This window comes from Echeneis naucrates, chromosome 14, assembly GCF_900963305.1.
Source record: "Echeneis naucrates chromosome 14, fEcheNa1.1, whole genome shotgun sequence".
NCBI lineage: Eukaryota > Metazoa > Chordata > Actinopteri > Carangiformes > Echeneidae > Echeneis > Echeneis naucrates.
This window is the reverse complement of record NC_042524.1, coordinates 14,645,988-14,775,996: the sequence shown is the minus strand read 5'-3', so window position 1 is coordinate 14,775,996 and position 130,009 is coordinate 14,645,988. Positions and strand designations below refer to the sequence as shown.

The 130,009-nt window shown below is 40.3% G+C and overlaps 3 protein-coding genes across 6 annotated transcripts; 2 read left to right on the top strand and 1 right to left on the bottom strand.

The window, feature by feature from the left end:
• Nucleotides 1-11,335: 11,335 nt before the first annotated feature.
• LOC115054117 (roundabout homolog 1-like) lies at nt 11,336-84,317 on the bottom strand. 4 transcript variants are annotated; one of them, XM_029519143.1, is made up of 30 exons: nt 83,725-84,317; nt 66,117-66,443; nt 32,912-33,069; nt 29,189-29,309; nt 27,909-28,047; nt 27,666-27,793; nt 24,748-24,756; nt 24,336-24,460; nt 24,078-24,249; nt 21,239-21,444; nt 21,063-21,144; nt 20,775-20,943; nt 20,500-20,666; nt 20,257-20,378; nt 19,072-19,306; nt 18,745-18,866; nt 18,495-18,666; nt 18,043-18,240; nt 17,326-17,352; nt 16,621-16,660; nt 16,284-16,438; nt 15,783-16,145; nt 15,579-15,698; nt 15,359-15,494; nt 14,492-14,644; nt 13,949-14,394; nt 13,384-13,524; nt 13,055-13,276; nt 12,819-12,967; nt 11,336-12,719 (listed from the first exon to the last, which is right to left on the bottom strand). In XM_029519143.1, the coding sequence occupies exons 1-30, from the start codon at nt 83,783-83,785 to the stop codon at nt 12,705-12,707; spliced, it is 4,680 nt and encodes a 1,559-aa protein (XP_029375003.1). In that variant the 5' UTR covers nt 83,786-84,317; the 3' UTR covers nt 11,336-12,704. The 4 variants fall into 4 exon arrangements, with proteins under 4 accessions (XP_029375003.1, XP_029375006.1, XP_029375004.1 ...); XM_029519146.1 differs by having other exon boundaries at nt 12,846-12,967; XM_029519144.1 differs by having other exon boundaries at nt 14,492-14,638.
• Nucleotides 84,318-99,877: 15,560 nt separating this feature from the next.
• LOC115054785 (protein phosphatase 1D-like) lies at nt 99,878-105,563 on the top strand. Its single transcript, XM_029520178.1, has 7 exons — nt 99,878-100,534; nt 102,545-102,773; nt 103,172-103,296; nt 103,414-103,595; nt 103,771-103,998; nt 104,336-104,423; nt 105,430-105,563. Exons 1-6 carry the CDS (start codon nt 100,018-100,020, stop codon nt 104,417-104,419), a joined length of 1,365 nt encoding a protein of 454 aa, XP_029376038.1. The 5' UTR covers nt 99,878-100,017; the 3' UTR covers nt 104,420-104,423; nt 105,430-105,563.
• A 16,957-nt stretch (nt 105,564-122,520) lies between these two features.
• LOC115054297 (T-box transcription factor TBX2-like) lies at nt 122,521-123,918 on the top strand. The gene is made up of 4 exons (XM_029519451.1): nt 122,521-122,882; nt 123,128-123,395; nt 123,522-123,668; nt 123,838-123,918. The coding sequence occupies exons 1-4, from the start codon at nt 122,521-122,523 to the stop codon at nt 123,916-123,918; spliced, it is 858 nt and encodes a 285-aa protein (XP_029375311.1).
• Nucleotides 123,919-130,009: the final 6,091 nt, after the last annotated feature.

Here is a 130,009-nt window from a genome sequence, read left to right as displayed (position 1 = left end):
AATCTGAGAAGAAAGCTTCATTTCTGCCTTTCAAGAAGTTGTAGAATGAGAACTGTGATGCTGTTTCAGACTGATGATCTTTGCTGGAGGTTTTGGAAAAGTAGCACTGGGCGATAATGGCCAAAAGTCTTCTCACTATTTCTTTCTAATTCTTCGTATCACTTCATATCTGTAATTACAGATTATTCTAATGGCCTATTTTTAATAAAGACCAGGAGAAAAGTAGTAGACTGCTGCATGGGTCAGGCTGTTTAGGGAATAAACTTGGAGTTTGTTCATGGAACCGGGAACGTATCAGACGTTCTATCGATGAAGTGTCTACGGTTGGCACGTATGACTATTATTATCGTCTATTGTCTTATCTTCCCCCAGGCTTATTGATGAGCTTCTTATAATTTTACAGATAAACTGGATTTTATGTGACTTGTTTCATGTGAATTCTTTGAAAAGCTGATCTAAGCTAAGTTTAACCAAAGTTTTTATAACAGTAGAAAAACAATCCCAACTCAGCTATGGCAAAATTGTAGCAGCACTTAATGCCACTGCTATCACTACTTTCATATATGGATTGGATAAAATCTTGATATTTTCATCCTTTTTATCTTCTAGTATCCCAACAATTTCTTGCCTGAATCCAACCTAAGATATATCCTGGCAGGGTGCAATGAAGATTCAGTGTCATCCAGATTTTACATTGCTGTTTTCGCTGTGTGCCTTTGCCTGTCTTTCAGAGTCTTAGTGAAACATCGTTCCCCACAGTTGCTGCCTGTCCCCGGACACCTTGTTTATAAGCGCTATGAGATTTTCTCTCTGCGAGTGACACAGAATGATGTTGAGAAGATGGAGAGGAGACAGAACGAAGACAAAGACACAGAGTGCAAAATAAAATGCAGAGTAAATGCTGTAAATGTCATGTACAGACACAGGCACCAGTTTCACACTGTTTTTTTGTTTTGTTTTTCTTTTCCAACCCTTCCCCTCGAGAAAAGAGTAAACGATATGTTAAATGTCCGCTTCTATTTTCTGTCACATGGTGTACAACAGTTGACACAATGGAGATGTAGAAGAAAATCACTAAATGACTAAAAATGAAAAAGGACTTGCATAATTTGTAAATATATTTTTTAATGTTTTTCTCTTTCTTTTGCTTTGCTATGCAAGCCAAACCCGACGCTGTCTCTTCTGTGTTTTATTACTGTGAATCATTTCTCATTAATGCTCAACGTGTTAGCTTATTTTGATGAAGCTACTGTATTGTTGTACTTTGCACAGAGCGTTTTGGTGAAAATAAGCACAAACCCATTGTCAGCTGAGCTGAGGAGAAGAATCATAATGGCAAAGAGGGATGTCTTTGTTCAGCAGAACCTAAACAGAAGATATATACTTGGCTGTGCTGTAAATGTTTTGACAAATACTCATATATGGAGAGTTACAAGGAAAAAACACAGGTAAATACTTGGAAATAATATGCCAAAATAACTAACTGTGTTCCTTACTTGTCCCTGGGAGTCGTATTATGCGTTATACTAACACTTCTTAGCAAATACCAGAACATTTTAACCAAGCAACACAACACTTGTGATATCCAAAGCAAGGACATAGGCAATAGGTAGGTGTCACTTCTCTACCATTCCCCAAAAGAGTATGTTCATAATAATATATATATTTGTTTCTTGTCCAATTACACACAGTGACACGGTGATAGTGCAATATTAAAGGACAATATGATAGTAAAGGGAGATGGGAAGATGAAAGGAAGTTGTTGGAAGCAACAGGACATGTGAAAGTTGAGCTGAGGCAGATGCATTTAAATGTCCTGGTTTCACCTGAAGATGAAAAAAAGATGCAAGATTTTACAGCTATATCTGATGTCAAACATCAAATAAATACTACATTTGTTGTTATGTATTGCGATGTATTTACACTATCATCTTACAAAAATCTATAGACTCTAAAGACTGCCAAATTTAAAGTTTTTAAATGTAGCCACTTTTTTCGCCAATTTTTCCTGCCAATGAGATTCACAATGCAAATGTCTTTCCACCTGTTTGGATGGTTCTGTTGTGATCATTATTCTGGGAATGGCTCTCCCCTCGACGAATCTTTACCTGCCAGATTGGTTTGCCCTCAGGAATACACAGTCACATACAGTGGGGCCCTTTTTCAATACTTTGATGCGAAATAAAATGTGTATGTGAAAATGAATCAGATTTCTGACCCACCTCTTGCATTTATCCTACGAGCATCAGTGTAACTACAAACCAGTATATTATAAATAAGTGCCATCAGACGTGTGTAGGCCTACGGTGGGGGCCGGCAACCTGCGGCCCCCTCTGCTCTTTCTGAAGAAAAAAAGAAATGTAAATAAACAGTTCGCTTTATTCTAAATCTACTTATTTATTTTTGCTGCTGTTATCTTGGAGTTCAAGGCGAATCTTGAAATTTTAAAAAGTTTGTCACATAAAATATGAGTCACTTCCTACATCTATTGCCAGCGCCTCGACCTGCAGGCTATACTAAATCTCTGACTCGTAAGCTCACCTTGACTGAGTCCAGACAAGCTGATTTGTGAAAATAATTGCAAAATAGAGGTAAAATTAAACAGGTGTGAAAACGAACATTTAATAGGCGATTATCATGCAAAAGCAATATTTATTTTAGACCCAGAGCTGATATAGATTTCAGGAACTTTTCGCTCTACTGCTGTATGGGGCTGAGAAAAAACAAAACCAGAAAAAAAAAAAGACAGGATTAAAGCACACAGAAATAAAATTCACACTGAATACAATTTGGCCTATATTCATGTTTGCCCTTACAGGGTGCCACTGTGTGTTTTAATGATATCAAAGCAGGTTACATTTTTGTAATTTTACACAGATTTGGGGAGGACTGAAATAGGCCTGTATGGTTTAATTTATGACGCCTACACACTAAACATTTTTTTTCTCCTCTTCATAAGAGTTTGGTGTTTTTCTTTACTACGACTGATAAAATTAAAAAGTGGGATCTCATCAGTTTATAGTTTTAACAACTACAACTGCAGTTTTTGTACATGCAGTATAACCATTTCTAGAACTTTAGAAGCTGTGTTGTGTTTTGGGGCTCCTTCTGGGGGTAGGATGGGGCAAAATGCCTCTTTTCACAGTGAACAGTGCCATACCCCTGGACAAAGGTAATGTGAAGACCAATGCAGAAAAAAAAAAAATTGAGCTCACACACGAGCTTAAACATTAAATGAAGGACAACTTAGGCAGGGTTCTTCAGACTTAATTGATCCAATATGATCCTGAACGCAGAAGCCAGCCGATGACATCTTTCAAACGCATTTACTAATCCACATTTCATGCCACTGTCCCTGCGCTGGTTGCGTTTAATAGACTATGTTGTCACGTTATAAACAATATCTTTCGAATTTCATACTGCACACCCTTCCTGCACATGTGAGAATGATGGATATGGTAGTGAAAAACAAAAACAAACAAACAAACAAACAAAAAAAAATATTTATCTCAGACTGAACCCTGTCTGGCATGCATTATTTCATGGATTCAGAGTTTCGGATTCAACTTTATTGCTTCATCGTTATCTGTGGAACACATGACAGCTCCACGGAGATAACCACGGATTGGGACAGTTCTGGGGGTGTTAGCTCGAGGTGATGATGATGCAATTGGGCCTGCGCAATGAGTGGGATAGCCTGTCAATATTTGTATCTGGAGGCAGGGAGACAGGGATTAAGAGTGTCTGCAGATGTTGGGAAGACAAGGAGCACAATGTGCAATCCACCATATAAACTGTAAATCCTACTTGTTAGGTTTCCTGAGGGGCAGTAATATTGGTGGTATACAGCCATTTCTATACTCACTTTGACAAAATTCGATGACACTATTAAAGGGAACACCCTTGCCCGCAAACACACACACACACACACACACACACACACAATCCCAGAACCAGCATTGTATACACCCTCCTCCTAATTTACTCTTCTTCTAGTGCAAGTGAATGTAATGGGAGTGCATTGCTGAGCCTATAGAGCTCAGTTGCAAGGTTCCATCTGCAATCACTGCTACAGAAGTAGCTTAATCTGCTGATGTTGAATCAGTTCACTGTGACAGAATTGTGGCTGAAATACTTTTTCAGCCTTAAAGATGGCTACAATTTAGCTTCAAACGTCTAGAAGCAGAAGGAAAATTTTGGCGGTATAGGGTGTTTTTGTTTTTTTTCTCCACAGAAACCACATGCAGTTGCAAGAAAAAGTATGTGATTTCTGCATAAATTGGTCATAAAATCTGTTCTAATCTTCATCTAAGTCACAACAGTAGACAAACACAGTATGCTTAAACTAATACCGCACAAAAAATTCTGTTTTCATGTTTTTACTAAACACAACATGTAAAGGGTGTCAGGTGGAAAGTGCAAGGTGGAAAAAGTATGTGAACCTTTGGATTTAATACCTGGTTGACACTTCTTCGGCAGCAATAACCTCAACCAAACATTTCCTGTAGTTGCACATCAGACCTGCACAATGATCAAGATGAATTTTGGACCATTCCTCTTTATGAAACAGTTTCAGTGCAGAAAAATTCTTGGGATGTCTGGTGTGAATCGCTCTCTTGAGGTCCTGCCACAGCATCTCAATCGGGGTTGAGGGCAGGGACTCTGACTGGGCCACTCCAGAGGGCATGTTTTCTTCTCTTGTTGATGCACTTCTATGCTTTTGGTCGTTGTGCTGTTGCATCACCCATCCTCTGTTGACCTTCAGTTGGCGGACAGTTGGTCTTAAGCTTCCCTGCAAAATGTCTTGATAAACTTGGGAATTTATTTTTTATTCCATCAATGGCAGCAATCCATCCAGGCCCCGAGGCAGCAAAGCAGCCCCCAACCATGATGCCCCCTCCACCATATTTCACAGTTGGGATGAGGTTTCGATGTTGGTGTGCTGTTCCCTCTAAACAACTCCATTTTGGTTTCATCTGTCCACAGAATATTTTGCCAGTAGCGCTGTGGAACATCCAGGTGCTCTCCACGAACTTCAAACATGCAGCAATGTTGTTGTTTTTTTTTGGACAGCAGTGGCTTCCTCCGTGGTGTCCTCCCATGAACTCCATTCCTGTTTAATGTTTCACTTATTCTACATTTATCAACAAAAATGCTAACATGTGCCAGAGATTTCTGTAGGTCTTTAGCTGATTCTTCTTCACCTCACTGAGCATTCTGCGCTGTGCTCTCGCAGTCATCTTTGCAGGACGACCACGCCTAGGGAGAGGAGCACCAGTGCTGAACTTTCTCCATTTGTAGACAATCATAAAGCATCAAGGCTTTTAGAGATACTTTTGTAACCGTTTCCAGCTTCCAGATTTAGCCAATGCATCCAATCTCATCACTCACATTGATTGGACTCCAGGTTTGCTGACTCCTGGCTGCAATTAGCTCTCACAGAGGTCATTAGCCAAGGGGTTCACGTACTTTTTCCACCCTGCACTGTGGATGTTTACATAAAGAAAAACATAAAAACTGAATTTTATGTGCGGTATTAGTTTAAGCAGACTGTGTTTGTATATTGTTGTAACTTAGATGAAAATCTGAACAGATTTTATGACCAATTTATGCAGAAATCCAAGTAATCCCAAAGGGTTCACATACTTTTTTCTTGCAACTGTAGAAGGTAGCAAATGGTCTGTCTCCTTTTTGTCATTCTTGATCAAAAATCAGCCGATGAAAACATGAGCTCTTGGATGTTTGGAACCCACAGCATGATGAGATGCGAGATTCTTGTTTGCTTGTGTTTGTTTGCTTTTCAGTCTTAATGCTAAATCCATGCAGGAAAAAAAGCTAAGGGTTGTTTTGTGGATTCACCAGGTTGCATGTTTTAATTATTTTTTTTTTTTTAATCCACAATCTTCAGGCAATTTACAGTAGAGTCACAGATTAACCCAAACCTGATGTCTTTGGACTGTGGGAGGAAACTGGAGTACCCAGAGGAAACCCATGCAGGCACAGGGAGAACATGCAAATTCACAGAAAGGCCCCAGGCCTGGGAAGTGAAGCCGCGACCCTGTTGTTGCAGGGCAACAACGCTAACCATTATGTTGCCGTGCTGCCCCCAAAGCAGCCAATAAATGTTATTGTAATCCAAGACATTGTAAAAAAATAATAAAATACATGCAGAGTCCCTGGGCTTAAACCCCAGCCACAACCAGTGCTTGTGCTGGTCCCAAGCCACAATAACTGGGGAGGGTTGTGACAGGAAGGGCCTCTGGCATAAAACTGTAGCCAAATCAACTGCAAATCAGGGAGCTGACTTGCTGCTGCGACCCCAAAAGGGGAAAAGCCCAAAGAGAAGAAAAGAAGTGTCCAAGGTCTAGAAATATTTTACTATGGGACACTCAAGGCAAGTGACTGAGCTGCATTCATTATAGTGTAATTAGTTCAGTCTTTGAACACCATATAGTCTTTCCATTCTGCATACTGTCGGCTTTATGTACTGCTGTTCTAACCAAGAAAGAGAGAGAGGCATTTAGTCTCTTTTCCATCATTTTTAGATCTCAGCACTGCTTTTGGTATGACCGTATGAAGACTTTCCCAGCATGAGGTGGACAACCTTTTCAGTACGATTATATGTAACTGTGCCTTGAAAGGCTGATTTATGACTCATGACATTTGGTTAATGGCTAATTGCAACATTCAAATGGTGTGGTAGTTGGTGTGCGCCCCACCTGAGACTGCCGGCCTCGCTCTGCAGCTTAGCTACCCTAAGGGTATGCTAAAGGCCAACGGTCTCCTGGCCTTTAACTCCCTGTGTGACCAATTTATTTTCATCTTTTTCACCCGTAATGGTTCATCTGCTTCTTTCATGTTGCTGCTTGACATTGTGCCACTGACATGAAGGAACAAAGCCTCTCTTTCAGAGGCAAAAGGACATTTACACGCTGATGTTAATATTTATCTTTATCCACACCTTCTAGCTGGCTTGAACATCCACACTCAGCCTCCAGATTTCACTTCAGGCATTTAATCCTGAGCCAAAACAAGCTGTAGTAACCGGAAACTCCCCTGGGGAGTGTTCTGTTGTTAAGCTTTCTTCTGTTGTCTTGCCCAAAAAAGTTTTTTTTTTTTTTTTTTTTTTTTTTCAATATTTTACTATGGAAATGTTACTGAGCCAATGCAAGACCCCTCAAGCCAATCAGAAAATTATTTCAAGCTTCTACTGCATTATTATCAAGTATTAAAATTAAAAAGGAAATATTTTGAATATAATTCAAATACAGGTTGATATAAGACAACATGTGTTCTGCATACTTTTATCTTTTTATTTTAATTTGACCCGCAAAGGCTTGAATCTGAGATTTATACACTTACACACCAGCAGCATTTTATTGTATTACATCTAACAGTGGAGGCCAAGTGCGATGTGAAAGCCTTAACCCTGCACTGCACAAAGATGTGGGAGGCATTTGAAAAATATTATTCTATTCACAATTTGAGGTTTTTAGAGCAACCAGGTGAATTCTGTGTAGAAAATCAGAGAAAAAAGTGGCAAAACATTTAGTTTTTTGCTGTTGTTTTGTAGAAGTGGTTAAATGATGGGGTGATTTACGTATTCACGTTTATATTTGTTAATTTACAGGACTTTGCTGACTCAGCATCACATCCAGTACATTGATCTTGCTATTTCACTTAAATATCATCATATCATCCACCTTTTTTTTTTTTTTTCAGCCTCGCTATTTAATTTCTTCATTTAACGCACCGTCAGCATTTGTGCTCTCATAAAAGCTGTTTCCTCTCTTGATGCCAAACAAAGTCCTTTTTGTATTAAGTGGACCTTTTGACATCTACCATAGTAAGTTTTCTTTTGGCACCGCAGGGTAACATCCTCCCTTGGTTTGCAGTGACAGACAGTGATATATCTCCATAAACACCTCTGAATTTACCATCGCTGCAGTGAGTGCCACCTCATCACCACATTCATTATTTCTGACACCTCCTAATTCCTCACCAACTGCCCGCATTAAGAGAATGTAATCTTCCTCAAACACAACTCCATAAATATGAAATCGTAAATAAGCACCTCAATTACCCCCGCCCCCTCCCTTTTTCCACTCATAACTCCTCCATCAGCACTGTAGTGTCACACCTTCCTGTTGTCCTCAAACTTGGCGCCCTTCTTGCCTCCAAAGGATGTCAATGACAGAGGAAAACATTGCCTCTGAGAGCTGAGAAACGCTGCCTATCTCTGACACCACCTGTTTAATTCACTGCTGAGAAGCTAATCAATGTCTTCATCACCTCCAGACTTCTTTACCGCAATACTGACATCTGCACATTCTCAATAAACCTCATTATGTTGATTATCCTGTTCAAAACCACAGCGTGCCGGTTCTTCTGCCACAGAAAGTGCATAGTAATAATTTGGATAATATTACGATTGAACATTTGGTCAGCGATAATGGGGGGAAACTGAAGACCAAGAATGTACCTGCAGCAGTTCAGCTTGTGGGTGAGAGGAGGCATTTCCATTTGCAGCAAGGCACTCCATACTGTCTCCATAGATCCGTCCCCTTATAAAGAGTTATTTTGGGTCGACATCCATCACTTTTGCCTTTTCGGTCAGTCTCTGCAATTGCGCCACATTTGCCCTAGCTGTCATGGTCGGCTCTTTGTCAACAGATTGCAGAGAATCTGCTGGATAAACACAGCGAAATTGAAAATGAAACTTGGCAGCTCACACACAGTATCTTAGAAACCAAGGCAAACACTTGTGAATAACCTACTGTAGACAGTTGTCCTTGAGGAGAAGGGGGGGGGAAGAGAAATGGATGGGGAAGAAGGCAGCCATTCGTGTTGTAGAGACGTGGAGAAAATGACACACTGACTGAACCTTTTCCAGAATTCTATTTGGTTGCAATCAAGTTTTTGGAATAATTCATGAAGAGGTTGATCGCACTGATGGCTCTGTAAACATGATGTAAAAATCATTAAAATATAGCATGTCCCGAATTTCCATCTAATTAATGCCCATGCAAAATTCAGTTTTTACACAAGGGTTAGTTTTTTGTTTTTTTTTTTTAATATTGATTTGGATTTTTATTTCATCAATGATGATTGATGATTTCCATAGCTTGGCTTCAAATGAATCCCCTACCATTTAGCTGTATTATTCACAGCAGTCAAGCTTGAAGTGATAATTAGACGAGAAAAAAAAAAAAAAAGGCAGATCACAGTGCCGAAGCTGTTGACAGCCGTGTAACTATAAAGGAGGTCAGCCATGTTGCACAAGTGGGACTCACACTTAAGTTGGTCTCATAGGTTTTTACTGGAAGAGGTCTTTGTGCCTCTTACCAGTGGTACCTTAAATGGCCAAAACTCATTTATGCCACAGTTACGTATGAAAAAATTTGACTATTAGATCCTTGACATCATAAACGATGTGATATTTACATTCTTTTTTTCTCCAAATAAAAAAAACATCACACACACTATACACTATTATGACTGCATGTCTGAGTGTGAAAAGCTTCCTTTGTTCATTGTGTATTGTGCGCAATCAATGTCATACCAAACTGATAAATCATCTTGTAAAGATGTACAAAATTAAACTCATGGTAATGTGAGCCTGTGTAGTTTTGTTTAAGTTACAGTAAAACTGCCTTCATTTATTCTTAAATCATCTGAATAACTAAAGTAGTTTTTATAATGTGTTGTGCGAGTCTATAGGTGGCCTCGTAAAATACAATCTGATGCCTCTGATTCTGGTACTGAGGGGCCTTCATCAAAGTTTGGTATAATGGTCTTCACCGCAAAGTATAAGGAGAAAACTGGCTCTTCACTGAGAAGTGCCCTCCTACTTTCAAGGTGAAGAGGCAATCCTTCTACCTTTGATCCTCTTACTCAGGATGTGTTCGGAAAGCCAAACGAAACAGAGCTGGAAAACAGCCAAGGAAGGAGATGAAGCTTTCCTGAGGTAAAAGTGATCTTTAAAATAAATTATTACAATTATGCTCAAGGCTGAGTGGTTGTTCATCTGTCCGTCTCTGTATGTTGGCCCTGTCATGGTGGAATGTGAATTGGGCTCCAACATGCTCACCAGCTGGATTCTGGACTTTTAGAGTTGCAGGTCTGGGAACTATAATAGGGATCTGAAACATGCTAAAAGGCTGTTAGGAACCATGATGTAACATCATAAATATTTGAATTTCTATGACAATAGTCAGCTTTTCAAACACAAGTAGCCATATTAATAATTTGTGAAGTGATTTTTACCATCATTCAGATAAAACACCAAACCAGTAAATACCAAAATAAACCTCAATAAATGTCAATTTCGAATTTCCCCAATGAGCATCACTAAAGTATTCTCTTATCTTAATAACATCTTGAAAATGCACTTCAGTAGGCACCTGCATAACCAAAAGCTTTATTCAAAGTTTGACTATATCCAATTTAAATACGAAGCAATAAGAGATGGAGCTATTTTTAATTAACAAATATGCAAAGTTGAATGGAAGGGTGTCAGATAAAGAACAAAGTGAACATTATCCTAATCAGTTTATCTGGGAATCTGTCCTCTTTGCAGCGTGATTTCGACCTCCATCTTGTAGTAGTGCAATGAGTGAGCCTGTGAAAGAAATTAAGGACCACAAAGGTCACAGAAGCCACTCACCTCACTTACCACTGCTGAGCGGAGATGATTCAGGCTCTACCTTGGTAATAAATCACAATGAGTTTTGTATAATTGCATAGTCATTCGTGGATGATGCACCACTTAGTGTGCGAGTCTCGGGATAGTCACACACGCATACAGACATCGGAAGACATCTGTGAGAGACTTCATCGCTTTCAACAGTACACAGGTGCTCCATTGATGAAGGCTCATAAGTGAGGTTAATTAGACAGCATGTCTCATCACATCCTCACAGCATCCCTGTTTCAGTCTTCACAGTCTGAGTCTGAGAATTGGATGGGTTTACCCGTGGGACCATCTGAAAAACACACTGACAGTTGGAAATCAAAAAGTAAACTAAAAAACATGAAAGAACAAATACCTTTGGAGGTGCTTTAATATAAATAATGGAGTGAAAATGACAACAATTTTCCGTTCACTGGTCCTTAAATATACTCAGTTTTGTGGTTTAGACAGTAAGTGGTCTTAACCAGTGCAGGTTACTTTGTGATCACTTCAGTTATGTTTCAAAATAACTAACTATTCAGAATATCTAACTGAATATTGTATACAGAAGCTTCAAGACAAATATGACATTATTTTCTAAAATAATGAGTTGTCCATGTTTTGTCACATGATGCGATCAGAAAGCATCACAATCATCATGCCTTTTTTTTTTTTTTGTGTGTGTCTCAAAGTTCCAGTCATGAAAGTTCAAACACTGTAGACATGAGTTCAATGGTCCTGCAGTTTTCATGGCCAGAAGTTGATTGTAGAGCTTTTCGTTCTAACTGTTTCTTTGCAGTGAGCAAAAGCCCCATTTCATCTGGAAGTGGAAAGGACTGGGTTACAGAAGTGAGATAAGAGACTATATGTTGTAGTTGATAAAGGAACAGCAATATTTATTCAAACAGACTAAGTTAAAGTGACATTTTTGTCCCATGTACAACTTCGAGAACAGAACCAAGATCTATGTCACAATCTGCATGTATTTTTTTTTCTGAGAAAAATAGACAATAGCAGTTTTCATTATACATACAGTCTGAGAATATTAACTGTCTTATACCAGCTGACTACTTTTTCTCTCCTATTTCAGGCTGTTATGAGTAATTTTATTTACTGTATTCAGGTCACACCCAAGTCCAGGAGTTATAGCTAGAGTCAAAGGTACGCAGATTTAAATGAAATGGACTCAGAGAAAATATAAATGAAACCAGTTCATGACCAGAATGTCCATCATCCCAGGGGGGAAACAAAGAAGTTAAGGTGTTGAGTAAAAAAAAAAAAAACCTCCTACAGTTGAATCTGCATGCAATTCTCTCAGTACACACAAAAGATAGTTCAAATCTGAATGAAAGCAGCTCAAATGAACACAGCTGAATTCACAACCACAATTAACAATTCATTTCATCAGCCTGAACTGATGAAATGACCACAAAAACTGAGTTCCTCCAGACTAGAGGTCATATAATAATGACTTACAATAAAATTAAGTGATTGTGCTTTTATAACCAAAGTAGAACAAATAATACAAAGACAAATGTACATCACTTATAAAACATTAACACTGTTCTATAAATTCTGAATTTGAAGCACTTCTGTGGCAGTAAACAATTTCAACAGTTTACAAGATGGCTGGTTATGACTGAATATCAATTACAGTAAAATAACAAGACGACCGACAGGCAAAGATCATACGGACCGCATCAAGCAGTCATAATGGACAACATTTTAGTAGACACTCACAACCATCATCGAATGTGCATTCATCTTACTTTACTGAGCTACCAGTGGCTCAGGCTCGCGGACGCTGGTCCCCCAAAAAGCAAACAATAAACTGTGTGTCAAATTTAAGTCCGTGGACCTAAACATGAGCGCACTTTCTTTTTTCTTTTTTTCCAACACCTAATGAGAAATGTGAAGTAGAAAATGATAGCATGGACTGTGCAGTATTTTTAGTCTTTTTTTCTATATAGTAAAGGTCAGAGTCCTCCTTTGAAGCAACAGCAGGATATTCCTTTTGTGCTCGCATTGCTTCTTAGCTTTTCAGGAACTGTGGATAGATAACAGATGCATGCGTTCAGGGAAAAACACCTTTCCACACTTCAAATGGCATAAAGGCACGACAAAGACATCTGGAGGTGTAGTTTACCTCTTCCACTTGTCCCGTAGACATTACCTGTCCTCCCTGTTTGGTCCTTGAGCCCTCACATGACATATAGCTGGACGAATTAGGCTCATCAGGCTCCCTCTGACCTGATGGAAAAGAAGGGCGACTGTACAGAAGGACATCCCCCAATTCTGAGGGAGAGACAAGAGAGAAAGCGCCATTATTGGTGAGACACTTATTTATTTAAAATGTTCTTATTTAAAGCATCCATTGAGTACCTGAGTGCTGTCGGCTTTTGCTACTTCCTTTTCCTCCCTGCGGAGTCTTGTGCTTGTCTTGGCTCTCTCTATGCTCAAATGTGCCCTCCTTCACCTTGGGCATCCCTGTGCTGCCCCGTCGACCCCGGGTCTCCCCAGAGCCCATTCGAGGCAGCGTGGCCCCCCTTACTTTATAGTCACCAAGGGACATTTGGCTTGGGAAATTCAGAGGCATGCAAGTGTCTGGGGACGTAGAGCAGAACATACAAGTCTAAGTGTAAGCTCCATTAAGAGACGTAGAATAAAGTGAATTTGTAAATCGTTAATCTCATTCCTGGTTTGATGTTTACCATCATTAAAGACATCTTTGGGTTGGTAGCCCTGCTGACCAGACTGGTTCTGTTTATGCCTCCTGGGCCGTTTATGTGTTATTGCAGGACTCATGTTGCTGTCTGTGGACATGGGGCTGCTGGGACGCTGGAGCCGCCGGCCTGAAATAGTGACACAAATTTATTTAGCACAAATGTTTAGATTGCATACATATGACATTATTCAGAGGTTAATTATTCCAGTGAAATATTAAGTGGGAAAATTTGAGAGCATTTCTCCCTCTTCCTCGATGTAGTGAACACACTGCCAAAGCTGGAATTTAGCGAAGTCACTTGATTTTATTGATAGGCTTTGTTTCTGGTGAAAACAACACCAAAAACAAAGCATAACATTTCGAAATGTGGTTGATAGAATGTAGAAAACCAGAATCCAGCGGATTCTTGACTACGTGGATTTATCGAACACATAACACTGCATTGCATTGCTTTTTAAAACACGTGGCATAATCTTGGGAAAACCAAAACAGTAGACCTGTGCATGGAACTAACGAGCAACAAGTGCACAATAAAAAAGAAACCTCTTCACCTGACTCCTCTGGGTATCTACACATGCGCAGGCCTACGATGTCCCGTGAAGAGGCTACAGCCTGGTTGAAGTCGCCATCTGTAAAGAAGGATCCTTCCGAGGTGCTGACAACACTGGACCTGCCTGATGAGATGTTGTCCTCAGACGCCGAGCCCCAGCTGTTAACCATGGACCCTGTGACTGATCGGTCTAAATCCCCGCTGCTAGAGGCTGGGGTGTGATCCAGCCCATGGAAGAGCAGCTTGTGTGGAGTGGGCTGGTGCAGCTGCTGTTGGTGCTTCTGCTGGTTGTGATGCTGGGTGTGCTGACTGTCGGGGAGCCCTATGTCTGTCTCCTCTTCAGCCTCCTCCTCGTCCTCTTCCTGTTCATCAGTGTCCATGCACAGGGGTATGGAGCTGTAGGTGTGTTTTGGGGAGAGAGGACGAGTGTGTCCTGCGATGTGTTGGCTGGAGACAGTAATAAAAAATTAAAGCAGTCGTGTCTTGTCTGTAGCATCAGTTGAAAATATTCTAATGCGGCGTCTGAAACGTTTTATCCGGTTACCTCAGGTGTTCGGCTCCATTGTGCAAGCCAACATTCAGGTCACCCTGTGGTGATGTAGTAGGTGGATGACTGTAGGACACTTCAGCAGGGGAAGAGGATGTCCCTCTAACTGGTGGAGTAGGACAGCTTTCTATTCTTTCTTCTGGGCTAAAACTTAAAGAAGAAAAGGGTAACTGATAAGAGGTAATGGCTGATGGAACGATGGGAGCTAGCTGCCCCGACACATTAGCCACGGACCATTAGACATGAATGCAAATGCTCCAGTCCTCCATCAAAAACACACACTTCTAATATCAAGAAATGTCTAACGGAGAACAATAAGTTTTCTGCACCATCTGGTTTTTAGTGCTGAAATATGCTGTGCGCATAGTTGTTCTTATTCTGTTTCATTACATTGTTTTAATGGCATAAAACCTACAGCCTGCCAATATAAATATCTAAATTGTATAATTAGTTCAGTTGAATGTGTTGGCTGTGACAGCAAGGCCATGTTATGACAGAGGGTTTGCAGGTGTTCACAGCACACCTCCAATTAAGCACCTGTGAGTTTGATAACTTCATCATATTGTCTTTTTTCAGCCTTTTGAACCTGGTTGGCCACATATAATGAGCAGCACAAGGTGTAGCCTTACCTGACACATTCTGCAGTATTTCTGAGATTACATTATGCACTAGTTTGTCAGTTAAAAGAAAATAATTGCATAAATTTGGCGAGGAACGCTTCATATTTCACGACATTTTGGATGCATTTCATTGGCTTTAGAGAGCCCACTCCAGCACTAATGAGTGTGTTAAAAGTGAATATACGTGTACAAGTGTGTGTGTGCTGTGAATGGGGATCTGTGTGTTTCTTTCTTTTATCCCTACCTCCTTTCCATGGGAAGGCTATACTCATCACAATCCCAGGCATTAGTATGAGGAATAGATGGAGCTTCTCCCCAGCTTACTGCATTATGTTTTGGCATCTTCACGGCACGCGTTCCTTTCTTTTGATTCTGACTCCCTGAGAGATGAAACCAAGGTAAACAAATATTTACAGCTTGCCTCATCAAAATTCACCATTAGACGGAGGAGCTGCTGGTTTTACCCGAGGTGCTGTTGCTGCCTCTGTCTGAGCTGTGGTGTGAGCCTCCTGTGCTGTGATCACGGGTCTGGTTGTAGGTGACTGTTTTGGGATGGATCATTCCTTCATTTCCGTGCATATGATCTGATGACAAAACAGAGACACAAATTGTAAGCATCTTCCAACAAAAAAATTGGTACAAAGTAAATGATTTTAACCTTCATTTACCTTTATTTAGCATGTTTTGCTCAATTATGTTATACTGCATCTTTGCTGCCATCTCCTTTGGTATTGGAGGAGGGTTGGGGGGCTGTTTCCATGAAGGGATGTCCAGAGGCTCTGCTATAGTGCCACCAGAAGCTGCCTTATTCTTGATGCTGGCCTGAATGAGCTGTGTGGTAGCGTAAGGGATAGGCTCATATGTGGCTGAATCTCCTCCTGGACTTGTGTAGCACAAGTTGGAGCTGTTGAAAGTTTTGATCTCATTGACCTTGTTGGCAAGGTTTACATCGCTGTAAATGGCCGTCTCAGAGGTGAGCTGCCCCACCTGCTTGTTTTCTGGATGGTTTCCATAGTTGGCTATGCAGTCGGCTTAGGAGGACATGAAACAAAGTACCACATGGACATGTGAAACCTTGGGCATTGCTGGAAACAGTGCAACAGCACCACAGACCCACCCACCCACACACACACACACACACACGCACACACACACACACACACACTAACCTGGTCTGCTGTATGTTGTCATGTTGCTGTCACTGGTGCCATTGCCATTATTGCAGCAGTTGATACTGCAGTCCTTGTGATTGGCACATGCATTAGGCCAATTGTCTGGGAGCCACAGCGGGTTTAGAGGCTCACCCATGCTGAGGAGGCCAGGTCTGCAACAGGGAGGACCACAGTGCTGTCAATCAAAACCTCTTGACTTGATCACTGATGAGCAGTGGGGTGGATGGATTTCATCATTTGCAGCAGGGAGACATCTCCCCCTAGTGTTTCAACTGTTTTAATGCATTCTCCTTTTTCTTGTCATCTAACTTAAAGGGATAAAAATATCACTCACCTGCCAGCACTGCACACAGATTCTCCTCTTTGATATGCGACTACACAGAAACCAAAAAAAAAAAAAAACATTAAACCTTGATGAGCTGTCAGATACAGGAAGTGCCAAAGGTAGAGAGAGCCATGAAAGGCAGGTAGAGTCTAGGCACAAATCTAAAGTCAAAAGTCTTCACTTACATCAACAAATACTTCTATGCCTGTGGAGTAAAGTGTGACTGTCTGGTCTAATCTATTTAAAGACAGCACATATAGCTCTGTGTTCCTTTACATCTCATTGTGACTACCGCTGATTGGAACCCTGTCTGATGCAACACCAGTACAACATGAAACAGATCAAAAGTAAACACATTCAATATTTTACTTATTTAATCATCTGAGACAAAGCTGGTAAGCAGATGGGTTTGTCACATTGTCAGTTAGCGGACCTATATGCAAAAACAAAGTTTTGCCTCATTGTAAACAACATCCACAAATCATTAAGGCAAATGCATATTTACCTATTGCATGTAATATAGAAGTATGGCAGCCATAGTCACCACTTTAGACAATATATATTTATAAATTTTGCTTTTGTAGCTGATGTTTTAACTGATTTAATCTCACTTTATATATTAGATATATTATAGATATACTATAATATATAAGGACATGAAACAAATAAGTATTAGATTAAGCATTAAGCATGAACCATATTGGATTAACATACCTGTAGGTGTAAAGGTGAATGATGGGACTGTAGGGGCAGATCAGAAAGAGATCAGTTCAATAGACTTCAGTATTACTACAACTATATGTTTCCCACAATGGCGTTTTCTTGTGTATATGTGTGCAACCTCTGACATCTCTTCATAACATTTAATTAACCGCATGCCATTTGTCTCTTCCAAGGCATCTTACTCGTGCCTCAGTTTCTGACATGTGTGTCCAGGTGAAGGTTAACGGAGGTGACAGCCAACCAGAAGGAGATGGGCAAATAACAGTGGTATTGTGGCAGACATAGTCATGGCAGGTTGACAGGCCTGCATCTCCAAAAACCGGGCCACGTTGGGGAAATGACACTCTAGAAATGAGCAACTAAAGGTCAGCCTTTGAACGTCCGCATAATCGCAAATGCAAATTTATTTTTGAAGTCTTTATGTCAAAAGAAGATTACACCAGACTGTTTTCCATTATTCGACGTGGCCTGCTTATTTAGTCCCTGAAAATATTGTTTAATATCACTGAGATAACTGCTGTTTAGTGTGCAGTGTCAATTTGTGATCCCTGCTATAACAACCTGCAAATGCACCTACAAAAACAACTTCAGGCAGTACAAATTGCGCACAAGCATTTCAAACACACCTACAGTATATTTACAGCAAACACAAACACATCTACTCAACTACTTTTCTAAAATACACTCATATATTCGGCAAACACACACCCTTGCGGATGCCAGTGTACGTGCTGCTGAGGCCACTTCTCTTCTTCCGGTGTCTGTAGAGCCAAACGCTGAAAATCATGAGGACCAACCAGCAGGTGGAGCCAATGCCTGCAATAAATGCTGGCTGCCTCATCACATCAGAAATCTGAGTCAGTGTGTCTCTTTCCTCACTGATGTCCATCATCTGGCCTGCAGAGTCTGATCAGTGACACGGGACAGAAAGGAATCAAATTATAATGTGGAGCAATAAATGACAGATGTAAAGGCATTGTTGAAAAATTTGCTGAAAATCTAAGTAAAAACAGAAGACAGCAATTTATTATTATTATTATTATTTTTTTTTACTAAACACTGTTCGGTGAAAGGGATTATGAATGCTTTCATCATTACAGTTAAAGACTTGGCTGTCGCAGCTTACTAAGTGAATGCTCCCTTTTGGGGGGAACGCTTACCTAATTGGAAGAAAGTGACATCGCTTTTGACCCCCGGTCCAGCACCATTGCTAGCTGCAACCTCTACACTGTAACGAATTCCTGGTGCCAGACTTGAGATGAGCACAGAGAAGGTGGAGCTGTCCACTGACTGGTTCACGTGGTAACGACTCTCATTACCCAGGCACCAGATCTGTCAGGAAAAGGTGAGAAGGTGACAGGATGACGGTGAGACACTAGTGAGGAGAGGGTGAGGGCTTTCCTTTCTTACCTTGTACTCCTGAATGACTCCAACCTTTTCCAGGTCTGGAGGCGGTTTCCAGGCAATGAGGATTGCAGTTCCATTGGCGTCACTCTTCGTCACTGTGACACCCTGAGGTGCTCTACTAGGGGCTGAGGCAATGAAACAGACTTAACCATGCAGTAAAAAACACAATGCCATCTGCTGCTGTGTGCATGGTCAACTTCCCTGACGGTAACTCACTGAATAAAATAATTTTATCACCTGACTGTATTGGTTTCTTTACATAAACTGAATGGAGCTTGATATTGAGTTCTTGTTAGGTATTTATAGAAACACTGAACTTTGCTCACTCACCTTCCTCTAACGTCCTAACCACCTTCACCTCACTGTCAGCTCCCTGGAACTCATCAAAGAAGGGGCGAACTTTGAACTCGTAGATGGATCCTCTCTTCAGCTGACCTATCACCACCCCATCCTCCTTTGGGCTGCGAACCTCCAGGACAGTCCACTGCCCCTCAGGCTGCCCATGTTCAGCAGACACCCTGTAGAGCACCTTGTAACCCTGAATGTATGGGGACTGCTGCTCGACCTGGTAGAGACACAGATATAAAACATGCTGCATAAATGTCGAGCAAAACAGATCTGGGTCTGAATTAAACGCATGTACAGTTTTTATTGCTGTAACACAAATAAAGTCTGAGGTTTTCAATAATATTTCCAGGCCAGTTAAATAGCATATATATACATCTTCAGGGGATTCTGCAGAAAGGATCAGTTAAAACTCAGTTAATTCCTTTTGCCTTTATGGCCATAAAAGTGAGCGAATTCCCTATATCTGTAATTTCTTACAATAAACCTCAACATGAGGTCATTAAAGGTTTCCGCTCAGGAAACGCTGATCAAAATCAAGCCAGAAGAAGATGAAGCACTTTCCATTTAAACCATATAATTATGATGAAAAATGCCTTAAAAGATGTGAGTGCATACACACACAACAAATTATTCACCCTTAACCACCCTAGCTAAATGTCTGACTAAATTCTAACCGTTTCTAACCCTAACCCTAAATGGCAAGTTTTAACCCAAAAACAGTCTTTTAATCTAGTGGGGTCCAGCATTTCCGTCCCTACAAAGCACCATGACATAACAAAAACATTTACACGTAAACATATCATGAAAATACACAATTACACCTTTGGAACTAACCACACGTAAATTCGCCACTTTGCTGTCCTCTGCTAATAATCCTCTCCTGAACTATTCAGAGCACTACACGTCACAGAATCTCTGTCCAACACACATTTGCTCAGCCATCACTGAGAACTGAATGAAAACATTGCAGAGATAAAATGAGTTCTGATAAAAATTACAAATCTTTTAAGGCCTGATCCCTTTCCTTTTAAGTCATTAGCTTGTTTACACGAGTTGTTTACATTCAATCAGAATTTTGTACATTTGACCTTTTTCTCATATTTAGCCTGACTTCAAAGGAAAAATTGTTCACTGTGTGCAGTACAGCCCCTATGATGGTCCCCTTACCATCCACTGCAGCCGTATGGCAGAAGATGAGAGGACAGTTGGCATGTGCAGGTGAATCACTACATCTCCCAGCTCCCTCTGGATGTGACGGTGATCCACTCCCTGCATAGTGGAGGTGCTATCTATTTGTACCAAAGGAAGGCAAGAAGTTAAATAGCAGCAAAGTACTTAAACTAACCTATAAAGCCATTGAGTGGCATTTGTTCAACAACGCAAAAGCAGGAATGAAAAGCTCACACTGACCCTGTGTTCTAACAGAATCAGATATTGGACTGGGGTCACTGAGTCCGTAAGCATTCACCGCTCTGACCATGAAGAGGTAGACGGCTCCAGGCTTCAGGTTCCTCAGGATAAAGGTTTGCGTCTTGACATGCTCAGCTAGAGTCACCCATCTGCTGCCAAGTGTATAACTGCACGGACAGGTGAAGGGATAAAAAACAAAGTGCCAAAAGAAGATGAAACTTGCTATTTGGTGATGTTATGTCCAGTTAAATCATGCTGGATTCCTTTTATCTAACCTAAATCCTTCGATCAGGTAAGATGTAGCTGCTGCACCAGAACTGGGGTTGGTTTTCCATGATAGGGTGACGGAGGTGCGACTGATGTCAGTCACATCAGGTTTAAATGGAGCACTGGGAATCAGATTAGGATCTGTAGGGTGACTGGACTGGACAACAACTCCGAACTCTGTCACAGAGATACCAAAAAAATCATTAAAATGTTTACACAGAGTCTGAGTTTATCAGCAATTGCTTTTACGTCTCTGACTATGTCTGACTATGTATGACTATGTATGAGTCACCTACCCTGCACTTGTAAGTACGCTGTCCAAGAAGCCTCACCATTTGGATTAGAAGCTACACAAGTGTAGAAGCCTGTGTCTCCAAGCTGTGGAGAGAAGATAGTGTAAGTCATTTGTGGGTGGACTTAGCTCAGTGCATTTGCTGTGACTACTTACTTTTGTGATAACTTCATTCCCTACCTTAGTGTAATGAATCTCCAGTGATCCCGCATCTGTTAGGGATAAACGGGAGTCCACTAGAGACACCTCCAAACCATCCTTCTTCCAGCGGACTGTAGGGGGTGGGAGGCCTGCAGTTTGGCACCCCAGGACCACTGTGGTATCCACAGGAACAGTTTGGTTGATTGGGCCTTGCCTAATCACAGGAGGAGGGTGGTCTGACCCAGCTAAGAAAAAAACACAAGCAGGAAAAGAAATGTAAACATTTGCCCCGCAGCCCTACTGCAGACACAGAATAGCCTAGTGATGTCAACGTCCAAATTTTATTGGCAAAAGTAGTGGAATGGCAATTACATTTTGAAGAAAAGTCCAAACCAACATGTTTATATAAATATGGATACTCTAGTCGGGAGTGGAAGGCAGTGTAGTAGTGTCTTTAACCTGCAATATCTTTAAAGATCACTCCACTGGTTGCATTGTATAGAAGTCTTCACGACAATGGCCTGTTTTTCACTTGTTTATTAGATGAGTGAATGTTTATTAACTTGTTGAGTTTATGATTTCAGTCTCTAGTTTCAAGTCTTTCAAGTCTTATAATACCATGTTCATTTTTTTTTAAATTACAGTTTCAGAGGAATAGAAAGCAGGGTATGCACAAGGGTGTGGCTAAATTGTGATCGAGAGTGTACCAAATACAGCGACCTCCCTGACAATCAGGATGGAGTCCAGAGCAGCCTAGATCCACCCCTCACTCCTCCTCCTCCTCCTCCTCGAGTCTTCTCAAAATGTTTTTTTGTGGGTTTGAAGAAGCCAACATGGTTACAGCTAATTTAAAACATCAAGGCTTCAAAATTCAGTTCACAACCTAATGGATGATATCACAGTGGGTGGCCACCTATATTACACTACATTATACTTTTTTTTCCAAACAAATGTATCCAAAAACAAAAATGATGCATACTTAACATGACGCATATTTTAATTTCCCCACAATAGCCGCTCCAGCCATGTGTTTGTGGTTATGTTTAGACAGCTAAAAGCATCTGTTTGGCCAGTGTGGGTGAAGCAGGCTTGAGTCTATACAACAACCATGTAAGGTTGAGAAAGACCCCCATGGTGCTTTATTTATATAAAATTCATGTTCGTCAGTGGAAGCTATCATTCGCAGTTGGTAGTTAATACTATTATCGCTCCATTTGGAAGCCTAGTGATTAAGACATATACCATCTGACTGCAACATCCTCAGTTTTATTCCAGTCAGTGACCTTTGCTGAATCACTGTTATCATGTGTCACCCTCCTCCCTCTCCCTGCATTTTCCTGTCTGCATTTGTACTATCACTATTGATTAAAGGCCAAATTCCAAACAGTGAGCATACAGTCAACAGCCCATTATACAATTGGAAATTGGGAATTGATGTTCGCAAAAGATCAAAGCTGACGAGAGAGGCAGAAATAAGAGTAAGAAAGATGAAAGAAGAGAAAATGAAAATGAAATGTTGCCGAAAAAATGAAAGACAGATAAGATGAGGAAGATAGTGACAGGAAAATTGGTAAAGAGCAGGAACAATAGGTTTAGCTGGCTGTGCAGGCAGTGAAGGAAAAAGAAATCAACTTTTCCCCTCCAGCGGAGAGCAACTAATCGTTCATTCGGCAGTAGGTGCTGCTGGAGCCAACTCCAATCACAACAACAAAGCCCAACTAATAACAATCCCACTTAGATAACAGAGCTCTCTCTCTATGTGTGTATGGAGGCAGGGGTTTTACCTAAATAAATAAATAACTTAAAAAAGACACCCCACCAAAAAAAAAAAAAAAAAAAAAAAAAAAAAGAAGGGTGATGGAAACACACCTTGAAAACTGCTGGCAGTAATGTGGACTGGTTATTTCCATACAAATGCACCACTCCAAATAGAAATATGAGGCGTATGTAGAGATGGAGATAATTTTTGGGGGGAAAGCAGAATAGAGAGAGACAGGTATGGATGAGAGAGTGCAGTGCCATAGACCAATGAAAAAACTGCAGAAAGCATGACCTAATCGTTTTCCTACTTCCATTACCTATAACAAAATTTTCCCTGAGTGGTTGCCCCTCATTTCCCTACAAGGTGGCTGCACAGCACATTGCCAATGAGTGGCAGATTATCCATTATAACTGAAAGGACTGCACTGAACAGCTCAACGTGTGGATTCAGTAAATGTCTGTTAAACCCCGTAGCAATTATCTTCATTAATTTAATATATGTACACAGGGCAAAGTTACTCAGACACATGTATTTATGATCACACAGGTCATTTAATTGGGAGCCTGTAGACTTTCCTGGTGGTTTGTAATTACCAGCGTGGGCCTCCGAGCACATTGAAATTGCTTTTTTCGAATGAATAAAGCAGTTATTCCATCAATGAGAATTTGGATGATAGTCCATCAAACCATCTTCCAAATAACAATAAAACATGTCATGTCTCAACACTCTAGCCTCAATTCACACATGTTGATGGGAAAATTGATGACAGAGCACTGTTTTAATGGAAGCAAGTGTTAGAATTGTGAAGTAATTATTGTATTTCCCTCTAATCCTCTTTATCCACGTTGTATACCATGCATGCTGAGAAATGAGACACGCAGTCAATGTGGAAACAGAGGGCTTCGATTCCCAACATGTGAACAGCAACTTCTAAAATCCCTTTGCTTGACACTGGCCAAAGGAGACGACTCTCACGAATGTCAAACAAGGGCCAGTTTGTAGCCTAATATATCTGCACAGCCAAGAAAAGCTGCAGCACAACAAGAGTCTACTTGGCCAAAAGACAAAACAGTAGCGCTAGAAATGTGCCCTTCCTGACTCCTTCCCTTTACTCACAGTCTGTGACCTCCAGCAGTGCTTTGGTTATAACACTGCCAGCGATGTTGAGAGCCTGGCAGCTGTAGAAGCCCCCATCAGTGTGCTGAACATCAGTAATGGTCAAACTGCCCATCTGGGAGACAGATAGACGGCTATAGGGTTGTGGCGGCTGGTAAGAGAATAGGAGACTCTGGAGGAAGGGATAGAGACCGCAGAGTGAGCAACTCATTCATGAGAAATGATGTTGTGTGAGGACAGACTGGGGGTCGCTCTCACCTCACTGCCCTCCCTCTGCCAAAAGATGGCCGGCTGTGGGTTGCCAGTGGCCTCACACTGGAAGGTGACCGTCCTGCCCACCGTCACCACCTGGTTCCTGGGGCGGATGGCAAATGCCGGGGGCACTGTCGAGGAAGAGAAGCTCTAATTACCATGCATTTCCATTATTACCAGTATCAAAACACATCAGTATGCACAAGAAGCTTGATGCACAAATAGCAAAAGCACTCAATATTTACCTTCTTTAATTTAAAGGAAAAAAAATAAACTTTTTTTTTATTTATTTACCCACACATAACATGAATTACATACTGTATTGGTGGATGGAATTACAGTGCAGATAGGACAATGACATGGACTCATGATTTCCTGTTGCTGTCTGATGGTGGATGAGGGATGGATGACAACTTACCTGTGTTTACTACAAGGGGAAAAACAAAAAAGAGCAGTGTCATGAGTAACCAGGGTGCATTCAGTAATGTGCATCAGCAATCAATGTCACATTGAGTGATCACAATGGAAAAAAAAAACAACAAAAAACTGTCAACAGTCAGTGTAAAACAAAGTCAATGGCATTTATTTTTTTTATTTACTTTTCATTCATTTAATTAGAATACTGTTCTTATAGCTGTATAATATTTGTGCTTGTGAGGGGATATGTTTTTTATCTCTTATATATCTCTTCTACACACAAATATTAAGAGGCAGATCGATACAAGGGGAGAAAGAAAAACATTATACGTTACATACATATTTACTTTGCCTGGTCAAAATGATTGGTACTTCTGAATTTCAAGTACATAATTAGAGACTGAATAATTGGAGAACATCCTCCAAATCAAATGCAAATGAACCAATTTTCTGTAACCATAAAATTTTTAAAAAACGCCCAAGGTTATTGAAAAAAGAAACTTGCATAAATGTGAACCAATACAAGCACAGGCAGCCTGGAGGCAATTACTTGCCCCCCTCAATAGTGCTTGTTTGTGGAGCCATAGATGTTTCCTGTGGCCATGTGAAAGCTTGCTGCACCTGTCCAATGGTGGGGCTCAGCCACTCTTCCCTTGCTATGTGCTGCCATTCTTTTAATTTTGCAGTCTTTTTTTTGTCGTGGTAGATTTAAGTTCTTTCAACAGGATTTAGTTCTGAACTGATTGCCAGCGGACTCCATTGTGCCATTTTGAAACAGACCACCTTTTCTTTTTCAGCTGCTCTTTTTTTCCTGCTGAGCTTCAGCCTGTTGTCCCACTCGCTGTTTTCTGAAATTGTTTAACACATTTGGTAATATTCTGATTTCAGCGTTCCTTTAAAAAATTCATTGCCTTCAGTAACAGAGGCAGCTAAGCAGCTCTGGTATATGACAGACGTCCACCCTGTTTCACTGCAGGCTGTTCCTCAGATGACTTGTGAGGTATTTTTTCCACCTGAAGGCGTCTTAACAATTTTGTGCCCGGGAAAATTTATATCTTTACAAACTGTTGAAACAGGAATTTCAAGAAGTTTGGTTATCGCCTTTAAGTATTATCTTCACAATTGGGAAAATCCAGCCATTATTCAAATGTCAATTCTGGCCATACCAATATATATTATAATTTTATCACTGTATATTTAATTTATTGATATAAAATAGCTTTTTGGGTACTATTAAGTGACTTTAGATATTAACAAAAAAATTCTGATTTTTTTTTTAATTGGTTCATTTGCATTTATTTCTGAATAGATTCTAAATTCTGCACTTCTCTGCCAGTAATATTTAGCAGGACTGTATGTATTTTTTTTATATATAAATATATATCAAAGATGTCAAAGGACAAGGTGCACTATTTAGCCCCAATTAAACTCACTGGGCTTGTTGATTGTGAGGTGCGAAAAGAATATGTAATTGCTGCTTTGAGCTACATATCCAGTCAACCTTGAGGCAAATTTAGAGAGAGATACGATCCCCTAATGAGGACATAAACCTGTGAGGCCTCAGGAAGAGGCATTGTGTCTGGATAGAGGGGAGGATGGTGGGGGGCAGTGGGCACTGTGAATGCTTCAGCTCTGCTAAATGTGCTACACAAAGACTTATTTTGAAAAGGGAACAACTGTGCATCTTGACATCTGTAAACTAGATTTATAGTGAAATGGATGGCTAGCTAAGCAGCCGGTTTTGGAAGAACTGAGAGAGGATCACTGTGGTCATTGCTACATTTTTGTGTTGAAAGAAATTCTTCAGAAAAGTAAAGCACATGTTTTTGCATAGTGCTGGAGAGCTGGGTTTAAGCTCCCTCTGTGGAATGACCTGTGTCAAGTTGAGGCAGTTTGATTGATCGAAAAGTTTCTCCCAAGAGAGCGTCTAAAGGATTTTAATGAGGGCAGTGCTGAGGAGTAATTTCATTTCATGCTTAGAACCTGTGCAAACCTTAAAGTGAGTAAACCCTCTCTGGTCTTTTGCAATTGTTTCAAATAACAACTGCTTAATACCAACCAAATGTTCTAAGTCAGTAAGAATGATTCTGTGGTTTAGACTGCAGCTATGACTGAGCTAGCCAAAGGTTAAAAGACAGAGTTTTCTTTTTTTATTAAATTAAGAAACACGTTCTCTAAGAAAGCTCTTTGTTCGCCTCTTTAATACAACTTCTACTGTGGATCTGCCAATTATTTATTCCCCTCGCCATTCACTGCCCAAATTAGTTTTGGTCTCCCATGATGCTTGTTTTCTCAGGTTTTTGGATGGAGAGGGAGACTATGTAATTGAAACCATGTCATTTCCCAGCATGCAACCAGCTCTGCCTTATCTTTAATTAAGTCCTACTGTCCTTATAGTCTATGTCACCCACTGTGTCTCTGCCGTGAGTATGTGTGTGAGTGTGTGTATATATTTGTATATTATATGTGTATAGATATGGGTCTGTGTGTGCAACTATGAGAGGTGCCTTACTGCTCGTTTCCCGAGATTTAAAAATGTAAGGGTGTCATTGTGGCAGGACAACTTGGACCAGATTAATCCATTTTCTGTGGTCAAGTAAACATTTACTTTGCATGCTCTCAGTTTACACATGACATTATTATGAAGCGCACTGCAAACAAACAGCTGCACTGTGACATATGCTTATTATTAACTGATGACTGCTGCAGACACTATAAGAGCCCCTGCCATGAATTAAGAAGATACAAAGTCGAAAAACCGCACATAACCCCTATGTAAGTCCATTCACAAGTGTGTTGAGGGAAACAGCCTAAGGCACAGTCATAAAAAAGAAGACTATCTGAGACTGCATAGTGCTTAGAGAACAGTGTGTTACCAGGAACGGAGAATATTTCATGTGAGGGTTGGGTTATACTGACCGTGCACAGTTAGCGTGGCAGATGCTTCAGACTTCCCGACCATGTTCTCCACCACGCATGTATAGGAGCCCTCATCTGAAGAGGCCACCTGGCGAACAATCAATGTATGGTCCTCTAGGATTTCAAATCTGGAGGCAGGACAGACACACATACTATCAAGAGATGAAAGGAGAAGTTGAAAAACCATTCTGAAACGCCGTTTGCACGGCCAGTGACTGCATGTAGAGGCCCTTTGTGCATTACCTGCCCTTAGGCAGGTCAGAATCATCTTTTCTCCAGCGGATAGTGGGAACAGGGTCTCCTTGAACCACACAGTGGAACTCCACGCTCTCGTCTGCCAACACCACCACACTGCTGGGTCGCTTCACAAAGGTTGGGCGCTCTGGAAGGAAGCACAATAGCAAGAAGTATAGATATAATTATCTTCATTTGGCCACTGACATCTTTTTTGTGTTATCCTGTCATTCATTACAGTATGTACTTTTCTGACATTCTCAAAAAAAAAAAAAAAAAAAAAAGTATAGTGGTTTGCGCTGTTGCCTCACAGCAAGAAGGTTGCGGGTTTGGTTCCCGGCCTGTGGCCTTTCTGCGTGGAGTTTGCATGCTCTCCCCATGCCTGCGTGGGTTTCCTCACACTGTCCAGACATCATGTTTTGGTTAATGCCTTTAAATTGTCCGTCTGAGTGTGAGTGGTTGTTGGTCTCTGTGTGTTTCTCCTGCGATGGACTGGTGACCTGTCCTGGGTGTACCCTGCACTGACACCCAGTGTGAGCTGGGATTGCCTCCAGTGACCCAGGAACAGATAAGTAGTCGAAGGTGATTGAATGAATGTAACAAGTGGAGCTTATTTAACTGTAACTGCAACTATATCTATATAGAACTTAGCAGTAAGCGACAATAGCTTCTACATTAACATTGGACGTCACATTTGATGAACAGAAACTCAATAATCTCTGCACCGTACTTCAACAAAATCTGGAAACATACACAGAATCAACCACATATTGCAAATGTAATTCGTTATTCTGGTGATAATCCTCTGACTGCCCCCAAAGTAATTTAATATGCACAACCTGTAGAACAATGCATTTCGACCTGTTTTCGCATTCATCAGGATTATTCTCATAGCCTTGAACGGCTCCATGAGACATTATACTGTATACTCCCAACCTTTACCAAGGTCAAAGAACTGTGTGATACTGATAAGAGCTCTACTCTGACGGGAAATGTTACAACATTAAAAGGGGGATTGGAGAATAGAGACTGGAAGCAGGCATTTTGGGTGGGAGCTGTCAGAGGTAGCGTGGGGAGCCCTCTTATTGAAAGGTTTGAGAGTCTGTAGCACCGGATGCATCAGATATTTAGTTAGAAGGCTCTGCACAGCTGGAGATTGGATGATAGACCAACATACTCAAAGTAATTAATGGGTTATTATACCCCAGCGACAAAGACCTAACACACAGAACCCAAAGGGCACAAACTGAAGGACTGCCACAATGCAATCACATTATTGCAAATTTTACCCAGCACAGTGAGTTCCGCGATCTCGCTCTCCCTCTCGCCCACCATGTTAGTTCCCACGCAGATATATTTCCCTGCATCACTCTTCCTGGTGTTCGTGATCATCAGCTTGCCACTGCGGATCTAAAAGAAAGCACAACACAATATTTGAGCAGCTGTATTTGCACAAGACCTTACTAGCCTGATGTGTGTGTGAGTCAGCGTGTTGCTTCCATAATGAGCACAAATAATCTGCCCAGCATTTGTTCATTTTTGCCATAAAATTTGCCACGGAAAGATTTTCTCAGGAAATGTGCTTCTGCCCACAAATTATAATCACATCTTCCATTTAATAATATGCAGTGGGCTACACTTTGATGCACTTTATGGAGTAACATCATGTTATGCCATGTGTCTCTGTGTGCATTTGTATGCATCTGTTTATCTAAGGAACAGAATTTGCACTGCGTTTCAAGCTGCACAGAAGGTCACCCATTATAAAATTACATAATTCATATCTTGTGCTACATAAGCACAGAACCTTGGGAACAAAGACATTGTGGCTTTGTAGAGTCATTCCTCAGATGTTCAGACGCCATATTCTGCCTTTCACAAACTTGTTAGCCTCTCTGCACACATACGTGGGCACACACACACACACACACACACACACACACACACACACACACACAGACAACAAAGAGGTGGAAGATATATGCTCTCCATGTTGTTTCCACTCTTTTCATACCTTATCCACTGTACACCTCCACAGACTGAGGTAGCTGTCTTTATGGTGCTTTGAAAGTAAGCTCCTCTATTGATAGTCTGCAGGTACCCAGTGTTAGAGGTGATACCGGAGCAGCAAGCTAGTGGAGGAGCGCACAGATTTGAAGACCACAAGACAAACACAAGGCCATTCCCTCACATCCAAATATCTAAAAGCTTTTTGCAAGCATCAACTTCGATTAAACTTTCATCCCCCTTATTATGAGTTAAAATACATGTGTGTGTGTGTCCAGAAGGCTAGGGACATACACAGCTCTTTTGTAGCAAGCCTGTAATTGTAGAATTCTTTGAAGAGGTCAGAGGTCAAGGCTGCCTACAGTGCAGTACATAAAGGGGGATTCGGTGTCATGCATGGTGGGCACTCTCCACTCACCAGCCGACAGATGGAATATGACCGAATTTCTGCTGCAAGGATGACACCGACTGCATTCCATTTATTAGTCATCGTCTTCCCGGAAACCTTTCACCACAAACATCTCATGCCATCCACCAATTAAATGACAAGTAACAGTTTAGCAGACTAGCAGACTTTACTGATCTGCTGAAAATGATGTGGTTCTGAGAGAAAGATTTAACAAACTGCAGTGCTGATGGAATCTTAAGACTGCAGTTAATACATTAAATCCATTTTACAATTAACCCATTTCATTCATTTTTTTAATATTATACCTTAATTTCTTAACATTTTCAATATAGTTAGCTAGCTTATATCTTTGCTTATGCTCACATGAAAGGTAAGATGATTGTATTAAATTAAAACAAAACAAATCCATGTTGCAGAAAATATGAATGAGGTGAACCTATGAACTCTTAACATATAGAAATATAATTAGAGATGGTAATGCCAGAATATTGTGGCAGTGTGAAGTAATGTATTCTCAAGGACATCAAATGATGAGGGTGATTCTTTTGACTAATGGTACAACACACGTGTTTGCGGTGATATGCCGTCAACTGTAATCGTGACTTTAGCAGCTGATTTAACAGCAAACCTTGAGCATTGTTATTTCCTTCAGAAACCGATCCTCACAGCATTTCCATTGATAGGAAAATCCAAATGTGGTTTGTCTAAACTCCCTTTTGGACAGTGAAACCTGAACTTTCATCTCTGACTCTCTTTCAGGGTATTCCTCTTTTCCTTCTCATTGCTCTGGATGCCCTGAAGGCACGCACAGTTTCAAGCTGCTGATTCTGTGATATACATGCATTTTATTATTCAATGACATGATATTCAATGGGGCAGCATGGGGGTATAGTGGTTAATGCTGTTGCCTCACAACAAAAAGGTCATGGGTTCAGTTCCTGGGCCTGGGGCCTTTCTGTGTAGAGTTTGCATGTTCTCCCTGCGTGGATTTCCTCCCACCGTCCACAGACATCATGTTTGGGTTAACTGATGACTCTAAATTGTCTGTAGGTGTGAGTGTGAGTGGTTGTTGGTCTCTGTCTGTCTCTGTGTGTTGGCCCTGTGATGGACTGGTGACCTGTCCAAGGTGTACCCCACCCTCACTCAGTGTGAGCTGGGACTGGCTCCTGTGACCCCTGTGATAAGCAGTAGAAGATGAATGAATGAATGAAGATATTCAATGTTCAAATTAAAACCCATAAATCAAACATATGCACCAGCGAGCCATCTAAAAATTGTCCTTAATAATTAAATTACTGCTTTATCTACATAGCACTATTAATAAATGATGGTCCAGACCACAAGGGAAACACCCAAAAAGACTGAAAGTAGTTATGAATCACTTGTAGTGGACTCCTTTGCTCTTTGTACAGTAAGTGATGTCTTTGAGTGAACTCTACCGGCAAAGACGTATTTCCATATAGAAAAGATGATTAAGGAGGACAAAGACAGGCATCCAGAAAGTACAAAGCAAAAAGCAGCCTTTGTATTTCCCTCAGAGGAGCCTTCCCCCAGCTCTGATCCATGCTTCTTCTTAAATCAGAGATAGCTGCTCTGTCCATCACAGTCCCCCTGAGACACTCTACCTGTCACTCCGCACTAACATGAGCTTTGAATCGTCTCCGGTGTGTCCTCGAGAGCATGGGCAGACATTCAAATAAACACCAGCACGTGCACACATACACACACACACATAACATGAACAAAATCATGTGCGTTACTCCAAGCTGGTTATATCTGTGAGTGAGGAATCAGAGGCCTGTTCTTGCTTTCCTAAGCTATCACAAAATAAATCCATTTTATAGAAAAACATAAAAAGAGAATCGCTGCTGTGTGGTGCATGCCACACGACAGCTTAATGTATCATATTAACAGCATGCTAATGCTCATATGACAACACTGTCAGCTTGTTGCTGTCTTCTGCTAGGTCTGTATATTTCCAAGGAGTCGTACAAAACAGCGTTATATGCACTGTTTGCTTGTGATGCATTGTTCTATTTTCCTCTGGTATTTTCAGTTCTGTGTGGGCAAACAGAAAAATAATATTATTATTATTATTATTATTTGACCACTAATCGATCTGGAGTTAACATGCTTTTTCTTCCAACCTCCATAATCATTGAGGTGAAAGAGGTATTTCGTTGGTTGTTTATTGTACCAAAAATTTGAACTGGTCTGTAAGTGAGCATTTTGTCCTTGTATCTATTTGCTAAAGTAATCAAAAAAGTTTGGGTAAATTGGTTACTAAAAATAAGAATTAAAGCTGAAATACTTCAATTATCAATTTGTAGGTCTGGTCATATATCAAGTAAAAATGATAAAATACAGCTTATTAAATTTTAGTACTTGCTGCTTTCCTTCAAATTGTTTTAGGACTGTTGTTTGGTCATAACAAATATTTCCAATGTCAGCATGTCAGCAATTGGTGCGAGCATTGTTATTTCCATGTTTCATTAACCAGACAATTTAGTTAAGAAATAATTAAATTAGATTAGCCTATAGTGAAAATAAATGAGAATCAGTCACGTTCATATTGAGGCTTAATGGCATCTCTTACAGTGATTCGTTCATCTCTGTCATCTAAATTGGTTCCATCTTTTCTCCATGAGATTGTGGGCTCAGGGTGCCCCCGCGGTGGTTGGCACTCCAGCACTGCAGGCTCGCCCACTGCAACCATGACGTCCACTGGGTTCTGCCTGAAGTCGTCACGTAGAACTGTAAAACACATAGCAAAACGTGAAGATTTTAATGATGCTGGACCATGATTTGACAATGGCAAAACATAATGTTTCTCATGTTGCTGTCTTCATGTGGAGTTATATTTACTGTGCCAATGAGAAGAGCCAGAACTGACTAATGTGACATTCAAAGCTTTCACAAGGCTTGGAATTGTAAGTTGTGAGTTCAGAAGTTGAGACACCTTTTATGCCGTTTAAAACGTCAGAGACCAGGGAAATAGCTTTTTATTCTTTATTCAGTTTGCTTTTACAATCATCTATCATTTTCTCATTCCTCATGCACAATACACATCATTGTCACCACCTTTGTTAGGCGAACAAAGCTGCCATCAGCCCATTGGTACTCAGCCTGGAACAATGTTCTCGAGTCGTCATCTATTTGAAAGGCATGATATGGTGCAATTGATGTCAAACACATCAAGTTAGGGCTGTTAGAAAAAAGTCTGTCCACTCTGTCCATCACACCCACATTATCACAGGAGCAGGCAATGTCAATGGATCTATCTGTACGCCCCACCACCACCACCATCTCATGTGGTAAAGACTATTTAGACTAATTGCTGAGGAGGCCGGTTGACCTGATGGCTGACAGTAAGGTGTAACCGCAGAAAGGTGAGATCCAGGCAGCAGAAAACTACCACAGCAATTTCTCATCTTTTCACAATAACTAGCCTGTGCACAGAGGAAAAGCGCACAGCCAGGATGAGAACTGGACACGAAGAACTTGCGTGTGATTTCTAGTGGTCACAGGCAGATCGTTCCTGTCTCCACCATCAACTTGTATAAATGTCTTCAATGTGCAGCCTCAAGCTTGCATATATTCAATGCCAAGGGATTCTAAAGTCTTGGGTATGTTAGAAAAAGGATCAATTTAAAGAAAAATCATTTGCAAGATTAAGCCAGAGTGTGAGGAGACGTGACGAATGAACGAATGAAAACGACCTTTTGTTGTATAAAACTGAGCAGAGTCCTGCTCCTGATGAGGTGAACAACGTGTGCTAATGCAGACGCCTGTGCATGAGTGACTGCTGTTAAGCATTCCCAGTCTTAAATTACATGGGGGGGCTTAGAACCTCAACAAGCCAAGGGAGCTGAGCCAACACAGAGCTAGCTGAATAGCAGAACTCAGTGGAGCTGGGCTGGGGTGAAAAGACAGGAAACAATGAGGAAAAGGCATAATCACTCCCAGATGGCGGCAACCCGTTCACCTCTGGATGGGGATTTGTACATAACACTGGGCAGGCAGGCCAGAGATGCCTGATGAGCACTGTGAATGTGGAAGAACAAATTGGGATGACCTTCTGATTGGACGTGTTTTGGCCCCCGCATCTCTTTGAGCTCCAGTCCACTGTTCTGCCCCTCTGATCCTCTGAGCTGGGGTTTGCAACTGGCTGACTGCAGTTGACTGAATGCTGATGGGAAACAGCTGTCTGACCCAAACCCCCTGGCCGACCCCCTCCCCCAATCCTTGCAGCCGCCGCCAACACCACCATGTCACATGATAAAAAGCATTCCTCATGGGACCAGAAAACATGGTTGAGGTTACTTCAGACAGGAAGAAAGTGAGACCATCACGGCTGCATGTACAGCGTATATTTGTGTGTGTGTGTGTGTGGAAGGGAGAAAGAGTGCATGCTGATTGATTGACTGATCCTATCTGTTAATTCCATAGCAATCACATTACACATCTGTTTTTACAATCTTGTAAGATCTGAATGTCTTCACATGATCTGAACGCATGGACTGTTTCCTCAAGCCCTTTTGCTAAAGATTTGTTTTTGCTGATAGCTCTAGTAAGTTTAAGGAATAAATCAAGAGATAAGGGTTAAAAGCAGGGGGAAGTTAATGAATGTTAAGGAAGAATTTCCACATAAGTGAGCATGCTTATGTATTCAAGCTGGACAAAGCTAGCTGGTTTGTGCATGCAACACTTTTATGCTGGCTAAGCATACAAATCTGGAAAGTGTTTGTAAATGTACTGTTTATATACACAGTAGAGAAAATGTATCTGCCAATTACGTTTTTATGCAAAATTATGCATGCCCAACTTAAAAAAGAAAAAGCAAAAACAACTGGAACTTTTTGTCTTTCAAAACCTAACAAGGGAGTCTTTTCTTGTCATCGGCATATTTTGCACAATTTCCTCTTATCTACTTCCCAGGAGTGATATAGCTGACATCTGCGTATTGCCTTAAATCCCTTACGTTGTGGCATTTCCAAAAACCAGGCTCCACAGACAGGGAGAATGAGGAGTAACATTTGATGGAGGCGTACATTTTTAAACATCACAGGCTGATTAATAAAATGTGGACATCCTGAGAGAACTGCTTTGATTTTGAGGTCGTCTGTAGAATTATGCAGAGGACAATCATCACAGGATCATTAATATTTCTTCCGCATCTCTTAGTCAACTTCAAATACTTCAGCTAAATTTTCTACTTTTCTACTTGCCTGTTTTACCTTCAATTTCCCCCTCTCAAATCATTTAAGTCTTTGCACGCTGCCCTGTTTCCCTTGTTATTCTCAAATCACACTTGCTTATTTTAGTTATTGTATAAATATGAATTTCACAAGATTTCATTGAGTCAGAGCCATTCATGAGATCGAAACCCACCTCAACAGCTCCTGAAGCAAACCCAACTGGCCTGTTTAGCTGGAGTTTTTCACCTCGCGCCATCTCCTTTTCTCCCTCCATCTGATCCCCGAAGATTGAGAATCTCATAGCTTACTTCAAAGTGTCAGCCTTTGGCTTCTCTACCCGGGATCTGACAGTGTCTGACTTTTTGTTAGTCCTCTGGAGCCTGAGCCAGAGCTTGAAAGGCCTACTGCAGCCGAACTCCAATAATCCCCTCTGCAGAGTCCAACTGGACCAAAGAGGAAGACAATGTAAGCCCGTGGATAAGGCACCCACAGTAACTTTATCAGTGGACATCATCGCACGAGACAGCTGGCGACTCCTTTCGTCAGCATTCTAAAAACTAAGCCCCTTGTTACTCCAAAATGCTTTTACATACTGCAGATCCAGCTGTGCAGCTACTTTGGCACTTCAATGACATGTCCTAAAGTCAACACCGGTACTTCTGTAGGACACTGCACTTATGGTGTGATATCAGTTATATCATAGCTACAAAATGCCAAAAGCAGACAACAGCTGCGCTTGTTGCTGTGTCTGACTCACATTATATTGGAGGAATACTATTAGCAATCATCTTATCTGAATGCCTGTTTAGAAGGCACTTAGTTTAGGTGTTCAAGGAGAATAGACCCCTTTGGAATTTCTAGATCCTTTATCAATCAAACAAACAATCAATCAATCAATCAAACTTAGAGCAACTCTCATACAAAAGTGCTTCACATTATAAAATTACACACACACACACACACAGTAATCACCAAACTCACTAAATGCTAAATAAAAACTGGAACTGAGGAAAATTAGGAACTTTAGTCTGACATGTTTTTTTTGTGCTTTATAAAACCGTCATGTGACATAAGAGGAGATCACGAATGAAAGCAGGAAAGCATGCCATGACATGTAAGGCACTGTTGGTTCTTGGAGTCAAATATTAGCACTGGGATCACATTCTCACAGTCAGCAGGGATCGAGCCCAATGAGCATAATTAGCTGCCAACTGCATGATAAATACAGTTTTCTTTGTGACTAAATTAGATGGATGGCACGCCACATTGTCTTTTCATCAGTATAACAGCCCTCTGCTGCCAAATAGTTTTCTCCTCTGTCAGAAATGGTTCGTCTTCAAGAAAAAGTCTAAAGAAATAGTTTGGCATTTTAGGAAAAGGAAGAGTTAGATGAGAAAACTGATACCCTTCTCATGCCACATGCTACTTATGATGCTGCAAACAGCAGCCACTTAGCTTGTAGTAGCATAAAACCTGGAAACAGAGTATATTGTGAAACTGTCCCAAAAACCTTCAAGCGGAGCAAACTAGTCAACACACAAGTTGTTTGTTTAGTCTGTATATGAACTAAAGTGTAAAAATCACCTGTTGTGGTTTTAAGGATGGTTATGTGCGGCTGGCCTACTTTTTCCCTTTATTTTGTTAGTGGTCTGAAAACTCATAGTGATGAATTTAGGTTTTAGGGATTCCCAACGGATTGGGCTATTCATTTGACCAACGTGGAAAGATACCAGCATGTCGAGAAATATCAAATGCCTTTCACATATTAATGGAGATATTTGTAAATTTTACCGTCACTCTCAATTGTCTTCTACAGAAGTTAATGCTAACTATTCCAATTCATGACAAGAAGTTACTGATTCAGGGGAGACTGGAAATTAGCTTCTGGTCTCCTCTGAACTAGTAGCGATGCTCACAGGGCGTTTCGTCCTTTGTTTGTTATGCAATAATGGCTTGAAAGTAAACAGATGTTAGCAAAACTTAGAAAGACCTCCTTTAAAGGAATGAAGTGTTAAGGCCACGGGCAAATAATTCCTCTGCGTTCAGTTGATAAAACCAAGTTTACCGACCGTTCAGATCTTTTGGAACAAATAATCTAAATGGGGAAAGACGAATGTCACTGATTTAATACTTTTTAACACTCTATCGGAGCCTGAAGTATTCTCAGTATACCATAACAGTCGTATATTAGAACCCCATGAATTATAAATAATATACAAATGATTTAATCTGCTACTTATTCATATGTCTCATACTTGTCTTCTCTGGACGGGTCATTAGTGCAGAAAAGCAGGGAAAATATCCCATTTTAAAAAGAAATATTGGAAAGCAAGAAGCATGAACCTCGCAAGGGACTGCCAATGCTCTTATTCCTTACATAATGTAGATATTTCATCAGACAATGTCAATGATATGTAAATGCTGAAATGGAAAAAGAGAGGCTGAAGCTGGAATTATGGTTCTGTGGCACTTTGGACTGAGACCGCACTAAGATAAATTATTCCAAGAGTGAGTAGTAAAAATAAGTACTGGCATCTATTACACTGTCCAGAGGTCTTAATGTTTCCCTGCGCTTAAAACCACTCATTTCAACTAAAATACAATTATTTCTTTGACTAAAATATCCTAGGGCACCAATTTGAAAATATTCTGTATAAATGTAATAAATACCCAAAGCTAACCTATCATCCAATCCCAGCAAATATGGAATCCTTGACTTTTCTCACCATCTCTTTCCTGACCTCTCCTTAGAGCCTTCCTCTGTGCTTCTATCCAACCCCCCAGCCCCCTTCATTCTCCTTCTCTTCTTGCTCCTCTCCTCCTTGCTGTTGTCTGGAGAGACTGAAAGCTGCAGGAGAAACAGCTGCTCTACAGAAAAACCAATATGTGCAGCTCATGTATACTAGTGGGTCAGATAGATCGAAAGAAGGCGCATGCACGCACGCACGCACGCACACGCACACACACACACACACACACACACACACACACACACACACACACACACACACACACACACACACACACAACCCCCCCCCCCAACACACACTTACATATAAGGTCCAGTGGGTCCTGTGCTTCTTTGCCAGCCCCTACCACAGCCAATAACATGATATGAACTGCAACCAAGCAAATCCAATAAAAAAAAAAAAAGGTCCCACACATACAAATTAGTATACATGCATTAGCTCAGTATCATAACTACGCCACATGAGATGTGCAGAATACACTATCAACCAGGAGACACCACACAGTGCTTACAAAGGAAACAAAAATCCGTGGCTTATCCTCCCCAAGCTCCCTTATTTGAATTCCATTTCCTGCAAAGAAATCATTACTCCAAAAAGTCCAAGGGAAAACAGATTTTTTTCGTTTTGTTTGCATGCATGCAGGACAATAAACCTATCGTATGCTTATGCCAATTAAGGCAACAAAGGAGCAAACTGATGGGGCTAAATCTGCCACTTGGGCTACAATCTGCTCTTAAACTTTTACTTTTATGTCAGTGTCCTTTAGAGCGCAGACACAGACACTTTGCATACCCATGTTCATTAAGAACGCTATTGTTACAAAACTTTTTTGAATTTCTTTGTTATGGTTTTGCTTTGTGTCATGTCTTGTTTTCAGTGATTACAAGAGACAAGTCATTATTTTTTGTGCTATAAAAAAAAAATGCAGGGACATCAATGGTGGTACACATGCACCACACACACAACCTGTAAAGTGGTACTGCATTCTGACAGGGGCTTCATGTGAACCAGAATGGGTTGTGAGTGTGTGTGCACGGATGGATGCACTGGCTCATCAGTTCTTCGATGTTCTGACACGCTAATCCTGTTGATGTACGTGCAGAACATATCACTCGTGAGGGGCAGACATTAAAACCAGCTAAAAGGATTGTGTAACCTCCATTTTAAGCTCCTCAACTCATCCCATCCCTTCATAAGAAGGAAGTCAGGAGGATGAGAAAGAGGGAAAGCATTGCTGAGAATAAGGAGAGGGCAGATACGGACGGACAGGAAGCAGATTAGGAGAATTAGTGAAGTGGCAGCAGAGCTGGGTGAAAGAAAGGTTGAATAGGGTTAGAAAAACTGTCAGTCTTGTACAAAAAAGTACAAAAGGTTTTTTTGTTTTTTTTCTGTTGTTTTAATATTGTTAATTTCTCAAAAATGTCATAATGATAATAAACCGAAACAAAGCATAAAATTGTATCTTGAACTATTCGGGTCCAGAGTCTGAGCAGCAACAAAAGGCAGGAAAACAAGACTGCAGTGCATCAGCTCTCACGATGACTATCATGGTCCTAACTAGATTTAACACTGGTGGTGCAGGCTCAGAGAAGAGCAGGGGAAAAAAAAAAAAAAAAAAAACTGAGATCAAACTGGAGACTCTTATCTTTGATACCTGCTCTACAATATCTGCTGTTTATGTTTTCAACCCCGGAGCACATGCTGGTACAGTATAAAACGAAACCACCAAAAATACAAAGTCTTTTGAGAACACTGCACAAACATTGTGTTTGGTTTTAAGATTTGAGAAGCGGCTCAGTGGAAATTTTTGTGAGCTGTACAGAACTGAACCAACTTAAGACTTGAGGTTGAGGAAACACGGGTTATATAAGCCGTAACATATGTGGAAGTCTCAGACACACACGCACACATGCAGTCGCTCTTTCTGTTGATGAAAATGATCCCACACATAACTTTTGCTCATTCACTAATGTATGAAACACCTTGGAGCTCCAATATAACAGTTTGGTTACAATTCTTGCCCGGGTCCAATGATTATCCTATCGCATGGTTCTAACCATCATCATATTTATGTATTTAAACGTTAACATACCGTACAGTTTTATTACAAAATATCAGAGAGACCTCATTAAGTGTGTTTTCTGCCACTTGGCTACAGGTGCAACTTTACTGGTAATGCAGTCTCTACATCTGTGGGACCCCCTGCAGGTGTACAGCTGTGTAATCTGTATAATTTAATAATATAGTGGGTCACAAAATTTCTATTACTTCACATTCATGTAACAATGACGATTTTTTTTTCTTTTTTCTTTTTAAACCAACCTGCAAAACATTGGACTTTTTGGAATAAAGCCGCTGGGGTTGTACTTGATAAATGTGGTGCCTTAAATGGGAATACTTTGATTTAACAAAATCAAGGAATAAATAAATAAAAAGGAAAAAAAAAAGCTGCTCTATTAGTATCATAGTCATTAAAATCATCCAACATGGAAATCACTTCCAAGGACATTTTTAATTTATTTGCTAAGGCTTCACGATTTCATTAAGCCACGTTTCTATTAACCAAAATAAATGAATAGCAAATAAACTAGAGTCAAGATTGAAGCTTACTGAATTCAATAATTACAAATGCATTCCAGGAGTGTCTTCCCCCTCGAGGTACAGCATGCATCTGGAAAGCCAGAGTACTCTGAAATTTGTTTGGCAAAATAAAGTTCAGTGAAGATGTCAAGAAGCTTTTTACTGTCTTCTTCACTGTGACTGGGTATTTACTCATGTGGTCTCACGATGCACGCCTCGTGTGAATGAATCTTCCTCAAGTCTAAATGAAACATTTATAATGTGTGAGGCGTGTTTGTTCTTGCCACCACTCTCCACTGTGGAGACCATGAACTCTTTATCCATTGCCATTAAATTTGTATATTCCCCCACAAGGTAAACAATTTTAATTCATTAGACACGCTCATTTAAAGCATGCGTTGTGACCGTGAAATAATAGCAGTCTCCAGTCACAGAGAAACTGCCCTGCCCTTTAGTAATTCTGAGCAAAAGTAGAAATTCCTGCTGATGTGAGTTGGAATAGGAGGTGGAAGAGCAAACAACAAGTGGGGATGCTGGGTGGATGACACTAATGAGCGAGAGGCTCTGGGACAAAGAGAGGTGTATGACAGGGTGCTGACAGTAGCAGGTCAAAATAGCAGGACAGTGCAAACAATTCCAGGGGATTGTTGAACTCAAAGCAAGATGACCTACATACTGAGATCTGTACTAAAAACACAACCCCACTGGGACCTGACCTCCTGCAAGGAGATCGCTAACGATCTGGCCACGTGGGACACAAATCCTGCTTTATTACATTTAAGGCCTGTTCCAGGTGTGAAGCAATTCAATACAGACAACCAAGATATAAACTGGTTTGTGATTCAAATCAGTGAATACCTCACAAAAAAAAAAAAAAAAAACAACAACCCTTGCTGTTTGCATTGTTTTTGGTGACACCGATAATTAACGTCTAAATCCTTTAGAGAGCAATAGTGAGCAAGTGAGATGGAGAAATGGTACAAAACCAAATCAAACCCATTTCTTCCTAATAATGGGGAGAGCTGAAGGCAGTAGCATTGTGGCCTTCATTGTGCCTCTCTAGGGCAAGAGACCCTCGCTTGAAAGCAAAGAAAAGCCACACACACACTCATATACACACACACCACCCTTTAACCCTCTCATTAGTGTAATCCTGCATGAGAAGAGTAAATTGTCATGAATAAATCCACTTAGAAGCCAGTGAATGAAAGAGTTTCACTTTGAGATGGTTGCATTACCATTTCAATAACCGTACCATGCTGCAAAACGTTGGCAGTGTTTGACAGAGTAATTGGGAACATTAACGAGTAGATAAAATACGGTTAGTGGAGGGAAGCCTGTATGTAAGGGTGTCAATTAATTTTTCTTTTTTTTTGTGTGTGTGTGTACACAAAAAAAAAAAAAAAAAAAACCTCTTGATTTCTTCCACGAATAACACAAATGAATGCTGGTGAATGAGAGAGATTGGTGAGAAAGACTTTGAGAGCTTTGTTTGGGAAAACAAAAGAAGTGGAAAGCAGACTGCAGTCAGACCTTGAGAAAAATTTATTCCAGCATTCTAGCTCATATAGAAACCTTTGTCTGAGTGGTATGACCATAGCAAAATTCTCCTCGGGCTAGGCTGAGCTCTAAATAAGCACCTTCTGTAAACTGTAAAATAGCTAAGAGGGTCAAACTTCAGGGTATATGCAATTACACACTGCAGACAGGGCATAAATCTAACGCTTAGTGGGCAACTCTTTGTTTGATTGAGCATCTACCTTAATTCCTACCTGGCCTTTGTTTGTGTATGAAGAAGTGGGTAGAAATAATAAAGAGCAGAACCCAGGAGAGATGCTCCATAGGAGGAGTGCACGCAGGTCACAAAGAGACGCGATGGAGTGGAGGAGGAGGATGAAGAAGAGTTGGTTGTGGTGGGGAGGGCGATGTAGTGTAACAAAGAGAAAAGTGAGCAAGACAAAGAAATGCAGGAATAGGAGTAGAGCTGCAGACACAAAGAGAAACAAAGAGCTACAGTGGATGGAAGAGCGAACAAGACGACTCGACGACTGTAGCGTTTCAGCTTTACGGCGAGGCAGGTGCCGAAACAGGCAAAGTTACACCTTCATAAACACACGCACATCACACACGTTCACAGCTATGTTCCACATACTAATGCACCCTGAGGTGTCTTAGTCCTTCCTGTGTCATCAATCTGAGAGACAACTCGGGACCCAGGAGAAAAAGAGGCAGCTATGTTAATGTTCTCTGACAAAAAGACGCCCCCCCCCCACAAACCCAACCCAAAAAAAAAAAAAAAAAAACAAAACAAAACAGGACACTAAATCGGACAAAGATACCAGATGGAGTCATGTTTTTTTTTCATCAAATACACCCGACTGAGGCATTGTATACCAGAGTACATTATGCTGATTGACAGCCATATATTCAGAAGTGAGATACTCACTATAACACAACAATGCTTTCATTTAACTGAGGTAAATTACATTCTTGTGACGGCGGAAAGATGCTGATAGTGCAGATGCAGACAGCAGATTCACATGACTCCGAGGCGTGTATAGAAGCTGCATCTGACGTTATTGCCTCACAGCTTAGGGGGAAGCTCATAGATGCTGCACAAGGTAAAAAAAAAAAAAGAATGAGGAGCCATTTAGAGCATCATGTCAGGTGTTGGATACTGATAATGATGGGTAATAACAGCACCACGTTACGGCTTCTCAGTGTATACAAAGTGAAGCAGCCATTTCACTCTGCTGTATTTCTCTTTTATGTTTCTCATTTATTTATCATTTTGCATGTGGGTTGAACCCCCCCCCCCCCCCAACATTTTTAGCTTTAAGTCACCATTATATTCACAGAGGTTTTAGAGTGAAATAAAAAAGAAAAATTATTCCTAAAAGTTAGTCCACAAATGCAACATATGCACTGATTTACACTCTAAAACAGCTTTGACACGGATTATCCCCTCAAGTCAAGGAGAAGCTGAAGACTAGTGATTTAGAGTATGGAACGGGAAGAGAAATCAAGCACAGCGACAAGCTTATTTGGTTTGGACCGTGCTTTGGACTGAGCCCATTCATTCCTCTCTGGAATGAATGGGGAGAGAAATGAATGAGGGGTGAAAGATGAAACTTTAATGATCCCTCTGGGGAAATTGGGTCATTGCAGAAGCTCAGGGGAAGGGTATAGATAAGAGCAGAACAAATGCAGACTGTTGTTGATAATACAATTAATTAAACATAGATGGGAAGATTGAGGCTGGGTAAAAATTCAAGAAATGTTAATATCATATGTCTATGTCAAATCGTCAAATGACTGAAGGTGAAGGGTGGAGGGACAAACTTAAAAGGCAAATTCAAGCAAATGTCCCATGATGAGGGGTTTAAATTATGAAAAATGCATATAGAGAAAACATTGCAGAGGAAGGGAAGACAAGAATGCAGACAGACTGAGCCAAGTGGTGAGACGACCTGAAGGCATCATACAGAACAGTCCCCCAGCCCCTTTAATTAGTATGAAACAATAAGTCTCCAAATAAACACCAGCCACATGAGAGAGTCTGGCTCATTTTCCCTCCACGTGCATCTTCCATTTCTCCTGAATAGTTTCACTGAAGCTAACTTTGACTCATGCCCCAGTCGAAGCTCTTCCTCCTCCTCTGAGCACTTCCAGCTTCCCTCTTCACCAGCCCCAGCTGTCTAACCTCCATCTCCTCCTTTGTATCTGTCTGTTGCTGGGTCAACAAACTAAACATCATCTCAAGATTTCCCAATATAATGACAAACTGCTTTCAGAGCAGCCATGATCCTCATTCCTACATCTACCTCTCTATGTCTCTGTCTAATTTTTTCCCTCTTACTGCTGGCCTGCAGTCTTCCCCTTACGTCTCCTTTTTGGTTTTTCTACCTAATTATCTCATGAAGGACAAGGTAGCCCCTACCATCCCCCACACCTCCACAGCCCTGCTACTGAGAGACCCTGATGAATAATTTCACGTTCCTCTAGTCTTCTCTTTCTCTCGTTCTCAAATTGATTATTGTAGAGAAAGCGCAGCTAAAAAAGCAGCCCACTGGGTAATTTGTCTTTCTGACGAGGAGAGTCTGTAGAAAGGGGGAGGGAAAAGAGTATGGCTAAAAATGATATGCAAAGGTAGAGAGATAAATATATGGGGGAAAAAAAATAAAAATTGCTATTGGATGCATCTCCTGTCTTGTCCCTCATAGCTCATTCTGTTTGATGTTGTGGTCAGGGGCTCAACTGGGACGAGTGGGCATTTGCATGTGCAAATATTCCCAGAAAAGTGAGCAAAGTGTGAGAAGCACGTCCCTGAGACGCATCCATAATTTCATGAGGCAAATTTGAAAATGGAGCCGATACAGTGGTCGGCCATCCTCTGTAGCCATCCCCTCCGTGCATGTCTGTAAATCCCTGTCGCAAACACCACTGCAAGCCTTCTGGATACAAAAATGCATCTGTCAGTGTCTGATTCCGTTTCAGTCAGTCAGATCTGACTGACTGATGTCTGGCTGGTGTTTTCAATCTCCTTGACGATGACTCTCCCACTGGTTGGCGTGCAACACGGCCCCAGTGATGACAGGGACGGAGGGTATCATTTGGGCACCACAGGCAAGATCACTGAGTGTGCGCACAGACACCCTGCCTTATCATTAGTATGAGGTACTCCATGAATAGGCTTTGCTGAAAAGCACACACAGATCCTGACTCAGTCCTCTGTAGCTTCAGGTTACTCATCTTACAGGATGGCAGCAAATTAGCAGACCAAGATGAGGTCAGTGATGTGCGTCACTGACAATTTTGGTTCAGGCAAGCGCACACCTGAATAGGTTTCGGTGAAACTAAACACAGCTCAACGGTGCATTTGCTATTCTGGCAGAGCTTCCACCATGCACCTTGAAGTGCAAAGCTGAATCAGCTCCCCACCACCTCTCCTCACATATCTGCCTTTCCCTGCATGCACAGTACTGTACACCCTCATCACTTTTCATTCTCCCTTGTGCTTTCCCGTCTCCTCACTTCAATCTCTGCTTACTCTTATCTCCTTTGTTTCCTCCAAGCTATCTCACCATCTCTCAAGGCCTTTGCTCCTCCCTATCCTCTTTTCGTCTCAGCCGCCTCAAACCTGCTGTTAAGTCTTCCTGCAATTCGAGGTTTGCTCACTGATTTTCAGTCCATGAGCCTCCTCTTTCTTTTCCCCCTCTCCCAGTCCTGTTGTGCATTCTCCACGCCCCCCCAATCCCCAAACCCTGCACCCCCACCCACCTCCACACCCGCCCCTCAAACCCTGCTAATGGATCCCATGTCAGCAGAATACCAGAGTAAACCACACAACTGCACTGTGGCTTCATGTCTGTCTCTGCCTCGATGTCTCTCACATCTATTTATGAAAAAGAAAGAAAAGGAGGGAGAAAAGTGAACAGAAAAACTGCTGCCTGAACATTACAGCAAAATGAATCAACCGAGATTCTACTTACTTTGCACTTCACATTTAAAAAACGCACGACACTACAGGTGCGTTTCTGTCATTTGACGAGGGGGCCAGCACAGTATTTTTTCACTTTGCATTGCTGAAATTGAGTTTCCTTTGTCCACGTAGCCATGGACACTATCACCAAACATGATAATTACCCACTTCTTCAATGTTCCAGAGAAACTGGTGAAACTGCTTCTAGTAAACTCAGCACTTTATTGCATGAGAAGATTTTTCCCCATTTTGTGCCACAACTTGTATCCCTGAGGAAATTATAGGGAAAATGTGCTTAATAAATGACCCTGTCTCTTAGAAATTGTGTTTGTATACCACTAATTTGCAACACCAAATATGTCTGGAAATGTAATGCTCATTGGATTATATTTAGTATTGATATAATATGATTAAATGCAGCTTGACATCATCTGGCAAGCTGCAAAACTTTGTTATTCAGTTTATCTGCATTGCTCTTCTACAACATTTATTCTTCCTGTTAACTAAAGCATTGTTGTACTTCGTAGTGCAACTGAAAGCACATGAGGTTTGGGAAGGATCATGGTCTCAATGACTGAAAGAGACGACAATAAATTCAAGCTGCTTTTTGCAAGTTTTTTCTGGCGCCGAAAGTGTTTTCTTACCAGGTCCAGGTGGTGGCTATTGTCGCTTGGCAAGAACCTCAGCTAAAGACACAAGGCTATAATACACCATCTGAATAGTGCTGCCTCTGCATAGCCGATTGGAGGCTACAGTGAATGTGGAATGGAAAGTGGAGAAGACGGGTCGGGGCTAGCTGGCTGGCGTGCTCACTTTTGGAGAAAAAAAGATGTGATAAAGACAAGTTAACAATGGGGTTGTTTTCCACTACTGGAGACAGCTCTTTCTTATTTTTCAGCTAGACCTACAGTGTTTTCTCTATCCACTGCAAAGTAAAAAGCTGCTAATGCCTCTTCATAGCTATGTAGCTATAGCAAAACGTACAGATAGCTATTTTACGCGAGCCAAACTGTTTTGTTATGCGATAGCATGGGTGTCACCTTCTGGATATTTGTGTACCTGACACATTAATGTGAGACAATTTTCTGAGGCGTTTGCCGATGCCAAGGGATTCAAAATTTTTGGAAATAACAGATACCTTTAGAGGCTTAGGGTTAGTTCCACGCGTGTAACTGAAATGAACGAAAATCACTGCGCCCAATCAATGTTTATCTTACCAACAAGGTGCTGTTTTCAGACTCATCTCAGGTTTATTAGGAGAAAAATAAATCTCTGTTAATCAATCTTCAAATTACAATGTCCTAATCAATGGAAAATGTGGGCCCCAATTACCTGTTGAAAAGAATGTTGTGATTCTACAGTCTGATTTCATTCGAGATGCACTTATCCTCACAAGCTTCACCAAGCTCTTCATTGCAGCAATACACTCAACCAGGGAGGAGGTTTTTTTTTTCTTCTTCTTCTTTTTAAGGAATGAGCATAATCAGTAGGAAATCAAATAATAGTGAAGCTCTTTGTCCTGTGTTTTTGTGGAGGTGGCACCAGGTTCACAGGAACTAATGCAAGGGAACACCTGAAAGCGGGCCGACAGAGACAAACTGTCACATCTCTGCAGGAATCAGCACGCCACAGGTACACACTGAAACAGGCAGGACTGGGCAATGACAAATGGACCCAATTTCCATTTATTTATCTATCTGCTGTCTGGACAGCAGAACACATGCTGGTCTGCCCCCTATAAATCTTTATCCTGTTAACACAACACCAATAAACCAAACGCATTAGTCCTCACAAACAGCACAGACCAATCAAGCATAACATCCCACAATGCGCAAAGAGCCTCAACGCATTTGCTGTGAAATTAGTGTGAAACACACATCAATAGGACAATTAGAAAACAACTGCGGACAAGTCATAAACACAGAAATAACATAAAACATCATTTGCTACTAAACAGTTCGGGGGAAGCAAAATGGAAAAGATATTTTTAGAGCATAAATATGGAGCAAGGGTCACCTCATTTATAAAACAATAATAAGTGTCTGCTGCTGGAATGGAAGGGGGCTGGAAGGAAGCAGCGGGGAGTGATGGGGTCAGGGGCAAAGTGAGCCACACATTTATACCGTGTAGATTTGATAAGACTGGGAAATTGTTCAGAGGCACCCACTTCTGGAGAGACAAGCAGCCTGCCAGTGTGTCTGAGTGATTCCTCAGTGTGGGGGGGGGGCACGTGTTACATGCTCCCTCTGCCATTAACCCGGACAACAAAGGTTTTTACTCTTACACAGACATCTACATCATCAGCAGCCTGTAGATCTGTCCTATCTACTAACACCCCCCTTGAATATATTAATATTCTTTCTCTGCAGGCCAGCCAAACAAACAAACTGACTTTACAACTTTAATTACAACCCATTCTTTCTCACTGACATTAACGCACACCCCCACATTAATTCTCCCTGCTGGCTTTGTCATATTACCTGACAGAATCACAACAGGTTTTTTTGCTCAGTGCCAAGCAGCCAGTGGTGTGAACGGTTGAGCCGCTGGATTTAATTAGTGCTGCACCCATATGGATTAGCAAACAGACAGACACACGCACAAGCCCAAAGTATGTCACATTCCCACCTGATCAACTCTTAACATTGCCCTTGGTGGCATTCATACGCAGATGCACACATGAATGTACACACCAGAGGGAGAGGAGGAGTTTGGGGGGGGGGGGGGGTGATCAAGCAGCTTTGTAATCAGGTGCCTTTGTTGCTGTGAATTTAATTGGTTTAAGCAGCAGTGCAAAGAAAACGTTAAGGTTGGCTTGCTGCACCATGTGCACGGAGACATCTGCTCTGATCGGCAGGAGGTAGGAGGAGGCAAAGGGAACATATTGTTAAATAGATTATTTTAAAAACCAATGAGCTTGATAAACAGCATACTGTCAGTCTGGAGATTTAGATGAATTGAAGGACATACAAAAACCACAAATGCACCATGTCCTGCCAATATTTACTTTGAGCCACTGATGTAGGAGGTTTTCAGTGTGTCACCTACGACGATTCTTACCCAACATTGCGTAGGACGCCCACAGCAAAAGATAAATGGCATTACCAAAAATCCAATGAAAATTTTTGATGCGGGACCAGACAGTGAATGAAATGCCACATGGCAGATGTTTTTACCTTGCTTGTTCAACAATGATTACCTCACAGCAATTCTAGGAAAGGAGTTTTACATCTAGTATAACAGAATGCCGTTAGCTACAGCAGAGGGATCATGAGCTCAAGGGATCACATCTGGTTTCAAAGCAGAGACTAAAGACTAAATTCATACGTGACTCCACTTTAACACCTAACAGCTGCCCTTTCTGACTTGTCCTGTGCTCCTCCTCGGTCCTTGAAATGTTGCTAATTAGTGGAAAGGAAAGAGCAGATGACATTTCAAAGTAATTTCCTTTTAGTCACATTAATTTCTGTTATTATTACTTGTATAAAGGAGGTCAGCAGGTGGAGGAGAAGGCAGGACTTCTTGATCAGACAACCGAAGCTTTGGTATTTACTCAACTGGTTTTCTCTAGCAAAGCATCTTGTCTGTCATCCCAAGCCCAGCCCAGAAGTGAAATCATGCACCCACCCAATTAATTTCACCAAGTGATCTGTTACTTAAATGGACCATCTAATTTTCACACATCTCTTCAATAATACCATCAGTGCAGCAAACTTAAGGGAGTCATCTGCGATGTGTTTCAGACTGAAAAATTAGCTCTAAGAGGGTAATAGGGTGTAGTTATTCTTTACCCTTACAGCACCAAAGCTACTTAAAATGAAATGTGGAACTTAGTTTCAGCTGTATAAATAGTGAGTAATACGTGGTGATACATGCTACGTAATGTCACGATGGTTAAGGCATTTTGTCCAGCTAAGCTTGGCATGAATAACAGCGTAATCCGCTGCAATTACGAATAGATGGCTTATAATTAGCTGCCTGTAATCTGGCCAGCTGTCTCTCTCTTAGTAGACTCAGCAGTGTCTGGATCCAAATAGGAAGAAATGAGAAAGAGGGCAGTTAGGGATAGGATAACGTTTTCTGAGAAGACATTTCTGTCTGTATGGACTCAAAACACTCAAGACTCAAGAAAAGTCTTCCTTCACAGTCTGGAGAGAGAGAATATATAGACTCCATAGAGAAGAAGTACATTCAGAGGATGAAACTGGGGTTCAATCAAGGTCAGCGTTAATTATCATCCCTGGCTCTGTGTTGTTGCCATTCCCACATTCCCCACAAAACACTAGTGAGCTCTTCATTAGACCAAGACTTTCTACCTAACCATGGTTGACTTCCACTTTTTTTTTTTTTTTTTTCGTTTGTTTTAGTTCACTCTTTCATACGGCAGCATGTGTCCAAATTAATTGGTTTGTTTTTGGATGCACTGTTTTTTCTGCTCTGCTTGACATAAATACGGAGGCGCTTGGGGGTTTGAATGTAAAACAGGAGGTCAGCATACCTTTGCGAGAGTCTTCGGGTAATTTACAAGGCATGGAACAGAGATATTTGCAGGCCTAAAACCCCTGATTAGACCCAGTAGGTGCCTCTGTTGAAGGTAGCCAATGTTTAATGGCATCCATCGAAGCGTACGGACTAACATGGGCTGCTAAAGTCCTACTGTTTGTGAGCCTGTCGCTCTGTTCACAAACCTAAGGGGAATGAGAGAGTGGGCTATTAAACATGGCAGACTGGGTATACTGTAAACAATGTACAGCACATTCCCCGCTGTGTGTTCATAGGAGTGTGAAGCTTCCTGCAGTTCTCCCTCCCAGAAGCAATTTGGTACCAGTCATCTTGCTGTACTGTTGCTCCACACTGTGCACATTAAATTTGGAAAGAAGCATTAATATCTATTACAGTTATGTGTCAGCCCCCAGTACATACATGAGGTGTCAGCGGAAAACTAAGTGCTGAAAATACTCCACTAACATCCCTTGTTTTGTTTTTTTGCACTTTGAATTGTGTTATTCGGGGTAAATGTGTTAACCCAAAGGAATGGTCATGCAATTGCCTTTGGTGTACTTTTTTGGAGATATCTGATTTCTGATATCTTGATTGGAGTTTTACTTCCTTTCCCAGAGTTTCCATCACTCTGGATAATCCACCATCATCCTCTAAAATAGAGTCCATTGGACCTACTTTCATGGGGAACAATGGGCAAATGTTGATGATTATTCAGAATAAGAGAACACTGACTCTGACATTGATTTGGCGATTAGACCTGGTTTTATGTTTTCACCTTCTGAAACTATCGTCTAAAGGTTGGATAACTAAAACAATATAAAGTCCAAACATTTTATTTTATAATTCCCATTTACTTCTGTTACAATGGCAGGATTTGCAGGGACAGATCTCAGAATATGAACATATATAATCAGACTGTCTGCATGGCAAGAAGAAAATGATGAAATATCTGTTTTAATTTTTAATGACGCTATGGTTAAAATGAACAAACCAGCCATTCCAAACATATCATATTCTTCACCCAGTGCAAAGTCAATAAATTCTGCATGGTATCTCCTGAAGAAACACAATTCAATTTGCTCAAACTAGAAGTATTTGTGACCAATGGAGTCAAAGGGCTAATCAAACAGATAGGATTTCTTTCATATCTGCAAGTAAGCAGCGGAGACATTCATCCTTTGCCCTCTCTCCCATTTCTCCCACTCGATCCCTTCCCACTACCCAACACTCCATTCATCCCCCGTGGCAATGTGAGGCGGGCAACAGTATCCGCTATATTAAGAAACCTCTGGAGGTATCTGCCTTCTCAGTATGCGTCCGAGCTTGAGATGCTAAAGCACATACACCAACATGTGATCAAACACATGCACACACACACTGGATACCTCAGGTCTGAGATAATCAATGCCAACAGAGCAGCAGCAGATACAGAGGGTGGAGAGAGGCAAACCCAGGGCTAAAGTCTATGCAAACATGAAAAACCCTGGACAGAGGTCATATGAGCACCCTATACCAAAGTATTCATAACTGTTCTGTCTGTGTGCAGTATATTTTATAACAGTGCCTCGGACGTTATTGTTTATTGATTGCATATCATCTTATTAAAATAATACCACATGAAGAAAGAAAAGGGGATACTGCGCATTGGAAATAAGCAACCAAAAAGAAAAGGGAAGAAAAGCGCATGAAAAAAAATGCACGGAAACCTCTAATTAAATCCCATATAATGTCTCAATCTGTCAAGGGTCTGTCTTCTGGTTGTTTTTTAAGCAGTACACATGCCGAAAGAATCGCATGCCAACAAAAACACCACATGGCGTTGGCTTTGTCTATTTATAAATGGCACTTTGCATGAGTGAAAGAGAATGGTGACAGCAAGAGTATGAGACATAAGACTGACAGTGAGTGTGATGTAGGCGCCCTGTCTCTAAGCATGCTCTCAACAGACCTCAAGGAAAAACTGACAATGTGCGCAGGTGTCTGATGGCTATTATTGTAAAAACTTCCTCATCTGACAGTGATGGGGAACCCATTAGTGAACCAGCTGTCAATTAATCAACCCATCATTTTGAGAAACATCTCACACAAAAAAAAAAAACAACTCAGAAGTGTGTGGGTCTGTCTGTGGTGGATAACTTTGTATGTTTTATTGCCGAGTGACATTTTGGTGCCAGACCTTTAGAAAGATTTTTCTTATAGGACATGGAACACATATTCAATAGCAGTTTGTGGGAAAAGGGCTGATACCAAAATCTAAGCATCAGACAGCAAGAAAGCCAGCCAATGAATGTTGCATACAGGGTTTTCCACTAGATCGCACTGGGAATTGGAGAGCTCCGTGCAACATGATTTAACTAGCAGAAGCAATTTATTTAAAGCTTGGAAATAATGGACACAAACACACCACAAACATGCAAACTTTAAATTTATTAAGGGTGTTGCACAACTTTAAAAGTACACAAGAATAAATTAGACGAGGGAGGTTCACTGCAATCCCAGTACTCGATCAATCCAATTATCAATCCAACTATGAATCCTTGCTCATGTCTCTCAGTCGAAATGAATTCAGCAAGCCTATAATTAGCCAGCTCTGCTTGGACACCACAGGGATAATATATAGAAAAGCAGCCCGGAAGAATATGCCCTTTTTATCAGTCTGTGAATCTTTCATGAGAAGATGCAAACCCCCCCGAAGTATCACATTTCGAGAATTTCAAGGCCCAACAGAGAAACAGACTCAGGTAAAGAGTCTTCATTGGAATACTTGAAACAAGGCAGTCAGCAGAAAAAATCCAGATTCTAAATCTCAGTCAAAAAATAATGAAGTATTGATTTTTTAGTTAATAACACATATCATCATATCATGATCAATATTTCCTTCATCAGTTAATCTGGTTAATAGATCTCTCATTATGCACTTTGATTGTGGTTAGATTCTTATATATGAAACTTAAAGGTGAATTTGAGTGATACGTTATAAATATTTAGTTCTACAGATATTTATTCAGTCCTGTATATAAAAATATAACCATATAATTATTAAATCATGAAATCAGCCGTATTAAAATCTGATTCAGCTGCAGTATGAGATGCTCAAAATGTACCAAGGCATGTCAAGATCTAACAGAATGTACAATACCTACAGCTCAGTGAAACTCTCAAACATATCCAACACCAGCCCATCGTTTCTCTATCTACTCTCAGAGGTATAAACTTGATCTATCTGTCTTCCCTCACATAATAATAATAATTCATCATCAACTACAACGCTGGAAGGATCTTGTGCAGGTCAGGAGCAGTCAGTCCTACCACAATCAATTATAAATGGTAACGCTATTGTTCAAAAAAGGCTTGATTTTTTTTTTTTTTTTTTTTGGTTATGAATTGCCTCATTGGAATAGCTAAATACACTCCAGCAGTAATGTTCAAAAGCAAGACCATATTGGCACTCTGTTGCAAAGGCAATTTGTACATTAGGGTAGGAGGGCACACCTCTCATTCACCTGCTGCTATACATAATGTGGCTCGAGAAAATGGAACGGCTGTCAAGTGCAGCACTTAGGAAGCTAGTTTTACTCATGTCTCATGTTTTACCGGGGTGCTCATGTTTCATATCATTTCATGTTATCACAAAGGACTGGTACATCAAACTGGATGGATTTTCCTTTCAGTGTCCTTGAACATCCATCCATACTAATATCATTTGATTACCGTTTTCCAATGTTACCCATCATTTACCAGCATTAAAGCATAATTTTAGTAGCATTTAAATCAATAAACATTGTGTTTTAATGCATGAGCTTATAATGTGTTTCACAAATTGTAAATAAAATCGATTTTATAAGAACCATTTTATAATCACACAAGAATAGAATATGAGTGCCATAGTAACAGGTGGTATTTGTCTTTCTATGTGTGTCTCTTTCTCTCTCTCGCTCACACATACATACATGCACGCACACACACACACACACACACACACACACAAACACATCTATTATTCTAGTGGTATACCATTTGCTGACAGGTTGTCACACAGTCAAAATCGCTTCTTCATCCCTTTGACCTCAGACTTTTTACAGAACTTCCATGATCATGAGCCCTCAGAATCAAACAGGGTGCAATTAACACCATTCCATCGTTGCAGGGGAGCAAAAGTTCTGCATGACAGTCATTGTTCTAGCAAAAATAAATTAGGTCACGGTAAGGAAGCTGATCAATTACTATGCACAGCACAGATAACATTAGCTAGGGCCACTGTCGTTCTTAACTATGAATAAATATTAAAATTACATTAGCCTGACAGATGAGCTGTAAACTTTCATTCAACGTGCATGTGTGTATTCCGTTTGTGTGTGTGTGTGTGCAGACAATGTCTGTACAGTTACGGATAGTGGAAGTTAAATAGGGCAACACCAGTAGACTCCAATGTTAAACCGTTTCATTAGTGTCATGCCCATATTTCAATGTGAGACGGAACCCTCTCCAAAGAAACACTGAATATTACATTAAACCAAAAAACAACTTACAACTTATTAATAGCATATTTTTTGGGCTTGACTTTGATAAAATGCCAGTAGATTGCTGCTCTGGAAGTGAGCTGAATCCTGATATGCTGTGCATTTCTCACAATAAAGATATGGGTGGAGCAGAGACACAGATTTACGTCCTGAACACATCTTTGGCACATTTGTGGGGCATTTATGTGTGTTTAAATGAATTTGAAGTCCAAGTGCTAAGGATTATATCACTCTGAAGATCCTTTCAATTATCTCTTGTCCCTCTTCACTGTCTCTGGGTTTTCCTATACTTCTCAGCTTTATCCTCTTTGTCAGCTCCCATTGCTTCATTTTATACCGTCTGTATTCGCGCTCCTTTGTTATATCTCTGCAATAGCCTTGGGAAGTCTGAGAGAAACGGTAAAGGGAGTTCTCCACAGAGGAAAAAACACAGATTGAGAGAGGTTAGGCAAACAGAGAGGATGCTTTTATTGGCAGGGGGAGTTTTGCATAATGAAATATTACATCTTTTTATGTTCTGTGGCATTTGAAGATAATGCCCTTTAATGTATTTGAGAGAATGACTGGAACAGAACGTCTGCCTGTAAACATCTATATTAATGGAGCTGGTAGACACTTGGACTAAAATGTGAGGCGGTAGTAGAGTGAAAAGGTTCAATGTCTCACTGCCACTTTCTCACATAATAAAATTGAGAACCTTGAAAATTGGCCTTTATGCAAAAGAATAAAAAAAATTTGTTGGTGGGTGTGGAAGGAAGCTGCCAGCTAAGCAAACAAAGAGATTGTGAATATGAATTACTACATCCACACATAACGACACATTTAATTGGAAAAATACTGAAATTGCCTGTTTGAATTCTGTAATGTCAACATCACAGAAAGCTGTTGATCAAGACATAAAAGGTAGAAAAAGAGCAGATCCCTAAAGCAGCAGTGTCGTGGTGCAAAGAAAATTCAGAGACAGAGCTCGGCGCTAATTAATTATTTTGCAGGAGAGTAAAAATTTTATTTGTATAATTTGACCTTTTTCTAACACAGCTGAAACACAATGGTAGTGTTAGAGGGATATGAAATACCTCAGTTTAGGGTGCCAGTTACATGAAAACACAGACACACCCATGTTTTACTATCTGCCTCGGCATACCAGGAACCTTACGCTGGCATATGCTTTTTCCACGCGCATGACAGTGTTATAATGGGGAACACATCACTGGTCACCAAAGTGTTCAATAAGGAGCGTCAACAACAGCAGCTCCATCAAGAACCTGTCTGCTCAATCCAAAGTATTCCCACAGGAGAGAGATGAAGCGATGCTCCAGGAGGAGGAGGAAAATGGCAGAAAATAGGAGAGGCAGAGCTGACAGGCAGGCAGGCGCAGGAATGGTTGTAGTGCCTTGGAACGTTTCATCTCATTATTCAGCTTTCCATTGAGGAAGCACTCCTCCCTCTCAGACACACACACTCTTTGTCCCCCATTTTTGCTGCATGTTATAAATCCCCACATCTACAGCCTATTAGAGAAGATAACAGTATCTTTGGTTGTGGTGGGTAAGCAGTAGGAACAATACAGCATAAACAACCTCTGTGCTGCTGCACCTGCAACCACTCACATTTTAGAATCTGTCACCGCTTCTCTGTGGTGTCATTTCTGTGAATTGCTATATTATAATACAGTATTCAGTCAAGTGAAGTCAATCTCATGTTGCCCTGCGATGCTCCTCAAAATGATGAGATTTCTTCTCTGGGTTTTTGTTTTTACCAGCAACATTATGAATGAAATTCAATCCAGATTATGTTCACAGTGCACCATTATCACTAAGGAAGCTCATTTTCATTTCTATGCAGATTATTCTTAGTTTTATCTCTGGTAAAATAAATAACTTCAAAGAACTGGGTAAACCACTTAAGATATAACACATGATTTGATGACTTAAAAAATAAATTAAGTCAAAATAACGCAGCTATGTGTTTTAAGTCATTAATACAAGCAATGGAAAAAAAGACGGTGTGGGGAAACATCAGAAATCATTTTTCTTATCAGCTACTGGAGGAGCTGTTTGATTGACAGCAGGTGGCAAGCTGAGCTTTGTCAGCGAAGGGAGAGACAGAACAAACAAATCGGCGCTCTAGTCTATAGGTCATAGGCAGACAGTTTGTACACTGAAGACCACACCAGTACCTCAGCAGAGTAAAATGGCATTTGCAGATAAGTTTACATTCCTATGTGTCACTGCTGGCCAGATAAATAGCAATGTAGCCCGCAAAAGGGTGTTCCACTGCAAAAAAACAGCCCATAGGTTGTTTGTGACAGCAGCATAGCAAACCCATTAATGACTTTTAAGTTAAATTAGCCCTAGTTCTTGCTATTTTCAGGAGATGTTGTGTAAATGCTGTGAAATTCAATCTTGCAACAATGAATGAACTGGCGGAAGCCAACTATAACTTTCATATCTTCGATCACCATCTGTTTACACTTGCGTCATCAGCTGATTGGTGTAATTTAGTGAAAGCGGCTCTGCGCCCATATCGAGGATGAAACAGCAATGCAGCCATCATATATAAAAAAAGAAGCAAAACATTTAATCCTACGGATATTATTTTCTTTGTCAAACAAAATGTGATGTGAATGTCGTAATGAAAAGATCTATTTACTTTAAACTGCTTAAAAGCAAACAGGAAACGCTGACTCTAATTTCCCTGCACAATAATTTGGCTGTCTGGTATTCATTCACACTGTTTGATTATGGTCAGCAGTCACAGGAGTAACATTTTCATCTGTACTAGATCACATAAGAATTTTGATTAGCTTAATGATTTCCAAAAAGTTTCCGTTTTAATCATAAACTCTAACAATCACTGAACTGCAGTGCACATCTGGGTGAGTGATCATTTTACTTTCACGCCCTGGAGGAACTGTGAGAATTGAGATTTTCGTGAACAGAATTGCACTTTAACATTGACAAACCAGATAGCGCAAATAGACAGGAAACCAGAAAAAAACAAACAGGGAGAAAGCTTTGGCAAATAAAAGCAGGAAACCTTTAACTCCCACGAAATATGGCATTAACCATGAGCACCGATATGGCCGGTGGACGCTGTTGACTGCAGCGTTATTGAATGGCACATAGAGGATGGATCAGGGTAATATCTCAGCAAAGGCAAACACATCCCTCTTCTCTCAGTGACAGCGGGATTATTCAGCCGTGCTGTAAACCCTTAATATCTAGACACTGACACATTCACAAGTAAAATATAGGCCAGACCAAGCATATCATAGTTTGTCAGTACAGGCTTTTCGCAAGTGGCGACTTGATGGAGGTTTTCGCTGTTAATTAATTTCAGTTGTTAGAAACACTTCTGCGGCTAAGCATGTGAGTGCTGGTTACATGGGCCTCCGGGAAGTTTCTCTTGCCATGTTACAAATCAGCAAATGGGCAAATAAAATGCATATGACATCAGAGTAACCTGACACAGCAAGCGTGGAGTTTTATGGGAATTGGATAAAATCTACTTGCCTTACTGCTCTAGGGCTGCAGGGAAGTGCAACCAAAAGATTTAGTGTTGGGGGGAAATGGGCCGAGCCAAACAGTATCTGCCTGGCAACAATCAAGAGCTGAATACATTAGCCACAACAAAATGATACCCCACCAAGATTCGGTAGGCAAGGGGGTGGGGCAATGCAGAAGAAATGGAGAGACACCCAATCATATTCATAATATCATCCACATAGACGGGCACACAGGAGCATACTGCACACTTTAACAGAGAGATCTGTGGATTTGACTCCCACAGTGTCTCCATTCTTCCCCCAGCTTCCTCTTCAGCAACTTGTTTGGACAAAAAGGAAGTGAAGAAACTAAGAAAATGTGCACACCCATGATAAAGGCAGCTTTTTATGTCTATAATACAGAAGAACCTGTAACAATACTGATAATTCACAAAGTCTGCCACTTAATTAAGCTTCCTTTTGCCAGAGAAATTATATAAAATATCAAGGTGCTTATAATTAATCCTGCAATTCACTTATCTGCCAACGATGCAGAGATGTGAAGGTCAGTCTTTTCTTCCCGACAGAAGCAGCAACAGCTCGCACATGTACATGGCACAATGCACAGACAGACGCAAACGTTCAGATAATACTGCCACACACCCAGAAGCCATATGGTATTTGTCAAGAACTCTTGAGTACTTCCCCTCTCTTCTCCCTGCACTGTGCCGCTGCAAGCCAAACAAAGTCTTTCCCTTCGTCCTGACACTCTGGCACAAATCGGGCTCTTGGAAATGCTGAGCCTAGGGGAACATAGTGACTAAAATTGTTTAGACAATTCTTGCAGCACACTCGCCCCAGTCTCCTCACTGTATACACAATCCAGCTGTCCCCGGAGTGTGATACTTACTTATTGACTGATCTAACCATCGGACAACTGGGAAAGAACAAAAAAACGGAAAAGAGGATGAAGAAAAAGAGAACTCGTGTTCACATACTGTCACAGGCAATTGGAACTCAACACTGATATCTGACTGCCACTGTTGATAATGCGCATTTAGAATGCGTCAGTACTTGTCTATCAAACATATCGCTCCACATCCATGGAACGAAAATGACAACTTTCCTACTGAGACACAATACTCCAATGCCACTTAGGATCTGTTATTGCGTATATCCAGAGTGACGATAGACAGGATGGTGTCAGCGACAGTGACAGCCATTTGAAGTGAGGAGCCATTAGTTAATGGATAGGAGAAGGGAGAGGGAGAGGGAGAACCTGACCTCTGAATCCACCTCTCTCTTTAACTGCTCCGAACGTCTCTTGCAACGGCTCATTTCCAGCATAAGATTACAATCAAAGAGGTGCCGATGGGGAGAGAGACCAGGGGTCCCACCTCAAGCTGTCAATCTCACAATCTGACTGAGCTGCACACATCCCATGATCCACTTCAGAGAGAGCGGTTTTACACTGAACATGTCCGTCATGTTAATGCATTCATGTCATTACCACAAGCCATCTCGTCCTCCACTGGCGTTTCCATCTCAGAGAAAAGAAAATTACATACATTTAGGGTGACAAATAGTGGATGGTGAATCTTGTCTTATTCAATTTATAAAAGACAAGAGCGTGTGTACTGAAGCCAGCAGAGAAAGTGTCTACTATTGTGTAATTTACCTGTAATTTAATGTGATCAGTTTTTTTTTTTTTTATTTTGGCTTTATTTTCATGGTTAATTAAAAATGTATTATTTTCTCAACTAAACAATCACTCACCAGGTGAAAATTGATTCTTAAAATGCCTTTACTCAAGCTCCTCTGCCAGATTGTTAGACAAAGTTACCCCCTGACTCGGCATTACTCTCCTATTAAGTTGTCAGACGGTTAAAAAAAAAATCATGATATCTTTGTCGGCAGAGACAAAGATATCGATGTGAAACTTGGCACCTCCACTACCCATCATGCAACATGCCCACCAACAATGTGGACAAAGATTCTGAAATGTTATCCTAGTAGCAGCCGATGTAGCCTCGAGCTCCTGGCCCCAAGCTGAGGTAAGGTCTGGTGAACTCAGACTTTACAACTTGTAGTCTTCAGACCCGACTAATGCTGTGTTGAGTGACATTGCTAGAAGACATTTATCGGGCAGCTTGCTCTGATGTTGCCTAAAATCTGAATGCTGCCCAACATCTGAATTTGGTGAGTCCCCCCCCCCAAAGTTGCAAGCAGATACAAGGTTTTCATGTCTTGTTTTGTCAAAACCCAGAGATATTTACTGAGTATAAATCAGAGAAACGATGCAACTACTCAAGGTGGAGAAGCTAAAAGAAGTACAGAATGGTTCTGTTATTGACTGACATGTTGTTGATTCATTTCTTGGTAAATTCTTTAACTGATTGCAGTCATTACAGCTCTCTGCATTGGAAAATCAGTTGCTTTGTTGCTGAGAACTATTGAATAAAATACATAGAAGTGGTGTTTCTGCATCCTCTACATAGGCTTGTGAGCATGGGGAGTGGTGTGGCTGCGCAGTTGTCTTTCCCTGTGACTCATTACTTCATCAATGCAGAGTTGTGGCTCAACCTTCAGCCAGGCCACGAGCCTCACTTTCCTCTAGCAAATGGCAATGTCCAATTAGTTTAAGAATAACATTTATTCCTCTCCCTTACTGAACCTAAAAACAGGTCCACTATCCAATAACCTTTAGAGTACACAGGCTGTGACTTTGCCTTCACCTCAATAAAGCGCTCCATGATTGAATCAAGTGGCTGAGGTCAATAGGACATATGTTCATTTCCCAGGGTCCTCTAGGGTCCCTGCAGGCAGAAAAAAATATGCTGAGTGTCTTCTGTGACATTTATTGGATAGGAAGTAAGTTATATGTCTTTTTTAAATTCTTTTTCTCCTTTCACATCTTTCACTTTTGGAAAAGGTTCCACTTGTCTGTGTGCGTGTGTGTGTGTGCGTGTGCGAGCGAGCGAGTGGGTGCAAACATGTTGTGTGTGCTTATGCACAGTACTTCAACCCCGTGGTCACGCTTCAGGCACCAGCACATACTACATCTGTCACTGTCTCAACCACGTCACCTCAATTTTCAGCAAACAAGTTTCGCGTCTGTGCCTTGAAGGACAGACACTTCTTCCTCTCCCTCCTCTGTTCCCATCTGTCTCTGTCACTCCTTTCCTGGTCCCATCACTTTACATCTGTCAGCTTCAAACACTGTCTTTTGTCAGCCATCTCCCCACTTTTCATCATCTCTCTCTCAATTTGCTTAAATAATATTTTGGCAGCAGGAGAAAAAAGTTTCTAAATTGGACGTAAGAGTTTTACGTGTGATTCATTTTCCACTAGCCTTCATATTTAGTTTGTCAACATGTCAAATGCTCTGAGAGATTCTTTTCAATGCATTGCAGTGTCTATGCAGGAAGTGAGCCATGAACTCATCTTATTATATAAAGTGGGACAATATTCACAAAAACCAATCATGTAAATTAACTCTGACAATGTAATATCTATACTTAGGGACAAAAGAGAGTGTTCATTTAATAGACTAATGGCATCATATCTTGAGTGCACTGCAAGTATTGGCTACTACGCAAGCATAAAATGAAAGTAATATAGATTTTCATTTTATTAAGGCAATATACTCCCTACTCTGTTACAGCATCTCAGGAAATTCCATTCCATCACAGAAAGATGCATCACAACAACTGTTCTGCGTTGTTCTGTGTTTCAAATGACAATGCCAAATTCAAGAATCTTGTTTGGGAATATATTTAGGCACCATGCTGCTTTGAGCAAACATCCTTATGCAAACATGCCCACAGCGAGACTGCTAGCGTGCTGTTTTTAAGCAGGTCAAATGTTAACCATGGTCACAGTGTTATGTTAGCATTGGAAAATTAGCTGATGAGCACTTGCCTATACACAAAGGAAAACGGAGGTTGATATGACCGTTTGTTTTACTGGAATTAACTTAAAATTTAACCTGACGATGGCGCCGTAATGAAAGTCAGTGAATGTATTTGACTGTACATGATGGGACACGCACAATACGGACTACACAGACAGTCTGAATCATTTCTGGAGCATACGTGTCTGTTCTCAGTTACAGTGTAAGTGGATAATAATGATGTTTCTGACAAACCAGTTCATGAGGCATGATGTTACCATAACTTCAGAGCTTCTCAGACTTGCTTTATTACTGCCGACCATGATTCTGCTCGAATAACACTCTGTTGCTGCCCCCACCCTCCACCTCCCTCCCACAAAACATACATGACTGCACTGAACTCACCTCAAAACCTATCTGTTCCACTTGGCATTTAACTTGTAATTCCAACATTCATCCCATCTATCTTATTCTTGCTTTGCCTTCACACTCTCACTGCTATTCTTAATGTTATATTATTTAGATGTTATTCTTTGCACCTAACTTTTGAATTTGAGCACTTTTTTATCTGTACCTTTGCACCTTCTGTCTGTAGCACTCTACAAATAAAATGTATTATTATTATTTGTTGTTAATATTAGAGCATTGAGTCATAATATTGTTGCCTGCGTGATTGCTAGGTGGCAAATATAACAGGTGAAATATGATGTTGGCTTGATCATACAGTCTGTGCACAAGGGTTGTATTGTCTGAGCTGAACATTTAAAAAGTATAGCTTTGCATACTTTTATGCAGCTAAGATGCAACACAAACTTAACAACAAACACATTAACAAGACTAGGCCAATTATTTGACACTTCTATTGACAGATTAAGCTCAGCCCTCCTCTGCACACTCCCTGTTTCTCAGTCTTCTCCTCAACTCCCGAACTCAGCAGCATCCACCAAAGGGGATTCCGTTTTACCTTGCAGCCCCAGGATGACCCATGAATCTGTGTGACCTCTGAGGGACGAGGCAGGGAGACATAACTCATTGAGGCAGCTTCAACAAGTCCTCTCTGTGTTCCCCCTTGACCTTAAAACCTAGCAGTAAATTTAGTGAACTCCCAGTAATAAACTGTCCCCCTAGAGGGCTTAGCTTCTCGGTGTAGGAGTGCTGACCTGGCAATACCATCAAATTGTTTGACCAATTCTTTCAGAATCAGAATCAGAATCCTCTTTATTGTTGTTGTATGTAAGCAAACACCAGGATTGCTGTACAGTCTTCTTAGATGAAGAATAAGATAAGATATAGATAGAGTTAAATATCATGCAATAGAATGTAATATAAAAAGAAAAGAATATATATATACATGATTTGCATGACAACAAGTGACCGTATACTTAAAAAGGGACCAGGGTATTCAAAAGTGACCAGTGTAAAAATGACGTAGTGCACAACAGTATTTTCGAGTAGCAGCATATGAATATTGCACAGTGACCTGTGTAAAATAAGGTATTGCACAAACAATGGATTCAAGTAACACTGGATATAAATTTCGCACAGAGTCTGAGATGCAGGTTTTGTAATTCAAAAGGTGAAATGGATACCACAGGGGTGTTATTGTTCTAAAAGCTTTGTGAAAGTGTCTAGGTGGAGCTCTGCTAGCTGATGCAGCTGAGCAGAACAGCGGAATCAACAGAAAGGGTTGGGAGGCTCTGCAGTGTATGAAGGCATGACTGTGATTGTTAACCCTTATTGTCTACACCGCCTTCTTTCAGAGAATTCCTTGTTATTTTCCAGTCTGATTCCAGTGTTTATGGACTTGTAAAAGCTGAGCTCCATGGGGTCTCTCTGACCATCTGCACTTACCCTACTCTGATGGTCGTTACCCCTGACCTTTTGCTCTTTACCCTGTCAGCTTCTCCACAGGCCTCATTCCATCACTCACAACTAAACATACATACAAACACACACATACATTTGACTGCTGCGTGCAACCTGGCAGATTCCTGATGTGGACATGCTGCAGTGGGGGAGCGTTAAACTGGCAGCAGCACTCACCTGACACTTGCAGCACTACGATTCAGCGAAGAGACACTATCACCTGTTAGGAGCACACTCAGGCCTTGTTTAAAGCTGGGGACTAAAGCAGACACACAGCTGTTGCCATCTCTGACAGGTGGGTTGCATTGTGAATTGCCACCTGTCCCTCAGCCATAAAAATGACCCATACTGGTGCAAAAGTAACAAACTGAAACAGTCTTTTACCTTTGCAGATTTTGGTCCCTGTACACTGAAATCCATAAAATCAGTAGTGTTGTTAAGTGCAAAGACACCATGTGGTAAATAAATAAAAATGCATTTTCCATCCATGAAAAGCAGGTAATGATTAAAATGTAACCACTTTTTCTTCAAAAGACTATAAAGGAGATTATTTAACCTGTTCCGCCCTGACCATAAAAAGACATACCCAAAGTAAAACAAGAATTCCCCCACAATATTAAGGCTCATATGCATGTTCTCAGTGTCTTGGGACATCTAGGGACCTCAGAGAGTCTATTCCCAGTGTCAAAAATAATGTACGTTACTAGAAAAGTGGAATAAACCAAAGGAGAAATGTGATGTTTCTATCCATGCTAACAATGATTCCAGGCACACAGATGCCATTGATCCTCTTCAGCCACTCACTGACTGCACATTTACAAATTGTGATAAAAATTTTAGCAAAATGTAAAGCCTCCACACCAGGCAGACACTTAGTTTGCAACAATTTAACACTAAGTGTCTATGGTAATAACTAAATTTACTACAACTTAACTGCAACATCTACCCCCATTTGATTCAGTATCTTTTCCCCTACAGACGTGGCCGTGCCGTGGCTGGATTTCCAATCAAATAAAGCATTTCGCTCTCCTCTGCTCCTCATTTTCTATTATATGTATCGCTTCTAAACATAGACAACAACGTTCACACTAAAATATACTTTTGTGGCCCGTAGGAGCTAAACGTACCATGTCCTGTTTTACAGAATTTGATAGTGGTTGATTGTCTTGTTGATTTTTCTTTTTTTTTTTTTTTTTTGATCAGGTTTAGCAGGTTAAAGCTTATTAGAAGAAAATATTTTGCTTTTCCCATTTTCAAATAATCTGTTTACTTTCTTTGAAGCCCAATATTAAACCCGTGCTGTCGTCGTGATTGACTAGGAGACGAGAAAAAGCTTTGAAGCAGCTCTAACAACTATCTGGGTATCAAAGATAGCGTCCTGGCTTGCCTTTGCCAAAGCTTTGGCTATCTGGTAGAATTCTGTACAATTCTGTACATTTGACTGTCGTTATTTATATTTTAGATGATTTTTCCTGATGAGTGTTACAGTATTTCACACAGCAACCCACATCAAGAGAACTTACTGGCTACTTCCAGTGATGCGTTGTGACTGATCGCCTGGCCCAGATAGTTTCGGGCCACACACACATAGCTGCCATCATCGGGCTTGCTCCGTCGTCCGTGGACGATGCGCAGGAAGAAGAGGGACCCGCTGGGCAGCAGCATACGGTGGGAGCGGGGGTTGTCACGGTCCGTCTCAACGCGCTCCCCATCTTTGTACCATTCCACCGTGGGGGTTGGACGGCCCTCTGCTTTACAGTTGAGAGTGGCTGGTTCCCCTTTGGACACAATGAGGTCAGAGGGGTGTTCCACGATGCGGGGAGGGAAGTCTTCCTGGCGGAGACGAGACCCTAGAGGGTTAGAAGAGTGCAAAGCTGATTAAACCAAGATGAGAATAATTTAGAAATATATAATATTTTTCAAATTACAGATAGAGCTCTTGCTGTATATGTCAAGGAAACAGCCATAATGAAATTTATCATAGAGTCTGTACATGTAATGAAGAGTAGTACTAATAAAAACAGAAATAGCTTCCAAGGAATTAGATATGGTGCATTAATATTGCTGTGTAAGCACCTTGTATTTACAATAATCCTGTTTGACAACATAATTAGCACCTACACACATCTCGCACATGAAATATTCAGCTAGAACCTGGAGAGGCTTTGGAAATTTCAAAACAAAACGAATAAAAAAAACCACACCACATGAATTCCTCAGCAATATCTTTTGTAACAGGTCTATCCTTAAAACATTACTTTACAGAAGGATATGTAGATATAATACATAAAAAGGAGGCTTATGACTTGTTATTCGGATTATAATGTTATATATTATTTTGCTATTGTTGGCGTTCCAGTAGTTTAAATATGGTTTTACAAACATTAAAACTTCTGCTACTACAAGTAAGTATAATAAGTATCAAGTGCATATATTTTCCAGCATAGTTCATGGATGACGAGTGAAAAGAATGTGGTGGAAAATATTCAAGGGAAAAGAGAAAGGCTGCTCTTCAACAAGGGCTATCACTCTCTCCTTCATTCCACTGGAGCAACTTGTGCACATGTGTGTTCGCTCAAATGTGTGTATGTTTGTTTGTGTGTAAACTTAGTTATGTTACGTGCTCGCGACAGCCTCAAAAACCATTAAAGCAGCCGTAGAAATCCAAATCAATACCTGCAATCATAGCCATCCTAACAAGCACAAAATCACCTCTAATCCCTGATACACTCTTGAGATGCCAATCTCACTCTCCCCTCATGGTCCTTGCTCAGAAACTGTAACAATGAGTTCATCTGAGGCAGAGGACAAAGAAAACCTCCCTAATGAGAACCAGGTACACAGCTTCAATTCCTCTGCACATCTTACATTCCCTCCATGTTTTTCCGACTGCCTAACAGGGCCAAGCATGTACACTGCTGTAGCAAGCCCCTCCCCGAATCCTTTGTCGATGTTGGAGATAAAGCAGCCCTAGGTGTTACTGTTTCTCAGATTGTATCGCATTTGAAATCATCTATAATCTGAAAGTACAATGCCAAAGCAAAACTGCAACAGAACAACCAAGTACATAAAGACAGACAGACAGACAGACAGACAGACAGACAGACAGACAGACAGACAGACAGACAGACAGACAGACAGACAGACAGACAGACAGATAGACAGATAGATAGATAGATAGATAGATAGATAGATAGATAGATAGATAGATAGATAGATAGATAGATAGATAGACAGACAGACAGACAGACAGACAGACAGACAGACAGACAGATAGACAGATAGACAGATAGACAGATAGATAGACAGATAGATAGACAGATAGATAGATAGATAGACAGATAGATAGACAGATAGATAGATAGATAGATAGATAGATAGATAGATAGAGATACAGATAGAGGGAGAGGCAGGGAGTAAGGAGAAAGAGGAGATGAAGGGACTGAGATAGTAATGTCTGTCATGCATCTGCTGTTTACCTGTTTTATAGCTGTGGGAACACCTTTCTGTTCTTTCATGCTGTTACAAACACTAGCTTACACAGCCTTCAGCAGGCCTTGCTTTAATGTGCCTATGGTCCTGTAAACCAGATAATCACTATCATGCTTGACAGTGATGAGCTTCTACACTCCTGCTGCAACCAATAAATCCCACACAGACAAATGTTTACCCAGATAGAACACATCGCACACTGTGAAGTGGCTGAGGATTTAATCCACTGGTTAGTGTGGTCCACTTTTGTGTGTACACATAAATCTGCATTAACTGTATTTTCCAAAAAGCTTACACAGAAAGTCTGGAACAATAGTACTCTGATGTGCCGAAGCTTATCATTAAAAATTAAAACGTCTGCTGCCACCTGCATGCTTAGCACCCAAACCTGGACAGAAGTCTGGACAGAAGCAGTCAGGCTAAATGGATGTGGACTGCTGAGATAAACCCTCCCACTGCCAGACTGCTACATTCAGGTTTTTTCTTCTTCACTTCCATTTGCGCCCTTTGTGCCCTTCTCCTTTAATGTGGACAAGCCAGCTAAAAGGCTACAAGCTAAAGAATAGAAAAACTTACAAAAAGCTGAGTCGAGTTAATTTCCCACAAGCCTAAAGTGCTCCTTCGTACCCAGCGCTTTTTACTCATATAAAAAAATCCATTTGCCATACAGACAGGCTTTAGTTGTTCATGTTCCTTCACCATTACAAGGGAAAGTGAATAGAAATGAATCTTAACACGCACTAACGGCCATGGATCTCTGAAGCTTCAGCAAAGTCGAGCAAAATGCTAATGTTTGCATGGTTTGGCATATTAGCATCATAACATTCTGTAATATATCTGGGACTGATGGAAATATCAGTGGCTCTGAAGCTAAAGTCACTTGCTACAGCAGTGATGCACGTTAAAGTCAGGTTACATTACAGAGCTGGGCTGACAGCTGACAGACATTTTGAAGTCCCGTGAGCACATAAAACCAAACCTTTTTATTGCTTCCCCTTTGGAAACGTAAACAGCACAAAGCACCAAAAAGTAAAACCAAATCACGTAGCTGTGGGGAAAAAAAACAAAAAAACAAACAACAAAAAGGTTGAATGAAATGATAAGTAAATAATGCAGTAAATATTACCCTACAAGTACAATTTTACATACTTTCAAGACATTAACACCTAAAACAGAACAATACAAACAAGGCAGCCACTTTGGCCTTCAGACCCTGTTTACAGCACACATGTTGTTTTCCTTGTTCTTAATTGTGTTGGGCTGATGCCTAAGGGTCTGCAGCTCCCTAAGCTTCCTGGCATTACAGACAGGCAATATCAGCCCGCCACAAGTGGGCCCCCAGAAGACCAGGCTTTATCTGCAAAGGGCCAGCAGCCAGTATACGCTCAGTATGCAAAAGCATGAACACAGATGCACAATGGAGAACATACATACACACTAAAGGTCATTTGTAGCACCTGCACCCCTACAAATATATATATATATATATATATATATATTTTTTTTTTTTATTTTTTTTTTTCCCCCTCTGTCAGTCATCCCTGAGGCAGTTATGCTGTCTTGTGAAGATCTATGGAGGGAGGAGGAATGAAGAACAACAAACACAAAAGAGAAACGAGCTCGTCTGTAGTTTTGTCTCAGTGAGAAAGAAGGTGGATAGAGAGACTGTCTTCTCCAGAACTGGCGTAACTGTGTGTCTCTGGAGAATTAAACAAAAATGCGCAAGAAAAGAGTAGAAAGCCAGAGCATGATGGAACAACAAGCAAGACATTTTGTATTTTATTCAACTAGGCTTGGAGAATATGCGAAGCAGAAAAGAAAGCACGAGGATATAAATTATAGGAGAAAGGCAGGAGGAAAGAAGGAGGCAAGAGAAGGGGAGGTAGGGGTTCTAAAGCAACAAATCATGAGCGCTGAGATTGTAATAACACAATGTGACAAATATGAGTGTAATTTACTGCAGCATTGGTGGTCTACCCAATCGACCTACCCCAGAGTAATTTACAGTACAATGCAGTATATACGAAGGGAAACTACTATGATTGTTTGGATCCAAACCAAAGAAATATACAGGGAGAATATCAAATATCTTGATCAAATCAGCTTGCTATGCTTAATTCAGACATCCCGTCTACTCTGTGAGAAAAAGGACCGCATACAAAAGGACTAACACTTCAGAACAGCTGGAACATCCATGAACACACACACACCAACAATCATTCATTCATTCATTAATCTTCTACCGCTTATCTGTTTCTGGGTCACAGGGGGTGCTGGAGCCAATCCCAGCTCACACTGGGTGAAGGAGGAGTCACCCTGTACAGGTCACCAGTCCATCACAGGGCCAACACACAGAGACAGACAGAGATGAACAACCACTCACACTCAGAACTACGGACAACTTAAGAGTCACCAGTTGACCCAAACATGATGTCTTCGGACGGTGGGAGAAAACTGGAGTGCCTGGAGGAAAGCCACGCCGGCGGCCATGCTGCCCACACACCAACATATGCTCCTTAAACATCACTCCTATCAGTCTTGTAGTCTTTGGTTACAGTTTTCACCTCATATTCGCTCTCAAAACCCCTTAAATTCACATTTTAAAAATGTGCACAATAGTCTCCATGGTTTCCCAAAAGTGCGCACTAGAAAAGGAGTGGGTGACATTTATTAATGTATGCGTACTGTCACTCTTTGGTGTTGCTAACAGTTGTGTGGTACATTCAGTTCATCCGGTGACTCGGACATGAAGCCTACCTGAGTCACAGTGGTGGAAATGGTTGATCTCCACCTGTAGCACTATGGGATTACCTGTGCTCATGTGTCAGTGGCACTCTGGATGAGTAGCAGTCAGGCATGGCTAATAAAGGCAGGGTGATTTTGTGGAAGGATTAGGAGTGTGCAGTAAATGGAACAGCTATGTCTTGTTAAAGCAATCCTTTTGTTTTACTCTGGAAAAGTCATTTAGCTTTCTTTTGTGTGACCTGTGGCCTAGACCATGGATCAAAGTCTACACTTTTAATGGCGAGACAGAGCTTTACAGAAGCTTCACAGTTCGCAGCATTGCATATCTTCATAAAATGACAGCACAAGCTTGAACAGCGAGCTTTCCAACGTCACCTCCACAAGATATTGTGAGAAAGACATTAAACAACAACTGAAATACATTTTGAGACTAAAAGATCATTTGACAGAGATGCATGACATATTACAGAGGAAAAAAGACCACAGAAGAGTGCTGCAGGGAAAACAACTTGGCCTCAGTTTCATAAAAATAATGGCTTAGGTAAAAGTATCATGCAGAATGAATACAAGTGAGCAACAAGTGAGTGCTGTAAGCACTTCCATCCTAAAATATACTTCACAGACCCAGACTGGACAGCATCTGACTTTCCACCACTTTATGCAGAGCAGCCAAGTATTAGTGGGTGGTGATATGAAACCCTTTGCATCACTGCTCCAACTTTGGTATTTTAAGTGAATCTGATTGTACAGAAATGCCAGCAGAATATAAGAATATAAGGCCAAGTTGTGATAAGTGTCTATAAGTAAATACATTGTTAAATAAACTCAAAAAATTAGTCAAATTAATTAAATACTTTCAACTCACCCACCAACTAATTGCATGTGTTTTTTATACTGAGCCATAATGAACAGGAAAACATCAATAAAATAGTCATCGTTGTGTATCAGCTATAACAATTATCCCTAAATAATTCATAATTACTTAATTATGGGAAAGAGATGGTGATGACCAAACTGCTTGATGGTAGAATTGCTTTTGTTTGGTGATGCAGTCCTGATTGTAAGAGCACTGAAACACATCAAGATGCTGAAAATGCATGCAAATTTATTGTAGCGAAAAGCCCTATCATCAAACTATCATTTCACATCTTCAAATTTGTAATCCTAACAATCCTTTGTGAAGAAAATATACAAAGAATAAGGAAAATTTGTATTATCTGTTCATTTGCATTGCATTTGCATTACATTCTTAAAGCTGAGCAAACTATCCTGACTTTTGGCTATAGCTTAATTTTACTGCTAATTCTCAATAAGAAGCAAATAAGTCCATTTTAAGTTTAGATTTGAAAAAGAAAAAAAAAAAAAAAAACATTGGAAAATAACGAGTTGCTCATCTCTTAGAGACACGTATTCCAAACATACACACACACTCATACAAGTAAAACACAGGGAACCAATAAATGCCAGACATTCTTTCTCAGGCAGTATAAACTACAATTAAGTGGAACAGTTGAACACTGTCATTCACTCAATGAGGGGGAAGGAATGTGAATGCGTTTCTCTGCCTGTGTGTGGCCAGGACAAGGTGTTTGCAACCTCTGAAAAGTGCGCTACGAAACATGATCTCCGGAAATTACATTTGCACAGGCGATTTTAATGGCATGGAAGTTATGACAGTTGTGTGCCTTTCTTCTGTCACCCTTAAAACCACACAATGCACAATGTAGCAATCTCTGGAGAGGAGAGTCAAGGTCATGCACAATGATAACACCTCCTGACTGCGGCACACAGATGTTCAGCACAAGATAAGAGCTTGGGGAAAATGTAAGCGTCAGGAATACACTTCTACGATATGTAGACCAACAACTGTGTCTTTGTTAAGAAATGTGTCTAATGTTATAATTAAATCAAATAGGTTTGTCTTTAAATGTCACAGAATAGTAAAAAAAATTTTCATTACAATTTCCTTCATATATTCAAATAACTTGTTTGTCTTAGTAACTGATCACAGCTAAATATATTTTCATGTCAGTTGAATTATTCATGGCTCTCTCATGTGATAATTGTGTGAAAATATTTTTTTTTTTGTGAATTCCCTTAAGTTGCAGTCTAAATTGTATTAAAAAGACTTTAACACTTTACCAAGACCACTGTTTAAAAAAATAAATAAATAAATAAATATTTTCATGGCCATCTGTTTAATGCTCACTGGGAAGGTAACGAGTGATAACGTCCCCAGGGCAGACTCAAACCAGAACATGGTGCTGGTGGTGCACGACAAACATCTGAGCCAAGTAGGTCACCAGGACACTTCAACTGGAGAATAAATCCATCAGATTGACTATGACACACATAAGCAGCGGTTTTTGGCTTGCTAAAATAAATAAATAAACAAATAAAATTACACACTGAATAACTGAGGGCCAAAGACATTTATACCCTGAAACAAAATTCCTGAAATTTGTCCAGTAAAAGTATGTACGTGATATTCCAAGCCATGGTTAGTCAATTTACTGATGATCCCAAATTTCGGCAGACTCAATATACGCGTTTCTTTTTTTATTCTGACTAAATCCTGTAGCTACAATTTTTTGACATGGTGAACAAGTAAACTGTGGGGCAGGGTTACCTCCTGCATTTGTGATGAAATACCCATTTGGGAGAAAAACTCCCTGGAATGGCCCGCAGCCTGTATGAGAGGCTTATCCTCACTCCATTAAATGTTCAGTGGAAAGTAAAGTGGTTGTATAGACCACTGATTATCACTCAGGCAGAGCCTGAAAGTCAGACTTCCCATGAATATGGCAGACAGTGAAGTGGTAAAGAGGCTGTTTGTCATTAAAGACAAAATAAATATCCTAAATTAATCTAGTAAAATAGTTTGATTATGTTTTACTGCTCTAGTGTGCAGCGCATCCTCTCATCAGTTAGAAGTTCCAGTAATGCAGACATGCATAATGTATGTTTGACTGTCTGCAGTTTATCATGTTTCCCTCTTGTGGCTTGTAAGTTACCAAACTGTCATTTAAAACATTTTTACTAAACTAACTGAACTAATATAGTCATATTATATTAGTTTCATGCTGTGTCATAGCATGTCACAAGCTGATGTCTGCACGACCTACATTTATTTTCTGCCTTAATTGCGCCCCTGGAAGTGGCAGCACAGATGTGAACTGACTGCCACACTGTGAAGGGAGAGCACTTTGCCCTGAGCACCAAACCTATTTACAAAGCTGAAGCCTTCTCACAGGAATAAACTCATATTTCATCCTTAGGCACATTCAAATACAGAAGCCTGTTACAGACATGCCCATTAGATAATATCACAATATCATCACGACATTAAGAAACACACATAAGCCAGACTTGCCTCTCAACCGGTCTTCTAATTCTTGATAATTGTGTCTGTAATGAGGCAGAGTATGAGGCTGCAGCTCTGGACCACACTGTCACCAAAAGCAATCATGATATTATCTTAATAGGGCATAAAGACATTAATAATAGGGTACATTGAGCCGTAGGGATTAAAACTCATTTCTTTGAACAATTTTTCTGATTTCGCTGACATTGTTAACAACTGTCTTGTTGAAAGAGGAATTCACTTAGCTGAGTGATAAACTCAACTGTGAGAAGAGTACATACCCCCAGTATTAATAAACATCTAGTTGGACAACGCTCCTTCTGAGAGTTAGATAAAAGGATGACTACAATTCTCATGTGCGTCTTAAGTATAAAATTAGAGCCTAGAGACAATTAGGTTATCTTGGCATAAAGACTGAAACCAGGGCAGGCAACTGACTAAAACCCACCGCCTCTAAAGCTCACGCTGTTAGGTGTTTTTAGCTCTATGTAATAGATTTTATTTAAGCATGTTTAATAAAATGTTGAACCAAATTTCACACACTCTTGTAATGCTGCTGTTAAGCTGTATGAGCCGCCTGCCACCTGTTTGACTTATGTGTGTTTCTTGTTCACAAAAAAGGTTTTTAAATAATTAAGAACGCCGGTACAAATGACTCCCGGCCCGCAGTGTTTTGATTCACTTCTTCTTTTGATGTCCGTGAAATTGAGCTAATCAGACTTGCTCTGATTCATGAAATGTATTTAACTCAAATCAATTCATAAAATTGGAGGATGTTACTTGGGTTTCTACAAATGAACACTGACATTCTTTATGATTAAAGAACAGTCAAATGCGTTTTGTTGTTTCGTAAAACAGTTTGATCTTGAGGCAACAGTCGGTTACCCAAAAAAAAAAAAAAAAAAAAAAAAAAACAGCAGTGGGTATCTGACACACTGGTAACAATGAAGCCAAGGAACCAAATGCAAATCTTATCAAAACACAGCTGCTGCTGCTGCGGCTGATGCCACATTGTTATATGTTGCATGTGCTATGAGAAATAGTGGATTTGATAGATACAAATGAGTGTTCCTCGTGACTATCCAATCCAAGGACCATTCAAAATTTTGATGGCAATGCTTTATTCAATCATAAAGTAAAACACCTACAGCCAAGAGCTTTATTTGTAATGCACAAGAACGAAGAAAAAAGAAAAAAAAAAAACATTCTTTGACAGCATGTGTTTGGCTTCCAGACACTAACGCTATCTGCAGGGTGCAGCAATACTTTGAGTTGCAATGAAGTAGGCTAAAGCAGTGGACTGAAAAGTCAGAGTTCAACACAGCTTGTGGAACTCCATAATATCCTGACCTCTTTTTTCACAAGTAAACCTGCTGGTGTCAGTCATGTCTACTGAGCAAATATCATTCTAGCTATGTTCTTGACAAATTGCTTTTCGCTCCCATTTTGCTATGAAGGACTGAAATCTTTATGAACAGGCTTGAACTTTCCTTCCATGGAAAGATAGCCTTCAATAAGCTTTTTAGAAGGTGATTAAAGCTGCTCATCTGGCAGTTATTTGGGAATTTATCTGTATGAACAGCTTTTTCTTTGGCTCTATTTGTGCTGCTGCTGGTTTTCACACATTGGCACAGGGCTCCGTTGATTGTTGACATAAAGCATTTTGTTAAAGCTGAGCTTTCCACTTTGGTTTGCCATGTTGTTTGGATTGATTTTGAGGGTATGTGTCCAAGTCTATGCTTTCATTAAAAAAAAAAAAAGCTTTAAATGAGCTACATATCCAAAGTTAGCATACAAATATTTCCATTTACAAGACAAGAGGTTATAACACACCCTTTGAATGGCACTAACTCTTCAGGGCAGCATAGCTGCTACAGTGACTCAGTATCTAAAAATTGTCACGGGGGAGACCAGGCCCAGCTAGTTAGCATGCTAATTTCAGCAAACAAGAGGGTTGCTTTCCACTGATGGAAACAGTTCTTGGTGAATGAACGAATGCGTTTCTTCTCAACTGGTAAGTAACTGCCTGGTAACTGTTAACATTATCTAGCCAATGATAATTTATTAATTATTAATTAACTAAAGCAGCGTGTGTGTCTCAAACTGGATATTTCTGTATTGCCATAAATAAAGAATGTCCTGGGTAAAATAGTGATTGAAATGCAATTACAACCATTTGTCTGACAAGCAACTAGTATTGATGTAAATAAACCACATCCAAAAATCTGGGTGCTGTCAAGACTTGGTCCCAGTCTTGCTTGTCACAATAAAGCCAACATCTGAAGTGAGAAAACAGTGCAGGTACTTTGGATTATTGGAAGCAAAGCTCAAGTATGCTCCCTTAATTTTTCTTGCAGTGGAAAATTGCACACAATGAGAACAAAATGTGTGGAAGAATAATGACTATCGGATGTTTGCTTTTCTCTCTGTGCTCCTCCATTCAGATTCTGAAGATGGTTTAATTATAGTATTTCAAAAAGCAGTCACCAAAGGCTGCAGATGTTACAGCACCTCCTTCACACAGAACCTCAACTCTATCACTGGCCGCACTTGTTATCTTCTCATTAATCGGAGGCTTTTTTTTTTTTCCCAACCATGACAACATGGTTGTGCAAATCAAATCAGATATATTTATTGGGCGCCAAATCATCACGCTTCAAGATCATGACCACTTGGATTTCCAAAAGGGGGCTTTTGCAGAACTGTAATGATCAGATGCTGTTAGTCTTTGTATCAAAGAAACAAAACACATTCATCTTCAGTTAATCATGGTCAATAAGCAAAAATGGGTAAAGATGCTTGGAATTCAAGCCTTGAGAGCTTGTATTCCTACATCAACCTCTAGTTAATGAAGGTAACGTTAGACAGGTCCTCTCTCTGTGCAGAAAGGCCAATCCTTCAGCCATACTGGCCTGCTGATCCATCCTCTCTCCTCATCTTTCACTGAAGGCTTACTGGGATGTGTTAAAACAAGCGCCGCACTGGTTTAAATGTGACCAAATCAGGACTGTCGGAATTCATTTAATATTCATTTAATATTATATTATAATATTAATATTAGGATAAGATGCTCCTTTCAAATCTTCTTCCAAGGCATTTGATGGCTAGCCAAATTCATCTCGCTAAACAGTGACTGACTAAATCTCCCTCCGACCTCAGGAAAACCTCACACTGAAACTGTACCCCTCTTCTGATCTCATGGTCCATACTGTCTTACTGTCATTTTTGTCAAATTAACTGTTTCATTTATTTATTCATTCATTTTTACTTGATTCAAACAAAACTACAATCAGTCTACATTGTAAACTGGATACCAACAGTGCAAGGTTTAGTGTTTGTGCTAATTATGCTGTAATTGCGTTAATTAGTATATTGTCAGCCAATTATCCAATACTGCAATACTCACAGTCACTTACACCCCTGGTCTATGGCAGGCTTAGATGCATCACGGCTGTGTAGTCGTAAATTCACAACTATCAAAACCATCAGCTCCAGCCATTGCTGCTTCTCCTCTGTGAATCCCGTCCTACAGCATTTCAAATGCTACCTAATAATAGATCTGCTAATTAAAGCAATTTATTCATGTTTTGGGCTCTTCAATGAGAGATGCTCTGGTGGGAAAACAGTTCTTTATGCTGCAGTCTTTTTGTAGAGGGCTTTGAACCCTGTCAGTAATGACAGAAAGAGACATGAGACAAATGAAGGTGAGGAAAGATGAGAGGGATTGAGGAAATGGCAGAGGGATAATGTGCACCACCGAGCGTTCGCTCAAAATACAGTGCTATTATTATATTAGCAGAATCTTGGGATTGATAGTCACTCACTATAGCCTACTTGATAATATGTGAGAGAAAATCTAAGAAAGTATCTATTTTGTGTGTATATCTAAGCATGTGTGTGAGCAAGCTCCCTGAAAAGCTTATTGATACTATTGATTATTACCCGCCTGACTGGAGAGGAGATGACTCACAGAGGTATCCTTGAGAAGGATCTCTGAGGTCATACCATTACAGTGACCTTTAAAGCTGTCCTTTCAAAATATTAATCCTCCCAATTACTCTCAAACCCAAATCCTCAAGGAATAGGGCATTACTCTGAAAGCATTATAAGCACCGCAGTACTTCAATCATTGCTTTTTTCTTCCAGTTTTTCAAATAACTGTTTGCCTACTGTAAGATTACAAAGTAACACAGATTGAAATATTTAACATAATATTCAGACGGGTGTTTTTTGTCACTACTACTAAAATCCCAAGCCTATAGGCAGATTTATTTACAGAAGTAATTATCCAAAGTGCTTCAGCACACAGCCGTATCTGGACACTGACCTCAGAACAGGAAACTAAGGCAAAAGAAGTACAAACAGCCCGGAGAAAGCCACAAACCCACGGGAATTTCTGATCTTAGAAGCTAGTGTATCCAAATGAGCAAGTGGTTCACTCTTTAGGATCTCTGGACAGTTTTTTTGTCTTCTCAGGAGAAACTGAAAGCCGCACCTTACGTGTGACAGGCACAAGATATATAAATAAATCAACTTAAGATCACAAATAATTCAGCTTTAGTTAGTCAACGTTAGTTTTGTTTTCAAAGACGCGTGATGTGACACAAGCACATTTTTGTTGGGCTAATTAACACCTACTTAGATGACACAAGATTCCAAATTTTAGTTGGTTGATTTAACACATTACTCAGCTGGCAGTGCCCCTGAAACTTTCTGTTTTAGTTTCTGCTTAGCTTTATGCTCTTATATTTGTTTTAGTCTGTGTTCAGGTCATGTCTGTATTTCTGTTGCATCTGAGCAAGACATTACTCCACTTTAATAGAAAGAGCATTTCAATCCACAAATTGAAAATGCATATTGAAGAAATTATTATTATTTGTGAGAAAACTAAATATAAGCGTTGTACAACGACCCTGCAGGCAAGGAATTTTGCACGAAACCATGGCAGTTATTGATCCCTCTCAAAATGAGTTGTACAAAGGTGTGATGACCTGTGAACTCGAAATCCAACGGCATTTATTAAAGTTCTCAGTAGCTTCTCTTCCCCAGGGTTGGCAACCAAGTATGGCCTCACATCACCACAGGAAAACAGTGAGTAAACAAGGGCAGCAATCATGAATCACAGCACTAAGCGCATGATTCCAAAACACACATTAAAAGCCAGCTTCCACTATTACATATGCATTTATGCACATTCAGTGCAGCCCAAGTAATTTACGTATCGTCTGCAGGGCTTGCAGATACTAGAGAGAGGCAGACTCAGTTATTCTGCCTCAAAGGTTGCTTATGGACAAAGTTCCTATGAGCACTTTTTCAGGTAATAATGATCTGAAAAAGATTTCAACATGGACCAACTCTTTGGGGCGCTCTGTATGCGGAGGAATGCATAATTTAAGGTTTATGGTGTTCATTTGAGTCTTTTGAGATATGGATTCATCCATGAACTGCAACTCAGGTTTGATGGATCCCACAGATGGCTGAGACAGATATAAACTGTTTGAAAACCTTCACGCCATTTAATACTGAAAACTCAAGCTGTGCCAGTCGGAAAAAAGAAAGAAAGACAGAAAGAAAGTGGACACACTAAATTAACGGTCCACGATCACATTTTTCTTTAAAAATGAGCAATTTCTGCATATTTTCAGAAAATGTCAGTGAAGCTGAGAGGCTACATGTGAATTGACTTCTATTCTACATCTTGTTTCTACCCAAGGTTGACGAGTTCCACAAAAAAAAAAAAAAAAAAGCGCCATTTACTGTAAATGATCTCCTAGCTCCTAACTCGGCTCCAGCTAAGCTTGTTAGTTGTGTTATTTCTAAGAAAGAAAAGGGGGAACGTGAACATTTCATCTGACAAACAAAGGAATCCTCCTCAGTGTACAAAGATGGCTTATCAGGCCCATCATCCATAGCAAATAAGTCCTCATTAGTAGCTAGACTCAGCTCATCACTGTCACCATCACAAAGACTATAGGGAGTCTTATTAGCTTAAGGAGCAACACAGTGGGCCAGCTTCCCCCAACCAAGTCATCATCACTTAAGGTCCAGCATTTCATAAGTAATGGCGAGCAGTATTTTGGTTTACAACAGTCAACCTCTTACAGCCATGAGTGTCAGTCGCCAAAGCAGCACAAGTAAGTACATGTGAACTCTGACCTGCATACAACCAACACCAGCAGGCCAGCCAGATGTCTCAGTTAAACTGTTCCCTATGGGCTTGCTGCACACAGCACTGATGGAATTAGGCTGTGTTCTGCCAGTCTCTAAGCACCTCTTGTACTCGCTGATAACACAGGAGGAGAGAGTATATAAAGGTAATATACACCTCAAAGGACCTTGGCCATTTATTGTTTAGGTAATTTGCCCAGCGATCAGCTTCGCTAATGTAGTTTTGTAGTTATTAACAAAATCTTCGCACTGACTGAAAGCTGTCTAATTGTCACATCTGTCATTAAAAAGAAAAACAGAACGACCTGTCCTTTAATTTTCCCATGCGTCCATGTTTTAGACCGTGTTTACAGACCATCGAACTGAGTGAGTAGAATGCCGAGCCAAGTCGTAGCATCACTCTGGGGATGCATAATTAAGATCTGTGGAATGAAAAGGACAAAGCCATCTCGACACGAGCATATGCTTTTAATGGCCATCATTTAGATTATTATGTATTATCCAATTACTCTTGGCAGATTTATTATGCAGAGATTAAACTCTCAACTAAGGGGAGTTCCAGCTTCCCCTTTAACTCTGGGTACCGTGAAGTCACTCAAAAGCACAGCTCTAAGAGCTCAATGTTTTAATGATGGGCCATTCTACCAAGGGAATGAGTTGGTATAGGCTAGATCAAACACAAACAGGAGTGGAAAAAACATGTAATCATTCTGACTGCAATTGCTTAAGTACGGATCACAGTCAAGGATGGGCATGTAAGCCTGGCAGCTACCCCAGCTATGATGTCTAAAAATCCCTCTAATCTTTGGTGGCATACGGATGTGGTACACACTTTCACTTGCAGGTCCAAAGGCAGCCATTGCGAGGTACATCTAAAATACATCACATTTTAGCTAAAAGCTGTAGAGCTGGGCCGCTCGGTGCGTGCCTGGTCCACAGCACTGGTCAGAAAGACCAAAGTGCTGTTGTTTGTGAGCGCTGAATACTCAATACTAACCCAATGAGGATTTAGTTGCATTGCAGGGCTCTTCATGTGAATCACACAATTGCTGGGTGTAATTAAAAGCTGCCTTGAACTTTGATGTCTGTGTCTGCCGCAGGTGTCTATGGTGCAACTTCAACTGCGAATTCATGCATTTCATAATGGTGTGAGATGAGAGACTGTAGAAAAAAAACAAAAAAAACAAAAACGGGACAATCCCCAATTTATTACAAAAGCACTTATCTCCTTGAAACACCCAGAATTCCAGACTTGTGTGGTTACTGAGTTTGGCAGCTTGAAAATGTAGAGACAACAAACTGGAAAATTGGTGTCATTGGTATTTTTGTGCTCTTGATGTGGACAGGCAAGACTTAGTGTGTTTCTTTTTTTGAGTTACCACTGAAGTTAGGAGTTGGTAAAGGCCTGTATTATATCCACATGTTAACACTGTACTTTTTCTGCTCTGCTCATATGAGCTAGGAGGATCATTTGGTGCTTTATAAAACCTTTATTGTAACAGCTTCATTTCAAAGTGTCATATTAAGAATGAGGACAAAGTAAACCCAGATGTCTTTTAAAGTGGGCAACATAAAAGCTTGGAATAAGTTTGTAATATGTACACCTTTAAACAAAGTCCAGTACTAAATAAAGCCATCAGTCAATGTCACACAGTAATGGAAGCTCTCGAGCTGAAAATATACGGTTCTTTTTTCTTTTCTTTTTTTTTCGGTCACTGGTCACTGTTAACGTTACTGATAGCTGCCCTTGCCTTATACAGTGAACAATACTAGCACCGTGATACTGTTGAATTTTTGATGAGAGGGGTTTTTTGCATCTTAAAATGGGGTTGCAAGTATCAGTGCCCAAGGAGTTTTTACTGTTAATATTATGTCAAAATCTAATTTTGTATGTATTAGTTTCTTTCTTTTGCCTAAAGCTTTAGTCAAAAAATGTATTTAGTAGCTTAAAACTGTTTTTTGTCATCATTCTGCATTTGTGTCTTTTATTCAGCTTCATGTATTTTTAAATCAAGTCCTCTTCCCCTTATGGTCCCTTAGAGCAATTCAAAACTGAAAATAGTTCCGGTTCAACCACCTCATCGAAATCACTGAACCTTACTTGGTTTTATTGCATTTGACACAGTATTACAGTGTGTTGGTACGTCTTTTGGGTGGAGCATGTCCTCTACGGGGTCCTATAGCGGCTACACCTGCAACATGTGGTGCTAGACTGGGCTGGACAAAGTGGCTATCATTAACTGTGACAAAATATGTGTCAGTCAACTAAATATGTCAGTAATCCAACAAAAACATTTCTTTAGTGACGAGCGTCTAAACCTCCTTCTTCAAAGCCTTCTAGTGTTGGATCAACGTCATGCTGAAGGGAATTTTCCTGGAGTGACCCTTGACCCCTCCAACTCAAATATAACACCTATAATGTGTAGGCTATAACACAAAGTCTTTTCTCAGTCTCAGATTTTGCCCAGTAGACATGATGTGTGACAAAGCCCAGATTTTGTTTTTGTTTTGTTTTTTTTTTACATCAATGTCCCAGCACTTTTTTCCTCTCATAAATCCACCTGGCTGGTTTTGTTTTGTTTTAAAATTTCTTCCAGATTTCAGAACATCTAGCTCACAAAAGGACTGCAGCTGAAAATGAAGCGCAAACTGTCTTTAACATTTCCATATTAACAGAAATGTGAAACAATGTGTATTTTTGATTAATTAATATATAATCAAATAAAGAGATTAGAATTTTGGAGTTGGTCCACCTTAGAGTAATCTTTATCTTTTAACCTTAGCAGTGTGGATTTTGTCTCCACTTTGCATTATTATTCCCAAGTGAATATAGCACATCCTAACTGGTCTGGGTGGTGCAAAGGAACAGCCCAAGTCTCTGTTCCTCATTGACCTGCTGCTTATGTGATAAATGTGCCCACTGATGCAGCTGATTTTATCATATGATAAAACAACACAACCTGACATAGCCCTGTTTTTTTTTTTTTTTCTTTCAGACTTTCACTGCAACAGTTCATTTCCACTGGTGTGATAAAGGGCTTCTTTAGAGAGGCTGTTTCACTGGGCTGGAGCAATTACACATGGATGGGTCACTTTCTACAAGGCAGGGAGCAGCAGCATGGGTCAGGGGCCACATACTGATCCTACACAGTAGAAAGGCGAGCGAAATACAAGCAGGGTGCCATGACAGATCAAACTTAGGAATTCTATCACCTCCTCTCACTTCTCTGTTCCACGACTACTTTCGCCAGCCTGATCTTCCCAAACGCATGCAGTGAGTTATTAGGAAAATCCCCACCGACAAAACCAAACAAAAAATAAAGATGCTTTGGAAATAAAGCATCAACTACAGCTGCTCATACCTGAACAAATCTGCAGAAATGCCAGTAGACAGTAAATTGCCGTCACAAAGGCAGGCATCATTCAAGAGGGGCTGGAATCGGCGTAAATCCACTTCGAATCATCTAAATGCAACTTCTGCTGCAGAGCCGACGATGGGGATCAGGCTGGAGGAGAGTTCCTGAACTCCGCAGCAAAACACTCAATAATGTTCACAAATACTCCGAGGAGAGCCAATTTCTGTCTGAGGCAAAGTTCACGTCAGTAGGAGCCATGGTTGCCAGTAATCCACTCCATGCCGCTCCTGGCCGACTCCTCACTTCCAAATAAAGCTGATAACTTGGCGGATTTCATCGTTTTATCGGACGGGCTACTGGTTCCACTTCAGGGGAACAGCGGATCCAAAACGGCGCAAACATCCAGTTTGCTCACTTTGGAGGCTTCAATGCGCAGTTTCGCTCCGCTTTAGTTGGACTGGCACTTCTTGGATGAGGCGCCGTGCGTCTCTGCGCTCAGCGCTGCCTTTTCTCTCCAGTCAGAGGCTTTTCTGCTGTGCAGGGGAGATTCCTGCGAGTCAGGCACCATTTAACCGCATAAGGATACATTCACAACGAGGCTCCGCTAGTTTTTTCTTTCTTTCCTTTCCTTTTTTTTTTTTTTTTTTACACTGAGCTCCTGCCTCATGAAAGACGCCCAGGCTGCAGCAGCCTAATACATGTCAGAAAAACCACACAACTCTCTCGAAAAACTACACTTAATCTGGATGTCTGGGGTTTCATGTCTTTCAGATGAAATACTGCAGCCCATGTGTCACAGTATCCAGACCCACAAGTGGAAATCAAGCCGTTTCCAGTTTGCTGAATTGCAGCATGGGGCTTGCACTAGACTATGAAACCCATTAGCTGCACTAACTAAACACTCTTTAAGGTGTGCATCATTTCCCATTATGTTGAAGTGAGAGCTTTATATACGAAATTGAGAGTCCCAACCCAAAATGTCTTTGATGTTTTGAAGAGTGTCTACTGTTGAAAGGGAATATAACATGACCTTGATTAATTGTTTATACTATTTCTAAACTCCTGTCAAGAAACAGGGAGGTGCAATTTCACTGCGGCCCTATTAAGAGAGCAAAAGGGAGTAGCTCAAAATTAAAAACTGTATTCTTAATGAGCCAGTAAGATATGTCTTTATCCTCACAGGGCAGTAGCAGCAGCAGCTCTGTGCCTTTCATTTCCACTACGAAAATCAATCAGCTTTTCTCCATGTGACCTCCCAACACACCGCTGGGAAATTAGATGGCATTTTAAGTTTATTGGAGAAAGAATGGCCTGAGATTCTGAATTGGTTTCAAACATGTTTTAGTATTAACCACATAGCTTCAGTGATATCCTGCTTAAATTCAATAGAAGTTGAATTGGGAAAGCTGAATCCATTTTATCACCGACCAAACCTCAGACGTCTGCTGTTGACTCAGTAGGTCAGCACTCCCTCTCCTGGCTGCAAGGCTGCAGCACAGTCTGGTCTGAAGGGAACATGAACAGCTCATTGTCGAATTTAAGGCTGTGTTTTTCATTTTGTATTGCCTGAATTTAGCCTCAACAATTTGGTCTGATTGTGATGTCTCCCATGGTGGCAAAAGCCTAACGACTGCTGTTTCTAATGGTTAAAATCCTTTGTGGGTTTTTCTTTTTTGCATTACCGATACTTCTGTTTGCATCATTTTTTTCTGTGCATACTATTGGAAAGATGCCCCTGAATAGCCATGTAATAAAACTGAATCCTTCACATGTCCAACCAAATTAGCAATAGAAAGAGAAAGATACTTATGTATTTAGCTCGTTATTCGTTCGAAATTTAAATGAACAAAGTTTACTTACTCAGTTGTCACCGTCATCAAATCCTTTAATTGGCCACCGTAGACCGCTGGTGGCTCTGCTGAATGCAGCCAGCTTACATATCTATAAGAAAAGTCACCACAGCATGCATCCCCTCTGCTCCCTTAGCCCTCTTTGCATTTCTGCAACCAAGCTTTTTTTTTTTCCAGTTATTCACTCTGAAGTCTTTGCTATTGTGTGTATTTTTCCCGCAGGAGTCTCTGTTTGCTCACATTTTTCATGTCTTCTAAATAGATATTATCCCCAGTATATGGGTTTGGCAGCCCATTTGGCCGAGACTGAATGAGTGCAGTGGTACAATTGTGCTGTAGAGGACAATATGGTCCTGGTCTTGTAATAATAACTGCATAATTGCTCTAATTTCACATAATTAATATGAATAAGCTGATTAAAATCAGAGTATGGCGAAAGCTCAAGTAACAAAAGAATCTGGGTTCACCAGGAAGTGTTTTCTTTATATACACATGTGGCCTTAGAGTCAATAAGTGCTAAATGTAATGTTATATTGCATATTTCAGTATTGGTCACAATCCAAAGCATCTCCAACACCAATACATCCAGGAACAGATGGTGAAAAACAGACACAAAGACATCCGTATCTTAATGGCAAGGGTTCGAAGGAGATGATGCCAAACACGGAGGCCTATTTTTATTTATTTATTTCACTCCAAGGTAGGTCCAATTGGACTTGAGCCAGTGTAGAAAATATTTCCAAAAAGCACAAAGCCAAATCCCCAGAATATTTATGAAGGAATAAATAATTTGGAATCTCCACAGAGCAACAAGCATGGCCTCGGCTACTCCTCTATTTGTCACTGTTATGTCCATTAAAAATACAGTCAGGTTTGAAATCCCCCTCACTGAAATGATCTGCCAATATATGATATAAAAAAAAAAAAATCAAGGGAGTGGATTGTATGAACTGTGTGGAAGTATTAATGGGTAGGCAGGTGTGTCGGGAACACATCACTGCCACTAGCGACTTCTCTCCCAACATTATTTGCTCCATTCTAGCTTTTTTTTTTTTTATTTTCCAAGCTGATTCTCCACTTTCAACCCCTCGCCTATCATTTATCAGTTCTTTGGGTCTACCCCCACCCCCTCACCTCCAACCGGCACCCCCACTTGTTGATATCTTTGCCCATTTGTCAATGCAACTCACTGCACATCACTGCGGTTGCTCAGGGTCACACAAAGTGTTGAGGCAAAATGAGAGTCTGCCTTCGCATTCACCGTCCAAAGCACAATGGGAAAAGCTGATGCAATAGCCCATGCCTCTGCTCTTCTCAATATCCCTCCATAATTGGCAAACTGGCAGGCACCCGGATGGTCTTATTAGCTGTTAAGACTTGGACATCCCTTCAACTTCTCACAATCTTGCTGTCAGCCTTTTTTTTTTTCCTCCTCCACAAGCCCACAAAGATTTTACATATGAAAAAAACAAAGAATTGTTATCTTGAGAGAAGAAAGAGACAGATCAAGAATCAAACCTGCACCCATTACATTCACGTATACTACATCAAGAGGAAGCCAAAAAGCTTCAATTTAGATTCCTTCTAAATAAGAAAAACATCTTTACAGTGGCCATTAAAGATAAAAGGCCAAAATATATCATTATTTTAACCTCTAATTTTCATCTTTCTGTGAACTCAAATGTGTTCCAGGAAGCAGAAAGACTGTTTGGCATATAAATTGGATTTTGTTGTCTTCCAACCATTGAGGCTTCAGGGAAAGAGAAGCTCTTAAATGTTTAGCTTTGTTTGGTCTCTGTGCATCAGAGCCCTCACCATAAAATATCAAAGCAAGGGAGAGAGGGCACTAAAGCGTGTTGGCTTTGGACGGGGCACTTGAGGTCTACAGCTGCCGAACTGGCATTAAGTGGCATTAGAGTCTTTGTCAGCAAAAGTAAAACATAGTCCTCCTGTTGGGAATTGGATTCTACATTGTATCTTTCAAAAGACAAATACGAAAAGAGCCCAAATAGAAGCAGCACTTTACCTATTGCTGCCTCAAAAAAGGCCTGTTCCAGAAATGGCTTTAAAACCTTTTTATGACACCCAGACAAAACTATGAAATTGAACAAATAATGAAATAAACCTTTCGTTGATCATGACAAACGTCCAAATACTCAAGACTGCACACAGCATTTTACAGTAAGTAAGTGGTGTGAGGGTAAAGACTGCATTGTTGATTATATAAGATCCACAGCTTTTGCAACAGAAGTATTGTGTACTGTGTTAAACATTAGTGGCTCATATCAAACAGATTTCAATATCAATCAAATTTAATAAATGAAGCATACCTTTGTATCCAAAGGTGTTCTCATGCTCGGATCCAGGTTCAGATGCAGGTGTTTTGGTGATGGCTTCGTAGCTCTCCCAGTGTTTATCTGTATCTGTTCCCATGGGAGAATAGTGGGTTAGGCAATTAAAGAAATTACAGAATTTCTTGGGTTAACTATTTGAAGCTTGAATTCGGGTTTCGCTGGCCAAAATTTTACTGCCAACAGGAGACAAAGCAAGAAAATTGCACTAGTGTGACACAAAAGCTTATGTGGTAATTGCCCCAACAACATAATTTTCTGAAATTTCCGGTGAATGTGTTTAGTATCTGCTGTGACGCACAGTAATCAGTGTGATAAAACAAAGAGTGCCCCCATGTACTGCTGACTGACACTTTTATTTCATGTTTTGCTGAAAGCATACAGCATTTCTTAAGTGTTGCACAGTGCACTCAAAATGACATGACTTGTTATGCAAATGACCTGAATAAATTCTGTGGTTCTTTAGTGTATAATTACCCATTATGCCAACAAAGCAGCTTTATGTTTCTCTTTTGGCATTGTAGAACCCCCCCCCCCTCCCCCTTGATTCCATTTGGATGATGATTCATCAGGTTGAAGTTTGTTTGCGATTGTTGCTCTTAAATAGATTCAAGCGATATTTCCCTAGCTAATAGATGAATATATATTGTTCTGAAAGCACTTTCTGAGAGCAGCGACACAGTGAGGTGTAATTAAATTTAATCATGTCACAGAAGGGAGAGGTGTGAATGCACAAGTCACAAGAGGAATAAGATCTCATCTGTGTAGCCAGGAATTAAACGTAACACAAAACTGACACAGATATGTGAAACTGAACACTATTTAAAGCAGCCTGAGCAACCAAAGCATTCAACACATTTTTTTTTTTTTTTGAATCAAATAATAACTTGCCCAATAATTTTGAAGTGTGTCTATTTAGTCACTTTAAAATACTGTGCAGAGGCACAGCAAGAAATATTGTTAAAATGCACCACTAGAGGGTACCAGCACCTCATCATGTCTTTGTAACCACAGACCAAAGACAGGAGTGCATGATACTGCAAAAGCTACTCCCTGGCTTTTTACTGAAGGACGCAACTAAATCTTGGAATTTCTCAATTGCGGGACAAATAAAGGAATTTGAACAAAATAATTTTTTGCTATAATAACATGCTATCAATATATCAATAGTTATTTCAAATACACATGAAGCACTCAAAAGACAATTAGATCTTTTATATCCAGTAAAAGTATTGCAAGTGCAGCAAGAAAGGGGAAAAAATTTTGCACACACAAACCTATTTAGAAAATTATGAAATAATGTATATTAAAAGATAGAACTGTAATGTCACTCCCCCGTGTTTGATTTACAAACTAGAATATATCATAGAACTATTTAAGATGAATATCAATTTTCTATTGATTGATATGAACATTTCAAATTAAAGAAAAAAAAAAAAAAAGAATACATTCAGAGTTGTGCCTTTTACTTCCCAGCCACAAGGGGTGCTGAGGTTTTGCTAATATATATATATATATATATATTTATATGTTCATCTTTCTCTCATTCACACAAGTGTTCCTCACCTAATGAAATGTCCAAGGCATGGCCCTGCTGCAGATGCTTGACATAGAGCAGGTGGATGAGAAGGAAAGTGAGGAGTGACTGCATAGGCCTCATGGTTCCTAATGGCTGAGAGAGCCTCACTTAGGCCTGGAACCTGGGAGAGAGAGAGGCAGGTGAAATAGCATATCAGGATAAATGCGTGAGCTGATTCCAACATTTGATGTGACTCAGGAATAATTCAAATGTTGTACAACTTAATCGAAAACTAAAACACAGTTTTAGCTTCATGCTTTAATTATTTTGAGAAGAAAAAATAATAAGATAGAAGTTTCCCACTTTTCTGAACATTGGAGTTATGGTAAAGATCCATGAAGTCTTTTTATGAATAATTGTATGTGTTACATACACATAATTCATAATTACTGTATCATTCCACAGACATCCCATGGAGTTGTGACCACAAAACAAGCTCTGTCCACCCTGCTGGCAAATATGCACACCCATGCTCCGGTGTGAAATTCTACTATAAAGAGGAAAAGCAGACAGATGGACTTTCCTCTGAAACCCATCCAGCATGCTGCCAAAGTCTGAGTCTGTTTGTTTCAGTCTGATCCAATCCACACATAGCCAGGGAATGCAGATTGCTTTTGCTTCACTGTTGCCTTTCCTGCAGTACTCAAACACAGGACTGAGTTTCTACAGAACATCTGAAACATGTTCTCTATGTGCTTTGTGCAAAATCGTGTATGTGCACGCTGTGTTCAAATGTTCCATCAAAATTTCATGTGCTCATGCATAATCCAAGTCAAACACCATGCAAACATGCTCACATTTACCTGCTTCACATCCCAATCTAAGCCCCTGAACAAATACACACCTTCTCTCTCTCTCTCTCACAGACACACACACACACACACAGCAGAAAACCCTTGCTCTCAAGTGGGAATGGTGATGAGATACGGTGACAGTGCCAGGCGAGAGAAATGGGAAGTCAGTTCTACTGATCAGCCATCTGTGGTACAAACAGCTTTGCAACTCATCCTAGCTGTCTGATGGACAGCCAGATTCCTGGGATGACTTGGCACCCTGTGGACACGGACTCAATGCGCCACTTTAATTGTTCTGAGAAATGCACACCAACAGCCAACACAGGAAATAGGCCAAAATTATAGCAAAAAGTGAATGTACTGTGCACACAGTAATGAGAAGTGTAGAGACCCATGGCGACTTAGATTACGCCACAAGACCGTGTTTATAATGTAAATTTAGTAAAAGATTAAAGCAAGTACTTTTTCTTTAGTTAACACTGAAGGAATTTGTGTCCATGTTAAAAGTTTCTGGTCATTTTAAAAGAGGTTGAGTGATTTTATCCATCACGAAACAAAAGACCATCCTAGTCTGCAAACAATCAAAATGTAAAATGTCGGTTTAATTTAGAATTGTGAGTGTTTGAATGGGTTAGGACCTGTTTTTCATGGTTTATGATGTTTTAGCCTTTGCCAAAAATATTTTTTTGCATTCATCATTCCGTACTAACACCCTTTAATAACAATGCAAAAAGGGGCTTTAAAAAAATGTTAGCAAATACGCCAAAAGCCAAAACTGAAACATCACGTTTACAAGCACTCAGAAATTCTACTTTCACACTTCAAATTTAGATAAGATAAGATAACCCCCATTTCTCTTGATCATCTCTAAGATGTCGTTATACCTTAATTGGAATCCACATGTGGTAAAACCAACTCAGGTGATTATGCATATCAGAATAAAAACCAAGCCATGAGGAAGAAGGACCTCCCTGTAGCTCAGAGACAGAGGTGTGCCTTAAAAAGATCTGCTGTACCGAAGGCGCCCAAGATAACTCCTAATTAAAAGAAGAATGGAACAACCGCCATCTTCCTAGAGCTGACTGCTCAGCCAAAGTGGGCAATTAGGGGAGAAGGGCTTCAGATATAGAGGTGCCATACAACCTGATGGTCACTCTGGCTGATCTCCAGAGATCCTGTGTAGACAGAGACATTTTCCAAAGGATTTCAGCTTTTTTCCTTTTAACAATTTTTAAAAAATAAAAAAAACCCTAAATTATATTTTCCTTATTTGGTATTAGTTGTAGGTTCATGAGGGAAATGTGTTTTTAATCATTACAGAGCTAGAATTGAACCACTTTCCAAATGCTGCACAGCCAACATTTACATTATTTAAAAAAAAAAAAAAGTATCATTTCAGAATCCTTCAGATTAATTCTTTGACTTTTTACCTTGCAATATCAAGAGGGGGAAGTTTCTTTTGAGCGTCTCAACAACTTGATTGATGACCGTGAAATTTGGTGAAAACATTCATGTCACCCTCAGGAAAAAACTGTGATCAAATTTGGTTATCCCTTAACTTTTCATCCATCACCGTCATCATCTGGTCTAATATTTTTCTAGGATCACAGCCTCAGATGCACTTTTCTTAACCCTATTTAGCAAATGTTGACATGCTGTGCTAACCCCAAGTAAGTAAGATTGCAAATATTGCAAACATGGTATCTTAAGCATTGTACATTAAATGGCATGTACTGGTACTGGTACTGGTATTGTGAGCACATTGCCATTGAGCTCTGAGCACTGCCGTTCCTAACAACAGCCTCACAGAGACACTGGCGCAGCTGTGCAGACTATCAGTATTGTACTTGAAGTAGTACCATTTGGTTATATTGTACTTGCTTCATGCTGGATCTGATTTATATTCATCGCTTGGAAATCTTGTGAACTTGGCATTCTGTATTTGTTTTTATGACCCTGCAAGAAAAAAAAAACTCTCCTGTTTTGTGAGGAAAAATAACTTCGGTCAATAGACTGAAGATACTGATGTTTCAAAAGCCATTAAACCAGAAGCAATAACATTCCACAGTAATAAAACCGCTGTAACATAATATTCAATATAAATAACATCCATTTTGAAATCTGCTGTTACGGAACTCATATGGCTATATTACTAACGTTGAATTGGAAAATTGCATTTTGTGGAGTGGTGAAAATTAAATATGGGTAGTAATAATAACACTGTATTGCTTAGTTTAATCTCAGATGTCTTGTGTAGAATACAGGAGATTGGCAGAAAATAGACAAACCGGGAAAACAAAAGATAATAAATCTAAGATGTAATTTGAAAATGCCAGCGGGAAAAATATCCTGAGTGTAAATGCAACATGTTAATAACTCCAGTGGAGACTAGTTCCTTTCTATTTTGAATCTAAAACCTAAAATAAAAAAAAATTAAATTAAATTAAAAAAAAAAAGAAAAAAAGAAGAAGGATAGAAATGCTTTGGCAAAGACAAAAAAAAATCTGATCTAAAACTTTGCAGTATGTGCAGCCAACATAGGCCTTGCAGCATTAACATTTATTATTATTATTATTTATAATTTATATTAAACATTGCATTATATTAAATCTATTGTATGGATGAAAATAACCTGCACCCTGTGTGCTTCAAATTGTGCCATATAGATATAGTTTTACTGTCTTCAAAACTGTGCACACGTGCACGCAAGCATGCATTGACACCCAACACTTGTAAAGTCTGCTTCATGCTGCACGGACTCAGAGCTAACACGAGAGTCTGCAAATCAAAGGACGCAGGACCGCTGATTTTCACTTCCTTCTACTGTCTACTGGGGAATAATCACAGCATACCATCTAACATATTGTCAATAAGACAGAAAAGGAACTCTGCCTATATCACAGCAGACAGATCACGTACTCTAGAAAGCACTGAAGCATGAACAGAAATGGCTTTCCCCATCTCTCCATCTCATTTTTCCTCCCTCCTGAGTGCAATCTCCTACACTCACAGACAACCACATAAAATGAAATACTTAATAATAAGTGTACTATGTCAAAAGATGCCAAGGGTAATTATGGCCGTATTTACTCTGGAGCCAAATTACAATAAAAAACGGGCATATTTCAATCCACCTGCGGCATGAGCAGGAAAATGGGACTTAGACACTGCATTTCCTAACATGCGTCTGTGGATTTGTAAATGCTTTATGTGCATAGTTCATGTTATAGTACAACACTGTCAATGTAATATTGTATTTCCAAACATACCTAAATGGGGACACATTTATATGTACAATGCAAAGTTATTGTTGCAATTATAATGGTTGATCAGTACAAATGATGGGTGTTGAAATACAACCCCATTGGAAGCCAACTGAAATAAGGGGGATTCAATCAGGAAGTATGATTCACTGACTGATTTTTGCACACTCAAGTCTAAATCAAGGCCTCAGTGGGAGGTGTGTGGAGGCTCTTTAGCTTGTGTTATTGAGACTGACATAGGCAGATATTTGATGCACAGAAAACGCTCCTGCATAAATCGCTGCTCTTGGATTAAAGACACATACTTTGACATTAGACAAGGCTCACTGTTTCCCCATGTAAGACTGAAGTTCCTTATTAACACCTGCAAGTTACGGCTGACATATGGCGGTGTCTTTTGGGGAGATGGATGGGGAGACAAATAATACAGGCTTTCTTACTGACACTGCAATACATTACAGGAGCTATTGGAGCAAGATAAAGGATATTAAAGTATGAGAGGCGATGTCTGGAGCCCTGTCAGAGTTCATAGTGACAAGTCATCATCCGCTGTGTATGCATGGCAGAGGAGATGGACCAGCCTGTGGAGTCTACAGATGATCCCATGAGCACGCCAAAAGGAGCAGAGACCTTTGGCCCCACAGGATGAGTTACCCTCGTAGGCCAGCATCAAAACTTTGACAATAAAACATTGTGCATTTGGCTTTTTCTATCTGCAAACACGCAATGTGCTTGCTGTGCTGTATAAATAGCCCTATAAATATTTGATGTGAATGCGAATTTGGGTGTGAAAAGGATTCTTTGATCAACACCTCTGGGTTCGTTCAAGGCATTTATAGATTAAGGGAATTGATGGGAAGCAAATTCATCGACCCAACTCAGCTTGACGAGTTCATTCACCCATAGCACAGTCTGGAAATCATTGCTTCTAACTGAGCGCTGACAAAAAAAAGAAACCTTTATGAGTGATTCCGTAAAGTACAAGTTTGAATTTGTTTGAATTCTTGTAATTGTTTCGTATTCTACCAATTTTGTGCGCACATCCACCTCTTCAACCCTTTAGCCAATTCAAACCCACTGATACATTTTCAGAATCACAAATAATTCTAAAATATATTCAGTCAGATGGAAGTTTTCGTAGTAATGCAAAATATGAGGTATTTTCCTTTTCCTTTTTATAACATTATAGCAATACATTCACTATCATATCAATTCAGGATATTTATGTCTCTATATGTAATTTCTATAAATTCTCTGAAATAGAAGTATGATTCATTGACCTTTTTTTTTTTTAAGAAGACAGTAAAATGAAGTTATTTCTTTTTTCATTGTCGAAAACCACAAAATTTTCATTTTACAAAGTAGACATAACTTTCATGTCTCAAGTCACACCAGTCATGGCAGACATATTCATGCAGAAGATGCAATTCTTCCTGTAGAATGCAAATGACATTAATGACAATTTGTGTTAGTATAAATAACTTTCAGCACTACAGCACGTGGACAGCATCTGACTGTGTGAATCAATAGGCTGGGGAAGGATTCAGTTCTTTCTGAAGGCACATGCAGCAAAAACAGCTGCATAAGTGGAAGTGAAATTACTCAAACCTCACTAATATGAAAGAGCACAATTTTACAACTTACCTCTCCAGGTTGCTCGTCCAGTGTTATTGTTCCATTTTTTCTTGTAAAACCAAATCTCTGCCAGTGTTTTTTTAGGCATCCAAGCACCCGACAATAAGATCAGAGACAAAAAGAAAAGACCAGTAAAAAAAAAAAATCAAACTGAAGAGAAAAAAAAAAAATCAGAAGAAGGAGCCTATGCCGAAGGAAAAGCCTAAATAATCCATCTGTGATCCAGGAGACTCTATCAGATGGGGTGCATACAAATCACAAACCTACCTCTGCAGCAACCTAGGTCCAATATCCTCAGGGTCCTAAGGCTGTACTCAGACAATTTACTCTCACAGATTAAGCCTGACAACTCCCACACACTGAAGGACATTAGAAAACGAGTCTGTCGTTTTTTTAGTCATTGGACACATTATGGTCTTTTTGGTGAAGCTCAACCTAGATGTTTTCGTCAAGTGTCCTGCTAAAGCAGTGTGATAATTGACAGGTGGATGTACTTGAATATGTATGTGTCTGCGTAACAGTGGATCAAAACTGTATTGCATTGCCTGACACAGTACAAAATGTATTTTACATTGAGTACATATTTGATGCTTTTCCAGGTGAAACATCACAGCTTAACCCACAACACAATGTTGTTGCAATATAGGCAAACATCCCTGTGTTGTGGTACAGAATGTGCAGAAAGGTATCCCACTGGGTGTACATGTACCTGCAGCAAAACCAGCCTGTCTCAGTCTTCCACGGAGCGAAACTGAAGCGATTTTTGCCCGTTTATTTTTGCCTCCTCCCTATTCCTATTCAGGTGCATGCAGTGGAAGTGCAAGAAAACACCCAATTCATCACAGAGATAGCAAAGAGAAACACATTTACACCAGAAGGAATGTAGGAGTTTTCAGTTTACCTGATTTGCATATCTGTGGAACTGTGTCCATTTCTACTGTCTCCCAGACTCCTCTCTGAAATATTCATGATTAGTTCACGCCTGCTCAAATACAATGAACACCTCTTTTCACAATCATAGATTTTTAGTTGAAAAACAGTGTCAGCAATGACTGATGAAAGCACCCTCTTCCGTGCAATGAAGTGTGTAACAAAAAAAGAACTGATCCACAACATTGCTCAGCAGCTATTTATTTAATTCGATCTACCATCTATAGGAGAGTAAATTCGGTAAATACACAGGTTCTTTGTTCATTTAGCATTCAATACATCAAAACTGTGCACATTTAGTTTCATTACCGCACAATAATACGCAAAGCTTGTTGTTTAATTCACATTCTATTTAGTTTGTGGAAAGATCCATCTATGTTCAGACTAAAAATCCCCCCAGAATTATTCATTTGTTCCGAAGTGACAACAACACAGGGGCTTCGTAAAAGCCTCAACATAAGACGTGTTCAATATATGGCAGGCCCACACACATATCAGAATGATAAAGTGTGTGTATAAACTCAAAAAGCTGAACACATGGCTCTTTAGCTTTATTATTGCCTATAATTCCTCTCTTAAGGAATGATGAGCAAATGTGTCGTCTCCTGCGACAACACTTCAGGGCATGTGACCCAAAACAATTTTCTTTTCAACTGCAGTCTTATCAGCAGGGTTCTTATCGAGATCCTCCATCTAACTCAGTAGCGCGGTTTTGAATTAACCTCGAGTCAATATCATGGTCATCTATCATGCTGACGGGAGCCGACTTGTGACTGTGACATTGGACAGATAATAATCTCGAGAGGAGGCATGGTAGTTTCTGGCAAGAATGTTGCCTAACTGGCAAGAATGACCAAGTCACTTGCAGTTTTGAATCCCATACACAAAAACATGGTACAGCCACCAAAAAGATATAACTATCTCTAAAGTCTATCAACCAGGTTAGAAGCGACATTATATTCCCACCTTAAATAACGTGTTGTGGTACTTACTGCAATAACAAAACACCATGGTACATGAACACTAGGGCAACATTTACATTAAACGGCATTCAGTGACATTATCCTTTTCCATTTTGGGAACTACATTTATTTACATGTGTAAAATATATGAAACAGTTAATACAATCTGTACAATTTCAAATTTACTAAGACTAGGAATAGCAGCAGTGAAACACTGAACTAACCTGTGTGGTGTTGGCAACAGGCGTTTTCCTGATGTGCCTTCTTGCTGTAAGGGGAAAAAAAAAAAAAAAAAAAGAGGTTTGGTTTTGAGGTCAAGCTATTGCCCCATAGTGCTACCGTCTCTTTTTAATGCTTCATTATTGCTTGTTTTGTTAGTGCCCATGTCTTTACCTGAGTCTGTGGTGAGTCTGTCACATAGAATAATGGCCAGCCTTGAGGTCCACGTAGTCTATTTATCCTGGACACCTTGTACCCTCACAGATTAATCATTACACTGTCACTGTACACTGATGAACCAACAAATTCCTTCAGTGAAGTCGCTCCATCATTTAATTGTGATTTGCCAGAGTAACCATTCCTAGTGTAAGGTATTATTAGAGTGTCTTATCTGTTCTGCTCTCCAGCCGGGCTGAGTGACACTTCAGGGGCCAAACAAAGCTATTTTTATGAATGGACGACAATGCAAGAGCTTAATGTGAGAATGCAATTCAGATGTCATCGCCCCTTGGTAATCATTTCCTCCTTCAGAAATTCATTTTCTCAGCAGCTTCACTTGAAAATGACATTCTGACACCATTTACATGGAAATCACTTTGCTTCTTCATCTGTAATGGTGGCTTGTGTTAAAACCATGGGGTTTTAAGAGTTAAAGAGTTAAGTAAAGGTCAGAGCTTTTGCATATTAAAGGATGAAGGGATGGAGACACTCAAAGAAAGCATAATGTAGGAAATTCCTCAACTTGAATAAATATGCCCTGCTTCCCTCTCTCTTTCTCGCTCTCTCACACACACACACACACACTAGATCAAGAAATGTAGATTTTACCAGAGAGCAAAACTGAATTCCTAAAGAGAAAAACCAGAAAAGGAGACTTAGGTGAGAAGGTGCTGAGTGGAATCCATTCAGGATTTGGTTTGGCTGTTGGTAGAATGATTCAAATATTTTTCATGCATTTTATTTTGCATGAAGGTTATTTATTAAAACAAATTAATTCTTTGTAGTAATACTGATTTGAAAATATGCACTCGCACTGAACAAATATTACATTTAAGATTGCACAACAGTGACATCTCCAAAGATCCCCACCCTAAAAAAAACACACAAGCATCATATTTCCATGCACACGTTTGGCCTCATAATGCATTGTTGCATGCTGACATAAGCATAAACAATACGTATATAAACAACCTGTACCGTAGGTCGAATTCCTCTATTAAGTTATGAATCATTTTGCATAGTATTGTAATCTATGTGAACTCCGTACATTACAATGATACAATTTTTATCACATGTGAGATGCTTACTGGATGATCTTTCAGGGATAAAATAAATATTTGTGCAATCCCATCATGTCATTTGTGAAAATTTTACAGACAAAAAAAAAAAAACAAACTAAAGAAAACACTGCAGACCTATGTTGAAGTTTTGTGAAACCTGGGAGGAAAACATTAAATATCAGTTTATTTGATTAGATGAACACTGCCCCCAACTGGCAGTGTCACTTCACTGTCAGTGAAGCAATACTCAGTAATGAGATACAAATACATCAAAATGTGCAGCAGAAAGTTCCAGTTTTTAGCGGTCTTTGTTACACAATCACCTAAATAAATAAATAAATAAATAAGCAAGCTATTCTATAGTGGGCAAAACTTTATCCTGCCAAAAAAAAGGTTTAAATCAGCAGCGAAAGAAAATGTAATTCATAACGATGTGAAAAATTTACACGCTCACTTCGTATTAGAAGTTCAAGTCTGAAACAATTGAAAGCAACACAACAGGTCTCTGATGAAGAAGGCTTTAATCCAAAATGATCCAGCTGCTCGTCGAGCTCAAAGACTTAAGTGTCTCAACTAAAAATGTCGGTAAAAATGTGGAGACTTTTCAAATTTTCAATTCTTTTTTTTTTCCCCACACAAAATGGCATTGCAATAAACTTCACACGCGTTAAATGACTGATTTGATAGTTATTTGAAGTAAATATTTGTACAGATTTCCTAACAGGCATTATTTTGAGGTGAAGAGGTTTGACTTTTGCGTTAGCTTCGTTTAGCCGTAATTTTTCTCACAATATTTGAAAAGTCCGGTAATGCCCGTGAATATGTGAATACATTTAGGATTTTCGATGTGTTACAAACAAAAATTTTTTTCAAACAAAAGATACAAAAAAAAAAAATATTATTTACTTACGTTTGTTGTTGTTCTGCCATGGAGGGAATTTTGTGTAACATCTGTGACGTGTACCTGTCTTCGTATTTTTAAGGATCGACATTTTAAAGCATATTTTCTAACAGTCAAAATAATACCAAAATAAATAATCGTCATTAATCATAGACCGGTTGAGCATGGCAGATTCACTTTGGACACGGAAGGAACCACAATGCAGTATTTCGTGGCCTGCAATGAAAACTGCATTTATGCGTCTGTGCCAATGTCTCGGTGATGAGGTCGTTGAATGGAATAATTCCAATATTTCCGAGTGTCTGTAAAGGCAGCACAGGAGCCTGGCGTGCCATACGTGGTTGCTACATTGATAGGTGGGGGGGTGACGTCATCACGTACAGTGGGACGTTTCGGAGAAGATAAACAAAAAGGAAGGAAGCCTTCGGCTACACAATCGCGGCAAAATCGTTTCAAAATTTAGGTCGCACGATACAGTTTACGCCTACATGTGCCGTTTAATCGCTTAGATAATTATTGTTAGGGGTTTCCAATCATGGAGGAGTCCATAATATTTCGTATGAGTGCATTCTCCGAGCAGGGAGGGAGGAAATACATGGAGGATGTTGTCGAGATAAGAATCGAGTACGAGCCGACGGCGTCGCCAGTCGAAGATTATCCAAAGTCGCAGAGACATGGAGGACAGGAAAAAACGGAGAGCGAAGCCAGCAGACAGACTGAAAACGGGCAACACGAGCGTGATGTCGCTGCCGGATCTGGTCCCGCTTCTGCAATGTGGGTGGAGAGTCTATCGAATGAGGACAGCGGCGGATACGGTGCACCGGCATCAGCCGACGCGGCGGGGGAGCGTGTGGTCAACACACGCAAGTCGGTGGCGTTCTTCGCCGTTTTTGACGGCCACGGGGGCCGGGAAGCTGCGCACTTCGCACAGGAGCATCTGTGGGATCTGCTGAAGAGGCAGCGCGGGTTTTGGTCCAAGGATCACGGCGAAGTGTGCGCTGCCCTAAGGAAAGGCTTCATCGCCTGTCACCATGCGATGTGGAAAGAGCTGCGTGAGTTAAACCCACGTGTTGTGTTTGGGTTCATAGTCACCGCTGTTTCTCACGACAGCGGCTATCAGGGTCGGCCAGGCTGTGTCACATGAGGCAGCATCGCACTCGACTGTGGTGCAAATGAGGACAGCGGGTCTCCATGTGGACTCCTGCGACGCAGTGATCGGAGGTGGCATCAGTGATGAACATCATCACTTAAGTAGATGCGAGTGGATCCGGTGGCCTGTCAATCAATCAGTCGTTAAAGCTGCTGAGCCGTTTTAATGTGCCGGTGCTGAGTTTAGCCCCTGCAACGCAGGTTATGCCTTTGACTGCAGTGTTGTGCTTGTGGCCATTCATTTTTCACAACACTGGTTCTGGTATATTGTATGAAATGTCCTGCAACGCATGCATATACAAAAGTACCAGGGACTATATGTACAGTCAAAATGAACATCCAACAGGGTCTTAACCAGCAGTTGACGCCCCCCATAAAACAGTAAACATGATGAGCTACATCAAACCAGTATATTTTGGTTTAACCTTTCTTGCACAAGTAAGTACAGTTTATTTAGGATGCTTGGCTGAAAGGTTGTTTAAAGCATTTTGGAAAACTTGTCACAGTCCAGTAATCAATTTGTTGAATTGAAATGAATGTTATGCATCTGGTAACCTAATAATCATTTCAGTCATACCCTTATCGGAAAAATGCCAAAAATGCTTTGCTGAGGGAATTTTTAGTTTAGTTTAGTTTTGAGATGTTGATGAGACAAAACAAGACATCCGAGGATAGGGTTATGATTATTATTAATAAATGACTTACAGGAAAAATAAATGGCAGATGAAAAACATTGCAGCCCTAAATCCTTCATGTAGACTTAGTAAGGTCCACACCATCTGTTGCAGGGCTCCTGGTTTTTCTTGTAAAATAATATTTTAGTGAAATTAAATGATTGTGGGAAACAAAAACTTGCTGTAAGAATATCATAAGATCATCACTTTGAAAAACCAGATGATGCTCAGATTACATCAAGTCACTAGGAGAGAGAGACATATTCATTCATTTATTCATCTTCCACTGCTTATCCCTTTCCGGGTCACGGGGGGTGCTAGAGCCAATCCCAGCCTGGACAGGTCACCAGTTCATCACAGGGCCAACACACAGAGACAGACAGAGACCAACAACCACTCACACTCAGAGAACTGTTAGCAGCACTGGTGGGTTAAATTTAGTTGAGAAAGCAGTTTCATTGTGTTTGGTAGACTGTTAGACACAGTTATACTCTTAATAACTGAATCTGACTAAGATGAAGCTATTCTGCAGAGGCAGATTTAATAATGTCAAATCCATACAATTCTACTTTGTGAAACAGACTTTCTCAAAAAAATAAGCCCAATTTATTCAAGTAAACCTAGGTGAGTGTTTAGCAGCTTTATCAAGCAGCGACGAGATCAGTGTATAACAAAAACAACCTTTATGTAATGCTGCTTTGTGATAGTAAGTGGATATGTAGTTCATCAAATTAACTACATTATCATAACTTGGCTTACTGTAAACCCCTGCTGATGCTGGAGGAAGCTTCAACAAACACCACTAAAGTTCAGGGTACAATCATTAAGGAAATCAATCCAAACCATCACCTATGACTGCTGCAAATATACAGTTGAGCAGGTTTTCTCTCTAATTCAATGTCAAACTGAACTGAGAGTTTTGTTTGTTTGCGTGTCTGCAAGCACACATAAACAGGAGGAAAGTCGCTGTGACCTGGCTAAACAAGACTAACACTTTTATTGCTGATATTCATGATCCTCTTATGCGTTTACTGGTTATACTGTGCTTTCTGAAAGTTTTTTTTTTTTAACCTTTAAATCTACCCTCATAGGACCAGCTTCACCAGATATATTTATTATTTATAGTATTATCAGCTACAGCCCCCCCACCCATCCCTCTGTAAATTCTTACCATGTGTGATGTATTCGTTTTGCATTCTTTTCACTCTCTTTTTTTTTTTTTTTTTCCCTGCCTTACAGCGGAGTGGCCAAAGACTATTACTGGCCTGCCCAGTACATCAGGCACCACAGCCAGCGTGATTGTCATCCGCGGAGTTCACATGTATGTTGCCCATGTAGGGGACTCAGCGGTAGTGGTCGGGGTGAAAGAAAATGACTCTGACATCACACTCCAGGCACTCGAAGTAACACAAGACCATAAACCTGAACTTCCTAAAGAAAAAGAAAGGATTGAACGACTAGGTGGCAGGTGAGTTAGATAGGACTCTATAACTGACTTCTTCCTTGGAGCCATTCTTTAAGTTTGAATGTCATTGTTATCCATTGTCAGTACAACAACCAGCGTGCATGCTGTTCACAGATGCTCGGGCCCCTTGCCCACATAAAAATTACAAATTGGGGATTATTTTGGTGAAGCTTAATGAGCCCTTAATGCTGGCAAAAGATCACGACCAATTTGTTCAAGCCCCTGCAAACACACACTGTCACCTTGAGCTGTGGCCCACGCAACTACCGTTACGCAAGCTTCATTAGCCTAGAATGGCCCCCCATTGAGTCGCCAATAGCTAGTATATCTGTCAATAGACCAATTATCCAGACCAATTATTCAGGCTTTCACATTGAATTATTTTGTTCTTGAAACTGTAGTGTAATGAAGAAATCTGGGGTGAACCGTGTTGTGTGGAAGAGGCCCAGACTGACCCATAATGGCCCTGTGAGGAGGAGCACAGTCATTGACCAGATCCCCTTTCTAGCTGTGGCCCGATCCCTTGGTAATGACTCCTTTTATGCTTTCTGGAGTTTCGTGAATAAGAATTACACAGTGTTTGGGAAATTGGTATCTTTTGTGGAATTGTTTCTCCAAAAGTGATGTATTTCTTCATATACAGGTGATCTCTGGAGCTATGATTTCTACAGTGGGGAGTTTGTAGTTTCTCCAGAGCCTGATACAACAGTGATGACCCTCGACCCCAAACGGCATCGTTACATCATCCTTGGCAGTGATGGCCTATGGAATATGATGCCACCCAAGAATGCTGTTAACATGTGTTATACCCATGACAAAATGGTGGTATGTAATGGCTAGTATTAACTCATTGTTACACATAATGGATTGAATGTTGAACTTGGTTTTACATTTTTAAATGGTTCCAATTTTGACCAGCGAGAATGTGCTCACTGTGTATTTATTTCTTTCTTCCTTGATTTTTCATATTTATATTTCCCCTTCCCAATTGTTTCTTCAGGGGCCAAAAGGAATGTCTTGCGCCCGACGGCTTGGATGCACAGCACTACTGGTTTGGAAAGAACGTATGCTCCGTGCAGACAACACAACAGTTATCGTCCTGGCCCTCCAGGAGCGCGGCGGACCGCCAATCCCTATGCATCGAGATGAGATTGTGGTTGATATGGCAACTGGAATTGACCATGTTCCATATCCAGGAACTCCCTATAACACATGTGAGGTCCCGAAGGTCAGTGCCAGAGCTTTGTTGCAGCCTCCATCTTTAACGTTGTCATTAGGGTGAACCATATAAACAATTCAGCAAAAACACAGATATTTTCTAAATGCAGAGTTCGTCATTGATGGACCATTCCAATGACAATGGAAAAATATACAGAATGTTTTTGTGTGTTTGTTTGTTTGCTTGCTGTTCACTGTACTGTCCTTTATATATTCCATTTTTTATTGTCATTTTGATACTTTCACCGTTGAAATATGATTCTTCATTGACACCAGCGGTCACATCAACGGTTTCCATCAGTGGACCACTGGTTCATCAAATCATTCTTTGTTTTCGGGGCCAACAGGCGGAGCATGAGGATGGCATGTTTTATGAAGAAGATGAGATATATGGAGAAGAACATGAGGGATGGACATGCCTGGAGTGGTAGTGAGGTGACTGCTCAGCAACAGAAAAGTATCAGACGTGTCAGCAACATGAGCAATGAATTAAATAACTTATTAGTTTAATGGCTAAATTCGTTATACCTGGTGAACACAAATGAATTGTTTTGATATGAAAATAGCAAAATCCTCTTTCAGGTGGTTACAATCCATTCTACGTGGAAATGCTTGCTTAATTAGGTTCAGTAGCAGTGGCATTGTCGTGCCATAATATACTTGAAGACTTTTTTTATTTTAACTCTTTTGAAAATGCATTCACCAGAAGCATTCAATACTGAAAGTCTTTGTTATTTGCAGAGTGTTATCATCTCAAGTACTCTGCTCTTTCCTCTCACTTTATCTTTGAAAAGCTGAAGGCAAGATGGTGTAATGGGTGCTACTAGAGGGAGATGGTGGAACAGCTGCTTTGTTTATTAAAAACAAAAGGAAGGAATGACATTACTAGTTTTTACCAGAGACACTTTACCAAACCTGGTCAAACCGAGTTATAATGCCAATACTACAATTACATTAAAATACTAAATCTTGTCAAGTTACTTGACTTAATAAGAAAATGCCTACTCATTTTAATACATTAACTAGGTAATGAGAACTTTGCAACTGGCCCTACCTTATCAGTTACCCACATTTAGCATTCTTCAGTTAAAAGTCATATGTCTATATTTACTACCAAAACATCTACATTTCACTTATGCATGCAGCACAACTTTAATTAAAATGTAGGTCAGTTTAAACATATCTTAATCCAATGTTGTTTTACACTATTGTTTATTTCCCTGAGTTAAGTCCATGGGTCATTTGTAACAGCTTTCATTTTGTGTGTCTCATTTTTAATGTTGTCGGAAGGAAATTTGCATTACATAGTTTTTCTTTCTTCGATGGACTTTCAATTGCCTTACATTAATAAAATAACAATGTTTTTTAGTAATTAAATGTAATAATGCAACAGTGATATTAAGTTAAAGTTAAATTGTATTTTTAATTTTCTTTATTTCAGCAGAGAGATGCAGTAAACGCCACCTCCCCATTCAGAGAAAGTTCCACCACCCTGGAGCAGACGTTTGGGCTGTATGAAGCAGCTTTCTGTGCCACCGCACAGCTCTTACCTGATGTTGACTCCATGCGGGCTGTGTTGCCCCCCTCAGATAGTTCAGAGAAAGTTTTCGAAAAGCAAGACTCAGCAGCCCAAATGGACTGTGGTACTTCGGCTCCTCCGTTAAAAAGGTCTCGTCGTTCTCTGCACTCGCCACCCATACTTGAAGGTCCTCGCCGTCGGCTCCGCCGGTCCCCCAGTAAGAGCTTGCCACCGAAGACGCCACATAGCAAAGCACCAAGGGAGCAGCCTGAACAATCCCTCACTCAGAAAAGAGAGAGAAGCTCCTCAGAGGAACGTAGTATCCTGTCCCAGCACCACAAGGCTGCCTTGTGTGTGTGCTGAATCTTGTCTAATCAAAAGTGTTTTTGCCCTGAGACTTCAGGAGTCTACATCATGTCAACTTTGCGTATGTACTAGGTGTGCCACAGGCCTATTCCTAGATGTATACTTTTATACAAAGTCTTCGTTTTTGTAAATACGTGAGACATTTGAGATTGTAAATGTGTTGATGTTTTAACCTTTCCCTCTTGCTCTTCTTCTTGTCCCCGCTTTAAATTTTACTGTTCGGAAATTTAAAATTAAAACTTTAGATTTGTTTAATCGAAACAATCTATTTTCATACTTATAAGTATGTACAGTATATCCAAGAATATGTATTTTGAACAAGATGGATCAGTACAATCTGAAGTAACATCAGTTCACCCAAAAAATGATGCACACGATCTTCCAGTCCAGATTTTTATGAAATGAATTAAATATTTTAGATTTTTTTGACCTGTTGGATGCTGAAACATGCCATAATTTTTCCTTGATTTGGGTTAATAACCCAGAGCAGTTGTTGCGGATATTTCCTCTTAGATGAAGTGTGCTGCTATTGTTTCCATCTTATGTTGTTCAGCTGCATTGGAAGCCCCTGGTACTGTAGTGGTAACGGTGCAAAATAATGGAAAGAAACCAACAAGCAATGGTCTGAGCTTATTGTGCGGGTATTTCATTTTAAGTTGTAGCCAGTTGATTTCTGGCCAATCATGTATTGTCATCATCACAGTCGTCACTAAGCTAATTGGCAAGTCTTATGCATAGTTTGTGAGACAGGTGAGTTCCTAGTGACTTAAACTGTCAGTTCACCCGCAATTGTGAGAAAAGTATGAACTAGCCTCTTAATTATCATAGTGGTATCATTACATATGCATAGATGTGTGCGATTTCAGCGAACTGGCCCTTTAGTGGATGGTCATTGTTTTATTCCAAGCGCCTCCATTTTATCCCCTCAAACCTTGGGCCTTTATAAAAGTACATTTAGTAATGGTGGAGGTAGACACATAGGTTGGTGGCCATATTTGGTGTCGACATGTTGGAAGAACCAGGATTAATACCTGTACCTCGGTGGGAGGTGGATTATGGTGTGCTTTGCCCATTGTGTTATTTTGTATTGCACCTTGTTCATTTTAAGTGCCCACAAGGCACTGTCACAATTTGAATACGTCTTCCGGTCTTTCTTGTGTGGCTTGCATCTTTAACTTGTTTAATCCTCATGGGAAACACCTCATGGTATGAATATTGAATACAGGAAGTGCCCAATTCACAGTATGTAGTGAATGATGAAACGGTGATTCTAATTTATGTTAATATGGCAGCTCACTCATTGTTCTTGCTGACTTGTTTGCCTTATTTTTACATTAAAGTGTCATGGTTGCCTTAGCACAAATGAGCAGGAGGTGCTTTTCACTTGTTTTTACATGTTTGGGACCCGAACAGGTGAGAATCTCTAGTTTGTGTCAAAGTAAGTGTGGCATCATGCACCTTCAGTTCTACACCAGTGTCATTTTACCATTCACACTGCAGCATAGTAAACCTCCTCCATGTGGTTAATGTTTTCCAAGAGCAGTTTGTTTTTGTACAGTACGTCAATATGCAATAGGGGTTTGTACAGTACATTATTATGCAAAGTAACTGTCTTTCAGGAGTCTGGCATGCTCAGATCTACTCTGTATGTTGTGAAGTGTCCAGAGGTAATGGCTGTTAATGAGCATGTGGTGTGTTTTGACAATTACAATACTAGTGTCTGGTTCCATATCCACTGCAGCCAGTTTTCAGGTCTAACTATATGTTACATGCTTTGAAAGTGACTGGATATATATATAGTGTCTATGTGTTGTAATAAAGTTCTCATTTTCCACTTGGTGCGGTTGTTTTAATATTGATGCTCTGTATCCATGTTTTAGGCTTTTATCGCAGCCTAATGTCATGAAAGCAACATTGTCAGCAGCGTTAGTTGCGCGTCGAGCCAGTTTGAATGGAAAGGTTGATTCATTGGTTGCATTGGCAGTCACAGTAAGTTCCAGGAGATGGCAGCAATGTGAAAGAAATGATCAGCTGTGTCGCCACCATCCAGTCTGGGGTTTCATCTCTGCGTCTCTTGATGTTCACTTGGAAATCACCACTACTACTTGTTTGCTTTTCCTTTTTCTTTAAGGGTGCGCCCAAGTAGCCCAAGTGGAACTTTATTGAGATTATGGGATAGATAAACGTTTAAACGGACAAGGTAGAGAGGTTTTTAGAGTGCTTAGGATGATGTTTGGAACATAAACATTCATAGTTCATCAACAGGCGAGCAAGATAAAGATAAAGTGATATGGACACAAACACCAGTATGAGATTGTTTTCTAAAATCTGCAGATGTCCCACTTAATAATGGGCCATTATACTATTCAAACCCAGGCAGGGCGGTATGGCATTTACTTTTGATTGATGCTGATTATTATATTATATAGTATACGGAGAGCATTTGCAGATTTTCCATATCATGTGGGCCTTTGAAGGTTTTGGCTCACTTCAAAGCCTGTTCCAACTCTATCAGACCATTGCCATTTCAAAAGAGAAAGCTGTTGTCTTGACAACCTTAGAGATAAATGGAAAAACATCCCGGGGAAATTTTTTACATGTGATGTAATATACCTGTGACATTAAACGCACTTGAACTTTTGCTTGTGCGGGAACACATTTCTTCGCTTCACTCATGGTTTATTTCTGCGACATACAGACATCGGATCTATGATAGCTATGTCTTGACTTGAATATTTCAAGCTGACCTGCCTAGCATGCAATATTCTCCTCTTACTGTAGACAGACTGTCAGTGTACATCAGTCAGTGGAGCATCACAGTGTCCAGCACCTCTCTCGCCGCTCCCCCTCCTCATCTTTCCTACAAATACGCATCATTATGGCAAACTAGTAGGGACTTGGGAAACAAAGAGAACGTGACAAATATGCAACACCTTATTTTTTTTGCATGACAGCCCTGGTAAGCCTCTTGTTTTCCTCACATTTATGGTTTTATGATGCAAGAAACAATACATTTATTGCCTTCATTTCAGTTTAGATTTAAGTCGGGATTTTCTTCAAGAAACAGAAAATTGGTGCAGGTGTGTGTGCAGTAAGCAGGTCAAAAAGGGGGATGTAGAGAATATATGTACATGGTCGGTCGCAGTTTTTTTTAGTAATCATAAGTATTTTGAACATAAAACACAATGGAAATGACTTTATATGTCAAGCTTTGAGTGTTGATTTTCTTCCTTTAATTGCTTAAACCATATTTACAGATTCAGGCGCGTGCCTTACTTGCATCTGACTAAATGTGTGGCCTATTAGATGCTTTAAGAAACAGATACGAGATTGGATAAGTTTCAGTTATTATTATTATTGTTTCTTTTAATTTGTCATATGCTTCCTCTGACTACTCCCCTCACTCTTTCCTCTGTCTCAACAAACTATACAGCAGTAATTTGCATTTCTTTCTCCCCCTCAGAGTGCTCCATGAAACATAACTGATTACATTAGACTGCTGTTCATCTGGCACCTTCACACCCTGAATGTGGACAGGAACAGTGGCGGCTGTGTGAGTGTGTCACAGCCTTTTGAGACGTCTTTCTGTCTCCTTCTGACAGTATCAGTGGTGCTCCTACAGCCTTCCCCTCTGCCACTCTTGGGAGGCTCTTGAGTAAGTGCTATGAAGAGAAAAACTTCTCCAGATGATGGGAGGTGACGTGCCCTCCTTTCCTCCCTTGCTCTGGCTCAAATAAGGATGCTAAAAAAGGGAAGACAGACAATTTTCATCCTTCTTTTATTTATTTATTTATTTTTTAAAATATATTTCACTCTTATAAAATCATGTATTCACATTCAATTGCTGATCTGGACGATAGCTGATGAATAGGGAGAGTTGTTGCCACACAATGGCTTCCCTTGGTGGTAGGTCATGAGTTCTGGCTCCACTTTGACGCCTCCACACAGCATGGTCTGTGTTGTCAGCCAGGATCACATGGACCGTCCCCTTAGACAGTGCATTTCCACATTGTACATTCTTGCTCAAACCAAGAGTCAAAAGAGTCACTTATTTAGGCTAATGGCACCTTCAAGCCCGATGCAGTCATCCCTCTCATTTTACGCTTCATGGCGTGCTCACATAGTCTAGCATCTTCCTCCAAAATCTACTTCTCTCGTGTTTCAGTCATCTCACTTAGTCACTCTCTTGCTCATAGACAAAAGCAGAACTGCCTGGAGCCCCAAGTCACTCTTTTCTGCACTTTTCACAATATGCGCATGAAGTGAATGTAATGGGAAAACGTGTCATGGAGGAATCTTCTTTCTGTCCTTCATTCTTTCTTCTAGCAACATACATGAATCAGCCTTAACATTATGACCACTTTCCGTGACCATTCAAGGCACAGACTCCAGCAGACATCTGAAGGTGTGCTCTGATACATGGCACCAAGAGGTTAGCAGCTGATCCTTTATGTAAGTTGCAAAGTGGGTTCTCAGTGGATCAGACTTGTTTGTCCAACACATTATCACATGTTCAGTCTCGGGGAACGAAAGCTCTATAAAATGAATCAAATGTTAATGGCATTGTAACAGGCACCAGCTGCGCTCGTGGCAACAAACTCAAAGTTAAAATATGGGTTCAGGGCACATGGGTGTGTTTTTTTTATACCATTCTGACAAGATTGAACTTTGTGTTGAATAAAAGAGCAATAAATTAATTTTTAAGTTCTTGAGCTACAATTTCTTACTCTCTCCCACACAATAAGTTGCATGCACCAGCAGTATGCATGCTGGCACATGTTTCATTTACAGGTTCGGATTTTTTATTCATTTTCCAAATTATTTTTCATTGTTTTTCATTTATATTAATTCAGTCTTTTTTTTTTTTTTTTTTTTTTTTTTTACATACAACCCTGATTCACTGCTACTTCTGAATAACTAAAGAAGTGATGTCTTGTTATTCGTTAACCATGGGCCATTTGGCGAATTCAGATTTGCAAAGAGTTTTAAAATAAAAGAAAGAAAGAATACGAATCGTATGAAGTTAGCGTGTGCAAATTCTTTACCAAACTAAGAGAAGGGTTTTTCAAATGTCAAACCTAATGAGATTGCATGGAGAATTGTGGGACACTATGATTAGCCATTCACAGGTGACCTGCTAAGAAGTTTATGGTGTGTGAAGGGAGTACTCTTCTCTTTCTTTGGGCAGTTTGTCACCACATGCTAGTGTGGTGACAAACTACTGCACTTCCAATCGACCTGTCTGCCTTATAACACCCTTACTCTGATCAAACCTCTAAAGCCAGGATTATAACGCTGTAGAGGGTAATCACTGTGGATGAAAGGTGAGAAGCATTATCCCGTCTGACACACAGATGGAGCGCTGTTTTTTGTGTCTCTATTAGTAATCTCTGTGACCTAATTAAAGTGTGTGCAGACTTTAATCTCATAAATCAGGGGTAACGCATTATTGTCATCAAGTGGATACAACAATTTTGTGAAAATCTTTGAAAGAATTTCTTTCATGGATTCCCCTGCCCTACATTTTATCTCCCAAAACAAACTATTGTGAAAAAAATAACTATTAAAATGTGGACACACACACACACACACACACTGTGGGCAGGGCATTATAATTATTCTTCACAATCTCTGGTGGCTTCATACACAACACAAAAGGCCTCTGAACATCATCATCAATAATCATAATAATAATCTCAATCATAATGATAGTCTAATTATTTAGGGTTAGTCTGGGTTCAAGGTGTTATTAGTGTTGGCGACCTCTTGATTACAAAAAGATTGTAAAACTGATGGAAAAGGGAGGTTAGAAGTTAGTTTAAATAAATTACCTGGATTTTTCAAAAACATGTAATGGTGCATCACACTTTAGGACTTTTCGCAATTCCACTGGTAGATATTTTAATGTCAACAAAAATTTGAATCATTTCTAGAAAGAGTTCAGATTCGTTTGGGTGACCACCACATTGAGAACTGACAGCTGGAATTCTTGTGTCTTTATAGACGTCATCCACAGATTGTCTGCAGTGTTGCATGATATTTTTTTCTTTTCTGTGCAAATATGTAACAGCGTGCTAACTTTATCTATTCAAAAAGAGAGTGAAATCATTGCTGTTGAACCAACAGGAAGGGTGAATGTTCTTTTCATTTCAATCCTTGTTTAACCAAATGCACGAAAGTTCATGAGGGCCTGATTTTCCTTGTTAGTGATGTTTGTTCTGTCCTGTTTTAGTCATTGTGCCAAACTCACAGACGCAAACACCACAGAGGGGAGTATTGAAAAGAAACAGTTGACTCATCTCATTCCTAATTCCCTGCTGGCGATGGAGACAGCTCCCAAGTCACTGAAATCGTATCACCAGAATGATTTGTCTGTTTCGTTTAGATTAGGTGAGAGTGCAGGCAGGAGGATGTGCTAGAAGCCTGGGAGCTGTCCAATGCCTTCTCTGTCACTGCGTGTGTGTCTGTTGCTTTTGACGCCAACATTTTCACCTACTCAACACAAATCCGCACAAAGAAAAGCAGATTACAACTGCACAAAGTCAAACAACCAACATTAGCGCCACACCACCAAGTCTCCAGCTAAGTTGTGAAGACTATTATGCCACTGACATTTGCACAGGGTGTATCAAGAATGTTTGATAGACTGATAGTCACATACTGTATAGACTGCAGTCTGGCGCCACCATGCCCTCACACTAAATTTTGACACAGTGGTAGATAATGAAGGATTAAAATAGATTGTGCATGTGCATGAGATGAATGTTGTTGATATACACAAGGAAAAGCAGTTGAAAAAAAAAAAAAGAAAACAGAATCTTGAGTTAGTAATTAAATTGAAAATAACAAAAACATCAATTTATGATTGTCCCATTAATGCCTGCTGTAAAATGGCCCCTAAGGATAAAGGCCCATAAAAATCAGTGTAAAAATGCTACAAATATGGAAAGACAAACAGATGTTATAATCTTCCAGCTGCACTAGAGGAAAAGTAATTGGTTGGCACATGAAACTCCATGGAAATCCACCAAATAATAGCAGAAGAGTTAGAAATTAGGGGTACTGGTAGTATAACCGGTAGAGCACACCCCATAAACTGGAGGCTACAGGGTCCTTGTTGGTGATGCTGGTTCAGTTGAGGTCAGTGTGAGTCACCTGTATGTCATTCAGCTCTCTCTCCCCATTTCCTGTCACTCTTCAAACTGTCACATCAGAAAAGGCCAAACAAAATTCAATTATACGAAAAATCTTTATTACTTTATTTGCTTTGCCAAAGTAGCAATTACAAACGCGGATATTCCAAAGGGACTGATTTGTAGATCTTCTCTGAAAAGCTTCCAGTTGATGCATTACACTGCTGCACGAATATTACCATGAACTAGAAAAACTAGATTTCTCCTGCGTGAGCTTCTCTTCATTGGCACCTAGTAAAGTTCAGAATAGAATTTAAAATCCTTCTCCTAATGTACAAAGCTCTTAATGACCAAGCTCCATCATATCTCAGAGAGCTCATAGTTCCGGACTTTGTCCACTGGATGTAGGTTTACTTATTGGCAGATCTTTCGGCTATCAAACTCGTCCTCTATGAAACCACTGGGGGCACTATCGCAGCTTTCAAGATCAGGCTTAAAATCTTCCTTTATGACAAAGCCTACAGTTAAAAATTAAAGGTTTAATTACTCTTTGTCCTTTAGCTATGCTTCTGTAGGCCTAGACTGCTGGGGGTTGCACTGAGCACCTCTCTCTCCCTCTTCTTGTCTCTCTATGGCTCTCTCTTTCTCTCCCCCCCTTGTATGGACATTACATCACTACATGTCTCTAGGTTTTTCCTTACCACTGTCACCAAATGTTTGTTTGGGATTTGTTGGGTCTCCTTAACAACTCCATAAAGAGTTTGGTCTAGATTGGCTTCAAAAGGGAGTCCAGTAAAGTTACTAAATGATCACCTCACAGCACGAATCAGAATGGCCTCTTATGTATCTGTTAGAATGTGTTACTTTTGTGCAAAGTTTTTCCTGCTACTGCCACCAACTGCTTGTTAATTGTGAGATTTGCTCTATATGTGAAGTGCCTTTGTGGTTTTGATAGCTTTGAACCTCACCAGCCAACATGATGCCAGTCAATCACAGTCAGTGTTTTATGTCATCTTCCACCTTCGCTAAGGACACAAGTTCATTCACACATATGCCGAACACAGCGGGAAGCAGGAAGCTGCAGTTAACGAAACAGCCGTCAACAGCGTGAAGCCTCTGAAAGTTACATACAGAAGCATCACATGTACTACAGCAGCTGCCTTTGACTGCTAAAAAGGTGAACTTAAAGTTACGTTTGACTCAAAAGTCACATTATTATAGACTAAATGATTTAGCAAAAACTCTTTCTGAACTGAGAAAAAGGTTGTGAATAAAATAATTGGAAAATGTTGCCTGATTTAGACTTTTAGATTTGTGCAGACGTCAAATGTCTTGACAGTGTGTTAGATTGCTCGGTATCATATGTTGTAGACTTGCATGTTTATATGGTGATGGATCATAATAGCCTGACTTTTCTTCTTGTGCAAGCATATTCATCCATTGTGCCCACTCCATGGATCTCATCATGAAATGTTGTCATGAACTCTTCTCTAATAGGCTCTCTGGTCACTCCCAGAGACGCATTATGTTAAACCTGGTATTTTAAGAAATGAAATAGCGGCGCACTTGGTGTCACGGCAGATGAACTAGAATAAGACACCCAGTGTGCCAGCTTGAATACTGAGAACACGAAACATAAAACTGGAGTAGTTGGCCAATCAACTGTGATGGAGAGGAAAGAGCAAAATGCTGGAAATAAGCTCTCTGTCATCCATTCATTTTTTCCCTGTGCAAATCTTAAAATAATCTTTCTGGGGTTTTAAGGTCACCAGTGGTCAATCCCCAGAGCACAGATGTACACTGAAATGAAGAGCAAAGCTAAGAGGGTCATAAAAGGACAGAAACAAGGTGTAACAAGATAGATGAGCTGATGCTGCATTTAGAAGTCATCCCTATAACTACAAAAAATGTTGCAATTCCCTCAAGCCCAACAACAAGAAGGCATTGACCATAGAAGAATCCTCAAATGGCATGTCAACGCTCAGGTCCTTTCAGTTTACTGAGTTCTTCATCCTGTAAAGACCAGAAGCTCTGGTACTATACAAAGACACCCTAATTTTAGCTGCCAGTCAATGTGATCTTTTTCCAAGTCCATAGCCGAATCATCACCCCAACCTACAAATCTTTCTGCATAACTGCTCCCTCTGTAAAAAAAAAAAACGAACAAAACTGCCTTGTGTTATAAAAAAAAGTCAGTTAAGACTTAAATCTGTAAATCTGTCCACATAAGAAATGACACCTTTACACATTTGCAAGTAATAAAATAAATACAGTATAATTTCTTTACTGATATTAATTGTATTGTGCCAGTGACTGTTAAAAGACTACTTCATCATAAACACAGCCAGGAAGTCAAGCAACTGGCTAAATAAAGTTTCCATCCATATCCAGCCAAAAGAATTATTCGGAAAACATTCAGCTGTGATATGTGATACATGGGACATGAAAGCACTGATGTGACACTAATACAGGGAAGCACTAGAAAGCATTACCACAGTCGTACTGTATTATACTACGGGATATGTTACTTAGCAGCTGGTGCAAATGGCATAATAGACTTTAGAGGTAAACCAGAAGAGGGATTAGCAGTTAAACTGTTAAATTGAAATTCAGGGAAGGACTGATTTTTTTCTGAGAACAGCACTCATTTAATGGAAAGCACGTGCTGGTTTCAACTCACCCTGGGTATCGGATTAGCCACCACCAAATTTCATGAGTGTACCTGACCAATTTGATAATCCAATAAACCCAGTGCAGGGAAAACCTCACAGTGCACCTCACCTGGATTGTTTCTTTTTATCTGATGCATTCAAAGGCTTGCATGGTTTAATTCGAAAGTAATCCATTAACTTCAGCCAATTCCTTTCAGCCTCAGCTGTAGCTGCTTTGTTAATACAATGCCTGTTGTCACTGTAATGATTATAAAACACACCTATGATATATCATTTTCAGAAATAAATAATAATTACTTATTGAAAAAACAACAACAAAGAAGTCCTGAAAGAAGATATGCTAGCTGTGATTATTATGTTTCTATTCATTCAAGTTGCAAAATGTACAGTTATCCAAGGTTGTAAGTGGTTATAGCTTTTCCTCTGTAAAGTGAGCTGGAGTGCCAAGTGGCTATACTGAGTTTCATGTAATATTGAGTGTTGTGGAGTCCTCTTGTCCTCTCAGGTCCCAAGCACCTCTGTCAAATGCCCTCAAGCATAGAAGCAGGTTTTTCGTGCTATGAAAGGTCCCTTTTGCTTTCAGGGAAAATAAAAACACAGGAAATTGTTGAAAGTGTTATGCACAGAAGACTCTCCAAGTGCTTGTATAAGAAAGCTGAAAAAGAACTGAAAGACGATGCTCCAAAAAGACTTAAAGCTTTAAGGTGAGGGGAGTGGAGATGAGTTAAAAGGAAGCTCTACAAAAGCTGTCACTAGGCTGCCTTTAAAGGGGTTTCTGACATCTCCCGATGCCAGAAGGAGAACGGGAGTGTTAGCCTCACAGAGATAGGGGGTAAATGACTTAATGTCAAATCTAACACAGCAACCAGAGATCTCCAGCGTCACTCCAGATAAAGGTTTAAACCCTTCCAACTAATTATGTCTTCAGACAAACATGACCTGCTTTATTCTCAGTAAAATATTTAAATACGCTTTTGGTTTTAAAATGTCTCAAACGTGCAGCGAATGGATGAAGACTTGAGCAGGCTTTTCGTGGTAAGGTTATACATTATATGATAAATATACTACAGGAGATATTTGACATTTCCCATATTTATGCTGGAAGCTTCAAAGCTGAGGGCCACACACATAGCCGCTGTTTAGACTGTCAGTACTTCCGAAAGCCTGTTAAATAGATTTGTAGGAAAACAGTTCTTCCTGTAAATCCAATAAATCTAAACAAACAAAGTCATAGTTGTGCGACAGTGGCTCAACAGGGAGTCAACTCTATTAAACATTAGACTCGCCTCCAAGAGAAGCAGCCAGTCTGCCATGCCAATGAGTCAAATGCTTAACTTGTTTAGGAAGTAAAAATATTTCTTAATTTCATTAGGCGAACAAAAGATGCTTTTGTTCAAGAGCCATTGGACGTTTTGGGGGCAGTGCCACTTTGCTCTGGAAGTTCACGAGGCTTTAAGATGGTTAGAATTGACTGGCGTCTCCTACAGCGTGTCTACTAGGACATGATTAAATTTGGGACTATATATTTATAGCCTGCAGCAGGAACAGTGACTTGACCATTTATTTGTAATTAGTTATGTCTCTGCCTCTTTGTCATTGGATTAGGTTGGAATCCCAGACGTTCAAAGTCTGTACTTGAAACACCACCACAGATGGGTTAATGCAACCCAAAATCCATTACCACAGCATTAGGTTTATCTGATAGATGACAATTCTTGCTCTCTCACAGCCCAGTAAAGATATAGCCTCACCATCCATTTGCATTAAACTTCACATAAATTTAAGTGCTTCAAAAATCAAGCAGCTCTCTTTTCCTTGAAAAAAAAAAAAATTATAATAAAATTATATTTTATGACAACATACGGGGTTTTTTGATAGTGATCAAATTTGAATTACTGCTCCTGTGTTTGAACAGCTCCATGTCTGTCCAGTGTCATATTTCAAACATGGTGAAGACTTTAAAGGAATTTGATAAAGGGATTTTAAAGCCAGAATTTGTTTCAGGGCATTGTCAAGTCTAAATGAATGTTAGTGCTAAATTTGAAGATGGAACACATGACTGGGACAGGCAGAAAGAGCAGATGCATAGACACTCACTTCACTTGCTTGGATCAGTTTAGCACTTTTCAATCCAATACATTTAGTCTGTTTATGCTTATTTGAACAGGATCGTGTCTTTAGGGCAGATTGGAGATTGGTAATCACAGTGACATGATGGGAAAGGGCTGGTTAGCTTGTTGATCTGACCAGGGGAAAAACTAGATAAAAACAAAATTATGTGAATTCATCTTTCAGGAAAACAGAAAATAAGTTCACCTTGTGTTATGGTAAACCTTTATTGAGCTGTTTCCCTCAAGACCACAAACCGAAAAGTCAGGCAGGAGGTGAATAGCGCATTTAGTCACTGGGAAACATGAATGTCAACAAAATCTCACAATGGTTCATTCAGCAGAGTAACAAAATGGTGGACAGGCTGACCCACATAAAACCGTGGTGACAATCCAGAACAACCTGCAACCTTTAGTTGAAGCTTTGGATCAGTATGTTCCTGGAATTTTGCTCTTAATAAGAAAGGAACCACCAAAATGAGCAGGCACTAACCTTCTATATTGTATGTAAACTGTGTTGAGAAAATGGAATGACTTCAGGCCAACTGCTAATTTGTCCCCAAAACACATATAGCTCAACTCCAAGCATAAATGAATCCATATCTGGAATGCAGTGAGCTTGCAGTCCTCCAGTATTTCCTCCAGTGATCCTGACACTTATCCAAGCGTTTATTTCCTCTGTCTCAATTGTTAAAGCTTCTGCGTGTAAGGACGAGGTCAAACCAGAGTAATAACCTCTGACCAGTCTGTCTCAGTGTTAATGACTTAGAAAGGACAGATAATGCGATGCTTCAAGCATGCTGGGGGCTCCCAGCGAAGGGTAACACCGGAGAAGCATGCAATTGCATGTGTGTTAATCTCCAATATGCTGGTGAAACACATGATTAAATAAAGAGGGACTTCAGCGTGCTGAAATCTGGAGTAAAGTTGTTCAAATGAAAAAAGGACAGTTTAGCCAGGTATGAATCTAAGACAATGATGTTTTCAGCACCCTGTGAGCTGGAAACTATTTTGTCGTCAATCCAAACATTTCTCATAGGTTATGATGCTTCTCATCTTAATAAACAGACATATTTAAAAAGGATAGACAAGTTTCATTTGGAGACATTTAAATTAAAACAAGCATCATTGAGCTAAAAAAAAAAAAAAAAAAAAGAGCTGCATTTTACATGCATTATCTATTCAACAGAATGCAAGAGGCTGATTAAAGCTGGCTGGAGTCTGGCCATAACAGTGCATCTCCTGGAAAGATACCAAAAGTCTCCTGATGTCTGTGGTTGGATGAAATCAATAGTCAGACTGTGACTTCACTCAAACATTAGCTACAAAGAATGTGACTCCAAAGGAAAGCTCCTCGGGTATTCGGCATTAGAAGTTTCCTGGGAAAAAAAAATCATTACGAGCATTTATTATTCAAGTGCAAAGTCTGTATTTAGCTTCAATGTGTTGTCATTCTGCAGTGATTCAGCCTCACTGTCCCACCTGTCTCTTTAAGCTGGATGAACTAATTCTATGTAAGGCACGTCTATGGTACAAAAGCCTGCTATAGGCATAAGGGTGCAATGATATGGACGTAAGGTCACAGATGAAATATTTTAGCTTTTCGTGTTCATGGAATATGAGATTTGGATGAGAAAGTGATATCAGCTCAGAAAGTCATGGACATTTCCATGTAACAGTGCATAGGCTATGTTCTAGTTAACACATGTTTTTATACTTACTTTTATACTTTATAAGTCATTCAAATGAGCCAAACAACACGAAAGATTTTTTCCAACTGAATACGTGAATTTTCTTCTGTTGATATTCAGTTCCTTTCTTTACGAGCTAAACTAATCCCAGCATTTATATTCCACAGACACCTTAGATATGTCCTGCCTGTTTTCTAAGACTCTATGGTTAAAAAACAAGGTTGAACAAAACCCCGGCAACTCTTGTTATGTGGTCTTAAGTCATCCCTTCAGTTATTTTCCTGTCCCCGTCCTATCATTCATCATTTGCAAATGCTCTTCAATCTTCATATGTTCTATGCACTTTACTTGCTTGCCCTTTGGAAGACTTGCCATGAGCCCTCAGTGGCCCAACATTCTTCTGAATTTGTCCCAGGTGTGGACTGTGACCGGAGAGGTGAAATTCATGCAACATCATTCAGATTGATTGTCTCCTTCCTGTTCTGCTGCGTCTCCTGTGCTGTTAGCCAGCAATGCAGCAGAGAAAAATGGTGGCATGTCATGCACCATCCCTCACAGTAGTGCTGAGTGAGAAAAGGCAGACCAAACTGTGACCACTCCTCTCTTCAACTCCGAACTTATGGCACAGCGTTGTGGATCACTGCTGGCAACCTCATGCAGGCCACACATTTCTGTGAAAATTTACAGAAAGGCAAGAAGAATGATGTTTTCCTGTCCCTCCTCTCTCTATCATTCCTTTCTGTGCTCGTCTTATGGCTTTGATTACAAGTTATTACCCTTCACTGTCTTGGGAACCTTTCATCATTTGTGAAACCTGTGAGATCACTTATTTTATCCTGTGCTCCTCCTGTCTTAGCCTGGACTACAGCTCAGGTTGGACTACAGTTCAGGCTGCAGAGAAAAGCAGACTTTTTGAGATTTATATTCCACCTCAGGAGAAAAGGGGGCTGCGTAAACGTTATTCGGGAGGAAAAAAATACAATTAAAGTTAGTTCATTCTTTACTTGTCCATGTGTGTTTGCGCAAGAAATCTGACTTCTGCGTTTAACCAATCAATGAGAAACAAACTGACAAACAAAAGAGCAGTGGTGTGGCACTAGTGGACTTTCCTTGTGGGCTCTTTAGCTGAGTGAATATTCACAATTTTGTTTGTCTATATAATATATAAGTACAGAGCAAAATCAAGAATCAGAGTTACATAAAAAAATGTTTCGAATCACTTTTAGTCAGCATTCAGCTGCTTTTCTTCTGTGACAATACATAACAGTTTCAAAACTTTGAAAATAATTTCAGTGAAGAAAAAAGCTTTTTGAATATACCTTAAAAAAGGAGTCAGGCCGGGTATTCCATTATCTTACTGACAAACCCAGTCAAAACCTTGAATTTGTACATTTGATTCCTGTCGTGTAAACAGGGTGCAGGTGTTGTGCTTTGGGCTGCAAGTGTGTTTGCTATGCTGATACTGATGTGTAGCATGAGATTCTGCTGGACCTTTAGGACCATCTGACCTTCAAGAGGAGAGACAAAGACACTTAGCATCCAAGATACTGATACAGAAAATCATCAAATTAGGCTACATGAAAAAAAGTTTGTTGTATTGCTCTCAGATTTCAAGTTTGGACAAAAATCAATAAGCAAATGATTAAATACAATTACAAATTTATTACAAACTTTGGCAAAAGATGTTAAGGTTCTATCAAAACATTTTTACAAAAATTGGGTGAAGTTATTTTAAAGTTGACCACAAAACTATCAAGAAAATCCCTCAATTCCAATTAAAAAAAAGAATAAACTAAGAAAAAAAAATATTGATCGATGGCTTCTGTATTGAAAATCCATGTAACCTCTGCCCTAATATCAAACTTGTGTAGCAATACAAGAGAAATAAATAAATAAATAAAAATCATATAATGATACCCCAGTGAGTAAAATAAAACCGCCGGCACACTCATTCCAGAGTCGGTGCGGATCTGATTGGCCTCGGTTTTTCTAAGGAGTCCTGCTTTCTTAAAGATCCTTGGATTTGACTAGCAGTCATTATTTATTGAGGCTTCCTCCCGGTTCACAGAGGCTACAGCGGCGGAGCTTGTGCAGCTGCAGCAGAGAGAAAAATGGAGCAGGCAACGTGAGGATTTGGAGAGCTGCCTAAATGTGAAGTGACAGGAGAGACCTCTTGGCTCTTTGTGGGACGCCAGCAAACCGGCGCCAAGTCCGCATGAATTAGCACACCCATGAAGGCCCACTTCATCAAGCTCAAGCCTCGTTTTTTTAAAGTTACTGTTCTTCATCATCTGTGCGTTTCCGAGCTTCCATCTACTGACGCTCATGTTCCGGTGAACTAACAGTACTAACAGGACCAGTACCTTATTATCAAGAACAATAATGATTACGAGTTCAAATAAATATTGCTATCATCCCTGTGTTACGTCACCATTGCCACAATTAAAGGACATAGTAGTGCAAGTGACTTCATTCATTGATGCTATGCTAATCTGTTACAGTATTTATAGTCATTGTCCCGGTGCAACCCTCCAATCCTCCCGGTCTCCCCTCGGCCGGCCGGGTCAGACCACGCCCAGTGAGGCCGGTGACAGCGGTGTGCTCTCCTGGAGGTCTGCTTCACTGCTGAATCTGTGCTGATCCGGGCTGGACGGTGCAAACGTCATCATCTCTCCTTCACTGCCACTTCACTTCTTTTGTTGTTGTTGTTGTTGTTGTTGTTGCTGTTTTGGCTCCTGAGTGAACATCTCGGCATGGTGCGGTTCCTCAGTGCGCTGTCTTCTGCTCGGCGGATCTCCCGAAGAGCACAGTGAAACATTATTCCTGCCTTGGTTTCGCCCTCTGGAGAGTTTTTTTTTTAATTATTATTATTATTTTATGGAAATTTGCATTTCCTCTTTTGACCTCTTGGCCATGCGACAGAAGGTAGAAAGTGTCAGAGAGGTCGTGGGGGGGTGGATGTAGACGCCTGCAGCAGCAGCAGCAGCAGCGGCGGCGGCGGCGGCAGTAAGTCAGACTTCCCACTATCTGATGGGATGCCCCGATGAGAGATCCAGTTGACACAGCGGCTGCCATGACTTACCATCCTTTCCACCACACTAACAGACCCGGTGCCTTACCCCTACCAGCCTTCCTCTCCGCCGCCCAACCCTCGTTCTTCCCCGCGCTGACTTTCCCGGAGGTCGGCCCCCTCTCCGCGCCTCAGCTGGAGCCGGAGCAGCTGGGTGCCGCTGCCTCCGAGGCGGCTCTGCGACGCCTCGGTCTCCCGGTCCATCCCAGCACCGTGAAGAGCCCAAAGGAGCGGGAAGGTCCAGACGATGAGCCCAAAGTCACGTTGGAATCGAAGAATTTATGGAATGAATTTCACAACATGGGAACTGAGATGGTGATCACAAAATCCGGCCGGTGAGTAAAACTCCTCTAGTCCCCTACAGTGCGCTGTCAGTGCCAAACATGTTGATCTAAAGTTAAATTATATTTATCCTACATGTTATTTCATTATGCAATCAGATCTAAAACTTTTATATGGCCTCCTTTCTTTCGGGGTATTTCTTCTCTTTCTTAACAATAAAGTCAAACTAATAATCCCAGTTTGATTATAGGCCACCGTTTCTCGCAGTGGACCGTTGATTTCTCTGGTTTGCCACCAGGAGGATGTTTCCGCCTTTCAAAGTGCGGGTGGAGGGGCTGGATCTCACGGCCAAGTACATCCTGTTGATGGACATCGTCGCCGTCGATGACAGCCGCTACAAGTTCCACAGCTCCCGCTGGACGGTGGCTGGAAAGGCTGACCCGGAGATGCCAAAGCGCATGTACATCCACCCTGACAGCCCGTCAAAGGGGGGGCAGTGGATGAGCAAGCCCGTGGCTTTCCACAAACTCAAACTCACCAACAATATATCGGATAAACACGGATTTGTGAGTAACTGGTGGTCTTTGTTCTGGATTTCGCATTGAAGTTGTTGGGCTTTTCCTCACCCCAACCCTCGCTCTCACATTAAAGTTATCTTTTTAATGATGCGTCTTGTATGTTTTGTTCCCCAGACGATTTTGAATTCAATGCATAAATACCAACCCAGGTTTCACATCGTGAGAGCCAACGACATAATGAAGCTTCCCTACAGCACCTTCAGGACTTATGTTTTCCCTGAGACGGAGTTCATCGCTGTCACTGCCTATCAGAATGAAAAGGTAACTTCCCCCCCCCCCCACCCAATGGTCAAATGGTCCCATGCAGGGGTGTTTGGAGTGATTAGAAGAAAGGACCGGGCCTTCCTCAGCTCCACACATACATTTCATGGACACTGATGTCACACCTCATCTGTCACTAATGCTCAGATTTCACTCTTGCACTGTGTAGATCACACAGCTAAAAATCGACAACAATCCTTTTGCCAAAGGCTTCAGAGACACTGGAAATGGGAGGCGAGAAAAGAGGTAATGCTCCTGCCTTAGGAAAAAAACAGCTAAGGACTTAATGTTTATGAATTTGGACTGAATAGAAGTATGTGGTCCACAGGAATAAACAGCTCAGTGTGTCTTTGCTGAATGAGAACCAGAGTAAAGCGATTCGGGACAGTGCTGATTCGGATGACTCCTCTGAACAACCCGGCCCCAGCGACCCGTTCTGTTCCCCCGGGGAGATACTGAGCAGCCCCCTGATGTCCACCTCAGCCTGTCAAGGTGGGTTCATTCACAGTATACTGTCACAAATAAATTCTGGGTGACTATGTCGATGTCTCTAACATGTTAAACATTGTAGAGTCAATGATCACTAATGCTTTACAAATACCATTTAGCAGCAAAATAAGCATTTCCAGCTTCTAACTTCAAACCTTATAAACAGGTTTTTTTAGAGAGGATGTTTGTTGGCAGCCAAAAAAACCAAACCATAAAGCCCTGAAAGAAAAACTGGTGTGGTCCCCCTTTGCATTTGGTGAAGTGCGCCTTTATGATTCACTGCACACATCATTCATTCATTCATTCATCTTCAGCTGCTTATTCGTTTCTGGTTTGCGGGCTGTACACATCAGTGTGATCACTTTCCACAGTTTGATCCCCTTGTTTTAATTTATCCGTCTCACAACAAAGTGCTGAAATATAATCATATATCGTTAAAAATGCAATCTGCAAATGGAATTGTGTACAGCCTCACTTTCATTTTGATTAAACAAACAAATCCTTTGGCCACTGCGTTTTCATGAGCGCCGAAGGAAGAAACGAATGAAATTACAAAAAGGGGTTACAAATAAACTTTTTAACTGCAGTTCAACGTGGTTTCTCCATGGTTTTTTCCCCCTTTCGTTAGGAGCCAGCCAGATTTATCTTTAGAAAGCGTGTACAGGATCTTACACATCCATCCATCATTCATCTGTTAGCCTTTTCACAGCAGACACTCTAACTTCTCACAGTAGGAAAGGGGCAGGTGATAGTAGATGATCAACAGCTCTATTCTAGTGAAGTGTCCCATTAAACCTTGGCAGTGTGAAAGTGAATTGAGGCACACAGTTCCCCGCAGGACTCTGACATTAAAGCAGCCTACTGTATTAAAAAAAAAAAAAGGTGGGCGGGCTGTTGTTGACTTTGAAGTGTCATTGGAGAATATGTGTCATATGTAATGGTGATTTGACAAAAAAGAAGAAGACAGAATATAATTTGAGATGCCAGAAACACAAGATGGGGGGGGGGGGGGGGAAGAAAAAGAGAGGGGTATGACCTGTAACAATTGCATCTGGCAAGGAGTGAACTAGGATAGCTGCATGATATGCATCCTAACCTGGATGCTGGATATGTAAACTCCACAGATATGGAGGGAAACTGTCTGGGATGTCGATATCTACACCTAGTTGCTCTCTTACTCATTTTAACAAGACAAAAATAGTTTGCTGTGACAATGAATCAACTATCCCTGCAGCCTCAGGGTTAGTTGCTTATGAACACTGCCTCTTTCAGGGCTCTAGATGTTTGCGTCAAGTCCTTTCTGTCAAGTGTCTATCACCTCTGTTGCCACTGAGAACTAATGAGAACTTTGCAAGGCAGAATATTTTTTTTTTACTTACAAATACACTGAATTCCTTTTTTCCCCATAGATGAGAATAATACTGGAAGTGACTCAGATTTGGATCTACAATGTGAGGACGTCATGGCCGGATGTTCTAGGCCTGAACAGACATCCAGTCTGAAAAGCGAGGTGATTCTGTGGAAAGGATCCGCCGGCAGTAAGAGTGCTGACAATCAGGACACACCAAAAGACAGAAAATTGTTTAGAGCGTCAGATGGTATTTCCTCCACGGAGATGGACTCTTCAAAAAAGAGCTTGAGTGAAATCCGAGATGGGATTATGCCTATGATGTTGCAAACACAGAGCTCTGGTCACCTTCAGACTTTGGATTTCTCAGGTGCACACAGCCGACAGTTTCTCACAGTTGAGGCACCTTTGATGTTTGGCCCCAGACGGTTGACAATGAAGCCAGAGACTTTTCCCAATATTGGTACGGGACATCTACTTTCCTCTTTGTCTGGAACAAACGACCTGGGCGCTGGAGGCCTGTCCCCTCAAAGCATCACCTCTCCATCTCCCTTCATGTCTCACCTGTCACAGCACATGCTGACCTCTCAGGTACCTGTCTGAAGGAACACGGTGCCCTCATATTCCATATTTTCTCATATATTTGTCATCAATAGATACCATAAGCTGCATTTCATACTTGTCGACTACATCTGAGTCATAAAAAAGAACTTGTTCACGTTTTACTCTCGTGTCCTTCCAGAAACAATGCCCAAACATGAAGGATAACTTTCAGCAATAGCTGCTGGTTTTCACTGAGGTTTCAAGAATACTCTGTTTTAATGCTTCAATCACAATAAAAAGAGTGTTTAAACAAAAGGAAATGAAATTAATACAAGGTGGCTATTAATTTTTATTTGGGACAAACTGGCTACTTAAATTGTATATTCACTACCTGATTCAAGGTCTAATATCAAATTATGGTTAATACGATTATTTCCTTTACAACCAGACAGACCAAACTGACCAACCCAACTGATCTTCAGTTTTGCTGATCAAATGCAGATTTTTACTATCTTTTCCAAACATGTATTTATTTATTTAAAATGTCTCTAAGGCTGCTCAATAAGGAATCAGTATAATAATATCAGTTATTCAGAATAACAAGGAACTGAGATGTGGAAAATGCATATTCTGTCATTGTAACTTTTTTTTTCCTGGGGTTAAGAGAGGTAAAGGCTGCGCGCCAGAGACGAAGGCATTTGCAAGGTGTGAGGACTGATTTATAGTTCAGACAGTAAGGTTCACCAAAGAACTTTGGCTGAACTCCCAGTGAGAAAGGATTTAACCCGGCAGTGTGCTGATATGCATCAAGTTGTTGCTGCTTTGCTACAAATTATATGCATTTTTATCCCAGTCATGGTAACATTTAAATGCTGACCAGCAGTTCATAATCTGAGGGTCAGAATCCTCATGAGTAAATAATAATATTACGTTTTTAACAAAGCAAGACAACTGTAGAGGGATTCTTCAGCAGTGGGTCACAGGTAATAGGATATGCTATTTAGTTTTTTCTAAAACAAAACAAAAAAAAAAAGACTTCAAACTAAAAGGTTTTTCACTGAAATATAATAAAGATGTGAAACACTGTCTATATGTGTGCAGGTGGCAGGTCAGTGGCTATGTAGAACAGAGCATCAAGTGTTGAATATTACCCAATTTTCTGATAGAAGTAGACGCATACTCTATGGGCCTAACTAACTGTAGGATGCAGACGCTAAAGTAATTGTTCAATACAATGTTGTCCGCAATTAACTAAATGAACTGTCTTGTTTTTCCACACAGGGAATCTCACTGTCACCCTTTGGAGGAATGTTGTCATACCCATACCACTACATGGCAGCACCGGGTGCGATTACCTCAGCTCTCCCCTCTTCTTCTGCCACCTCCTTGCTCTCTAGGAACCGCTATTTACACAGCACTCGGCCTTTAATGCGATTCAGCCCTTATCAAATCCCTGCCTCCTTCACCTCAAGCCTGCTTACAAGCAGATCAGCTGGCAATTCAAACTTACTAACTGACCTGTGCAAATCAGGCAGCACAGAGTCCCATCTGCTGTATGATAATCACAGCTACAAAAAAGCGAAAGCCAAGCAGAAGACTGCTCCATATAAAGCCACTGTTAAAGGTTCCACGGATGAACTGCAAAACATAAATAAACCAGCTGGAAGGCTTGATAAACCATTTCCTCCACAATAAACTGTCCAGGTTGCAAATTAAATTACTTAATTGCCGACAAAACCTATCTTATCTGGTGATTTGCTGGTCAAGACACCACCTTATTAGGCTTAATTACATTATTCTATTCCAATGTGAAGTTCCAGGAAGCTCCAACTCTTCCGAGCTTTTGAGACATTGGTTATACGTAACCTACGTGCATTTAAAACAAACATTCACCCATTCAATTATATTTATCCCAAATGTACCCAAGACAGGATGTTTACTTTACAAAAACTCCAATTGATGCTGAATGAAAGTTCTATATCAATATCATGTGCAAAGCTCATTTTCCAAAGTGAAAGACTCCACAGAAGAACAACATGCTTTAATTGGAAATGAAACACATTTTTATTGATTTATTCTATACAATTGTGTAAATATTTGTCCTTGATATATTTACATATATTTGTAAATATATGTCCCTTCAGTTCTTGAAAACCATATAAACTTGACTTATCAAAGCCTTTTAATTCTGCATACTGTATCTGATCAATGTTAAACCTGCCAATGAGATATGAGGCACTTGTATCTACAACCTGTTTCACATTATGAACAAAGCTGCACTGTGGACTTGGAGCGTAAACTCAGGTTTCTTTTTCTTTATATATATTTTTTTTACCAGACCTTGTACAAATGTCTTCAGTAAGGATAATTTTCTTGGTTGTCTGCCAATTTATTTAGATAAATTGTGTGTGTCTGTGTAGAGTGTGTGCCCTATGTGTGTGTTTTTTCACAATTCAAATAAAGATACTGTTCACATTTAATTTTGTCATGTTAATATAAACTAATATATTAAAGCTATGCTGTTCGATTATGTTTGTAGAAGGAAATGCAAGGACATTTTGGCAAAATCAGATTGTGCAGTTACAGCCATTCTGGCTTTAATTCCCCATGTTAGTTCCGCTTCCAGGCGTACTACACCTCGATCTTGGCTGCCCTCTGCCTCACCCCACTCCTCACTCATGGCATCTTTTCACCAGTCAGAAGCAAAGAGAAACAAAAACCAAATGATTTTACCTCTGAAGAAATTAATTTCGACATGTGGCTTGTTGCCAGTGCTGCCCTGACAGATATAATGACTGTATTTTTTTAACAGGCAAATGATTAAGTGCAGCAGTACTGTATTTAATTTTGCTCTGCTTTATCTGATTGATTGTGGGGTGTTGTTTTATTTTTACTTTTTTCTTCCCAAAAAACTAAAAGTTGTGTGGTGCAACATCTGTTGTTGTAGTGCTCCTTGCCCTAGCATTGGTGGCTGAGCAATAAAGGTGAATGGGTTAGTCTGCAGTCTTGCGCATTTCATTGCTTATGCGTGAGTGCAGCTCACTGCTTGCTAGGCCAATTCCCAAAACATCTCTGCTGGTGACAGCAAAGCTACACTTGAGTTGTTAATCCCCCTGCCAAGTAAATCTCCCCTCGATGCGCTGAAAAGTACATGTTGTGACATCCAAAAATGAGTTATTGACTCATAAAATCAAAAAAATGTTTTGAAATATTTGTGATATTTAGAAGTGACCTTTGCTCATACTTCAGCTTTCACCCAGACTTGGCATATACAGTTCATACATGTCAGTGTGTATATTTATAAAGGGTATGTGCAAATTGATATATATGTAAATTGTGCTGTCAAGGGGAGGACATTAGAGGCTAGGAGTACCTTTTAACAAAGTTGTTTTCCTTTTGGCTTTGGGTGGAGCCAATTTATGCAAACAAATCTAAACTGACGGATGTTTATGCAACTGAGATGCCTCACATTGTATTTATTCCATGAAAGGTGCCAAGGTTTGTCATTACCAAAGTGAATACAGTGGGGTACATTCACTGTGGCCACCACCCAACTCAATGTAACACAAAAGTAAGAAAAGGCCAGCAGATTTTCTGGTAATGTGTTACCTGTTACTAGAAGCACAGTAATAGCGGCAGCATATTAGCTGTTTGGAAAGAAAAATGTAGATATAACTTTGCCATTTTTGTTGACTAAACAATTCTAAAAGCTCATAAGGTCAACTATTAATGTATTATTTTCAACCAACCCATTATGGTTCAGGCAATTTTTACCTGCAAAGTTGTTTTTGCATGTGACCACCACTGTGTCATCATTTTGTACAGAAACATAATTCATTCACTAGAGGAAAATAATGTTCTGTCCTATTTTGATTACGACTTTAAGAAAACCACTTTCTCTGAATTATGACCTGATAATCTCAGAAAATCAGAAAAGCAGGAAGAATTTTGTTTTTTTCAA

Bases quoted from the DNA above. Each gene is read 5' to 3' on its own strand.
- LOC115054117 (XM_029519143.1), bottom strand. From the start codon at position 83,785: ATGATGCCTGCCTTTGTGACGGCAATTTACTGTCTACTGGCATTTCTG. The intron at 29,310-32,911 runs GTAAGAGATGCC...GCTTTCTTTTAG, and splicing joins ACAGAGATGAACGAATCACT to ATCCGCAGTGGCAAGCTGAT. The intron at 20,379-20,499 runs GTCAGTGTGAGC...TGGTACAAATAG, and splicing joins TGATTCTGTTAGAACACAGG to ATAGCACCTCCACTATGCAG.
- LOC115054785 (XM_029520178.1), top strand. From the start codon at position 100,018: ATGGAGGAGTCCATAATATTTCGTATGAGTGCATTCTCCGAGCAGGGA. The intron at 102,774-103,171 runs GTGAGTTAGATA...TTGAAACTGTAG, and splicing joins ATTGAACGACTAGGTGGCAG to TGTAATGAAGAAATCTGGGG. The intron at 103,297-103,413 runs GTAATGACTCCT...CTTCATATACAG, and splicing joins AGCTGTGGCCCGATCCCTTG to GTGATCTCTGGAGCTATGAT.
- LOC115054297 (XM_029519451.1), top strand. From the start codon at position 122,521: ATGAGAGATCCAGTTGACACAGCGGCTGCCATGACTTACCATCCTTTC. The intron at 122,883-123,127 runs GTGAGTAAAACT...GTTTGCCACCAG, and splicing joins GTGATCACAAAATCCGGCCG to GAGGATGTTTCCGCCTTTCA. The intron at 123,396-123,521 runs GTGAGTAACTGG...TTTGTTCCCCAG, and splicing joins TATCGGATAAACACGGATTT to ACGATTTTGAATTCAATGCA.